Source organism: Thunnus albacares, chromosome 12 (genome assembly GCF_914725855.1).
Source record: "Thunnus albacares chromosome 12, fThuAlb1.1, whole genome shotgun sequence".
NCBI classification, from domain to species: domain Eukaryota; kingdom Metazoa; phylum Chordata; class Actinopteri; order Scombriformes; family Scombridae; genus Thunnus; species Thunnus albacares.
This window is the reverse complement of record NC_058117.1, coordinates 18,863,949-19,008,127: the sequence shown is the minus strand read 5'-3', so window position 1 is coordinate 19,008,127 and position 144,179 is coordinate 18,863,949. Positions and strand designations below refer to the sequence as shown.

Below are 144,179 nucleotides of genomic sequence, written 5' to 3'. Positions count from 1 at the left end.
CTGTGCACCAGCTCTGCAATATACTGCCAACTTGTCTGGAGTGTTTCCAGTGTTCTGGCCAATGCATGCTGGGTAAGACTCAAGAGTCCCTGTGACCTCGTATAGGAAAAAGTAGTCATGAGTCATGAGTAACACATCTTAAAGAGCCACGAGTAGTGGCAGATAGTCTTATTACATTTGGTTACGTTTCATCTTAAGTACTGTATTAATGAGCCTTGTGTTTCTAGCCAATTATATTTGGGAATATTCAATTGAATATTGTCAGCCCATTTGCATCAAATACATTATCTTAACTCATGAGTGTGCAGTTGCAGCCATATTTCAGTCATATTTTCTCAGTCTGTTGAGATTTCCTTGTTGTTACCTGCACTTCTTAAGTATTAGACTATGCACAAAGTCATTTGGCTTTTTACATGTTAACACTTCTGTGGTTTGATATATCAAAAACAAACCCTTGGAGCAGAGTAAATTTGGTAAGGAACAGGGTTTTAAATGAAAAATGTATATTTACTGTGTTCTTGGAGGGTTCCCAGGGCTCTACTTTGCTGACATCCTGCATATCTTGGAGTTGTCGCAATTGGGACAGTGTGTGGTGACGCAGTGCCTCGTGGAGCGGTGTGTCCCCGTCCTTGTCCTGCACATCAAGCTTGGCCTCTGCCCGCACCAGCAACTGTTAAAAAAGAAGTACAAGTAAAACAAGTCACACAAACAGGCAGTCAAGCAGAAACTCCTGCATCAACCATAAAGCAACTTTAATTATATGCTACAATGCAAATACCACAGTGCTGTATTATAGCGCTGCTTACAATGCTGTATGGACTGCATTTTTTCTTGAGACCACAAGATGGCAACGTGGCAATCTCAATCCAACACTACACTGAATGACTCTAACCAAACTGCCTCAGAAAGCATTTTCCCTACACAGCATCAATCTGAAACTGGGACCTGATTCATCTGCAGGACATCCACTACTTTAAATTAAATGTAGGGTTGCATTGTTTTTGTTCTATTCCCTTTTGTGTATAATCCAGACTGAAGGACTGATAAAGAGATAACCAGAGACAAGATCAGTTGGCGGCAGAGGTGAAAAGGAGACAATCAAAAAAGAAAAATGATAAGAAAGAAGTGCGCCTACTAACCCGGACTATCTGGGTATGTTGACGCTCAACCGCCAGGTGTAAGGCTGTCTGCTGGTTGACGTTCTGGATGTCTAAGCTGGCGTTGCCCTGGGAGGTGAAACAAGAGAGGATCAAACACACACCATAAAAAATGAGAGCATTTTTTTGTTATATTAACAAGAAACCATAATTAATCACACATACATATGCACACACAGATAAGAGAGACAAGTGATAATGTAGACAAATAAGATAAGATAGATTTTATTGTCCCCTTAGGGATTTTTTTTTCTTGAGATCAGCATCACTGCATCACAAAGCAAATACAAACAAACACACAAAAAAAGGGAAGTAGTACGTTAAAAATGTGTATAATAGCTCAGCATATGAAAAAATGTGCTGAACAATCTGACTTTCTGTATCATGACAGAACATTGCTTCCTTCAATCCTGCCGACCAACAAAGTATCACCTGGGGGGCTGGGAAAAAAAAAAAAAAAACGCATCCTACAATAACGCTGCATGTGATTGTCATTTCCAATTGCGAACACCTCAGCTGAGGAGATGTGGAGCGAAGATAAGCATTGTAATCAGGCAGTGTGTGAAATCCCCAAGTAATAAGACTGACTGACTGGCTGGCTGGCAGAGAATCTGCAGTGCACCTTGTAGTGTGGCGCAATTTCTGAATAGAAAGCTGAGCCATCACTGTGAACAAGCCCATTGCAGAGACTTTGGAAAAAAGGCCGTCCCCTCTGAAAGGTAGCTAGCACAGCAGACATTCACACGTTGGGACATTGCAGCTACGTTGCTGCCTTGCACCATATCCTAATTAACCCAGTTCCCGCTTGGTCAGGTGACTTTTGCTGTATACTCCTGTATGTCAAGTCTTCAGGGAGCTAAAACTGCAATCTCAGAGGGGAAAAAGGAGCATGAACCTGTGATTGCAGAAGGAGGAGGATATAAGGCCCAGCAGCACTACAGAATACCCCTGGAGGCCTTGTGAACTGTATGGATTCAATAAAAAAAAAAGAAAAAAAAAAAGGCAGTTATAGCAGCTTCAACTGGTCTACAGCTTGCTCGCTGCAGGGAGTGCAGTAGATGCTGCTCTTAACGGTGTGTAGTGAGAAAGAGCCAGGAGTGCAGAATGGGCTGCTGCAGCTCTGCTACAGGCCAATAAAGTATGTGTGAATAGAGGGCGTATGAATAACCGCATCTGTTGTCCGGTTAAGTGATTATATGAGCATTAAGATGAGCTGTTTGTATGCTCGGAAAGCGTTTGTGTGTTTGTCCGTATTGTTACCTGGTGGACCAACAGCTCAGCCACCTCCACATGATTGTTGAGGGCAGCCAGGTGCAGTGCGGTGTAACCGTCATCTTTTTTCTCATCTACAATCCAGGGCCTTGGCAGTTTGGATAGCAGCACACGCATGGCACTGTGAAGAGAGCAAAAAAAAAGAGGCAGAGAAGTGAGTGTTTGACTGGACATTAGAAAAAGGTCAAGACAATACACTCAATTAGATGAAAGGTTTAAATTTGTGATGTAAAATGCCAAAATTCATCTATCTGTGACTAAATGTGTCACACTGGATGCTAGCTTGGGGGCCAGACACAAGCTTTTGTAAGCAAACATATCACAGAGTCTGTACTGCTGATACACAGCATATTCCAATATACTTTTTTTTTTTCTTTTTACAGCAGAGCATATCCCATTTTCACACATGGGGACAAGAATACTAAATCAACTTAGGGAGGAGTAGCTTTCCCAAGCAGTGTTATTTACATCAGTCTTTGAGCAGTACAAGTGCTGCGTGTTATTTTAAAGTACCATCCCACTACCATCTCGTCAGTTAAAAAAGGAAGACACTTTTCCCATGATGATGCGCAAAAGAGCCTATCATTGGGAGGCAAAATGGTAATTACACAAGATTTAGCTGCATTCACTCAGGTCTCCTCCCGGGGAAGAAACAGACAGGGTGGGAAGGAGGAAAATAAAACATTGTTTAAACAGCGCTGTTTAACAGAAGTGGCCTGGCGTGGTGAAGACAGCCAGTCAGTTCTGTTCTGAACTGAAGGTCATTTAGAGGATGTGTGCCACAGAGAGATGTGGCTGCAAAAGCAACTGTACAAGAGGAAGACTGTGAAAGAGTCACGGTGTCACAGTGGGGATAAGGAGGGAAATTGACTGTCACTCCCTGCAGCGTCATTGAAGAAAAGACACTTCAGTTTCAACGGTAAAAGGAAGCCGCGCATATACAGTGTTTCCATTCTTTATTAAATATAAGGATGGCAAAAAAAGACAGCAGGGAAAAATGAGGAAAAAAAACTCAAAAAGAGGCAGATTTATTGTAATAAAGTTGTGATTAGAAATAAATAGATGTGAGTTAACACCCTCCATCCTATTACGTCAACTATGTTTCATTGCATGGCAGCTTAACTTTATGTTTGAATTCATACATTATCTCTTTGCTCCTCTCTTCCAACTCTATTTGTTTTAGCCCATATGTAAACCCCCAAGCATACGGTACATGTGAACACTGAAATGAGACTTATTCCTATTGTAGTGTATGAACGTTGCATCAATCAGGCGTATGTGATGAGAAACAAGACAGCAAACACAACTATTCAATTTGTGCAAATACTATGGAATATGAAATGAGAAACTTAAAAGCCATATCCCTGAACAGTTCTTGTATCTCATCTGGAGTTAGGTACACACTGTACCTTCAATAAGCATTAAAGCAGCAAAGCTGGAAGGAACACTTCTGACCTTGATTAACCCTGAATAATCATGCAGGGCATATCTTTGAACTGCGACAAAAGCAGGCAGCCGATTTAACTCTGACTTGGATACGGCAGAGCAGCCCCATGTGAGCGCTGAAGTGTTTACGTCCACAAAAGTGAGGTAAATAGGCTCTGGAGCAGTGCAGGGAGGAAATGGGCTCCAGCGCAAGGCAGGAGGGCCACAGCCTGCACAATCAATGAAAAGCTTTAACTACTGAGACAGAGCAAAGAAAGAAATGCAAACGAACATGCTGGCAGGCTTTTACACTGAAGGTAATCAGGATGGTTGGTTCCCTGCAGGTTTTTGCTAAACTTACAGCTTGTCTCCCTCCTTCTGGAGTAATGAAAGAGAGCATCATCAGCACACCCTCTTGAGGAAAGCAGAGAAAGAGGGGCAGAGAGGCAGGGGGGCAGGCATTCAGCACCTCTGTGCGGACAGAGATCCAGAGCTGGTGTACTGCTGCAGTGATGAACAGCGCAGCACACTGATCCCAGGCTCTCTCGCTCTCTCTCTACCTCTCATTGCACAGAGGCTTACGCACACACACACACACACACACACACACACACACACACACACACACACACACACACACCTGCATTGCTTGCAGCCATCTTCAACCACTTAATGCAGAGGAGCACTGCTTAAATGTGATCAACCGCACCCCTTCTGCCTAATCTCACATTCATAATGTGTCGCCTTTGTTACAAAGAACTATATGCTTGCATACCGTGGATCTACCCTCTCGCTGGGAACTTTTGAGTAATTTCATCCGTTGCGCTCCCACTGAGTAGAAGTTGAGACTTAAAACAAATAAATTATTCAAAAAAGGACCTTGCCACATCAGATTCTTGCCTGAAGCTATAACATAAAACTTATTCCCAGTGGTTAAACATAACCCTCTTTTATCTTAGGGCTGATAGACAATACAGAAATGCATTTTTTTTTTTCTAAACTACTTCCAACAGAATCAAGGGCAATTGTCCCACATAAAGCCTTTGTTCCTTTTGTGCCCATTTTCTTCCACCTATTGGTGCAATACACAACATTTGTGCGATCTGGATTGGCTGGAGATATCTCCTATATGTAGAACAACTAGCCAATGAATCCACGCTTGCTGCACCATAGGGGCAGATTGGCGCCTTCTAGTGTCAGTATGAGGCACTGGAGTGCAGGGCAGGTGTTTGCTGGGGTAGGGAGCCCCTCCAATAGAAGTCTGGATTGACAGGCTCCCTGCCACGCTGGGTGAAATGGGCGGACATTAATATTAATGCCCCATACTGGCACTACTGCATTGCAGTTAATCTATTTGCTGTAAAGGCAGAAAAAAAAAAGAGTGAATTAAGAACCAAGAAATAAATCCTAGTTGTTTTTTATCTCTTGGGTAAGTGATGTTAGCAGTGACTGAAGGGGGTATAAGAGAAACTGGGTTGGCCCGTGAGCGTACGATGTTGAATAAAAAGGGAGAGTGAAGAGGAGAGTGAGTCTGGCCAGCTCAGGCTGCAGACCTTTTACTGAGTTGAAGGCATTGACTCAACCTGAGAGTGAACATTCAGACCGTTGAGGTTATCTGCTATGTGAAGGGGACAGTCGTTTACAGGGAAGCGAGGATCTCCTTTTTTTACAACTGAACCTCAAAAACCTACGCTATGGTCTCTGTGATTGCAGGAGGACTTGCAGCTGAGGAAAGGGAATGGTAGAGGAGAGAAGGAGAAGGGGAGACATGATGGAACTGGGTCACCCTGTGAGAGATATCAAGAGTCCCTCAGGAGAGCTACACCGGGGCCTGTTGTCTTGGACTGCAATTTGTCATTGACCGCGACGTTCTCTGACGCCCTCAGCTCGGTGTGTGTTGGCGTTTGTCACTGTGTGTAAGACAGTGAACTAAATGTGTGTGTGTGTGTGTGTGTGTGTTTGTGCGTGTGAGTGTAGGGGTCGACAGGGCCCTTCTGCTGCCCTCGCCTGGCTGACAGCCATCTGTGTGGTGGTCAGTAGCCGTTATTACAACAGGAAGTGAGAGTCGGGGGACAATAACTTGGGTAGGACAGGGCAAAACGGGAACAGTCAACATCCAGTCTGAGATTAATGGCTGCGCACAAACATATGGTTACTCTGATGTAGGAGACGTGTTTGGCATACTTTCATCCATTAACTAAGGCCTCAAGCTCAACAAAGGAGATCCAGATTCTGCATCAGAGATTAGTCACCGAAAAGGTGAGGCGAGGTATTGAGGTACTGAAAACCCTAACACCTTAACCAAGATTATTTTAACAATCAAAGTTTATTCTTGACCTTGGAAATAGAAGTTTGACAAAACAATTCCAACCCTTTTAACTGTACCACACACTTCATTGGTGGGTCACTATGTGATTTTATCCATAGCATTTACAGGACTTTATCAAAAAAAAAGTGCTTAACTTATAAACCAATGTAGACAAGAGATATGGAAAGTGCTACAGAGAAATCATTACAGCTACTCAGATAACCATCTCCAAGACAACTAAACAAACAACATCAGTTGAAGAAGACAGCAATTTAATACACTTGAAAGTAAGTGAACCCTGAGTTGAGATTGTTTTGTCAAAAATGTTTTTAGTCGCCTAACTGTATCCATTTTGCCTACAGGGAGCTTAGCTGTCACATAGCTCCATGTGGTCTGTCCATATATTTCTTGCCCAATACCTTCTTCTGATGCTGAGACCTTATTGAAACAGCCTTTTCGAGATGAGGCGACCTCAGACGATACATGAGGTGTCAGCTCATCGGGGACAGGATCAATACTTTCAGGTCCTTTGAAATAGTGAACCCTGTTCCCAACAAATCATTCACAAATGCAACACACCAACTCCAAATGGACCGCCCCCCCCCTTTCCCACTCTGGGCAGGGAGGCCCTCTTCATCATGTGTGAGAGGTTTGGAAGGCACCAAGTGCCTAAGTCACTGGCAGCTGGGAGGGTAAGAGTGATAAAACTGTTCAGGATTTCAGTGATTTTAGCAGTCATGCTGTTTTGAATGGGAATGCAGGCTAACATATCGCTTATTTTTGATAATGTGTGTGTAAAAATTTAACTGGAACGACCCCATCTCAAATAAAAGGGGAAATTACCGTCAATTCCACTGCTGTCACTAAATACACAATAGATATAGGAAGTGGCAAATTATGCAAGCAGTCTTTTATTATATACTCTATATTATTAAAATATAACTGCTTAAACTCCAGATCACTCCAAGTTCATCCTGGCCATAACTCTACCCCTAGAAGCAATTAGCTAACAGTCCACTTTGTCAGAGCCATCCCACAGCTATTGGCCGTCCTGCTGTGGACAGAGTGAATAAACACAGGTAGCGTCCAGGCCAGCAGTGCAGCAGAGAGCTGAGGACAAGAACCTAACTGGCTCCGCTCGATAAAAAAAAAAAAAAGGCTTTCATTACCATGCCGTGAAGAGAATAATTTCCCCTACAATGTGACCTTCCCCTGCCTGCCTGTACCTGAGGCCCTGAGTGAGCATGCTTTTATTAAGGACTATTTGCATAAACCAGGAAGGGGGAAAGACGGGAGAGAGGTGCATTTCTATGATGTTTTGGTTATCACTTTAGCCATTGCTGATGCCTTGAAGGTTGTTTAGAAGACACCAGGTGCATTTTCAAGCATCTCAGGTACAGTTGTCTGTCCATTCGTGAAGTAGGTGGGGGCCTGTAAAGGCTTAGCTTTAATTAGCCTTAAATCATCTGGTATTATGGGGTGTCCTGATTCATTTATGAAGAAGGAGGCAGCAAGACAGTCAGAGAAGCCCAATAGCGTGTTAATGTCCCATTGGTTCAAGATGACCCAATTATTTTCCCATGCTGCTCTTCCTTTGCACTTTATTCTGCTCAGCACCTTGAAAAAAACCTCATTCTCATTTCAGCACGCACCAGCCATAATAGTCATAATATACATCTGTGCACCCAAAAAGCGAAAAACGACATAAAAAAAAAGAACCAAGGACATGCAGATTATATTAGAATGAAGAGACACCTAAGTCTTCTATAATATTGTGAACAATTGCTCGATAGCGTCATTACCTATAAAACAAGCATATCTGTAAATCTGGGGACAGTTAAATACGTACTAATAAAATGAATTGAAATGAACCTGCTGTATGAAAATGCCTTGCAAGTAGCAAGTAGCTGACCTAAGACTGACTTCAAAAGGAGTAAATACACTTTGACAATGTGCAAATAACAAATTTGAAAAGTGACAAAAGCACATGATCGGATTTGGTAATAGCATTTTGAATGGTTGACTTGACATAAGATAAAAACCAAAAGGAAAGAAAATTGAAAATCTCATTCAAATCAGTGACTTGTCATTTTATACCGTTTTGAAACGGCGCTTTAAGTGAAAGCTAAAAACAAGACATGAGTGCAGCGTCACCAGAGCATCCGAAAAACTTACTAGTCTCTCTTTCCTATCATTACAGTCATTGCACCTCAAACAACCTGCTAACAGAGCAAAGAAAATCATCTCTGACCCCTTCACCCGGCTTGCTCCCTCTTCTACAAACAGCCCTCTGGTAAATGCTACCGCCTGCTCAAACAATCTGCTTTAAATACAGCTTTTCTCTTACTGTGTTTAAAAATGAATCCTTCTTGTCAGCTGCACAGCTTTGCACTCTGATATGTCTGTTGTGGAAACTGAGCTCATTACTATGCCGCTCTGAAAGAAAACGGAGGCTTTTGCCCATCTTTGGATTTTATGGCCTTAGCGATTGTTAACATGGTTGCAAAGGGCCCAAATACAGACTTCCAAACACATAAGAATCACCATTCTTAAGTTGTGATGATGATAACGTGATGTTGATGGAGCAAAAAAAAAAGGAGGAAGTCAACTGCAAGGGCATTGCAGCACCCGGACAGTCTACAGCATGCACACACTAGAGTTATCTTGTAATTCATCTTCAAAAAAAAGACAGCGGTTGAAAGCATCTTTTGATTTAATGACTAAATAATTACCTTTGCAAGACAAACATGAAGTACATTGTGAACTTTCTACGCAGTCACTGGGAGACTAACGTTAGTGGAGCGGAGCAGTGATCAGCAGTAACAAACGAGAGCTCAGCGTCTTGGACAGCGATGGCTTCCCCTGCAGCCAGCAGTGCAGCACAGAGGCTGCTCTCTACTGCTGGAGACATAATGTTAGTAACAACACAGCAGAGCACTCTTCCTCCCCCTCATTTTGTTATTCTCAACCAGCCGGGAGACTCTTAAGATGCTTTCAAATGAATTAATTCATTAATGCGGTTAACTTTTGAAAATAAAAAGGCCAGTTATGTTTCATTTTGTATTTCAGTGGACTAAGGACACTAGTGAATGGTTTGGCACACAGTATACTGGAGCAAGAGACTGAAGATAGAGCCCCTTTTTCTATTTGTTCAATCGAGAATTGGTTTTGAATCAAGAATCTGAATTGAATTGGCGTCCAAGTATTATGATAGTATTGAATCGGGAGATAAGTGCATCATCACAGGCCTACAAAACACTCCTTCAGAAAGCTTTGGGTAACATCACACATTCTCCATCTGTGCTTTTCTAAAGTCAAAGGTGAAGAAGGTGTTAGTCAATATTTTGTGCAGCCACTTCACAGTGAAAGCCTTGCTACCATCACCAAAAGTCTGAATGATGGAAAAAACCCTAATTTTTAGCTTTAATTTTTCTAGCCTGCTTTCTAGCAGTAAAAATCATCAGTATTCTTTGTGTTGGGCCAGCATGTCATTTTCATTTGAATCATTTTCAGGTTTTTAGCCATAAGCTCATCCACCCAACAGCATCTAAATGACTTTTTATCTGTGAAGCCAATGGTTCATTTATGACCGTCAATGACTTTTTTTTTTTCTGAAGGAGATACTGGCCTTTTGTGATTATTAAGTTCCTGTCACTTTCTTTGGAACAAAATCAGACTTACTCCTGCCTGGTGAAATTAACTGCAAGTGTTTCCACACAGAGGTACAAAGCGGTAAATAGAACCGAGGGATTGACTGGGGGGGTTTTGCAGAGTGGTGGAGAATTCAGCCGCTCTGAAGGTCCTTCGATCGACGGCCACTCAGCAGCCTGCCACACTGTCACCATATGGGCAGACAGTCTGAGAGGCTCTTGTGATATACAGTCTCACGGCAAATCTAGCACTTTAAATCACCCCTCACTCCCCCGGCCTGCCTCCAACCTTTCTACCCCCACAAATACATTACACTCACCCTCACACTCCCCCTGAAACGTTCATCTCTGTGTATGTTGTAACCTATGAGGGTCCCTTTACACACAGAAAGCCAGCGGTAACAGTATCACCTTTTAAACACGATGGAAAAAAACAAAACAAAACAAGGATAACACACCATCAAATTCTCTGCCATAGTAATTGGCAGAGCAGATCCAAAGAGACACAAACAAGCTGCCATATTGCAGCTGATGAGTCTCACTTTTTCCAGCAGTTGCACTTTCTAGGCACACATACAGAGGAAGAGGCAGTGGCTGAAAGAGCGGTTTGGTAATTAAAATCTATTGTTTGCCATGGGAAATAATGGGGATCAAAGGGCCTTGTATCGGCTACTGCCTCCCCTAAGCACTGGGACAACAGGCCATATGCCCCAGAGCAGCACACAAAATGTCTAAACAGCCAACTTGTTAATGGCGGAGGAATGGAGCCTGTATGAACGGACTGTAAAATGTGCAGATAAGCCTCCATAGAAACTTGAATGCATTTCACACTGATCCAGGATTCTACAGATAGTAGCCTACATTGAAGCTTTTCATCCCAAATTTTACACGTAATCCATTCTGCCAAACACATAAATGATTATTTTTTAAGTGCTGTGCCATTACCAGTTTTCTTCAGTATTCTTTGCATGTTAGTACACAAACATCCACACACACACACTTGCATAAAATACACCAAAAGACACAAACAAACAGAAATCCTTTTCCTCTCCGGCCTGTCATACTGCATTTACATGGGAGCCATTGACTTTGGTGTCCGTACGGGTTACCAAGGTAACATGGCCTGCATTATTCAACAGCTTAGCTTGGTTTAGATGTGAACATCGGCCTGACTGGACATGGGGAACTGAGTGTGGTTTCAGCCCACATTTGACCAGCACACTGGCAAAAACCAGTTGGAAGCTGTTCGTGCAAGACTCAGGTCTGCAAAGTTGGTTCCCTATATATCACTGCTAAACAGGTTTGTAGCAGTTTCACCTTGTTAAAAAAAGGGTTGCTGGATTGTGGCCAGGCACTGGGTTGCAAAAGCATGATGGAGACATCCCTCACTAAAATCCAGGATGTTTATATCATCTCCTATTGATATCAGTATCTATGAAGTACGCAGCAGGAAGAAATACAAAAAAAATAAATGCTATATTCACATCAGGTAAACTGCTGGTTAAAAATAGACATAGTGACATGTTTTCTTGAGTGTTGTGAGGTGTGAAACTATATCTAGTATCCTGCTAGGTTTATGCTGATGCTTTACATGCATTCACTCACCAAGAAATAAATACGGAGCAAGCTTCTTACTGTTACATAAAAACACAAACCAAAGTGCCATCACTGGTGTTGAAGTCACATCAAATGCACTGATAAATTATATTACTTATTCCAATACATCAAGTAAATAGATAAACTACATTTGTTTGTAAATGGGGGGTAGAAAATATTAAAGATGTCTGACAGCTGTGCCGTGGAAGTATATCACCTTGCTCTGTCATATTTATTACCTGCATTGCTGAGGCACTTAAAGTGCCACAAATAAATCCTGCTCTTTCTAGGTTTGGCAAGTGGGCAAAATACATACCATCAGTGCGTATAGTGGCTTCACAATGCAAGCTTTTCTCTTTGCACGCTATAGTCACTTTCCCAAAAGCTCTTTATGTCCTTGAGTCCCTTCAGTAAGGGATGCACCCCTCCCTCCCTCCCTTTCTCCCTCCCTCCATCCATCCCTCGATCCCTTGTTTCCTCTCTTTTCCCCCTCTATCCATCCATCCTTCCCTCCCTCCCCCTGCTACCCCCACCCCTCCCTCTCCCAACATGTGCTATAGCAACATAGCAGCCAGGACTCAATGTTTCAGCATGCCACAGGACAGACAGAGCATTACAGCATGGCTGAGCCTATCTATTGGCTCAGAGCCACCGTTGGCCCAGCCCTAGGAGGAAGTGTGGGCGTTCTGATTGGTCACAGGGGGATTGGGGCTTGTATCAGCTTGTCCTCTGGCTGATCTGTTGGACTGGTCCCAGCTCATGGAGAGGTGGACACTGGGAGGGCTTCTAGGATTGGGGGACTTTTCAATTAAGTCACGGTGCATGCTGCATCTAACTGGTACGCAGACTCACTGAATGTACTCGTCACTGCACTGCATCTTTAATGGGTGCATTCTTCAGCGTGCGATCTAGCTGGAATAAGCTACAGCAGCATAATGCAGAGTCTACTTCATCTACTTGAAATAATAACGGTCAGATACGGAGATATATGGATCAATCTCGAGACTACATAAAATATGTTATGATAGTTCCCCCTACATAAGGATATTACCTCCCATTGTGGGCTTCAAGAACTCAGTAAGTGCAGTTCATCTGGATTCAAAAGGTTACTTTGACATATCTCTGCAATCACTTATCTTTTAATGAATTACAGCTGAGCACCTTTCCTCTGAACAAGTCTATTTCCCAAACCGTCCCACCATCAGGAAATATATTATATATTACATGTAAACATGGAAAGATCACATACATGGAAGCTAAACACAAAAAAACAAATAGCCGAATTACTATGCCTAAATGACATCCTTCCTTGGTTTTACCATGCACATCACTGACAGTCTAATATTATGTGTATGTGATGCATATCTGCATATGAGCATATAGTGACAAGGAGGAACTCATACATTGGCCTCAGCAGCTACATCACCTCTCTTTATTTTATCAATAGGACTGTTTTCTGGTGCATCTGCCTGTCCTCACCTGTATTAGCTTCTAAAATCTGAAAAAATTAAAACTTCCCATCATATAAGACTAATACAGGTTAGGCATAACAATGTGCCTGTGCATGAATGTTTAAATAAACATAGATAGTAAGCTCTAAATTCGTAGGTGTGTATGGGTGTGCCCCTGAGAAAATGGCCTTGCGCACATATGCAACCCTGCAGTGCATAGGTATTTGTGCAGTTTGCGAGTCACTTAACGGTTACATGCGGCACCAGTAAAGCATGGTAAAAGATCAGAGGCAGAGGAGCTTCCCCTGCAGTGAGACTGGAGGGAACAATGGGCTGCTGGATCAGAAAGCCTGACTGCCACTGGCTTCCCCCTCCAGCACCCAGGTAGGTTGGCCCATTCATAAATCACTTTTATTCCTCCAAGCGCTCAACAGCCTCACCTCTTCAAATGATGCACTGTGTAAAGGGATGAGGAGGGAAGGGGGAGGTGGAGGGGGGGAGGACGGGGGACAGAAGATGGGGTGTGGAGGAGGGAGGGGAGAGGAACTGACGAGAGAGATAAAGTAAGCATGAGGAAGAGCCAGGCTGATGGAAGGGGAGCATGGAGATTTACTCAAAAAGCACAAACTGGACTCATTAGAAGCAGCTCTAATCCCTCCATGATGTTGACTGGTGGGCAGGCACACAGAGAGGAGGAATTAAGACAAGCTGAGAGACTGACCGAGACCTCAACAGCAGACTTGAAGCTAAAAGAAAGAAAAATCGTCTGAAACTATCCAAAACTCCAAGTACAAAACTTTTCGTTCTGAGAGGAGACCTGCCTCTTATGTTACTAAACTCAGAGAGTCCAATCTGGACTGTTCATCATATGAAATACATAAGAAACAAAAATACAAATAATATCTATTAAAAGATATCCAGTCCCCTGCCACCCATGTATCACACCTCTGAATCACACTGGATACAAACAGGCCTTTTGATACTTATCAAAAGAAGACTAATGTCAAAGTGAAACAAATTCATCTTAATTAAGTACTAAGAAAAAAAACAAAATAATTGATTGTATTCAATCCCTCAAGTCAATATTTACTAGAGGCACCTCTGGTAGCCTTGAGTCTATATGACTTTGCACTTGTGAACACTGCATTTCTCCCTGTTCTTTGCAAAACTGCAGAAGCATGTGACTTTCCTTGTATTTGCTATTTTAAAATAACTTTGTATTAAATATTCTTTGTGTTAATGCTAGACATTATATAACCAGTGGAGGACCTGCCAGGTAGACGTCTTTCACCTGAGATCACTTGTCACACCATTGCAAAGCAGTGATCTGCAACCTACCATGTGATGCAACTTCTTAAACACGACTGGCTTCAACATTGATGGTTTGGAAACAGACTCAAAAAACTATGTGGGGTAATACTCCTGCAATAAATGATGTTTGATGTTCGTATTCAATTCAGATCAATTGTTGAGATTTATGTTGGTTTGCCCTTTTTCTGTTTATTATTAAATATCCTAATTACATCAATCTAAAATTCTTAGATAACAACAGAAAAAGACTGAAAGAGTGCACTCTGGACTCTGCCAGGTGTGCATGTTTTCTTATATAGATGTATGCAAAGTTTTTAATGAAGTGTTTTTGTATAGTATAGTCTCAGTTTTCTTTAAACTGCATAGAATAGTGCAATGGCATTGTAACTGAGCGGCCTCCTAACTGTAACTGTTACCTAACTGTAAAAACTTAATAAGGTAACAATAAATAGGATGATAAGTCCAAACTTCTCCATTTAAACATTGTTATTTATTTAGAACATTTCGTTGTAACACACCAGACCCCTCCCTACCTCCCTCTCCCCTCCCAAACAAAGAAGAGTTGAATCTCACTCAATTGTCCCTCCCGGCTCCCTTACAGTCAAGATGGCGGCAGAGATAACAAAATGGGGATTTACTCATCTCGTATCGTGCCTAACTTAAGTGGATTATAACATATCAGGAATGGAATTAATCTGCAGATGCTCTGCTTCATGATGAGACCGAACTCTTCTGTGGATGTCAGTTTTTGAGCCACTACAAAGGCCAAAACGTGGCCTGCAAACAGAGGCCACAAACTATGTTTTTAGCATAGCCGATTGCAGGGAAATGTCTTCTGTTTTGTTGTAACGCTTATCGTAAAATGGCCAGCAGTGTTTCCCCTACAATGGTACAGGCCTGGCGGGCCGCCAAAATATTTTTTGAAATGCCAAAAATAATGCCAAATTTCCATTCATTCACAAATCAATAGCGTTTGGGAGCCTCTGAGCAGAGCTATTTCGAAACGTGAGTCAACCTCTGTGTCGTTGCCTGGGAAACTCCGGATAGCGTAGCTCCTTTTAAGGAATAGGGCGGTGCTAAGCGAGTGAGTGGTTAAGAGAGAGAGTGAGCGTCAGAAAAGTGATGGTGAATTCGAGCAGAGTGGAGCAGAGGAGCAGGTGGGCGAGGACTGCTGAGAAGACGAAAGTCTAAGTTTTACTATAGGCACATAAGAAATCGTGTTATAAAATAGGTTTTTCAAAAATTGATGAGACATCCTTGAGCATGCAGTCATAAACATGCACAAAAACATTAGGCTGACGGGTCCAGTAGTATGTGAGATTAGCTGCGGACAGATAAACACACGACCGAACGTATGATCCCCTCCAGGCTAAATATTAACAAAGTTATTACAACTAACTTGTAATCAGCTAATTAAATGTTGCCTTTTTTCTTTTATTTGTTTCCACCCACAATGCATCTTCTGGACGATATAAAGCATCATTAAAACATGAAAACTGTTGATCTCCCACCACTGTGTTTCATTCATTCATTTTTTTTTTATTTTGAGTGGAGTTAAGCGGTGCTCGTAGGAAGAACAACCCATCCCACCCCTTCATCCAGTGAAACAAAGCACATCCATTAGTAGACCCTTTTCTTATTGATCGATTAACTGCTCAGCTAAACATTCAGCCCCGTGCAATTCATCATGGATGGAAGATGTAAGCCATGCTGCTGAGTTTCAGGGGCAGATGGGATGTCGGGATGTAATTGAGATTAAAATGGTGGGTTGGGTGGCTGGAAAAGGCAGGGTGGAGACCCACAGAGGGGATAGACAAAACACACAAGGGCATCATCAATAGAAACAGTTATAGGCCACAAAAGCCTGAATTCACCATGTTGAGAATAAATGCACGCCATCAAGTTCTAATGCACATATATAAAGGGTCTACAAGCATTCGCTCACAGTGAGTGCGTGTGCTGTGTGTGCCGACATGGAAATTTCCTATATGAGGAAATTATAGCTGCCTGGAAAATTATTACTGGTTCAATTTTAAGTGGTGTGCAAAAGCTGAGACTGCAGGGCACTAACAGGTGGACATTCACAGTTGCCATTTATGCAGCTGCAATTCTGCACTTTGATTGGCCTTGTAAGGTCAAGTTTTGAGCAGACACATTAGCTTGGAATCCATTTTTGCCTCGCAAATGGTCAATTCTTGTAACAGCCGTAAAGATAATGTAATCGAAAAGCTATAAATTGCAGTGACAATACATTAAATTGCACACTTAAATCTATGCAGAATTATCTCCACCATGAAAAAAAGGCTTGAGATATAACTGAGAGTGAGGGCAAAATGACTGGGAGCTTGTTAAAAGGCTTATCAAATCAACACAAGACCAGAGAATTGCATGACTTTTCTGTCTCATGAAAATACACTTTGATAAATGTTCTTGCTGCATTTAGGGGTGTTTGTGGATTTTCACATTCTGAAACGCCACAGTCTTGTGTTCCACAGGATTCCCTTAAAGAGCGGATTGGTGTGGAGAAAAAAAAAAAAAAAATTGGCTTACAACATCCTGAGCATTCTGCAGTTTAAATGCAGGTGGGGCAAGTCAGAGGACTTGTGTGCTGTCACTGAGGTATAAGAGGAGAGAAGAGGAGCGAGTGGAAAAAAAGAGAAGAGGGCACAGAGGACATTTCTTCCGTATAGTATAGATGTGCCCCGTGATGAGACCGACTAATTAAACAGATTCTTCAGTGGCCGCGCCTCGGGAAAGCTTGAAAAAGACACTTGAAAATTAATGAGAGCTCAAAAAGGAGAGAAAGCAGCCCAAACTTTTTCAGTGCCTCAGAGGTGAGGCTGCAACTTGTCTCCCTGCACTGCCAAAAGCAGTGTAAATAAATAAATAAATGGGAAAACAATAATATTTCCTACTGTCTAACACCCCCCCCCCCCCCCCATGCTTCTCTGTGCTACATATTCACCCTCACTCTCTCCTCCATTTCTCGAATATGCAGTTATTCTAAGTATAGAGGTGAGCAGACGGAAGCTCAACCATAAGCAGAGTGTTCCAGCTCTATTTAAAAAGAAGAATGATAGAGACTGTGGGTGGGGGGTGGTCGGGGGTGGGGGGGGGGGGGGGGGCTAGAGGGTCAAAAGGACACAGAGAGTGAGGGGGTGGTATCAGAGGAGGCGGTGGAGTTGGCGGTGGTGGTGAAGGATGTAAAACAGGGGAGGGGGGTAAAGTATCAAGAATATACAAGTGGAAGCATGAGAGACCACTTTATTTGGAGCTACTAAAAATAGCGCAGCAAATGGTAGCAGGGGCTAGCTGGCCTAACGCTCCTCTCTCCTTCCAGGCCGGTGGAATCAATAGGCAGGGAGCTGTAGGGGAGGCTTCCCGGAGCCTGCAGCCAACAGTTGCTGAGGGGGGATATGGAGAAGGGGGAGGAGGGGGGATGAGGCAAGGAGAGGAGCAGAGTGGAGCGGAGCGGGAACTATTTTTTGCACTGCTTGACTAAATATGGTCAGGGAGGTGGTGAGACAAGACACAGGAGCAGCCCGGCAACAGGGGCCGAGGCATGTTTCAAATGCTTGGCTTCCCACAAAGTGCTAACCGTTTAGCTTAGCCCTCCGCAATGTGGGGTAGGAAGCTGCTGGCTGGTTGGCCTCCGTCCCTAATTTGCTGCCACTCTGTTCTACCTGTGTTTCCTGCCCTCCGAACTGCTCTTATCCTAGTAAAAAAAGGTGACCCTTGAGATAAACTGTCAGGAATGGGAAAACCTGCATATTGCAGATTTAGACAAGTGCAAAAAAAAAAAAAAAATCTAAACACAAAAAAATATCAAAAAGATATTGCAATATCCTTCATCTCTAGTCTCTGACATTGGTAATCAAATTTGCATGGATTGCAAGGGACTATTAAAAGTACAGCTGTCATCTACTGCAGAGGCACAGCCACCCCTTTTTTTTTTTTTAAATACCTCTATCACAATTCGCCTCTCAAACATTCAGTAAACTCCCTCTTCTAAGCTGCTGTATAAAGTTCCACTGAATAATAAAAGCGCATTTTAGGAGCAGGATAAAGCTCTGGGGTTGCGTGTGTGTCGATGGAATAAGAAAAAGGCAGGGTGGGAGGATGGTTGGTACACTTTCTGCCTCCTCCACCGACCAGGGCATCCTCCCAGCTCTCTGCCTCAGAATGCACATGATGGAGAGGAGAGTGCTGCAGATTTTTTTTCACCCCTCCTTTCCCTCTTCTCTCCCTGCCTCCTCTTTTTTTTTTTTTTTTTTTTTCTCAAATGGCAGCTCTTCATGTCAGCTCTACGTCTTCCTCTTCTAAAGGTATGACTTTTGTTTGTGTGGGAATGTGTGCGCATGTGAGTTTGCGTGCGTGTATGCCCGCTTTCTCTCCTTTCCCCCCCCCCTCCTCCCCTCCTCCCCTCCTTGACTCTGGCACTCAACCCGCCCGCCACCACCCTCCCCCTCCCCTCCCTCCCCCCAATCATAGAAGCTGATTCAGCGAGTCAGGCGTGCACCCGGCACACACGATGGCTGCAGCAGCTGGAGCGCTCTCTAGGTCATTATGGCTCTCTTCACTACGGGAAGAGCAGGAGAGGAGGGGAAGAGAGGAGGAGCAGCTCAGATAAGAAACTGATCTGACAGGTAATATATGCTCTTCCTTCGCTTTCGGACGGAGTTTACCCCTGACGGGCCTTGACGTCTCCTGTCCTGTCTCTTCCCTCTCTCTTCTTCGGATGCTATCAGTTATTAACTGCATGGTTTGCCTGTGAGTCGCGTAGTCGAAAGGGGGAGTGGAATGTACTGTTCTGCAGCAGCAGCAACAGCACTGGGACAGAACTTAACCAGAGAACACCTTTGGGTTTTTTTTTTCTCCTTTTCTTGTTCCTTTTGTCTTAGAAAAAGGGAAGAAATAAAGGCTTTATAAAAAGAGAAAAAAAAGTATGGAGAGGAAGAGGATGCAGGAGGTGAAACAGGGAGAAGGGAGGCTGGGGAGTTGCTTTAGTCCACATGGATTTTAGCCCTTTTTTGCACTCTCCACTGTATCTCTCTCATCTTGTTCTTTCTCCCTCCCTCCCTCTCTTGTCTTGCTCTCTCTCTCTCTCTCTCTCTCTCTCTCTCTCTCTCTCTCTCTCTCTCTCTCTCTCTCTCGTGTTCCTGGCACTGGCCGGACATGCTGCAGCAGCAGAGCTCTTTGGCTCATTAGGCTTCATGGTTGCAGCCCTGCCGCTATCTAATGACGGACTCGTTAACTCAGACCTGCACTGGTGTGGAGAGACATCCCCTTATGCACAACTCGCCCTCTGCGTCCGACACCTTCCAAGATGTTTTTGTCACTGTGACTAAGGATACTATAATTACTGGGACTTTTAATGTGTTATTTTTGTCTTTTTTTTTTTTTTAAATATCTTTTTGGTTCTTTCTTGGTGGTCTTACCAGATCACTTTTCAATTAAACTGAGGGGCAGGGGAGGTCACTGCCGTTCTTAATTGATGGGAGGTAAGTTTGAGGACACGTCGCACTTTTAAGTCCAAGGTTGGCTGATTGGGGCGGAAAGATGGAATGTGGCGACCAGAGGGATGACGAAGCATCAGAATAATGAACAGCGGGCAGGTCGGGCGTTCTGAACAGGGGGAAAAGCGGATTGACGGCACACAGCTGTGAGAAGTGTATTAACACAGATGTGGGGGGGGGGGGGTGGGGGTGGGTGAGGATGGGTGGGAGGGGATATTGGGAAGCAATGGTTGGCTGAGTAGATGTGTGTCACTGGCTGAACCCATAGCACTTAGGGTAGTAACCCAGTTTCTTCTCTCTCTCTCTCTCTATAACGGTTTGCTATAGGCTAGGCAGGGCATGCAGGGCACACAGTACTGCAGTGCTATCGCCCAAACCAGAACAGACACAACAACCACCGGGCTAATTCGCTGGTTCATGTTCTCCAACCTCCATCCTGCTGTGTGTAGGAAGGAATTTCACCCCCTCTCTTTCCTATTTGCTCACCCTCTCGGGTGGCTGTGACATTTCCTAAACAGGACGTCACACCTTTAGGACCGGGCTCATCCACCTGCCCAACCCTATCTTTGCGCTGAGAACAACTGTCACCTCCAGTTCAACCTCCCCTCATTGCTATTCCAAACCCTTCCACTGCAAAAACATTGCACCACTTTTCCCATTTATTCAGTTCTCTGCTACCCAGTCTCCAAACTCAAACTTAAGCTGGTCTCCCCTAATCCATTTTCGTTTTTACACCCATTGCCTCAGCATTCAGCCTGCTGGCTGCGTGCTTAGCGTGGTTGGGGGCAGTGTCGACTTGTGGAATGTGTTGGTCTGGGGCAAAGATTCATTAGAGACCTGCTGAACAATTCTCGCCACCATGCAAATGGCTATTGATCTGTTCCACCCCCCTCTGCAACAGAACAGCTGGTTTCACTATAAACACAGACAGGTGAGGCTTGATTAGAGGAGAAAGGAAGTGAGAAAAAGATGACCATAAAAAAAAAGGGGTCTATGTGTGGGAAGAGAGAGAGAGAGAGAGAGAGAGAGAGAACGAGGTAGAGAGAGAGAGAGAGAGAGAGAGGGAGGTAGAGAGAGAGAGAGAGAGAGAGGGAGGGGGGGGGAGAGGTGGTGGTGGGTGGGGGGTATAACTAGGACCAATCCACAAGTGCTGAGTGGGCATTAGCGCCTTCATGTGACCTATGGCCTGCCTCTGCGCCTAAAGCCCAAATCCTGCTCACAATAGCTTCCTGTTCCACTTGGATCACCCTCGTTTTCAAACATCAGCAAGCGCTCCAGCTAGCCACTGGGGACGTCGCTGACACAAGAGAGACAAGGGACAGGCAAGAGAGGGGTACGTTATTGGTGCAAGTGAGAGGTGAGAAAAAGGAGGGCCGATACAGAGAGTGGTGGTGATGTTAGAGGAGAAGGAGATGGCGGGGAGGGGGACAGGCTGAAAGAGAAGTGGGAGGGGAGAAGTGAAAATGTTAAGTATGTCAGTGGCCATTGAGCTTATAGGTGCAACCCTGCTCCCAGGACATCGTCATATAAGACAAGGTGCACACACAGGCGCCTCACACCACGGACTTTCTATCAAGGAGACAACTCTTCTCTTCTTTGCTGCGGTTTTTTTTTTTTGTTCAACCCCTTAATCTACCTCCTCAACATTTTTCCTGGAAAGAGAAAAAGACCACCTTTTAACTGCTGTAAAAAAAAAAAAAAAAAAAAAAAAAAACGGGAGCCGTGTTCCGCCCCCCTGATCCTCCTGGTTTCTCACAGTTGTCTGGAGGACAGCGGGGGGGCTATGGTATGGACTGCAAAACTTCTGTTATGTTCAGGGGCGGGGGGACTGGCTGTTCAGCCTTACATGGCAACCAAAGGAAAGCCTTGAGTGTTGAACTGAATTTACACTCAAAGTCACCTTACAGTGCAGACTACCATACTTGGGAGAAAGAACGGTGAGGAAAACTGTTCTGCTCAGAACTTCCTGACCTTGGCAAAAGGTGAGAAAATTTCATACCTAAGATTACCTCCTTGGTGTACATACTTCTTTATGTACCCATATGAACATATGATAGCTATGGAATGTAAAGAAGTATGTATTCTTGGTGAGGTGCAAGTCCTCGTTCTAAGAAAATGATGTTGGGCAGATCTGTCTGAGAATATGTCTTGTGCTTTTGCAGATTGTTCATGTGGCTGTGATCGCGGTGTGAGGAAAAAATAGAAAGCAAAGTATAGAGAAAGGGGGGTGGTGGTGGTGGTGGGGGGGGAGAGAGAGTTTGAATGTGATAGGTAAGGCTCATACATTAGCTATACTGTCTCTGGGCAGTCTCACTGCAGCAATAATCGCTGTAGGGAACTCGCTGCTTTCTCAAACTGGCTGACTTAGCCAATAAAAATCCCTCATCCAGGATATGCCAAGAGTTCATTGGACAATTATATAAGTTAGCATAAAAAGATAGCAATCATGTTTTGTGTTTGTTCTGACAGCAGTGTGAGTTTAGTGCACTACTTTAGCCACCTACACCAACTAAGGGCAAACAGGCGCCTTGTGACATCGCAATATGAACTGGGCCTCCTTTCATGATTGGGTGATTTTACTGCATTACAGCCCTTGAAATTCAGCCAGCTGCAACTTAGCACCAACTTCAGCAACCAGTCAGTGGTATGCTGGAGCTGCTCCTTAATACCATAATCTTTTCCAGTGGTCCCACATGGCTCAAGGGGGAAAAGAGAGCAAGGTGAAATCAGACCAAAACTCTGCCATTGTTGGCTTTTTTTTTTTTTTTTTTTATGTTGTTGTTTAAAACATGCAACTGAAAGAGCAGGAAATAGTTGCTGAGGCGGCAGATTGGAAAGGCACTGAGGCTGCTGCTGCTGCCACAAGCTGGCCCTATCCTATTGCTGTATCATATGGCTTCCGTGTTAACAATCTTGTGTGTTTAACTATGACTGCCCTCCCTTTATGCCACTGCCCTTACCCGCACCCCCACCCCACATCAACCCGACTGCCCCGTGCTCCCCTCCCTTCCCCTGATTCCTGCTCTCATTGTTCATGTTTGCTATGCTTGCCAAATGCTTTGCTGGGCTGCATGGCAGTCAGATTAGACCATCAAAAAGTGACAATGCAGGATCAGGGTCAACTCTGGCCTGTCAGCTGATTCCAATTGTAGACTGCTTCAAACAAATAAAGGCAACAGAATATGGACAGAGGCACAGAGAGAAATGAAGCGAGGGGGGGAGGTGGGGAGCAGTTTGCATGGCGAGCTATTCATATCTAGCACTCTCACCTATTCTGACCCCCTCTCTGGCCTATGCCTGGATCATAGACATGGCCTGCAACAGTTTTAGCACAGGTTTACTTCTCCATTACACCTCTTTAATGTGGACTCACTGCTCTGCTAAAGGCAATTTTTCCACTGCATTCTGTCTCCAGTTTGAAAATGCACACGAAAGAAATAAAATAAAATAGACATGGAACAAATAAAACTGTTAATACAACTAAATAACCCACCTATGTAATATGATAACTATTTGAGGCCTGATCTTCAAACTAATGTCTCAGCATTACTGAATATAAATTTACACTACTAACACTAAACCTTATAGGGATAGTCTATGAAACCGTACAACTAAAACACAAACAGTATCTGCTTAAAGTGCTCCTTGATAAAAAAACAGGTTTCTTTTCTTAAATTACAATGTTGTTAGAGGATGCAGGCTGGGATGTATCCATACCTACAAAATTTCTCCCGCAGTGAGGTAATGACAAAGTGTACATATGCCACTGTAATACGACAGCTTTATTCTAATGAAACACAAGAACTGATTAATATTCAAGGTGTAGGGCTGACATACTCAATTTTCTATGAATAACTGAGATTATTGAAGGTTAAAAATACATAAAATCTGAAAAAATATATATAAATATAAAGCTGTAAACAAAAAAAAATGTTCATAACCTATAAATTTCTTCCTGTTCCGTTTTTTTTGTCAGATGAAGTCAAATTTGATCTATTAAGAATCAAAGAAAAGCCCTACTCAACATTTCTGAAGGGAAAGACTTTGAACTTAAATGCAGGACTTATATTAAATTCATAAGAATTTACATTTTAATTGATGAATTATTGATACTGTTAGTACTATAAATCAGTTGATAATTATTCAACTTGAAAAATAGCAGAACTAGGTAACAGAGAAAAGGTCACCACAGTCCACCAGATCCAAAATATTTAAATCCTTTTTTTTTTAATTTAAGAATATCAGAATGAAACTGTCTTTTCAGGTTTCGGTTCTTTTCATCTTTTTACCATTTGGACCCATCTGTACGATTCTCTATCTGTTTAGCACTCTTTTCTGTCAAGACATCAGTGGCTTTTAGGAGTGCATGGCTTGCACTACGTGTTTCTCTCAGGCCCTCAATAGCAACGACCTGCTGTCTGAGTGACGAACACAGCAGATGCTGACATTATCAAATGCTCAGTGCCTGTCATCCCCCCTGCTTTTGCCCTGTTATGGCCCTTAGACGAGGTGAGCAGCCGGGCCACCTGACTCTGAGAGACTGTGTGTGTGTGTGTGTGTGTGTGTGTGTGGGTAAGTGAGCAAGCATGAATGTGCATGTGTATGTTACAAATAGAACTGCCTCTGGTGTGCCATATCAAGCTGGCCCTATGTTGACCTCCATCCTGTCTACAAGCCGTGCAGTATATCCCTCAGCTGTCGCTGCCCACTCTGAGAAACTTATTCGTGCCTTGGCAGAAAAAAGTCAATAATTATAACAGCTGACTATGTTTTACATTCTGCTTACAAAATAGTATCAAAAACAGTATGCGTGTATTATGATTAATGAGAAAGAATTAGAACCAAATAAATGTCACTTAACAGTATATAAATGTTAAGACAACTTTTTGGGAGGTAGCATAAATGCTAGAGAGATAAAAAAAAATTGTAGTGCAAATATAAAAAAAGAAATATTGCAGTAGTGGGGTAAAAAAAAAGTGAAAAAGATGGAAAAAATTGCTATAACATGGGAACTGTTGTTTGATGTTTCTCTAATAGTTTTCATGATTGATCCTCAACAACCGTAAGCCTTAGGCAGTGCACACATACACACAAAGACCATGACAAAGTTCTTCATGTAGGCGATACTGTGATCATTTTTGTATTAGCACAGGGATAGATTTTTAGTAGCAAATGTTACAATATTGTACTACCGTAGAGGCCTGAAAGAGACATCAAATAATCTGCCCTTAGTCACTGTTCAAACAGTACCCTCTACACTACAAATCAGTCTCTAGGACTTAAATGACTGCTTTAAATTAATGTTTTGACTCGACACCCCAGAGTGCTGCTGTAGGAGCGTGAGTGAGAGAGCTTGTGTATGTGGTTATGCCTCTGCATTTGTCTGTTGGCCGTCTCGGTGACCGGAGCAGCAGCGCGCTTGCAGCAGGGCCCATCTGTCAGAGCCTGTAATTGCTTCATGACTCCAGGACATTTGACTCAAGTGCACTGCCACAGATTATTATTATCCTTTTCTCAGGGAACAATTTTTCTCACTCTCTGGGTGGGGGCCAGTATAAAACTTAAAAAGATAGCAAAGAGGATAAATAGTCTGCCTGGGAGACAGCAAAGGAGAAAGTTAGGTAAGGTTGATCAACTGTACCTATGTGTTATTGGTGTGGTGGTAAATGGGGTGTAGTGTGCTAAATGTACCTGTGTGTCGCGCGGAGTGGGTGAAGGTGAATAGGCAAGAGAGAGAGAGAGACATAATGTAGCAAAAGTCCATTTCAGCTAGTGGGTGAACACTGTGATGAGCCACATCTCGGGTTTTTTAATAAGATGTTCGAATGCAACATGGCCTTTCTCTGCTCGTGGTGTTAATCTGCTTCTGTTGGGACAAATTTTTACTGCAGTAGAGCTTTTGAAACAGTTCACTTCACTTTTACAGCACTTCTCATGTCTGTCGCTGCAACGGAGATTCCACAATGCTTTGCTAAAGCTGGTAAAATGGAACCAAATCACCTCTTGAATGGATTTGGTCCCCTTCAACCAGCTGTAGCTATGCTTTGATGACTACAAGAATTCCCCTTTTGTGACGCCTTCAACACAATCTCTGTAACGAAAGCATGCCACTTCTTGATGATGACTGGCTCATGGCATTCCTCTACCCCGAGAACATCTGAAGTGTCTGATTGTCATGTTCAATGCTAAAACTGTCTCATTTTTGATGAATAAAGTAACCAATCCCACCTTCAAACCCTTGGTATGGTCCCCTTTCCTGACTGAGTGTTGCCTCTCTGCCTCAACAGAGATTGGTATTCTGACCGCACTATCAGTAGCTGTTTCAAAAATAGCAGGGGGTAGACGTGCGGCGTGCGCTATTTCAGAAACATGGCAGTCACACGTCTGAGAATTTACGGCTGTCTTGCTAAGACACCTCCTAAACTGACTGTCACTGGATGCTAACAGTCAATTACACTGTGGGTGGGAACAGGCTAAAGAAAAAAATAAAGAGGACAGCTAATGCAGCTCAGCGGGGGGTACAACAGCACTGTAAAAAGATCTGAAGAAGAAATAGAAAATAAGGGTGCGAGAAATAAAGAAGGGGCTAAATACAGTTGTTTAGAGAGTGTGTGGTACAATACATGCAAACACACACACTCACACACGCTCTGGCCTCCTTCCTCCGAAGCATCCTGCAGTGATGTTGAACAAGCTGGGCTAGATGAGAGCTAGATGCTCTAGAGGACAGAAGCTGAACGCACACATCACAGAAGCACACCACACGCAAACAGTTACAGTTGCACACATTCGCTCGCTGTTACTGCAGAGCAGGCGGGCAGATTACAATAAACTCTGTTTGCACTGTGCCTCCTGCAATCTCTTCTTTTCTTTTCTCTCTAGCTCATTTTCTTTTGCCCTAATTTAGCAGATATTCAAATATATGTCACAGTAACTCCTTCTCACAAAAACATAACCACAAAACACATAAAATCACTGACAGATTTGTTTTAAAATGTATCTAAAATCTGTTTTTTTTATCTGAAACTTATGTGAGGACAGGTGTAGGACTATCTACAGCATACAGAGATCAAGAGCTTAAATCACTGTAAATAGCTGCTGCTCTGCTCTCCTTTTCTTTTGAATTAAAAGTGGTTTCCTTTGCACCAATAACCCTTAAAATCTACATATGTAATGTAAGGCAATAGTTTACTCAATTGCATTAGTTGGCCTAGTCTGAAATGAGCAAGACAGAGGGTGAAAAATTCTTAATCCGATCAATGGCAGCCACGAAGAATGAGTGAGTGTAGCAGCAAAAAACACACAAAAAAAGACATTTCGCAGATTTCTCTCCATGGGCCCACAACACTATTTTCTATCCATTTGTAATCCCTGTTAAAATACTACCATTATAGCACTGGCACGCTGTCTATTAGTTCCCACAGAGTGAACCATTATATTAGCAATACTTCTTGCCTGCATTTTGGAGCACAGTGGGAAAAGCTTGCAGAACCCCAAATATCCTCAGGTGAGGCAATTACCATATGGGGTTTGCCTGTATGTCGCCATATTAAAAGAAAGCTGAGCACTATAGGGGAGAGGGAGGAGGGCAAATATTACAAGGAGGTGACACGTAAAAGGGTACAGCCCGCCGCTGCAGGGCTTGTTTGGAGCCCATTTATGAGTCATGGGCTATTAATCGTATTGTTTACAGTATTGTAGCAGCTACTGGCTTCAAGCTGCCCGAGGGAAAGACACAGAGACGAGCCAGGCTCCCGTTGCAGGCTGAGGGCTGCGGTAAACACACACACACACACACACACACACAAGGAGAACACACGATGTGGATGTCCGAGAAAATCCTCTCCCGAACATGTTACTACTGGTTATACCGGCAGTTTCAATTTACTAGCAATTGTAAAACTTAACAACCAGGTCTAATTTATGAGGAAATGCATTTACACTCTGCAGTGGTGTATGTGTGAGTAATGAACGAGGTGAAATATAGTGAAACTCCCCGGTTCCTGCCGCACCCCTATTGGTAGAGTTGATTTGTTTCAGTATTTGGGACTCCAAGCTGAAAGATTCTTCCGTCGCCCGCTGGGCTCCTCCTCTGTGTCTTCCTCCATCTTCTTTCCACCGCTGGAATTCCCACCCGCACTCTTCAGCAACACCCAGGCACATAACACACATTACACACACTCCAGGGTCTGACGCACTCTCTACTTGAATCCAAAAACAAGCATTTGACGTTGATAACTCGCATCACATTACAAAAGAGAGAGCGCAATTGGACAGAAAGTGGAAGCCGGTTTTTGTATCTTTTAGAGGAGGTTGCACTGTGATAAGAGTTGATGGGAAATTATGGATCAGACTTGTTTAATCCATGTACGCCAGGACATTCTGTGCCGTTACTCAATCTAAACATGAGGAGATAGAGCGGACCCGATGCTGAAAGTTGCTATCGGAGAAGAAATAATAACATCAATCATTAACCGGAGGGAGTTTTTCATATCTTTCATCTTAGGGGTCTCTGATCAGCTTCCAACTGCAAGCACTTCTTCATGACACTCATCGAGGGTAATTTTTAGGAATATGATTCTATGGTAAGAATTCCTTTAAGCACTCAATCGAAACAACTGCCTCTCCACTAAAAACACACCAGACAAGGTACTTTCACTTCAACCTAGGGAGAGATTTTCGAGGGCTTTAGGACTTGTGGACTGTCTCCCTGATATTGCAGGAGCTCGAGCGTGAAATAAAAGTAAATGGGCAGACTGGAGAAGGCGACATATATCTTCGTTTCTCTGAAGGCAAGGGGACAGAGTGTGTAGTCAAGCAAGCAACACACACACACACACACACACACACATACACACGCAACATGGCAGAGACCCTGATACAGAAAATACTGTTCTCCAGCACTTTTTTGCCTCTAAGTCAATGAGTCCTACAGTAGACCAGCTTTCCTACTCCTTCCTGAATCCTGCTGTATATATATATATATATATACACACATACACACACACACTCGCTCTCACACACAGACACACACACACACACAGACACACACACACACACACACACACTTCTTTATGGTGCTGACGTGCTGCTGATGTGCTGCTGACATGCTGCGGTAAGCGTATTGTCTCATTTCCGGTTGCTGGCTGTGTTACTGATAGCGTTTTTGCTGCTCTCAACTCAGTTCATTTTGCTATATTCTTCATTAGTGCGCATAATTACCCACCGTACATTAAAAATTACACTAGTGTTTTAATATTTATAATGCAAGCTATTTAGTTTCAACTCTGCCGGTCTGTGACCTTTCTTAAATAAGTTCACTATTATCCATTTAAGTGTAAAACTGCGCAATAAAAAAAAATCAAGAGCAGCCTTGTAATATTTTCCCTCCTCAGACAACAAAGATCCAACTGTAACTGCTGATCATCTGGCCAATTTTTTCTGTGTGTTCTGTTATTGATTTTTATTCATTACTGTCATTTATTGGACGTAGTTTGAAAAAGATTTAACATGTGGATGTTTATCGGATAGACCTACATCTATATAATTATATTTAATTATAGAATTTCAGGGATCATCGACTCTGGAATGACCTGCCGAAAGGGATCAGGAGGGCTAGTTCTGTAGCTTTTTAAATAAATTAATTAAATAAAAACACATTATTGTAGACCTATCTTTATTTTTTTAAATATTTAAATACATATTTTTACTTTTTTAATTTATTATTTATTAGTCCCTGCTTGGCTATACCTTTTCTGAATTTTTTAAGCAGTAAATCACTGTGTCATTTGTTTTTGAAAAGTCACATATAAATAACTATTATTTTTGTTATTATTATCATGTCGTTACTATCATCATCATCATCATTTGCTTTTTAACAGAAAAAAGAACATTGACCCATTGTCTTTGGGTTACTTGAATCACTTCAATTTCAGATCAATTTGAAAAAATTTGAACCTCTTGATCTCTAATTTCGGCCTTGATATGCTATCTGATAATTCCTCATGTCTTAATCAATCTGTTGATCGATGGATCAGTCGACCACACAGGAAACAGGCGCTGGCATTAGACAAGCTATTCCGCAGTGTGCCAGAGGTGCAGGGCTGGGCTCGGCCGGCCTCGTGGCAGGTGGCAGGTGTTCCACAGCCCTCTGACCTCAATTCAATTTGTCCTCACGCCAATGGAATGAATGCCAGTGAAGGGGAATGACACATAGTCCGGGATAACCACGCTCATGCACAAACAAACACTCATACACACCAAAAGCGCTCAGTAAAAGGAAGCAGCTGTTAACTTTTCTAGGAATCGCTCCCGTCTACAACCCTGACCTTGTAACGTCACCTTACATCACCTTAAAAGACCCTGGATGATCAACATGATACAGACAGCCGTCTCTCTGAGACATCCTTAATATGCTCATGGTTGAGAGACGAGAATATAACAGCCAAAGAGAGGAGGCAGCAACCTGCTGGAACCAGAAATAACTATGGCCAAGGACGAGGCAAACTGCTGTTGCTGTACAGGCCAGACACTTTAGGCCAGCCTCTGCTCACAACACACAGTGGTGGACCAGCAAGACAGTAGAAAGAAACAACACATTCACTTCAATAGCTATTAGCTACACTTATAAAAAAAAAAAATCTACATAAGACAGATGTTTTCAAGGCCTCAAAGGTAGTCTAATGTCAGTTTGAGACCATACCATCTGTTGGGGAGATGGATGAAGCATATAGGCCTGCTTCAAACTTCAATCAATGTCAAACTAAATTGAGATTCCAAAGTAAATCTTATTGTAGGATTAAATGTGATCAGTGAAGTAGTGGCATCAAACCGTCTTTAGTTTTCACAGCTTTGAACTACTTTTAAATGTAAGTGAAATCTGTGGAGACTTCCAAATAAGGTGGTCGGTTCATTTTAGGTAGACAACTGACTGACAACATTTGGTCAAAAGGAAACATTTTAAGGGGAAGCATCACACGAGACTGCAGTAGTGTGTAACGGTACAAAACCAGGAGATGTTGAGTGAAAGCTGATTCATCTGTGAGTTTGATTTACAGATTCTGATTATTTTATTCAATATTTAAAGATTTTGAGAGGATGTTGGAAATATAGAATAAATTAAACTACATCATAATAATAATTACATTTCACTGTGTTGTGCCTTATATGATTACATGTGATTGACTGAATAACCCATAGTTGAATTTTATTTTTTAAAACAAATTCAACAATTTGTAAAATAAACCCACTCTAAAGGGTTTAGAGTTTTGACTCCTAGGATGCTGTGCCACAATATGTGTTTGTCCACATTTTATCTCCTCATTTAGACCCGTAGGTCATGTTGTTTCATATCAACAGAGGATGATTAAGTAACGGATTACAGAGTAATAACAGATTAGTGCTTCTGACATGGCCTCTGTCCTCCTAACTGCTAAGAAGCGGAACATAATTGGTCTACTGGCTGTAGTTTTGCTCAATAATCTTCAAAAGTTTGATAAGATTTGATAATTGTGATGCTGTGAAATGTACCTTTTTCCTTTCACCAAAACTGTTTCAGTTGTGCTGTGTCAGTGCCGAAGAAAATATCACTTTAGATGTTATTCAATACTCATGCATGAGCACCAACATGAGTACTGAAAATGTGTGCGGTATGAGTGCTACACATACAGCATAACAAAAGTAGTCTGGGGTCCATTCAATTAATATGGCTGAGAATCTCTAGGTACCTCAAATGGGATTATGATTGAATGTGATTCTCAATGCTGCTCATTTGTTAATTTCCATACTTTTTGTTACTATAAGACCGCGAACCTTCTGAAATCCAATTAAAGAGTTTTGTGCATCAGTGCTGAATCATTCGAGAAAGAATCAAACTATATCCAAGAAACAATTATTTTTTTTCCACTGCTATTCATTATCTGTGAATTTAGTGTGGACAGCAGAAATGTACAAGGCTTTTGAGGTAGGAGTATAAGATTCAGCATGTCTGTATCTAATCTAGGCTTTACTGAAAGCTTAAAGCAGACATTTATTGAGATTCAGAGGATCTGCTTCCACAAATCCCACCTAAACATTATCAGGTCCCTTGTAGATGCCAAGCAGGTGTGACAGCGAGTGGTGGCAGAGAAGTGTCTCATACCTGGGGTTTCCTCGCAGGGCAGCGTGATGCAAGGCGTTGAACCCATTATTGTTGGTGATGGTGACGTCAGCGCCAGCCTCCAGCAGCACTGACAGCATGTCATCTCTTTTCTTGCTGATAGCGTCGTGCAGGGGTGTGTCCCCCTCTGAATCCTAAAAGGGAAACCTTGTGTTACTTCTGTCTTGCTCCTCTTTTATTTTAACTATTTATGCAAAAAAAAAAACCCTCTTTACTACGGTATTATAACAAACATACTGTCAAACAATGTAGTGTATGACAATTAATGTAAACCAAACTCATATTTAACAGGGCTGTTGTATATAATTGTTTCTGTATTGCTTTTCTGTGATGACACAAGCCATACCTTGGAGCATCTCTCAAAATGTAAATATGTCATAGTGATAGATACCTGGAGGCTTGGGTGGCAGCCAAAGTCCAGCAGGGTTTTGACCACCTGCAGGTGGCCCTTGTTGACAGCTATGTGTAATGGAGTCTGCCTTCGCTTGTTCCTGGCATTCAAGTCAGCACCGCCCCTTTGCAGCACCTCAATGACAGAGCCCTCATCACCAAAGGCTGCATGGTGCACCGCCCGGTCTCCATCTTTGTCCTGAGTGCAGTGACACACCCGCATTAAGACTCAATGTTGTGTTTGTGAGTGAATTTCCACCCTTTTTTTTCTCCATATTATGTGACATGCTTTAAAATGAGCTGTGATGAATTTGTAAAAATGAAGAACAATTTTTTTTTTTTTTTTTTTTTTTTTTTAAAATGATACCAACCTCAGCCTCCAGGTCCACGTTGTGTTTAAGCAGCAGCTTTAGTACATCCACGTGACCATTCTGACTGGCTGCCTGCATAGCGGTGTGTCCTGCACACTGCCCGTTCACCTGCAAATACATCAAGATTCAGATTAAGAATGAGTGCACATGTCAATGTCATTTTTCGCGTTTAGATGCGTGTCTACTGAATTAGCTGTTCACCAGAGGCACTAAGAGATGGGTGAGGGTGTGTTGCGCACGCACGGCTATGTGTGCATGTTTCATCACCAACTGCAGCACAGCAAAAACTCAGAGCATAAATATTAATGTGGACTCCTTTGGGAGTCTCGAGACGTCTCTTGTCCTGGCAGGCGGATCACTTGGCCAGGCTCAGTGTGCTCAGCTTTAAGCAAACAATTCCACTGAAAGGCAGTAGGGCATCTGGCCAGCCTTCACCACTGACATACACACACACACACTCATTCACTCTCTCTTGCTCTGAGTGAAGACAATATTGCAGACTTGACATAACTAGTACTTATAACCTATACAGGGCACAGGCTTCTGTCCTCTGGTAAACGGGTGTTTCCCCTGGCCTGAAGCCTGTGTCAGGACGCAATCTGCAACCGCATGGGGTTTGCAGATCTCAACTTGTTTCTGAGAGTGAATCGGGTCTGTGCTGCAGTGCACACCAATGCTCTTTGGTGCCTCCTCTGGGCCCAGCCTTAATGCTTTTCAGATTGAGAGAGGTGCAGGAGTGGGAGGATCTCAGAGCCCTTTCCTAGGAGACTCTCAGCCTCCTTAATATACTGAGAGCAGAGCAGAGCACAGCCAGGGGTATTCCAGCTCCAATTGTCAGTGTACTCATATCTTTTGCATATGTTTAATGGCACAATTATTTGATTTTCATCAAAACTTAATTTAGAAATTCAGCAACCGTGGATACAAATTTTTTATTGGAGCACTTACATCCACATCAGGTCTCTTTAGAATATCCTCCACCTTGGCCAGGTCTCCGTTGGCTGCTGCCTTGACCAGCTCCTCGTTGATATCTCCGGACTCCTGCGTCTCAAATAGCTTCTTCAGCAACTGAGAAAGGCGCTCTGACCAAACAAGGGGAAAACATCAGAAAGTGATAGTTGTCAGAAAACAGGGAATTAAGATAACACTGTGCTCAATGTCAGTAGTGCATGTTCGTACATACCTCCAGAGGCGTTGCTAACAGCGGACCCAGAGGGAGCAATCTTGGTGACAGCAGCTGGGTTGTACGTCCAAGAGGTTCCACAAACTTCAACCTTGAGGTCACTGTCGGAGTAGATCTGCTGCACACGGCCCACCTTGCCAAGGGTCTGTTGATAAATGGTGCGACAAATTCATTAGTATATGGACGGTTGTTGTCTTTGTGAGCTATTTAACAGGGGTCTGTAAGTGGTAAAAGGCAGACCATGAGGAATGATGGAGAGAGAGATTGTGAAAAAGAGCTTATAAATAAGAGGTGGGAGGAAAGGATAAAGAGGAGAAAATACCACCTCAACAGAGCAATTGTCCTACATGACACAGAAATAAAGCTCTTTGCTAAAATAAAAATTGACAGAAAAAACATATTAGAGATTTAAGCTGAGTTCTCATTATTCAGAGGAGATTTACTTGTATGAGAAAGAAGATGGATATAAAAGAGAGACCCTTCTCCTTGCTAGACTATTCCTCATCTATACAGCCTGTACAAAGAGGACAGAGCAAAACGCTTTCCAATTTTGAATCATATCATCTCGATCCAGGCTATATGAGAAAGAGGCACTTTGAGTCTGTCGTGCCGGGTCTGGGACTGTCCTGGAGGATGCCATCAATAACGCAGACTGCTGCAGTAGAAGCAGCAGCGGGCGGCAAACAGCCGTGGTTAGTGATCAAAGCTACAACCCATCTCAGGGTTTTTAAGGCTCATTAGCTGCTGAGGGGGGCCAGTTTGGCAGGGACAAGTGGCATATTGGAGTAGACTGCCGTTACATAACCTCGGGCGTGCTGGGCAGCAATGAATAAACTTCATAAAGGAAGAATAAATTCTTGTTGAGACAGAAAAAAAAAATTAAAATAAAAAGAGGCAGCAAAACAGCCACAGTGATTTGAGGGGAGGGATCATGTGCCTGTATGTCAATAACACTGAAACTTCCTATGGAGAAGATGAAGGAGTGGTACTGCCGAGAGTGAGAGGAAAAACAGAAAAAAGAAAAACAGACAGTTAGAAGCTCTGAGCCTAATTTATAGATTCTTGCATACAAATTTAAAGTCTCCGATGAAGTCAAAGTCAAATTGAGATTTAAAAAAAGAAACTGGTGCCAATATCAATAGCAATAATATTCTCCAATTTTCAGTGTCAAAAGACAACTTCTCTCATCAAGCCGAAATGAAACTATCTACTAGAGTGTAATTTAGTGTAATTTAGATATGAAGATGTTCTGCGAATCATTCAAGAGGCTTCATCAGGATGAGTGGTCTTCAACTTTGCGACTTTACAATTACAGTCCAGTGGATAGTTTTATTTACAACCTTGTATGTCACAGTACCTGGATGAATGAGATGAATAATTTCCGTTATTCTAATATTCTGAAACTCATTAATCGTAAAACCGTCACATGATCAAATCAGGCACATGTGATGGCATTTCATTTCAGTTCATATTTACACTTTTAATGCCTTTTGTGAAGGGTTTAAATTTGCACAAATCAGTGAGAGCACTTCCAAACTCTTACAGGCAACATCGCCTCAGCCCACTCTCCATGGCCTCGTTGTAGGAGCTTGATGCGGTCGATGTCGTAGCAGATCTGGACCAGGTCTCCCACTAGGAACTGGGAACTGCCTCCTTCTGCCCCTGCTGCCACTTCACCACTACGCACTACATTTGCCTTTGTCAGCACTGCTGGGTTGAATGTCCACCTGAGGATACAAAAATTAATGCACTCAAAGAAACAAGGACTAATTCACTCACAATTCATAAAACATGATATCTACCAAGTATAGATTCTGAGCAGTCGCATGGAATATTTGAGTATCTGCAATCTACACTTAGTGAAAAAATATGTATGCACAAAAAGAACATGGTTAAAATATCCAAAGAACACTCTTGATTATTGTGTGATGACATAAATTAATTTTTATGAATACTAGAAGCAGACTAAAAATGTGCTATGTATGTATGTATTTTCAGAACTTCCACTATAACTATATATTTCCATACAATTTTAAATCTACTTTTTTCAGAGTATCTTCTCTCAAAGGATGATTAGATCTTGCAGTGAAGATGTACTTAGAAGTTAAGGAGAGAACTATTGCTGATGAGATGATGCAGGATCTAAGGACTCACCTGTTCCCACTGGGGTACTGAACCACAATGTCGTGATCTTCATCGATGCCACATACTGTGCCGGTGGTGGTGAGGGTCTCGAACATGCCATCAGTCCATCCCCCGTGACCGTGTTGGAGGGACTGGACGATCTCTAGGTCCAGGTCGATGTTGACCAGGTCTCCAATCTGAAGACCGCCAGGATTTCTGTTGCCATTCTGCTCACCTAAGAGATAAAGGTTGAATTAGGCTTATTCATAGTGAAACTGCAGTGTTAAAAGTGCGTCAAAAATGGTACTGGTTTTGCACGTCAAGATTTAGAGTCTGTGAGTGATTTGAGACAGAAGTGTAAAGATATAAATAGGGAAACGCTTTTTAGAGACAGAAATCATGAATAATCTGAGAAAACATTTACATTAATACATGTGAGGTTCTACTGTGGTAACAACAAAACAAAGGTTAAGTTTCACAGCATGAAATACACATAAAAACCCCTCCCATATGTGAATGATGACACTAATAAACTTAATTAGGGCCTTATATCCTGTGCTAATAAGGTACCAGAGAGAACATGTCATTCATGGAACACCGTATCTGCATGACCTGAGCCTGTACCTGCTTTCGGCAGTCAGGTGACAATGTGGTGCTGCCATCTAGTGGCCACACAAAATGAACTGCAACTGAAACTCCCCCTAATGCCCTTGAATTCACTGCACCAGAACGATGGGTGAGAGAAGTGGTGCAATAATGACGGTGGACACAGATCGCTGGCTCACTTACCTAAAACGGGACAGTGGTCTCTGTAAAACGAGCCTCCTTTGGCATCCTGAACGCATTTCAGATCCGACTGTCAGAGGAAAGACGGAAAGGGTCAGATAATTAGTCAGGGTAATTCCATTAGAGGAGGGGCACAGTCATGAATAATGAAGCTGAGTATTTGCACACTTCAAGCTGCAGTGGCAGTGTAGTTAGCTAGAATACCAACAATAGCTGTGCCCTAAGGGTAAGACAGGACGATGAAACACTACATTTCTACGAGGAGAAAGCATCATATCATTTGTGATGACTCAGATGCGCAGCCACTGTGGCATAGTTAGAGGGCAGAGATGATTGTAAGGCAGAGCAAACATTCCTCTGTTGTGATGGAGCACTCAACCTTTAAATACAGCAAGTCTCAACAAATTAATAACTCAAGTCTATCTCACTGTATCCTACCAGCAGGTCACATTTGATCTGATGATTCTATGTGCATAGAGCAGACATTACAAAACAGGAAAAGGTGTTGGCCACAAATACTGCATTTGGAACATACACTAATCTGCAGTCCCTCTATATTTGTTTGCAGGATTTGGCCACTGTCTCAATAAAAAGACAAATTAAAACTGTCTAGATGGGGGGTCTAATCCATGATTTATTCAATCCACAAGCAGATGCCATCTCCCTTCCTCTCCAAAGCATTTAAACCTATTAGAATGACAAAGGACAAATCTGTTATGCAACGGAGAAACCCGATTGGCCTCTTTCATAAAAAGGCAAGGCCAGTCTCCACCAATAAGGAAGATGCTTTTCATTTGAGACGCGTGTGTAGCTGCACCCGCGACAACCCCAAGAGAATGTCCCCCTCCTCTAAAGTTGACCTCCATGTTCACTCTCTCCCCCTAAAAAGCAGAAAGAACAGATTGCCTTTATCATGTAGATACCTTCCCCTTCCAGCTGCCTGTACAATGGCGCCTTACTCATGCTGGCTGCGTGGCTCTCACAAAGGCCTGGCAGCAAAAGAAAGGGCCTCAGCCCTGCGGTCAAACACAAAAGGCACCTGACAGCTGATCTTTTGTGAGTATCTATGTGTGTGTGTGTGTGTGTGTGTGTGTGTGTGTGTGTGTGTGTGTGTGTATGTGTGTGTTTGAGGAACTGAGGATGTGGGTCAGACTGGAAGTTTGCTTACCATTCCCTCAAAGCCAACTCTGTACAGGTTCTTGGCCCCATTGTCCCACAGTACGTAGGCAGCGCTGTGAGGGCTGGCTGCACTCCAGTCCTGGATCTCTGTCACCTGTGGAGGAAGAGGAGGGATGAGATGGGAAACACAGGAAAAAATGACACATGGAAAGCAGATTGTTTTGAGTTTCAATTATAATATCACCACAAATTTTAACTGAACAAAGTTTTTGGCATAATATATGTGAAAACTGAATCTGTTGAGAGGAAGAAGATTGTTTTCTAAGTGGGAGGCTTCAAGCAGGTGTTTTTTATCTTAAAACTTCACAATGATAGAAAATCTGATACTTCATTGATCCCTTTTGGGAAATTATCTTTTTGCTGGCTGCTTTCACATGGAAGGTCACAGTGAAGGTTGAACTGCAGAATTACAACCCTGGAGACGAGTAAGCATTCATTGGCTCAGCTAGTGTCTGCTGACACGAGTTGAACTTGGGTTCCTCTGATTGAAGTTTCCGATGTCTTCTGGCCAGTCACAGTTTGCTCCTGAAGCTCCTAAAATTCAATATCTACATATGTTTCCATCAAGTAAGATGACGGGAGCATATTCTACAGCTGGATTCAAACAGCTGACTTGCTAGACAGGAACCCAAAGATGCTTAGATAATGTCATTAGTCATCTTCTTACTGAGATACAACCAATAAATCTTTACTGTTAAATGAATAAGGCCTTATACTACTTGTTCCCAGAGGGAAAGCTCCAGAAAAGGCTTAAAAGCAGCACATTTACAAAATGAGTCAGTGGAAGTGAGTCAGTCAATTTTTTTAAATCAAGAGTTGATCAAAACACATCTGCAACAACATTTTTGCTAAGGCTTTTCTTGATTTGGTACTTGGTGTATTACATTATGACTAATGCTACACCTGACTATTGTGGTGAGAACCAGCTCACAACTGTTAAGTTTTTTGGTGAAAACATTTTGAAGGGCATTGTAAGCCAAGGAAAATTATGTCTGTTACAATCATAAATAAGCAATGAGCTATGAATGGAGGACTGTAAAATCAATTCATATTTGGAGCATAAGGTCAGGATTTTCACATGAGACAATTCTCTCTCCATCACAAGCAGCACAACACTTTCATAAGATTGAGGAAGTGTCAGAGCCGCAGTGGAGTAAATTAATTCTTTAATTAAAAGCTGTGCCTTAAGTAAATACAGAAATCAAATCGTTAATTTTCGGGCCCCTTCCAGAGGTAATAGATTAATGGGCCTTAGGAGGTAATATTCTTGCTAAACTAACAGAACATCTAAGCTGCAGGACATGTAATAGCAGTTTTCTGGAGAGCATATTGCTTACAGCATCATAAAACAGTAATGAGATATGCCATTAAATAACACAGCAGAATGAAGTCTTAAATTGCCTGGAGGGACTCTTAAATTGAATACTCTGAGGGTCTGGACCAGAGTCAAAATACAAGCACTTTACAGCACAGTTACAGTATGAATCTAAATAGACTGTGCTAAACAAATTCAACCTCATCTGACATTGTATTACTTTCTAATGACGTATTTAATCCTGGAATAACCTGCAGCAAGGAAATATGTTTATAGCCCCAGTAAAGATGAATAGGAATCAGTTGAATGAAACTAAGCAATAAAGGTTTTTCAATGGCACATTCTACTAGTGCCTATTATCGTTTCTATTAGAATTTATTAATTACAATTTTGATAACTTTCCAACATATTGTGCACTTTTTAAAAAAAAAAAACATCCTTGAAAAAAGACCTACTGACAGATGAGTTTAGAAAAGATTAAACACATCAGCATAGATTTTCCACTTAATCTGGATTACTGGCTATAGCTGCTGATGAACAGAGCTAATATATTATTATTTCTTTCACTTATGAAAAATGATGCTGAAACTTCACTGTCACTTTATTTTTTCATTTTCATTTTTGGCAAAGTAAGCCACAAGAGAAGAACACATTTGTCACTCTCCGCTCCAGCTACAGGTGGGTGATGCCAACATAATCTTGACATAGTTATATGAGACAAATATTGATTTTTGTTTATTGTAGTATGCATTATGATGCATGAAGAGTGATAGAAACTGAATGTAAATAAGATTGACAAATACATTAGTTATCTTGATTATTTCTGGGCAGCGGTAACTTAAAATACAGCATAATGTTGTACACCTAGCTAAGCACCATAAGACTGGACTGTAGTCTCTATAATACCTCTATGCTACTCACATGTTGAGTCAGGCCGTGCCCTTCCTGTTTTCACTGAGGCTTCTGCACATTTCGAATCGAATCATATCCTGGGATGCAAGTTTGTTTTTCCTCCCTAGGATTGTTTTGTACAAGGGTTTCTTGTTTTTTTTTTTGCTTATATGCAACCCTTACGGGTGGTCATGCTCCCTTCAGTAGCACACATGTGGTTCTGATGGCCTCTGGCACGCTCAGTGCCTTTAAGCAGCCTTGTCATTCAGCAAAAAATAGAAGGGTATCTGCACACTTAAAACTCACTTGTGAAACTAGTTTTCTTTTTATTAATCCATTGATCTTTTTATAAAGCACCTTTTGCTTTACTGAAGACACCTGCATTGTCCACTACAGAAAACTCTAAGTGATTGGACACCAACAAGCTCTCAGGTGATGTAGATAATGACTTTAAAAAAGTGGCAAAGATCATATGTTTTTTCACTGTATGGGCAGGGTCTGAAATTAACACCTGCAAAGAGCCAAATGCAGATAAATTTTCTGTTTGGTGAGTAAATCTCAAAAGTCTATCCGCCACGCTGGCGGCTAAATGTTTGTAGCAAAATAGTCATGTAATAAATATCTGGCTCTGAGGAAATTACTCATGTTTGCTGTCCCTATACAGTGTAGACATGCACATCACGTGTTTTTACACGCGTCTAAACCTTGCTGAGAAACTGCAGGAGCCATTGAGACAGTCTGATGCTACAGTTTTTTTTAAATATGCTCTACAAATAAACTTGATTTCATTTGATTGTTGAACTGAACTGTTGATCAACACATTAAAATAATTTTGCTTTAAATTTTGCTCTGGCCTCTTCTTTAAGTTCGTATTCAAAATACCTTATTATCGCAATGAAATGTACTGAAACAAATGTATGTGTGACAAAGAAAAGGCAATTTATTATTTTGGCCGGTAAGAAATATGCTTGGCCGGTGGATTTTTGCATCTACCAGTCCCCCTTGGCAGGTGAGTCAAAAAGTTAATTTCGAACACTGTGTATGGAAAACAGTGAAGCCAGAGGCGTCCTTGCAGGCACTTACAGGCAACTATGTAACCGACAACCTATTCACTTACTGTGAAACAGTCTGCATCTAATTGGCTTCAGTGCTTACTGTGGAGCATTTTCTTGTCTCTGTATTGCACATATTTACAGGTCAAAATTCCAGGGTTTGGCTCGAGGAGGAAAGAAAATTGCATACAGTTAAAGGCTCTACTTTTCTAGCTGGTACGCTACCTTTCCTCTCCTCCCGTTGCCTCCGTCCTGATCTTCCCACTGCCAGTCCACTCCTCTCACCACCCGTCCGCCAGTGAAGATCCCTCTGGCTGTGATTTTCTTTGACTTGCGACGTGACTCCAAAAGTACTCTGCACAGATTAAAAAAAAAAGTTTCCACAAAGAGTCAATTATTTTTATTTGGGCTCAGCTTTAGTGACTTAAGAGACACAGTCAGACCTTGTATTCAACAGCAGGTATTTATAGCGGCTCTGTTTACATGGAGCAATTCACTCTTATTTTTAACCATTATCAAATATGGATTGCAGAAGGGATGCCAGTGCCTGCCCTGCTCCACAATATTTTTTTAATTAAATAGATTAAAAACTATCCCCTTGTCACCCTCCCCCCAGCTATCCTGCGTCCTTAACTAACCTTTCCCTGTGTGCCTACTGCTCTGGAATCATTGTATAAATTACGTTCAGCAAACTGGACTTGGCTTCAGATGGAAAAATCACATTACATTGAGGGTTTTTGGCCGTAACAGCATCTAATTTGCTGTATCAACTGTGCAGTCACTGACAATCACTATTATAACTGTCTCACGATATGTTTGATGATAGCATCAGAAAAATGAAGGCCAAATCAAATATGAAACATGTGTATAAGCAACATACTGGCCTTTCTTTCTGCTAGTTTGGAATCAAAAACACACCATTACTTAGAACTTTGTAAGGGATTTTGATAGAGCTGCTCCCTAAAAGTTGAAAAGTGAAATCGTCTGTCGGAGACCTCTCAGTCGACTGAGATTCTTCAAGTCAGGAGTTTTTTGTTTGTTGTCTTAAACTGCATCTATTAAATTTCATCTAGAAATAATTCAGATCTTAAATGATTTCATTTGTTAATTTATTCTGGTTTAGATTTATTTATTAGTTTTTATGTTTAAAGAGAAATGAAGAAGTGGGTATATCCTCTTGAAGAGGAGATGTCAGTTATTTCATAGCGGGCAATGCTGTGAATTCACTGTTTAACTTAACTGTTTCATTTGTTGATTCATTTACACGTTGTTTTTAACGTTTAAAGTGAAATATAAAAAATAGGTTATAAGAGCTTGATTTAAACAGAAACACATGTTTGCTGCTTGTCTCATTAATCTGACAAATCCATATGGTAGCCCAACATAATATATCTACAATTCAAATCTTGCATCATATGCGGCTGTCTTTTATTGATTTTTAAAAGCCCAAAGATATGTTCCCATGACTCTGTTGCATCTGACTATGTTTATGTGGTCGAAATCATCACTGAAACTCATGCCAATGGATTTTCTGACTGCCAGATAGTCTATATGAAAAAAAAAAGGAACGAATAGTCGAATCGTCGTATTGAGTACTGAGTCGGGTACAGCCCTAGATTTTGACTTTTCCTTGTTGCAGTAAAATTCAAGAAACACATTGTGTGCAATTGAGCATCAGGTGTCAAGTCGTAACATTACGACTAACAGTAATTTTTGTACTAGCACAGCATTCCCACCTTACTGACAATTACTTCCCTTTGCACCCATACCCAACAATAATGGCACTGCAAATGCAAAACCAGCAGTTAAGTAGTCAAATGCAATTTTTTGTTTGACATCCAGACATTAATTTACAATAATGCTGAGAGCTGCAGTCTAAACTCTGGCATAGCTATAAGCTCAAAGCAATAAAAAAGGCAATAGCAAATAAAATATCCAGATGAGCTCTAACCATCAAACAACAACGTGAACCTTGATGGCAGACATGGCAGCTGGACAGTGTAGGTCTAACCAGCGCAAACAGCTTTTGGCCTCTAACCACTCCCTCTTCAGCAGTTAGTGAAAGAATCTAATGTGGTGTAACAAAACACCCCATCATGCTGGCAGAGCAGTGTGAGTTGGGGAGACCTCCAGCACCCATTGTGCATTATGCAATGTCTGTCTCGGGGGAAATGAAGTCGTACTCAGTTGAAAAGGCTGCCAGCTGTTGAGCCATGTGTTCGTCTACTAAACTACAGTGTTTGGCTGAAATGGCCTTGAAATAGATGAGGTGTCATCACAGTACTGAGAGTAGATGTGATAACACAATCTAATGCAAGTTGAGGAATTTACAATACTAAACTTATGTCTCAAATAAGTGGCTGCTCCTTTTCCAACTCATGAACTACCTTGATCTCTTTAACGAGCATCTCTGAACGCACAGAATGAAGCCATCTTCAACAATTTCACTTGATCTTGTCTGTACAAGAATTAATTGGCAATAATCTTTCCACTTCCCACACACACACACACACCACGCCTGAAATAATGTTTCCATTTGAAATTCTTCCAGGCACAGCGGTGAGGGGGAGGATGGTCTTTTTATGTGTTTGACTTTAATTTAAAGTTCTGATAATAAATGAAAAACTATGAGTTGCCAAATGTAAGTAGAACCACCTGTAAACACCTGCTGTGGAACATCAGTTCCATTTTAGTACTTTTTTTTTTTTTTAACCATATCTTGACCTGAGGATAGACATACATCACATTCAACTACTGACATGTATTTAAACACACACTTGTTAATGTCTGATTACCACTGATCATGTCCTAGCTTGAAAAGCTTCTGCACCAACTTCTAATGCCCAGACAAAAAGTGCAGATAAATGTATTTGTGTACACACTTTATAAAGTCAACTTTTGGTAACGTTAGCTAAACTTGCTGGCATTGTCATTTCTTCCCGAGGTGGCGTCACAGCAAATCTAACACTGCCTTTACGGTAAAACACCTTCACATCAATTGCCATTCATTATGAGGCACGTGCTGGAAGTGCTGAGTTCATATAAATCTTAACCTCAACATTAGCTTACAGCTACAAATAAAGAGCAAAGGAGAAAAAAAAAGACTGGGGCTCCCACTTTGACAGCACCGTTTGAGTGACAGAATGACTGCAGGCAAATGATGATAAAGTAATATTAAGCGCAAGAGACTGCTGTAGCACTAAAAACGTAGGTGAGGCAATCAACTGTGATTGAATGAAGTCAAAACACTTGACTGTGCATGTCTAGTGTTATTCTTTCTTTTTGTTATATCACCGAGTAACTTCTGGGACAGTTATTGGACACTTAGATTAGTCTTTCTACTTAACAGGAAGCTGCCTTACACAGTAACGTAGTGAAAAGTTTTCATTATCTCTATTCATCAAATGCACTTACTGCAGAGTCAAAGCTCTAAATTCTGATGTTTGAAAGTCAGCTGCAAAACAGATTTTTCAATAAATCTGGACTTAACATTTCATTACCTTGCAGCCTTCTGAAGACATCCAAAAACGTATTTAAAAAAACATGGGAAATCTGCTCAAATAAATTGTATATATGGGAAAACACTGCCTTAATATCATTTTTAAAAAGGCCTGACTGAATCCTAAAACGAGGCTGAGTTGTTGCCTGGCAACTGAGGGCTGGGAGCATCGAGATAGATTCTGTCTGCCCGTGAGGCAGGGCACACAAAAAGACTTCTCAAATGTCACACAGACGCACACAAAGCCAAAGTAAGGGAGTAACGACGTAGGCCAGCCAATCACAGTGAAATGCTAGGGATTACCCGACTACCTTGTTTCTCTTCATAATAGGTGGGTCTAAGGTGAACCACAACACTGGCAAATGCTGCCGGGTAAACTAACCTCTCACTCCCTGGGGTGGTGATCCTGTAGAACCGATGTCTCAGGTGGTGCTTGTCTCCATGGTAACAGGTTGTGCAGAGGTCGTAATTGGTGCACTCAGCACATTTCCAGCGAATACCAATGATGGGTTGTTGACGACAGGTGTCACACATGGTTCCATCATGCTTGATGCCTGAGAGGGGGCAGTATTCATCGGTTTACTAACAGCAATGTTTACACTATCTGTGCAGGTTAAAAAAATGTTGTTGTTGACAATCGACCACTTTTTCTATGTACAACCTGAACTCCACAACTGATAATGTAAACACACACCTACACTACTTTTGGACTTAAGGCCTTTAATCCTTTCTTTTCAGGATATACTTGATACTTCAGAATTATGAACATTTTAATAAGTGCTGCTTGTTCCATAAATGCATAATTAGGTGGATATTTAGGAAGATAATTGAAGTTGGCCTATGTGATGCATACTGAAGTGTTATGCTGCGGGTATGTGATAGTATGACAGGTACAAAGAGATGAAGTTGAGCAATGGAGAAGCAGTCCTTTAACATTTCTGAATATGCCAGTACTATACACCCTATTGAGGAAATTTGAGAAATCATACTTAATATCTTGTGGGAGAGAAATGTTTGAATATGAAAACAATCATGTCACAAGTGTTATACTAAGGCAGTATTGACACTGGACATGTTTGTGCATCTTGTAAATCATGCATAACTTATTTGCATGTCTGGCACACAGAGATGTCCGTGACATTTCTGTTCAGACAGGATGTCTATAAATACTCTTCTTGTGCTTTTATAAATCGGGATAGACAAGAAGACGTTGTCTGCCTTCAACGGAAATAGAATAAATGAACTACAACTAAGTCCCTCTGAGAATTTCCAGAGCGCAAGTTTCTTCAACAGGCTCTCCTTCATTTTACGACCATGATCACAGCTTTTAATGAAAGATGCACTTTTGTTGTCTGGTTGTCTAATCACACTAATGCTCTGCATCCTTAAAGAAACAATGTCTTGTATGTTGTCGTGCATAGCTCTGTTGCATATAAGCAGACACTTGTCTTAAAAGTGTTGGCAAACAAAATCAACTGATGTAAAGTTACCTGTCGGAGCACTGTCTAATATCCTCACGTCGTATGCCCCAGAACAACGGTAGTTAGCAGCCGTCCCATTATCCCAGACAACCACCACCTCTTCTGGACTTTCAAAACTCCTGACGGTGCCAACATGTCCCTCTCCTCCATCCTGCTTCCCCCACTTCCAGTCGGGTCCGCGGACCACTCTGGCTCCGACTCCTTCCATCATCGCCCGGTTATTTCTGCCGGTGGTCATTTAAGAAAAGATCTCAAAATGCCACAGTAAACCCTTAGAAGTTAGCAAGCTAGCACTATATGCTAGCCAGCTTTCGGTGCACTGGTGGACAGTTTCCAAACGCCAAGTGAGAGCAAGTCCTAACAGGAAAGACACTGGAACAATCCACAAAGATAGCCTGCAAGCTAAGTTAGCCACCTAAGGAGCCACCAAAATCTTTTCTCACAAGCTAACCGTGAGCCTCTTCAGTGTTGCCTCTGAGAATGAGAAACTAATTATCCTCTGAGCCCATTAAGTGGCCACATTGCTGGCTACCCCTCTCCTCCTCTCCACACACAAGAATGCCACCTCTTCAACTTAGCAAGCTAGCGAGCCGAGTTGCTAGCTAACGCAATGCTAGCGAAATAAACCTCTCCTGGCTAGCAAGTCCTTCTCGTTGAGGCAAATGTAGTCCTTAAAGGGAGTTGTTTATCCTTGTTGATGTGCACAGGGCTCAAAATCCATCCAAGATGTTCCCCTTTGTCAGCCAGAGATGGTTCCCTGGAGTCAACTCAGAATAAACGCGTCGCCATTATTGTCAATCATCGTCCAGACCTCAGACGAGCAACAACTAGCTACGGAGGGAGACGACAAAGCACGAAGACGCGAAGCTCGGAAAACAAGCACGAGTCTGGCCTACGATGCGCATGCGCATGTGCAACATGCAAAAAACATCAGCTCCTGTTGATGCAGAAAGACAGTTGTGAATTTTCTATTAAATGCTTTTACATAGGAATTTTTCCAATCAGAACAATAATTTAAATTAACTCACCTCTTACAAATGGTATAAGATTTACAAGGATTATTTAATATGTATATAAAGCAGCGTCTTTTTTTACCATTTAAAGTCCCCCTCCAGTCAAAAATATGTTGTTCTTCTTGTTCCTTCAGTTGGATATTTGAGCTTCACTGCACAGAACAATGTATGTGCAGAGTTTGACACTGGGAGGTTGTTTTTACATTCATCTGCTGAAGTGGGAAGTTTCTCTGTGCTCATTGAAAATCCAATTTTAAGTTGTGGACCCTACGGGCATGATTTGTGACATCACAAATAGTTTTGGAAGCCAATCCTGGTCCAATCTTCAACTTACATAAGTGTGATGTGGAAACCTGAAGCCTCCAGTGCACATACATTGAGAATGTACATTACAGTGAAGAAGGAAACATCTTGTGTCTGGCAGTTAAACTTCCAAAATGAAATATGTTTACATATTTATATAAATATAAATATATTCTGGTATTTTAAATGAGGGAGAGGGAGAACATTTCAAGGATTTTAACGGGGTAAGTATACTTTTTTGTGGAAAAACCATATCAGGCACAAATTATTATTCAAAGTAGAGTATTTTATATACATCTTAAAACATGTCTGGAGGGGATCTTTAATATTTATCTCAGCACTCCTCGAACTCTTCACTTCTTTGCACTATTTCTATCCTTTTTACAGTCCACAGATACATTTTCACCTGTATATAGTCATTTCCTGTGTATATTTCTGAAGATTGTTGTGTTTTTATTTTGTTTAAGTATACATTGAGAGCCACTAAACCGGATTCCTTGTATAACATACGTAGCCAATACAGATGATAAAGATGATTCAGATTAATTAAAATCATTAAACATTAAATGTTTTAATCTCCTTACTGTTAAAAAGGCCTCTTAGATCTGCTGGATTAGGCCTGGTAGCTTTTCCAGAGTCCAGGTTAAGGTCAAAGGGTGATCGAGCTTTTACTGTACTGGCACCTCAGCTTTGGAACAGTCTTCCAGGTAGGATTTGATGTGCTGGAACTGTTTCTGCCTTTAAATCCTGTCTTAAGACACATTTTTATAGACTTGCCCTCTCATCTGACAACTAGTCTTATTTGTTTACATAATACAGCTCTGTTGTGCACCTGACTTTAAGTTCATTTTAATAGTTTCACTTGTTTTACCTTTTGGATGATTTATGTAAATTTCTTTTACAGTCCTTTAATTGTGTTCTTGTATTTTGCCATTCTTGTGTTTTTCTTTTTTAACATTTGTCTTTTATGATGTCAATGGAAAGTACTTTGTGTTCCAGGTTTGGAAAGTGCTATACAAATAAAATTGTTATTATTATTAGTCAAAACACACAGTATATGGCTGATTTGGGGGGGACAAAAGATCAATTTTATTTAAGTATATTTTTAAAATTGAAATAAACCAGGAGATGAGATGTGGGAAATATATAAACTAAAACTGAATAACCATATATATTCAATAACAATAAGTAAAATGTAATATATGACCTACCTTATACATAAGAACTTATATACTTATGCATGAATCCATCCATGCATACATGCCTGTTATATTGTCTATAGTGTATACTATACAATGGATTTGCAGTGCATCATAACAGAAGTATGAATTTGTAAAAGGAAATCGGCTGGCATTAATAAATGAAATATTCATTTCACATTTAAAGAAAATGTAATTCATTATACTCGATATAGTTCTTATTTGTCATATTTAATGATCATTGTATCATTATTTTTAATTGATCATAATTGAAAAGTCTTTAATAGTTCGAGTAGCACATCCAGACTATTATAGATAAAAGTACTATAATGATTTATTCTTTATTGAGATCCCCATTAGCTTTCACAAACTGGTCACTAGTCTTCCTGGGTTCTACACAACACAGGAAACAATAAAACAAGCAGCGATTTAAAATCACATTCATCAATAAAACAACTTGAAGCTAAACAAGCCAAACATAGACATCAGAAAATGTGTGAAATAAGTCTGAAAAGGTAGACAATGCAAACTTACAACAAAAACAAAACAAGATTGTCAATATAGACACAAAAACAATATTTTAAAAATATCAAAAAGGTTCCAAAATGGCAAATAACTAAAAGTAATATAGGATTCATCAGATTTTGTTCTAGTGACTTTGTGAAAGACAGTCAACTTTTGATGCATCTCGTGTCTGTATGGAGCATTTTCTAGGCAGAAGATTTTCCCAATCCAAATCACCAGATACTGAAGGTAATCTGAATATGTAATCCCTGTGACTCCTGTTCCCTGTGCACTGTATATGTGTTAAGCACAAATTTATTTAGTAAAATGCACAATGTAAGCAGAATATAAACAGAAATCATAACTGCCTTAAAACTATGATTCAACTCAGAGCCCCTCTACAAGACGGGACCCCAAGATGAAGTCATAATACAGGTGTTGCTTTATTATACCAATCTGTAACTATCGACTCCACATTGCATCTCATGATCTTCTCGTGTGCACAAATAATCTTGCTTTTGTCAAGCATACATTTGTGGTAGTTAACATTGTGGGTGTGTGTGATGTGCTACTGTGTGTAACTGTGTATTATGTTTTTTTGCTTTATACTGTTTCATTATTGTGCTGTTATATGTTTTAATTGTGACCAGCTGGAGGGCCTGCAGACGAAAATCAGCTTTAAGCTAACTCTGGTAGAGTACATCAAATGTTAACATTATGTTTAACGCTGTACATGGTCCCTTACGAATAAAATAAATAAAGCAAGAAAGAAAATAATTTCAGTTTATAATGTCCTGTAGTGGTGCACACAGTATGAACAAGCACATTTTCAGTTAATTAAATTACCACACACTAATTGCCACATAGTGAACCTGGGGCCTCCGGCCCCCCTGTGGATTTTGAAGCCCTGGGGCCAGTTTGCCTGCTTTGCCTGGCTGGTAATCCAGTTTTATTGTAGACTTCCACACCAGTAAATCCATAATAATTTTTCAGAAGCTGCGGGTGTTTAATGATGCTCATGCTGTCTTTGCAAATATTACAGCGCCTATTCAGTGTACATTTTTTTGGGGTGGGCCTGCAGGCTCATTTCTGCCAGTACAGCTGTAATGGTGCACATCAGCTGTAGTGACTGCAGGGGGCGACTGACTGACTGGCTGTGCCTGGTTGCATTGATAGCCGGTCAAAGAGCGCCACCGCTCGCTGATACATATATACATACATACATCAGGTCCCCTTGACTGTCTCCTTCACAGTGGGATCGCAGGCAGGCAGACACAGCTGAAACCCAACCGAGCTGGCCGCTGTCCTTGCAGTACGGGGGGAAAACAGGGACCTTGCAATGATCTCGCTGGACTTCAATTTCAACATCTTGACAAGGGATCTGTCGCATTATCTGGAAAATCAAGTGAAAGTTGGGCTGTTCGGCTCGGGAGTAGGGCTGTCTCTGGTGCTGGGCTTTAGCGCAGCGTACACCTGCTACTATTTGCTTTCCGTAGCGAAGGTAACGTCAACTTATGGTTTATAATTTTACCGGCTTCTTTAAAGGGACTCTTTGAGCTTAAGCTTGCACTGTGTATGTGTGTATGTATGCGTGTATGTGTGTGTGTTCAATGTAACCGGCGTTTGTGCTTTTCCATAGAGGAGCATCATCACCTCCATGCGAGTGATGATAGTCGACCGGTGCGTCTGCTGATGGAGGTTTCGATTAGCTGGCATCTGTCGACCGGTGTGCTAACATTACGCGCCTGCACATGTGGGATGCATCTCATAGCATCAAGACGCGCGTTTTAATTGGCACATATATATACCCGAAATGAATATTATCTGCATCCGTGTGCAGTACAAATGTGCATTAAATTAATCCATAGCAAGACAGTTACAGTTAACTAGATGTCTGCGCTGGCTAAGCTAGGCCAACGTTACTGTATGTTAGCTAGAAATGCCGGGAGAAGGTTTTATGTAATGCAAGTTGCCACTATTTACTGGATGTGTGAAAGAGGGACTGACAGTGTTTATATTATGCAGCGTACACGTAGAGTAAGTTTATCATGTACATTGACATATTATAACAGTTTAAGTTAGCATAAATCAAACTGGAAGTGAAATGGACTGGATTGAATCCTGCATTTACAGTCAGACCAATACAATTACTGAGCTAATAGTCTAAATTATGCAACAAATATATATATTGTTGATTTTTAAAATGAGCCATAATACTTGGAAGTATATTCATTTTGATTATGCAAGGCTAATGTATGTCTAATGTTTATTACCAGTCTGTTCAAGTGTAATTAAGGCTCTCAGTGAATGCAGCTGTGCTTTTATCTCATTACACTCTGTGGTCAGTAGGCTATAGTGTCCTCAGTAACAACCTTTCTATGATTTTGAAAGCACACAGATACAGTGCTTCACATATAGTGTAAAATACACACATACAAATACAAGAATACATGCATACATACATACATGCACATACACATGCCTGATACATAAACGAGAATTAAACACAACCAAAATCAAAATCAAAACTAAAGGCAAGAAAGCACAGATTCAGCAGATGTGATAGAAGCAGCAGATCTCCTGGGGAAGGCTGTTCTAAAGTTTAGGAGCAACAACCGCAAAAGCAAGGCCACCTGTGGATTTAAAAAAAAAGGAGCAGGGAAACAGATAAAAGGCCTTGATAAGATCATCGGAGTGGCTGGCAGCTAGAAAAGGAGCTCAACAACTACTTTCTATGCAGATGCATGCTCAGTTTGTCATCATGCATTGTTTATTTTGTATGTTTTCAAAGTTTTATTATGTGCATCAGAGGATTTTATATGTAATTCATTTTGAGAAACAAGAACGTCAAAAACTTGAACATTGTTATAGTTTTCACAACATAAGGTGTAAGGAAGCATGACTTTGAGCTTGAAATATTTCATTACAGTCATAGATGAGCAGTCACATTAAACAATATCATGTTAAATATTACCTGAGGCGGGTTGAATCTGCGCCTCACTCCATTTGTGTCTGTTTTGCAGAAGCCGCAGCTCATCTCCGGGGGTAAGAAGTTCTACCAGTTTCTGAGGGAACAATGTCCGGTAGTGTCAGAGACCTACTACCCCACCTTTTGGTGCTGGGAGAGCCGCATCCAGACGTTGCTGAGACCCTTTGTCACAGCAAAACCAGGGGTCGTCTACAGGAAGTAAGTTTTTTTCCCCCCCAAACTAAGGATTTATATGTTTAAGCAGATGTGCTCAATCTGGTTCATGTGTGTATTTGAACTCACAAAAACAAATGATCAAAGAGGTAAGTGTGAAGCATGTGAGTTCATTTGTAATGTACATAGTAGAGTAAAGTGCATAAATCATTCCCGTATCATTTTAGAGCAAATGAATGCCAGACAAAACATTACACGTTTCTTTCCAAGACCATTGTGCAAAGCTTTATTAAGAAACTCAAGAATAAGAAGAATTAGCTCACTGAGAAACTGCCGTTGCCTATTTCTTGATTTCTGTCTTTCACAACTGGAAAACAAATCCCAGTCTTATCCTTTAGCCAAGACTCAAAAGCTCTGAGGAGAAAGAGACCTTTTGTGCCACGATGCTGGCCTGGGCCGCCTCGCCTGCTCCTTGATAGTGTACATTCTGTTGAAGATTAATTGGCAGTGCATTCCTCGCCCCCTGCATACATAAAGCAGATTAAAATTAATCAAGAGAGACTTAATTTCCATTATTACTCATTCAGAACTTATTTATTAGTTTTACTTTTCTTTTCCTTGCGTGTTATTTATTCAAACATGCCCTAATGTTCATGCACATCCTTTTTGGTTAGTTGTATGTATGTGTGTGTGTGTGATTGTCCTTATTTGTTTGTGTGCCAGGTGTTTGAGCTTGGATTGAAAGAAAAAAAAACAATTTCTCTTACTGTACTTTTGATTTATTCTCTGATAACATAGAAAAATCAACTTAAAATGACAGTAGTAGAAATTCAGCGTGCATCATCAATATTGGTTATAACAGGAAGTTAATCGTTTCTGTATCTATTTATTGGGATTTAGGAGCAGTCAGAATTCAAAATAATTAGGGAATTACATTTCTTCTTCTTAGATCCATCATTTGTGATGCTTCTCCCAAGGACATACACGCTGCCTCTAGCTTTGACTGTCTGCTGTGTTTTCTGTCAAAGAGATAGATATTCCCATAATGCACAGGGACTGTATCCATCCTAGTGCAGCTGTCTGTTATCAAACCTGGTAAGAGTGACGGTGACATTCGCTCAAGTTATTATCACATTTCCTGCGGGGAAGACATGGCACCCCCCCCCCCCCCATCCACCCCACCCCACCCGCACCTCCCCCTTTAATGAAGTTACCCAAGGTTGACCCAAGGACATACACTGTGAAAACCGTCCTGTTTGTCGCAGGCTTTTCCGGTTGAAATTCCACTCATCTTGTTGAGCGGGATTAGTGCCAGGTCCCCTCCCACGTTGTGTGCTGGTCACTCTAGATTGACCCTCCCTGACTTTAAAGTCTAGCCTCAGGTTCATATTTCACAGCGGTTCTGTAATTCCATGCTGATGCCTTTACCCCTGGCAGGCCAAGTTGGTTGACTGCTGTAGGTGTGTGTGTGTGTGTGTGCTGCAGGTTTTAAAATGTACTATCACTGGGACTGAATGACCTCATCTGTCAGGCTAGGGTTGTATAGCTCAGAAATTGATTGACCATAAGAATGCACTGGTGCAGTGCCCTCCTCCTTTTCTTAACTCGCTGTGTGTTGCAAAGCACGCTGACAAGATGATCGCAAGGGAAATGAGGCAGCTGTCAGGGAGTGTGCTACTCACAGATCCAATTCCCTCTCCTGAATAGACACAATAAATAAATGACTCTACCTGGAACTGAACACAAAGTATTAATTGTGCCGACAACTGAAGCAGAAGTATTTTTAATAATGCCATGTCACCATTTATTGAGTGTATTTAAAAGCAGATATACATTTAGATCCAAATTTGATGTTAATTCCAAGTATTTTTCATATCCTGTGTATGTGCTTTAGTGTATGCATGTGTTTTAAGGGGAAAGATAGACGCATAGAGATACAGGCAAAAGATAACGGTCATAAAGATCCTCATTGCCGCGTTGCGTGTCCCGCTTGTCTCTGCAGTGAGCTTATTAAGGCAGCAGATGGAGGACAGATCTCTTTGGATTGGTTTGACAACGACGACAGCCTCTCTCATCCCGACCCCGCCACCAGGCCCACAGTCCTCCTTCTCCCCGGTCTGACCGGCACCAGCCGAGAGTCCTACATCCTGCACATGGTCCAACAGAGCCGGGATCTGGGCTATAGGTGGGTGGTCTTGGCCGGATACCCTGGCCGAAGTCCAGCGCTGTGCACGCATTCGGGGCAGTGAATCACAAAAATTTGCCTTATGTTGCAATTTGCCGTTCATCTAGAACACAGACTTTTTGTCCAATCAAAGTCAGAATACTTAACAGGCATAGCGATGTTAAAATGAGATTTAAAACCACTTTTGTTTTTAACAATTTTGGAACTTTTATATAACAGGCCCATGAGTGACAGGAGCTCGGGGTTATTTCAGGTGAAGTGCACAAATAAATTGGGCAGCTTAGCTCTGTGTCAAGAGCTGCTTTTGTAAATAGCCAAACGTAGCACAAGCTTGGAGAGTTGCAGAGAGAGGCAGTTTTTTTTTTTTTTTTTCTCTCTCCACCTTTTCTCCCTCTCCAATAGGCCCTTTCTGTGTTCGCTGCACTCATTCTTTCACCCAGATTTGGGAAGGCATGGGAAGAGAACCGGCAAACTCAGCATCTTCCACCCCTCACCCCCTTTCTGTATGGCTTAATGAATTACAGCTTATCCTGGTACAAGCTTTGCAGCTAAGCCCAGACCAGCTTCCCAGTCTATGCTGCAGTATGTGTTTAACCACCCCCCCCACCACTCCACCCCCCCACCCCCCCTCCCTCTCCCCTTCCTCTTGCCCAAACACTCTATCTAGCCCCACCCTGCTGCTGAGTTACACCGATAAAAACAGCAGGTCTGACTCCACCAGATAATAGATGACTGGCGAGAGATGTGGGGCGAAGAAGGATGCTGATGCCTTCGCTCTACAGTACAAACAGAATGCTCATCACACAGCTGTGCCTCTCTGCGCATCTCAACATATTCCCACTTCAGTTTTTTTTTTTTTAAAGCAAGGAACATAAAGGAATTTGGGCCACCGTGTTCCTATAAACATGCTAACGGAAGTCAGTAAGTCGTAGTGACACAAAAACAGGTGTATGCCCACTACAGCTTATAAATGCTCCGCCACATACGTGTACTTTTGATCTAAAGTGAAATCTTATGTAGGGATTTAGGGCTGCAGCTGTTGATCATTTCCATCATTGATTTATCTCCAAATTATCTTCTTGATTGTTTTGTCTATAAAATGACAGATAATTATGAAAAATGCCATCACAATTTCCCCAAAACCAGTCCAAAGATATTCACTTTACAAAGATGTAAATCAGAGAAAAGCAGAAAACCACTCACATTTCTTACGCTGGTACCAGCAAATGTTTGCTATCTTCGCTTGAACAGTCACTCAAATGATTAATCAATTATGTGAAAGTTGCTGCTGATTAATGTTCTCGTTTCGGTTCTGCTTGAATTTGTTCCATTTACTACTGATGGATGAAGTGATTAAAGGAATGATTTAGGAGGATGTAATAATTTCTGAAAAGTGTTATGTTTTGTGTGTTTCAGATGCGCGGTATTCAACAATAGAGGGGTCTCCGGTGAAACGCTGCTGGTAAGAATCTTAACATCCAGTCATTTGTTGTTTCCATATTCAGACAGACAGATGTGTATGCGGGATAAAAAAAAGTAGTGTTAAGGACAGTTGAGGACAGTTATGGTCTGGCATTTGTCAGTATGACAGCTCCCTAGTAGGGCTGTGTGCTTTTCGCTGCTTCAGACAGTATAAAGTATGTCTGTCGCACACGTGTCACAGGGCCCACAGGGAGCCTAAGCAGACGCCGCACCGACAATGTTGTTGCACAGCGGGGGATTAAGTTGCAGGCAGATACTGTATTTTAATGCCGATCCGCAGAAATATGACCTCGCCGCGCACGTGCTGGTCTGACACCTGGCTTAATCTGTCCTCTCACACCCGGGTATATTTAGCCAACAAAATGGGCCCCGAGCTCTGATAGCGCAAAAGTACTCCCACTGTGTTTTATGCGTCTCTCACCCTCTCTGTCTGTACATCTCGGAACAGAGGCGCGTTCTTTATATATGACTGTATTACCCAGATCTAATCATACCGTCGCTACTGTACAGAGATCTCATCCGAAGCACAAATGGTGTTTCATTAGAAGCAAAGATTGCCCACAATCAATCTAATGTTCCTTCTCGGTGGGTGTAAATCTGAATCAATGGCTGGTCTGTGTTGCACCGCTGCGTTTGTTGCATTCTGTTCCCTTTTGGCCTCAGCTGAAAATGTGACACTGAAGCAAAGCGTCCAGTGTCACTCAGTTTGGTTTAAACTTGCATTCTAGGTCATATTTAGTTTGCTCAGTTATAAAAAAAACAAGAAGTTGGAACTGTATCCTTGGCACTTTGTCAAATAGTGGTGGTGGTTTTTTTCTCCCTCATTTCAATCAGGAATTGTGCTATATTCTATGCAAATGATTAAGCATTTGTACGCTCCTGTGAGTGTTTTCTCTGTGGCCAGTTAGTGTGAATATTGTCCATTGTTTAAATAGGCCAGAGCCTTAGAATGACCCACTGTGTGAAGGATGCCCCTTGCCTCAAACACTGTCCTGAGTGCTAGTGCCCCTATTTCAAGACCTCATAAAGAGCCTGTTACATTACACTTGGCTGCGGAGAAGTTTCGCAGCACAGAAGTTGGAGTTTATTCAAATGTTTCCCCTATTTTTTTTTAACATATATTTTCTTTTAATATTCTATTAGGGAATTATGCTGATTCATTACAAAGTCCAAACTTTGTGCAGGCCCTATTAGAGGAGCTGTAAGAGAAAAGAAAAACAGGAATTTACTTTGCCTGAGTTTCTGCTTGAATTTTAATGAAGGACCTTGAAGAGCTGAAGAGTCAACAGCATCCTGAAAAATGGGACTTGTTAAATAGGCTCCCTCAAGTTAGAGCTGGTTCGTTTTATAATGTTAAGTAGCCTGCACTGCTTGACAAGCTGTTTAAAACTGAAAGGGATTTGTCCCTTTCCCCCACCCCCCAAAAAAATCCTAGAACAGTGTTCTTATCATAGCCAAAAATACTTGGATAAACTATAATAACATAGCATTTGTCAGGATAAGATGGAAAGTGGTACGTTTCTGTAGTCATATGGATGTCTGGAGGCTTCACACCTATGACTCTGCAAAATACTCAGAGACAAACACAAACCCAGCACAAGTTTGGTGCTCTGTATTTATATTGTTTTCTGAAAAACTAAAATTCATCATAGTCATAATAACAGAAATTAGCAACTACATAATTACTGTTTGTTTTGAGGGCAGTATAGTTACTCATGTTGTCTCACACGTGTTTCCAAACACATCTTCCTTTGCTTTATAGATGTTTGATTTACCTTATATATCATAGAGTCACTTTACTGTCAGAGCATGTGCGGCAACAGCAGATAACAGTGACTGATCTTCCCTAAAGATGGAAAATACCATGAGCTGAAAACAGCGCATCTGCCACCTAACAGAGATGGATTCTATAAGTCCACATCCTCCTCTCGCCCGCTCTCACTGTAAATAACAAATGTCCTGATGTAATCATTTGTAGCATCTGGCTTCATATTTGTCAAAATGACAATTTAATGCCTGCCACTCACTGACTTTAGCCCAGGGAGATTGTATCTGTTACATAATCTGTGAGCTCTTTGTGTCTACATGTGCATGTCTGTCTTTAGATACTCTATGTGTCATGTCTGTGTCTATGTGTGTGTGTCACACCTGTGTTCTGTGTTTACAAAAGTGTATCACTTAATATATTTATTTCTTAATATTCTCCCACTAGGATCCAAAAGGAAAATGCTGCAACCTAATGAAATAGTCAGTTTGCAGTCATAGTTCTTACAGCTCTAGTTTTTCCATTTTATGTTAGATTTAGTCTCTTTTCAACTTTACATTGGTATCTTAATTTTCAAATATCAGTTTTTATTCACTTTTACCACAGAAAGTAGTCAGATAGATGTAATATTTTTATACAAAAGTGGAGTTGGGCTACTGTACAATTTTCCTGTCATCCCCAATTTTTTAAGTAGTCCCACGTAGAAAGACTAAGAATTTACATATTGTGTTTTACCCCTGATGATTATGGACACAATACATTATAGTTTAGACTTTATTTTAAAAAGTTACTGTTTGCTAAAATGTTTTCATGTTATATGTTTCATAAAAAAAAAAAAGAGTGACTGCATTATTGTCCCACCAGACACCACGGACGTACTGTGCTGCTAACACAGAGGATCTGGAGACTGTTATCGAGCACATCCAGAGGACCTATGAAGCTGCTCCGATGATGGCTGCTGGAGTATCCATGGGCGGGTAATGAAGCCACTCATTATGGACATTTTTGTACTTGCAGATACTTGCTAACAAATCCCAGAACTTGCAACTATACACATTTGTTGATGGCTCAGTGGTGGCTGAACTTGGAACTAAAAATATAAACAATAATACCTAGAAATTGCCTGACGTAACAGAATCAAACATTATTAAACAGCACAGCAATTACTCACATTTAATAATCCAGCTGGTTTGTGATTGGTCTTTGCTAAATGTAGGGCTGCAACTAACAATCTTGATTAGTCAATTAGTCGTTTGGTTTATAAAATGCCAGAAAATGGTGAAAAATGTCAATCATTGTTTCACCTAGCTTAAGATACAATATAAAATGTCTGGTTTTGTCCCGACAAACAGTCAACAACCCAAAGATATTCAGTTTACTATCATAGAGGACTTAAGGAACCAGAAAATATTCACATTTAAGAAACTGGAACCAGATTATTTTAGCATTTTTTCTTTAAAAAATGACTCAAAATAATGGTCTAACATCTCTAACAAATAAAAAAGGAGTGCATATTTTTGTCGGTTTGGATACGTCAGTGCTTTAATATGATCGCAGTTGTTCAGTGCAGCTTGCCAAAGAAGATGTTTTTTTTTTTTTTTTTACTATACAGCGCTAATCTGTCAGAAATGGAACATCCCCCCCCAATCCTTCTCTTTTTACACCGTCTGTCTAACCCTCGCACCCTCTCTCCACATTCAGGATGATGCTGGCCAACTACTTGGGGCGCAAGGGCCGGGAAACCTGCCTGAGAGGGGTCGTCGTCTTCTCAGCGGGCTGGGATGTATTCGAGTGCACCGCTTCACTGGAAAAACCCCTGGACCGTTTCCTCTTCAACTCCTACCTCACCAGCTGCCTACAAGCCTCTGTGCACAGGTCAGCCGAGGCCAGAGCGGGATTAACACGGCCGCTAACTCAACTGCAAGCGCAGGAGGCTAAGCATTGTGGGAGCTTAGATAACTGGGTTTATGTATTTATATTTTATATGCTAATCAACGGTTTGCTTTTTTCAGTTCCTGGTGTATTTGTTAAGTGGTAACAAAAAACTGGTCGCAATTATTATACCCACGGCATATTCCAATATGTGTATTAACATGTTCCTTATTGTTGTTACAACCTTGTCAACATTTTTGAGGGTCATTTTCAGATGATCATTTAACCTAACAGCAGCGGCAGTGACACTTTTACTTTTAATCTCCCTTCCAGACACAGGCCAGTGCTTGAAAAGTGTTACGACATCGATCATGTCATGAAGGTAGGGATTATTTTCAGCGACCATAAATGCTAATCTAATTAAAACAAAGTAGTCAAAACTCAATCAGTATTCCACCCCTCCCCCTCCCACACACACACACACACAGGCAAAGACCATTCGAGAGTTTGACGAGAGGTTCACCTCCATAATGTTTGGATACCCTACCAATGATGACTACTACCATGATGCCAGTCCTGTCCACAGGCTGAAATCTGTGCAGGTGCCAATGCTGTGTCTGAATGCTGCCGATGATGTCTTTTCCCCGTCTCATGGTGAGTCCTTAACATTATTTCTTGTAAAGTTAAAAATAAAATTGTAGCGCTTATGGAGTAGCTTTAGGAATGGAGAACTTATCCGTAAGAAAAAGCCTAAAATAGTAGAAAAACAACTTGAATACTTTTTGTGTTTGCAGCCATTCCAGTGGAGGCTGTGAAGCAGAATCCCAACCTGGCCCTGCTCATTACCTGTCACGGTGGCCATATTGGTTTTCTGGAGGGCCTGTGGCCTCGACAGAGCACCTACATGGACCGAGTCTTCAAGCAGTTTGCTAAGGCGGTTATCGAACAGGGCAGCCGACTCAATGACCTCTCCTGATAAGAGAACTCCACAAAGTGTTCCTCTGGTTTTACTTCCTTACTTTTTTTTTCTTCCTCTCTTTCCTTCCTTCCTTCAAACTTTTCTTTCATCTTTGTCATCCATTTTTTCCTCGTTGCATTCCATCCTTTTTTGTTTTCCTACCTTCCTTCCTTCTACCTTTTTCCTCCCCTCTTTCATCCTTTCCCTCCTTTCTGCATTCCATCCGTCCTTTATTCCTTCCCTCCTCTACCTAATCCTAATTCCACCCTTTTCCTTCCTTCCATTGACTTTATTTTTATCTTTTCCCTCCATCCTTATGTCCCATTCTTCCTCCTGCCACAAGCAAAAAAAACAAACAAACATTCTTTCTCATTTGAAAGGCACATCTTATTGAATGCAAGCGTTTGTCTCGCATTCAACATCAGTTTATTTATTCGTCCATACAATTAACAAGTCATTGTATGTAATCATGCTCTCAATGGTATGCTTATTAAAAAGCAAGCGTAGCTGTTCATGACAGTGTTGAAAAGCTGATTCTGCGCCCATGTTGTTTAGTTGCATTAGCTAGCTAAAAAAAATTCTATTACCTTGTGCAATGAGTTTTCTTTTAAAGTTAACACAAGTACTGTACATAAAAAATTCAATCATCTTTGTTCATGAAGCGTCCTTTAGTACTAATGTCAGTAGGATTTTAGCCCTCAGGGATTTTCTTTATTTACCCATCTTTCCTGTGGATTTTTGTTTTGTCAGTCATTATCCTTTAGTTTGTATTTTTATCTCAGTCATTGGGAAAGCATTTTTTGCACTCTCTTGCTGAGAGTTAGATGAGAAGATCGATAACACTCTCATATTTGTCTGTGAAACTTGAAGCAACAGCCAGGAATATAAAACTACAACTTGCTGTTTTTGCGGCTCAGTTTTTGTACAAATAAATAATGGAGATAAATTGGGTTAATTTGGTGCAAATTTTTGTTACCTTTGGACACAGGCTAGTAGATTCCCATATTTTCCGGTCTTAATGCTAAATTAAGCTACCTGTCTCCTGGCTGTAGCTTCAGATTTAGCACCACAGGCATGACAGCGGTGTTGATTTTCTTATCTAACTGTAAGTGTATTTCCCGAAATGTTGAAACAGTTCCTTTAAACATAGATGTTATTTACCAGTTGACATACACTAGTTTCTTTTCTTTCAGTCTTCTGCATGCACTTTTGTTTTTTCACACATTCTACCTTCTACACCAAATAGTTCTACAAATGTATAATACCGAGAATAATTAATTAATGACAAGGAATGTGAAATTGCACTATTTTAGTTGACACTACCATGCCTCTAATTCCTTAATGCAATGCACTTCATTTCATTTGATATATTAAAAGTATATTCCAAAAAGGCTGAGCAGAGCATTATATGAATTCCAAGAGATGTTCTTTGTGAAAATGTTGGTGGTTAGTTGTGTATGTGAGTAAGAGGGTGCTAGATACAGTGATGTGAATGAAGTAATGCACATGGGAAGACAAGAGAGTGTACATATTGGTGGTTTGAAGTGGCGGGTGTTGCTTTACGAGATGCATAGTATCGTTAATGGAACCTGGTCGTCGCCTTTTTTTTGTTTCGTTTCGCCAACAATGATCAAGGGGCTGGCTACCGCGTATGAGTTGGCATCGATGAAACGAGCAGATCTGACCGACGGCCAGGCTTTCAGTAATGCACTGCATGAGGGATTTTTGACTTCCTGTTCCTGTGGAATTTTTTGGTGTCTGTTTGTTCTGCCAAGTGTCCATTGAGTAGCATGTATCTCATCAACGTCATCATGTCCTGAACCTTACGACTAACACCACACGATCTGTAGCACAAAGGACACGTTTGTGTTTCCTCATAGGATGCTGCATTACATTTTGTACACCGCATAAAAAGAAGAAAAAGAAAGAAACATTCTGTTTAACATGTGCAGCAATAAGATTTTAAATTTAAAAAAAAAACATGTCTCTGTAGTATAAGTACTAGTATATGCACATTATCAACATGAGTGTAATATGCTGTATTTAATAAATTATTAAACAGAGTCCAGGTCCATTTGTCTGCTTTCTCCACTGCTTGTGCTTGTAATGCATTTTCTCAGCAGAGTATATTGGATTGCTCAACTGACCATGTACTGCTGGTGGGTTAGCATCATTTACTGTGATTGCCTTTTGTCAGCAAATCTTTCTTTCTTTGTGGTTTTACACCTGTGGGTAAATAGTTTTAGTATCTGGCCTGCACAGTCAGAGGCTCATCAGTCACGTGAGATGTCAGGCTTACACAGGACCTCACCCTCGGTCACAGGCTTGTCTCCCTTAAGGCAAGACATTTGACAGGCTACCACTGGAAGCCGGCTTACTGCGTGACCATTGTGTCACTGCAGGGTCACACTCCCTCCTTCTCGCATCACAGTATTGGGTTTTGCTCCCTGGAATTGACTCACTGCACACTCGCAGGCTTAGCGGCTGATAGGATATGCATCGCTGCAGTAGTGGATGTGATCCACCAAAGGCAAACTGTAATCCCCCGGCACTCCACTTACCTTCACCCCAACCCCCTCCACCCCCAATAAACCCACAGACAGATGAGCTTTGGTTTTAGCAAAATGGTTTATGGAAGCCTGAGAGTAATTAGAGTAGACTGCCAAGAGGGATGAAAACTGATATTATATTGCAAGAATCCCTCTATTATAAATGTTGATATCTCTGCTCATGTGAAAAATATGCACAGTGTAATTATATAGTTTATAGATCAGAATAAACCAGCACTGTTCTTCATGTTAGGATTTAAAAAAAGGAGAAAATATTTCAGAGTAGTATGTTAAAGTGATATGTTTAATCATGTTAGTGTTTGAAAGTAGTTTAATGTTAAATACTGCATTGCCTGAGGACTCTGAAAGAAATATGTCAGAGGGAATCGTCAGGAGACATTTTCTCTTTTTCCTCCAAGTGATCTGTTGTAATATCAGGTAAATTGAGGAAAATGTGCACCACAAGTAAAATGACATCCTATATAAGCATCAACATAATCTTGAAAAGCTGAAGAAAATTGTAGGCTAAAATAGTCAATTACCCTATTCCCCCTTTTTAAGCATTGGTATTCTCCTCTTTGTCTTAAATGAATCACTTTGGGACATTTAAAATCTTTAGAAAAAATTCTCTTGTGGGCTTTGGGCACAATATCTTTCTTCTGTTCCCAAAAGAGCAATTATGAGGTGCAAGAATCAGCAAACCAGCCGTTCCTGCCCTCTCTTCCTTATCCTATCCTGACTGCAGCTGGCTGAAAATAGCCTTGTGTTATATCACACAGGGGTTGTAGGTTGATGAAAAGTGTGCTCTAATATTACCTCGTGGGAACTGAAATAGTACTGTCCATGGACCGACAATGCCCCTGTGCCCTTAGAGTGAAGCCAGAGATGATCCTAGCATCCATTATGAGGCCATTTCTGCTTTTGATAATGAGAGGGTCACTGAATTATCGCAGCGTGGCTGCAGAGGTGTTGAGATGAGACGAGAGAGGTGGTCCTTGGGAAGTGAGCAAGGGCCTGGGATTTATTCTTTAGCAGAGTAAAAAGATCTTGGATGGAATGGATGCAGGGGAGAGAGTGAGAGGATTATTAATCACAAACTAAGGACAGAGCTGCACAAGCATTTCAACAATACTGCTTTGTATCAATTCGCACTTTAAAATACTCAGCATTTACTGTACATGGGAAGCACAACAAAACAACACAGAAATGATTTAAAAAAGGGAGAATCGGAGCTACAGTAAATGTTGAATTTTTCAGATGACTACAAGATATATTGTTTGTAATACAATGTACTAACTCAAGAGTATGGATAGAGTTCAGATGGAAGAATTAAACACAGTTCTGCATAACATCCCAGATCAAAGGCAGGACATTAAAGGGGCGATCCACACTAAATATGTAGGAGGACAATACAAAAAGGTAAGTGACATACGTGTCTTTCTATAGTGTCTTGATTTTCTTTTATAAAGCAGTTTGGATTGCCTTGTTGTTGAAAGGTTCCATACAAATAAACTTGCCTTGTCTAATCTACTACTATACTACTACTCTGCCTGTGAAAACCGTTGTATAATGTCTTCTGTGGCTCTGGCGGGAGCTTTCCAAAGATTGAAAAAAATAACCCTGATGATATATTTCTCAGTTTGGGCTTGAGACTAAAAAATGTAAACAGAAAGCCAGTGTTACAGTGTATTGGTGTGGAGTTTGATAGATGTGAGCTTTTTGGGAGGCAGGGGAGCTGTAATGAAAGAAGTCATCAAGTTGCATTATGGGAAATGTAGGATCCAGCATTTTTAGAACTTAACCCATCCTCTGCCGCTTTAATTTCGACCATTCTGTTTCTTTTCTACACATCTGTCTCTTCTGAGTCCCCCCAGCTCTGTGGAAGTATAATACTTAATCAGTGGAGTACCACTTTAACGCAGCAACCATGCTAGAGGCTCTGGGGAGACCTGGAGGCACAGTTTTTTCTGGAGGTCCACACCACTCAAGCTTTTCTGAGACAATGTAAGTTCATCCATAAAAGACATTATGGTATATGCCATTCCAAACAACTGTACTATGATGTACTTAGGAAACACTGAGGAAGCTATACAAGAAAGAGACAAATATGTAGCGAGATGTTTTGCTAGCTGATACTCCTAGGAAATAGCAAGGACTTGATAATGCTCTGAAAAATTCTTAGATGGAAAAGTTGATCTATCTTTTGAGAATTAAGGGAAATATCTTTGACAGAAATTAGAAAAAGTTGATTATTTACATGAAGTAATATGTCGAACAAGTAATATAACTGTTTAAATATGGAGAAACTGAAAATTAGGATGTACCCCATGACAACTTGGGGTAAAAATGTTTTCTATGTTAGATTGTACTTCCAGATTTGAAAAACCAATTAAAATTAAAACGTGAGAAAACACAGAAATCATTTTAGAAGTCATTTTATTACATTCATAAATTTTCAACAACAATAGCATGGCTGTAATGTCATTATGTTCACAGCCTGCAACCACAATGGTAAACATGAGGTAGATCAGCCAGGCACCAAGGCTACCACTGGGCTGCACATTTCAGTGAAGATTGTGAGAGCAAATAGCATATTAAGTGTTAAGACATTCTACGGACCGTTGGAGTTTGACTAATAGTTTCAATCACCAGTCTTATATTTGGGCTAATTTTTGGGTTAATTTAACAGTTTTGCTTGGTGGGAAATATTTTCTTCTGCTGGCAACTTGTATAGTGCAAGTTCACATTTCCTACCCCCAGTGACATTCAGTAGATTTAACAATCATTCGTTTGGGTCTTGTGCAAAGCCTTCATGGATGGTTTTGAAGAGGACGCACTCCGTTTGGCTTAAGCGAGCTAAGCATGCAATCAAATATTACACTTCAATATGATTATCAGTCCAAAATGCTTGTCAAATAAATAAGAATCCCTCATGGACCTGATTTTCATTCTCAATAAAAATCCAATACAAGAACAGGAAGGAATACAGACATATGGTTAAGGACACATCTAGGTAGATTCTTCTTGCCTTTGCAACATAACATAAAATGTAGAAAGACATTATGACCAAAATATACTGGAAAACGTTACACAAGACTTAAAAAAAAACATCAGTAACCCTCAGTGGTTAAGGGGATGATATAATATATTAATAATGTAAACAAAGCTTTAAACAGTACAGTAGTCCGAAATCCAATTATTTCATCTTGCTTCACCCAGACAACATTTCTTCGCCTCACAGTTATATGGTTTCTTCATTCTCATTGGTCCGAAAAATTAGTGACTCGAGCAATGACTGTATCAAATGTCACTTAAGGCATATTCTTTGGACAACCCTGTGCAGAAACATACAAAAACATTCTCCTTTCAAGTATATGAATTGGCCTGGTCAGCTGCTTTTGGCAGTGTGTTAACTTTTCTTTGATTACTCATTGTTGTGGGGGAAAATGAGTTTAGGGTATGAGGATGGTAGCCAAGACCGGGCACAGCCAGTAGCAGGATATTTGGCAGTGAGGGGGCTTGCTCATAGGATTTACTGACATATTGTGATTATGCTTACAATACCCAGCATTTTAAACAGCAAATGCCTACATGCAAAATATTTGTCATTGAGAACATACCTGTAAACTAGTCTCACTTTCACGTTGCTCTGACTGATTGGCCATAAGGTGAGTTGTAAAAATAAAACCCTGTGGCGGGTCATCTATGTCTCTTTTGAACAACAGACCAAGGTCATAGTTGTATATTTAAGTGGTAATAGAACATTAACGTCCTACATTCTTGTACTTTTTTCAGTTGTGAATGTATAGATCACTCAAATATAGTCCTTGGATACATTCCTGTGAAAGTCATTTGGAAAATAAAACCACACTCGTACAGCTCCTTGCCAGAAGGATTATCGATGCCGCATAAATATTTTAGAGGCACAAGAGAAAAGGAGTCCCCATTTGCAGTTTAAGTGTGCTAGCTCAAATAGCCACTTGTTGTTTTAATCCCAATGGCATTATACTCTTGATGATAAAAATACGATTCACTGGCGTACTGTAAGTACAGACCAACCTCTGTGGTTATATTTAAATGAAGTGAGCTGTCTCTTTATAGTCAATGAGCTTCATGGAGTTCGAGAGGCAGAGCAGGTATGAAGGGACAAGGAACAGGTAAAGGCAAGGTGCAGCTGAGGATGTCTTTGGTGCCAACATAAGTTAATGCCAAAAATACACGGTGAACAGGGAGAAAACTTAACCCCCATAAGTGACCTCCCTTTGATCTCCCTTTAAAACCCTGAGATAAACACGTATGTCCAGGATGGGACATACTGTAGTCATAGTCCATGCACACATACAATCTTCAAATAGTCACATTATCAATAGGAGAGTGTCCATTTTTGTGAAATACAACAACAAAACAATGAAAGTTCAGTTTCAGCTGTGGTTTTTCTTTCACAGCAAAGTCTTTTTGTGTAGAAGTCTCGAGTGGAGACAAGCCCAGCTACAAGCAAGAGTTAAAAACATGCACTGACCCTCATCAGAGCCAGACATAGTGCACTGTGGTAGTACAGATGTAAGGAAAGCCACGTTAGGTGACCATGTGTCCTCTTGTGGGGGCACTGCGGGTCTTGTGCTCCAGCGTATCCCCTCTGACCTTCCATCGGAATGGCAAGAATTGTGATTGCTGGCTGGTTCGGAATCAAATCTCCCCTCGTTTCTGATTGTGTTTCTGCAGCAAAGTAGGGGACCCTGGCTGTTTCAAACAGGTTCAAACATGGCGGCCAGTCAGAAAGTAGAGGGGCCGATCCTCGCTGCAGTTGGCTGTCTGAAACTCGTCCCGCAGGCGGAACTGCCACTCATCCTCCAGCTCCAGTCTGACAATGGTCTGGCGCAGGGAACTTCGGTCCTGGCAGATAACACAGAGCGTGGCACCTGTGGACATGATCAGAGTCAAAACTTAGCTGGTAGATTGCAAAGTGTAAGTCAAAACTACAAAACTAGTCTAAAATCCCCACTAATGCTGATGTTGCTTCTTAAACCCACCAATTGTACAGTATGTGGGAGTCTATGTATAATGATTCTAACATATACCATTATTGAGTTAATGTGGTCAGAAGTAGGTCAACAAACAAGAAACAACACAGGAACACGTACACAGAAATGCTACTCCCACATACCACATGTACCACTGTGGTCTCATAGAACAACTTGAAGCAGATGATGTGAAAACAGAAACAACAAAGATATAAGCGCACGCAAAAACTAAGACTACACTGATGTTTCACCTTTGAGGAAGCGGAATTTCTTGAGGAGTCCAGAGACGACGAAGGAGTCACAGAGGTAAAGCAGCAAGCCACTGAACACCAGGCCCTGATGGTTCAGGTTGGTGGAGTGTGGACGAGAGCTGATGTAGCACACAGAAATCTGTGACACAAGATAAGACATAAAAACTTTACTAATCAAGGCAATTGAGAAAACATGAAAAATATTTGTTTAGGATAAAGTGAATTAAATAATTATTATGCAACCTTAATCATCACTTTGGGGAACCACTAGGTCATCTTCATAAGCAAATATTACAGGCTGCATTGTGTGCAACTATGCATCATGCTTTATTCCCATTAGAGGTGACAAAACAAACACAAAAATGTGTCTTGGTATGCAAATAATCAAGGTGTGCAGAGCAAAGCGGTTATCACCTCATATGCACATTGCACAGTCCAAATATGCATTGTCAGCACTCACTGTTTGCACATGCGTGAGGATGCAGGTCAGAGTGTTCTAAGCAAAACAGATGGCTGGAAATTTGCAACGTTTTCTGTGGCTTTACAAAATTCTGCAAACTTATGCTTATGAAAGCATTTGAAGAAAAACTCAGCAGGTTTTTCTTACTTTTGTAACTGTTAACATTTTAGAGATTCCTGTGAAACTGTTAATGGCATTTGACTTTTATGGAAAAAGAGGGTTTCTCAACAGCTGTTCGGTCTTCCTGTGGGTTTAAGTTGATAGGATGATGCTAATAGTCTCCTCTCCTGCTTTGACCTTCAGCTCCTCGGGGGCTCTTACCTCCGGGCTGATGTTGAGGTAGCTATCTATGGACAGAACTGGGTTGTTTCTGTTCTGAACAGCCTTAGGAAACAGTCTGTGGCTGCAGCTCTGCAGGAACCTTTCCAGCAGGAACTGGGCCGGGGCATCCAGCAGGGTCTGCTCGCTGTCTGGGGCGCAGACATACTGGGACGGGCTGATTGGTGCGGGGTTTTCTATTTCCTGGAGATAGAATGAAACAGTTATGTATTAGAGTGTGTTTCATGTTGCTCTTTCAAGAGAAAATAATAATAATAAAGGAATTTTGGATCAACAGTGAAGCTGTAATGTTGTATGAATAAAATACCTACCATGAGTTTAGGTTTGACCATTAAATCTTTGTTTCCCCCAACTGGAATGTGTTTCTTCATCAGGCTGAAGTAGTTGAAGCGACACAGCAGCAGCCCGCTACTGTTCACTCTTAGATTAAAGTCCACCTCCTCACAACTATATCTGCACATTGGCACAAAAAAGCGATGTTAAATCATCAAGATAACACCCACCACTAACTGACTAGCTGACTGACACAATCCTCTGCTAACTTACCGATTGAGGTCATATTGAACATTCTGCGTCAGATCCACATTAAGCATGACAAAGTCATGGAGGTGACACCGAGTGAAGGGGTTGCTCTGAGGCTTGCGAGCCAGGCTACTGCTCCATTTGCGCGTGCCACACATCGCATAGAGGGAGATCTTCGGTGTGGTCTCCATATGCTGCAGCACCATTTTCAGAGACACGTTGGTGAGGGTTGAGCCTCCATCACATGTCTCACTAGAAAACAGACAAAACACAATTTAAAAAGCCTGAACATATACTTTTTTTCAACCTTAGCAATAGGGGTAACTCAATTGCAAATTATACAAATCACAAACGATTACTACCTGCTGTCTGCTTGTTGGTGGACGTTCCACAGCACGCAGGAGTCGTCCATCATGACAATGAAAGGCCATACATCTTGCCTCTTAACACCTTGCTCCTCCAAACGGTTTCTCTCCAGCTCCAGGTTATGGTATGACAGCTCTTTGATCATGAAGCGAGCAGCACCTTAAACAGACAGGAGCACTTCTGTCAGTTTTTAATCTATATTTCCTTATATTACTTTCCTGCAATAAGCTTTGCATGTAAAATTTAAATGCTGAACATTCAATTTTGCATGGTGTGTGTATTCATTACAAATTTGCGAGTGAACTTGAACAGTTAAGATAAGGTTATGTCAAGGTAAATGATGTTTGCATATTACAGTACAAAGTGTAGTGGTTCTATGCTGAACAGAATATTGGCAAGCAGCCACGGTGACTCTCTGTGTCATGGTGAGACAAAATTGGTTAAAGAGTCAATGGTAGTTACACCCATTCCTGAAAGGCTGTACACTTGATTGGCCATCTTACAAATCAGACCACTGCACTGTAGATGATGGTTTCATTTATGATGGCTGTCTCTCATTGGTTAAGCTACATTTACACTTTCACCTACTGCAAACAAACATGACTAACTGTAATAAATATGACCAGGGCGGCTCACTGTCTGTTATAAATCCCCTATTATCAGCAAAGAGATAAGTATGTGGTGATGCAAACATAACCTTAATCCAGTGCACCTTTTACAATCAGTAAAACACTTGGAAAACCTAAATGGTCACCACTGCTGTTCAATGCCAAACATCACTCACCAACTCCAGCGTTGTTGAACATAGCCGGTAGGACAAGCAGGATGTGGTTGGGCCAGTACTTCCTGTAGTGGGGCATCTCAAATTGCTTGACCACCAGGATGTGCAGATGAGCGGCACCCTCCATGGCATGAAAAATGTTGAGCAGGCCGTGCTCTTGGCGTCCTGTAGTTGGGGTGAAGATTGGACTCTTCAACAGATCCGGGTCCTAGAGACAGAGGCAGAGAGAAAGAGAGAAAAGCGAAAATGTGACTCAGCTAAATCAAAGATCATTTCCAATTTCTGATTTCTGATTATGAACTGTGGCAGGGAGAGATGAACAAGAAGACTCTCTCTCTATATACATGTACATACTTTCACACTAACACATACTGTAGACGTATATACTGAGTTATAAACTAACCTTGGTGGAGACCAGAGGCAGGCGCATACTCTCTAAGTGGCTGCCCTGCTGACTGAAGACAAAGTGCTGCTCCTTGGCTTTGGGAATGACAAACTGGAGCTGGACCTCTTCCCCCAGCATGGAAGAGCAGAAGGTGAAAGCATGGAAGGTGCACTCCGACAGCTATAACACACACATAAATGCATTATTAACACAGAGAGAATGCCATTAGGCATGACTGCAAAGAGTAAAAAGCTTTCAAGTATCATAGTATTTTGATAGGTTAGGGTATACAGTAGGTGTGTGTATGTATATGTCTGCGATAGAGCGGCAGATGAGTGCCTCAGCCTGCATACTGCACTCACCTGTGTGGCAGGACCAGCTTCACAGTAGCGGTGACACTGTTCACAGTGATGAAAGGCATTGTGAGCTGCAAACCTGCTGAGACGTATGGACTTGGTCTCTCGTTTGGCTGCTGTTTGGATCTCTCCTTCTTGTTTAAAATCTGCAGATACCAAAAATCAAACATATTCAAACTCCAACTTTGAGACAAGCTTGTTTAAATAATAAGTGCCTCTGTTGTGTGTTTGCATATTAGTGTTTACCTGTTAAGCCCTTTGGCATCTTGTCAGAGTAAACAGGGCTAGCCTTCCTGAACTTTGAGTCTCTGGGGTAGGGGTCAAATGGTAGTTTGCGTATCTCCTCAATGTCAGGCCACTGGCTGTTTGCTGAAGTTGTAACCTCTGATATTTCTGGAGATTGGGGAATCATGAAAGAATGGGAATTAAAAATGAATAACCGTCATGAAAAAGACAATCTCACATTTAGTTCTTCATCATTTAATGTATTTAACATGTCCAAAATAATGAATCCAAACAAATGAAACAGTTAAGTCCCAATAATCCTCACCTTCTTCCTCCTCCTCATCATACACATCTACCTCCAACAGTTTGATGAGCATTCGAAATAGGATACGGAGAAACTGCAGGTAGGCACCTGTTTTTCCCACCTAGAAAAGGACAAAAAAATAATCCTTGTTATGTTGGAATAACACTTAACATCCAGAGATGCATAAATAAATACAGCTTGATTTAATTGATAAATTCCACAATAATATTCAGGCATTTTGTCATTTTAGGCCAAGAATAAGTACTATGTTCTTTTACTGGCTGTTTCTAATAGGAAATCTGGGTTTTAATTAATATAATTTTCCTTTTTGTTTGTCTTTCATTGTCTTTTCACTCTTCTCTATATGTGAACAGCAGATATTTTCTGTTTTTCAAAATATTCCCTTATAAATATAATCTTATGTAATACACATATATGGTGATACAAGATGCAGTCATCCAGAATATGTACTTGTGGAAGAAGTAGTTCTTTAGTTTTGTTACCTGTGGGGGTCCACTGAGTAGCAGCCGTCGTGGATGCGGCACAGGCGGAGCTTCATAATCTGCGTGATGCTGCCTGGCGATGGTCCACTGACGGTAGTACACGCTCTGCTCTGCCCTCTGGAGGTCGTGAGTGATCAGGGGCCTCAGCGGGCTGCTCCAGGCCACGTCCGCATGAGGCAGCAGGGAGAAGGAGTTCAGCTGGCTCCCCGACTCCCCTGACAGCAGGTTGTACGCCGCGCGTGACATGATGACCGTCCGCGGTGACACTCGGGCGGGCCTCGGTTCTCGACCGCACTGTGTGGACTGGCTGGGCCTCTGGGTGGAAGAGGAAGACGGGGAGAGGGAGGAAGAGGAGGAGCTGGAGTAAAGGGACGGAGGGGCCTTGGAGGTTTTGGAAGGGTTGGAGGAGAGCTGGCTTCCAAGGGAATCGCACTCCTGCTTGAAGCCTTGTGTCACTGTGCCCACGTCCGAGGTGACGGCACCTTCAGGTGGGCAGGTAGAGGTTGAGGGCTTCTGGAAAGAGTCGGCAACATCAGATGAACTGACGCCATTCTCTGCCAAAGAGCCTGAAGGAGAGTAAAATGTGAATAATTAATACACATAAAGTGAACTTGCAAGATATCACTTACAGGTACAAAGTATTAAGCTTTTAATTTATACAAAATGTAATAATTTGGTATGATTACTTTAAACGACTGTGATAACAGATGAGATGACTACACACAGTTATTTCTTCAAATTAAGACCAGATTTCCTATAAAACCTTCTCTTTCATGTTGCAATGATGATGCTGCTACTTGCTACTTCTACACACTCAGTCCCACATTTAACAGCTTTGCATACTGACTTATCTGCTTTCCAGTGAGGCAAGTTAATGTGAACAGTTGATATGTCAGTGGAACAACAGTAGCTCTCTTCCAGTTTTTTTCCCAGTTGTATATAATGTAAAAAGCAGTTTACAGACTCGCAGAAGCTAACTTTTTGCCACTTGTGTTTGCATCTTTAATCTTAAGATTCAGTATCTCACTGAGATCAGGGACTCACCAGAGGTTCTGGTTGCTGCACTGCCATTGCTCTGAGGTCTTTCCAGCTCATCTCCATCATTCAAGCTGGTGGTGGCCTTCTCTCCGTCTGATTCCCGAGGGACCATTGCCTTCTTAGGCTCCTGGACCACACCCATGGACACATAGGTGCAGGCCAGACCCACCTCCTGCTCCAGGGCTGTGCGAGTCAAGTAGCTGGAGTCAATTAGACGCAAGTCACTATATTTCAGAGACCTAGAAGGGCAAAAATGTAAAGATTGTCATTCAGAAAATGAAATATAATTACAGATCATGAATTTTAAGAAAACATTTAAAGCCAAAATGCATTTATTTGTAAATAATACACCATCAGGATGCCCAAGATATGTTAGAAATTGAAACTGAATTACTAAATTCGATGGTTTTGCTATAAATCTAATTCAGTTTATTGATGCTGACACACGATACAGATCTGACACAGCGGGTGCACGACCAAAAGTAACTGGACCTCTCTTGTAGAGGAATTACAGATGAGTCAAAAGGAATCATTCTATACTCTCCATGAAAAGATCAGCAGGGTATTGTGAAGTAAGCGATTACCTGGGGAAAGTCTCTCCAAGAGGGTCTTTTCCCGTGAGGATGACAATGCAGGGCAGTCCTTCCAGATCCTCATAAGTGTGCGGTACCCAGTCTTCGTTCTCACAGCCTCGCCATGCCTGCAAGCAAAACACAACACGCAATTACTTTAATAACTTTACAGGTCAAAAGATCTACTGAGCTAATGAGATTTTTGGTGTCTCATGATGGTTAAAATGAAGTTTGTGTGGATAGAAGGTGCAAATAAGAACAGCAAGTTTCAAGAAAAAAATTGATAGTTTAAGAAAAGATGATCAGAGATTAAGGTCAGAAGTCTGAGAAAAATAAGCAAATTTTGAGAATAAAGTCAAAACAATGATATTTATTCAAACATTGATGAACTTGAGTGTTACACGTGTGGATGTGATTCCCTGAACGCATCTTGCTTGACAGTAAATTTGTATAAATATTTAAAATGTTAAGGAGAAAAAATTATCAAAAGAAAAGACTCATGCGACTCTGGCTTTCACGTCACTCACCCTGAGGCGGCTGGTGAAGTTTCTGGGCAGGTTGAGCTCGGAGGCGGGGCTTCCCAGCAGCACAGCGAAGCACAGCTGGAGGCCCAGCTTGTCCCTCACGTCCTCTAGCCGCTCGCGGGCCAGCATGGCCAGCTGTAGTGAGGGGACGCGGACAAGCAGCATGTGGCCCCGGCCCTGAGAGCCCTCTCTGCTTGGGGCATTGATCAGGTCCTCTACCATGGCCAGAGTCTCTGGGGTTATGTGGTCTCTCAGGGATGGGGAGGAGGTCAGGGCCATCATGGCCTCAGTGTACTGCTGAATCAGGAGGTAGCTGCGGATCACCATGCTGTGTAGGTGGGGATGTCTAGGATAAGAAATAAGAGAGTTTGTTATTTGGTTTGTTTTTAGCTGATGACGATATTTCTTATAATGTTGGGAACATTTGTGACAAGTTTCTGAACGTAATTGTAACATCTGGAACTTTTGACTAAATGCCACTAAAAAAAGACAGAAGGAGCTATCTAAAATATTTGATGTCAACTCTTTATTGACTCCATTACTCACCTTTCCAGCAGAGTGTGGACCATCTTCTCAAACGCATCATCACAACGCAGAATGGGGCTGGCCACGCCCCACTGCAGGGAGCTGCTGTAGTCCCTCAGGCCAAAGTAGACCAACTCATTAGGGAACTGCTCCCCCTGCTGGAAGAAAACCATGCAACATGACTGAGTGTGAATACACAGAAGAGACGAACCTGCACACCAAATGTCCACACCATTACTACTGCACCAAATTCAGAGTGTTGAAAAGCAGAGCTAATTTATTATGCAAATACATATGTGAGCCTTATCCTAACTTCCCCTTAGAGGGCCCGGGATCCTGATTCCAGTTTTGGGAATCACTGCTAAAATTAAGGTCATCCAAAGGATATTTAAATGTTATGTAGGGCTGCTGTAAACTCAGGTCAATATATTGATTAGAATAACAAATAAAGAACACCCTTACACTTTTCTGCAGCAGGAAAAATCAAATCTTAAAGACCTGAATCTGTTATATGCTTCTGTGATAAAGAACAGTGTTCAGCTTACACACAGTATCATTAAGCCAAACCTAAATTCTGTTTATGCATTAAATATAAATATAATTATCACCACACAAACAGTAACCTAAAACCAAAACTAAATATTTTTGAAGACTCAGTAGCATCACATGGTTAAAGTGTAAAAGATGGACAATATCTACAGAAAGTCATATTTCATTTATTTTTGTAAGTGCATTTTAAGTCCACCAGGTGGAGCAGCTAAACCACAACTGTTACAGACCTCTGCATGCTGCAAAACATTGAAATTTAACAACATTTAGAGCTGAAATATCTGCATGACTTTCACCAAACTATATCTCTTTAAAGTTGTGTGATGTTTGATTTTTAACAACACACAAGAAAGTAGTATTTTTATTCCTTTGACACCCTTTAACAACAACTTATTGGGCTCTTAGTATACAACAAAATCCATTGGACTAATAATACTCACCAGACTTTCATTGGAGGGCCAATGAACCTCGTTGTGGATGCTGATGCGGGACTGGTGGGTCTGCAGGGTGTAGGGGAAGCAGCTGACCTGCAAGACAAGTAGGTTCATCGCATCCAAGACTTCCTGGCAGTTCACCACCCGGTCAGCCAGACCCTGCAGCTCCCCGTGGCACACAGAGCCTGACAGTGCACTGGAGAGGAAGAGGTAGGGCAAAGTGTTTGAAATGTGCAGATCTTACAATAGTTGTTTATAACATGTTACATACTTGTCATACCACATTAGCAAAGGACACAAATAACAACTTGATTCAGGACATGGTTCAGGAAGGCTTTTACATTTGCTTAAAACTGCTCAGTGTGTTGTAGGTTGTTCCCAAGAAAAATCCTCTGGAAAACAGGAAGTGATCTATTTTATGTTTCTGGCAGGGAAAACAGTAGTTTGCTTGGAACAAACAGGATCTTGGCATGAGCAGCAGTAGCAACCATCACTGAATAGATAAATGTCAAAATGCATCAACAGAAAAGGAAAAATAAACATCACTTAGAACCAACTATGACAACAATAAATAAAAAATGGAGATCTCAAATGATCTGACCTACATTTGAGCAAAATTCAAGGTATAGATTGTGTTCTGTATTTGTTCCCACTTGCTCACAGTTGTTCTCCTCTTTCAATTTTAATCAGGACAAGGCCAGATTTGCAGCCATAACAACTCTTCTTTTCACATTATCAGCAGAGAAAACGTGTTTCTATGTGTGTCGTCTTACCTTGTGAGGTCGACATGCGAGTTGTCATGGATGAGGACAAACAAGGTGTACGGGTTCTGTTTGACTTTTCTCATGAAGGCTTCCATCTTGGCGTGGACGTCACCGTCCAGACGCACCACATACTTGTCGGGTTTCTGGTGGGCTAAGGAGGCTTCTTCAATACCCAGGTCCACGAGCACTCCTGTGCAAAAAAAACAAAACAAAACAAAAAAAACAAACAAGTAATAATTAATGAATTTGGATGAGACTCAACTGTTTCATAGAATCTTTTAGTCACAACTTACTGAAACAAAACTTAAGTTGTGGAACAGTCAACCCTTAGTCCTTGGTAGGGAATCAAAAATCATCTTAAATCATGCAGATGTTCTGTGCTGGGGGCACATACCTGATTGTCGGATGCGCTGTGCCGTCTGGTGTACCAGAATGTGAGAGGGCGGGACCAAAACAAGGAAGTCTACTTTACTAAAGCGCCCCAAGTCGAGGTTTTGGGTTCCTGAGTCAGCAATGGAGCAAACTTGAGAGAGGAGGCTCCGTGCCACAGTCAGCTGGGCCGGATAGATCTGGAAGACGTTACTTAGCAGCTCTGCTACAGGGAAACAAAAAAGGAGAAAACCAAGAACATAACATCAATTTACAGTAGTTGTCAATATAATGGAAAACATACATTTTAACCACAGTAAACCTCAAATAATTCTGCTGGTTTGAATATGGAGAATATTGCTACCACTGAAAAAGATAACCGTCACATTTGCTGCCAACCAGTACAGTCGGAATGAAGACAAACAGTAAAACAGTAAAATGATTGGTTTAGATAAATCACCACAGTGGTCAGCAACATATTGATTCAGTAACATTTTGATGCCTTGCTGATAATCTTGCTTACATTTGTCTATAAGTGAAATGTTGTTTTGACTGATTAAAAACTCTGAAAACAAAACAGTTTAACCAGCCTCCAGCAAAAGAAGCCAAGCAGTGCAGTTAGAGAGCAGTCTAACCTCTGTCTGAGGGTGGTGACATGCTGGCAGCCTCCTGGGAGTGGATGTGGTCAGTGACATCGCCCTGGAAGGGCTGGATGACCTGGCCCTTCCGTCTACGCTGATATCGCACCAGCTGCTTGTCCAGATTGTCCCCTAAAAGAAAGCATTACGGCATAGTCACACACACGACCTCACTATTGTCTCAGACACAAACACAGTTATTACATCTTTAAAAATAGTAGCAGCATCATGACTCACTAAGTTTCCTTGATATTATTCAATTGTGATTACAGATTACAGAAGTTATATTGGGATGTATATATATTATTCTGCAGTTGATGAGTGATAACTGTTTTGCTGCCTGTAAAAAATGTAAATATCTGCATATGACTACATACTCGGACATAATGATTCACAGCCCTAAAATAAGACAGATGATGGCAAATTTAAAGTAACAAAGTGATGCTACTTTTATCAACTATCTAGGACTATTGAATATTGGTGATTTAATTTCTTCCTATTTGATTTTTTCCTTCATCAGACAACAAACACAGAATAGATAGAATGGAGCTTACCTAGCGATGTGGTTTTGAAGTGAGACGCCAAGATACTGACTTTCCCTGTAATGAGCTCATAGCTGATTTCTTTCAGAAATTCGTTGGTTGTCAGCATGCCCTCAGCCAAGGCCCGCGCTTGATACTTTCCTGTATCCAACACATATGTTTAGATTACATTACAGCCAGATCATCATACATATCTTGTACAATTCAGTCAAAGTAATAAGATCAATCCAGATACTGAAGTGGAGCAGCCAGGCTGAAAAACTTACTTAAAACCAGCACGCAGAACTCGTTGCCGCTCATTTTAGAGGCACATATGATGACTACATATGTGGGCAGGCATTGCTGGTGGTGAGGAGCCTCACTGAGAGAACGCAGTGATTCAGAAATACCCTCTCCCAAAGAGTTATGAGTAACCACTACTTGGACACTGCCCCCAGAGACGCTGGCTTCCAGCCGAGCCAACCAGGGCAGCTGGGACGGGGAGATGGCGGGACCCCCGGGACAGCAAAGCATGGCTTTCAAAACAATCTGTTCCAGCTCCTCCCTCAGGGGAATCTGCTCCGAGCCTGCAAGAAAAATCACGTACACCAAATTTAGATATTTGTTTTGCTAGGGATATTTCTGTGTTTGATTAAGACACAGAATCTCGACGGTCAATCTACCTCACTAACCTGTGTGCTTACTAACAGTTAACATGCAACATTTAAGTAAAAACACACATGACGGAATGTATTTACTGCTTACCTAAACGTGCAAGATACTGCAAAGTGAGCAGAATCATTGTCTCCACACTGAGTAGCTGGCTGCTGTTGAGGCCCAAAGTCTCCAAGGTTTTCTCTGTCAGCTGGCCGCTTTTATAGCAGCTGACCAGCAGGGGGCTCACCACTATATCCCCGACGTTCCCATAGAAATAAGGTAAAGTGCCATGCCCTGAAAAGAAAAGTCATCATTAGATACAACTGAAATATACTGTCAACAAGTAACAACAACAACAAGAGTCTCCATGTGTCTCATAGGAAAGGGAAATATGGATATCTGTTTTCACTACGTATATATAATAATTTTCTGTTTACTTTGTATTTTTTACAATATTACTGCTCTTTGTTGAATGAGTGCTATATGTAATGCTACAAGGGGAAAATAATGCACAGTAAACCCGCCTGAACTCAGTTTAGGTGGGTTTTCATTTACTGAAATAGAGTTCAACCAGCCTTTAGATTTGAAACGTCAAAGTAAGAAGTACCACAAAGTCTTTTGTAGAAAAAAGCAAACTACTTTTCTACTTTTCTGAAAAGACTGTATAACTTCTGTGCTTCTAATGGTGGTCCTGATAATCATCACCTGGATAACTAGAACAATATTAATTTACTTTATTCTACTTGGAGGTAAAACAGACTCTGATTCCCTTTTTTCTGACATGAATTAACATTATTTATATGCAGAATGATGCTTATTTTGCACGTAACACATCACTGAAAGAATCTTGTACCAATGAGGATGACGGGGCGAACTCCTGAAGAGTTAAGCAGGTTGTCGGGGACGATGACCGTCTCTCCAGCGGTGACAGGTTGGGGTTGAATGACCCCTGCCACTGGTGGCTGAGGAGAGGACACTCCTAATACAGAACCTGGTCATAAATAAAAGAGTGACATGTCAGTAGTGGGATTAGTTAGCAGTTACTTACAGCTAAATTGCAGCTTCGCTTAAGTTTTAAAGAAAACTGATTAGAACTGTAGCTGCTGTATTGTGGCCATTTTGCAATTGGAAGAAAATAAAACAGGATAGGCAATTTATTTGCAATGATGGTGGTATATATAACCACAATTACATGATGTGGCAGCTTTTTTTTATGTTTTAATCATTTCTACAACAAACTCTCCAGCTCTATCTCCATGGAGATGTAGAGTGAATCATCCCTAACAACCACAGAACGTCAGGGATGAGGTTTTCTCATCCCCAAACTGGAGGGAGGGGGGGCTATAAACAACAAAGTCTACACTCCTAAGAGCACAGACACACACTTCACACACTCACACACACACACATACGCACAGACAGCAAAATGAGCAAAAAATGAGACAAAATAAGAGGGTCAATTTACAACACAGCTCACACTGACTCATGTTGAATACATTATGGCTCTAAGAGCCATCTTGATAGGGTTCATGAACTGACCTGGAGAACAAACTATTGGCCGGATGGCTGGCACAGGGACGGCTGTCGGTGGGACAGGCACCAGTGAACTGGGATGCCAGCTCCGGTGGCGCTTCTTTGGAGGACCAGAGTTCATGGCCGAGGACACTGGACATCAAAACAGAAACAGAAAACATCATAATAGAACATTTGAGCACTCAAAAAAAATTGAGCATGAACATAGTATAACACATATTGTGCCTCTAACTGTCTGTTCAGGAGAAGGGAGAGCATTACCTGGACTGTCTCCCAAGTCAGCAGTGCGATACCCCTGACCTTGAGGCCCTAAGGAGACCTGGGAAGGACTCAGTAATGGAGGACGTCCATCAACACCCAGGCCATTAGTCGGCCCGTTCACCCTTAGAGCTGTGGGCACTGGAAACACACACATGCACATAAACACACAGATTTACAAAGATAAGATACATATATATACACAAACACACACACACACACACACACACACACACATATATATATATATACAGTACATTACAGTACATACATACTATTTATTTTCTTTCTTTTCACTTTTCCCTCTTCTGAGATGTATTATATATGTTAAGTACTTTGGCAATACTGTATATGATTATGACCCTGAAAATAAAGCCCTTTGAATCTGAATACAAGACATATATATTTAACTTTATTGTCTGTACTGTAGACATACTGTAGATATTTAATGATTATGGAAATATAATTAAATAATGATAAAATAAAAACATAGAAATATTATATACAGTACATATAAATATATTTTCCCAAGTGTGACTGTCTGCAGAGACTGAGCAATACATAAAAATGAGTCAGTACTGACATTGGCTTATCGATTTGCAATACATCTATATACGTCTATTGCCAAAGACCCAATTTTTCCAATCTCATATTCACTGTGTATGCAATATACTAAAACATTGATTGGCATGTGTAGCATATGCTTGTCAATATCACAACCTTGTAAAAGGGCTAATGGATAGCAAGGCCTTGAAAAGTCATTACAGCATTCCTTCCTTCAGTATTGATTGGTGTGTAAATACTAGCACTCACACATGCATGTGTTTGTGCATGCATGCTATGTGTGTGTGTTTGTGTGTGTGTGTTTGTTTGTGTGCATCTAAACAGGCCATAGCAGAGGTTAATCTTGGCTCCATGGTCAGCGACGGCTCCGTCTGCCTTATGCTGAACCACGTAAAACTGTAGCTAAGCAACCTTTTTCAGGATAAGGGCAAGGCCATTTAAGCGTCACTCACATAAAGGCAAAAACTTATCAGCATCTAAATCCTTGCAAATGCCACTGTCAAAGCCTGGATGCTACTACGAACATAGGAGCAGGACTAAAATATATGTAGTGTATCATCTTTGTTATCATCTATCTGGGAAGGTTAATAATAAAGTTTAGTAATATATAATAAGCATAATATAGAAGGGAAATAATTCGATCAGGTGATGAAACAACGTGAAGGTGCAAGTGTACTGAAAACAAGCTTCACCTATTGGTAGAGTCTTGTTTCCAGGTGTGGAGGCCAGAGGTTTAAGGAAACTGCAGTCTCTGCCGACGTCTTGACTCCCAAAGAAGACCGAGGACACTTGCGTCGTTCTAGTGGGTGGAGAATCTGGTGATAAAACAAAAGATGATCATGCAAGGATATATATAAGAAAACACATCTAAATATCTATCTATCTATCTATCTATCTATCTATCTATCTATCTATCTATCTATCTATCTATCTATCTATATATCCACATAAAAGACTCATAAACTCTGTGCCATGCTGGTGCACAGTGTTGCAGTGTGTTGTCAACAAAATCTTCATTATAGCTTAAAACTCAAACTGCAACTTCAAATACAACAACAAATGTCAAATATTAACATATCCAACGCCCATTGCACAATAACAAACAGACCATAACTGTCCTTTTCATTAAACATTGATGGATAAACATTCATTTGGCAAAGAGCAGGAGAGGCGCACATTACAGTGTCTAACCTCCTGGTTTCCTAAGTAAGTGTCACCGACCTCTTTGGGGGCAGGTCAGGAAGTATACGGCAACAGTTACATCAACAACGAGCCCAGCAGCTCAGCTGTCTAACACATTAATGTGTGAGATCGTTGCTGACAGGCAGCTTCCAGGTTCAGAACAAATCAATACCATAAGCCCCAGAGCTTCTTTCAATCAAAGAGGGAACAGCCACTCTTGTTGTGAGAGGTCAGAGAGAGAACAACATCTCCTCAACAGAAGCAGAATCTGTCTTGTTGTCATATCACATTTTAACGTCTGGTTTATCTCAACAGACTTTTATTACAACTCACCGTTGTTAAATTTCCATTTGGCATGACCTATTATGAAAGTGCCAGAAACTGCTCAAATGTATAAATGTATAAAAACATTACATAAACAAACAAACAATACTGCAACAACTACTGCTCATAAATGTAAAAACAATAATTCAAATCTACTAAAGAGATTTTTTGATATTGATAACAATATCAGTAGGCTACCAAAATATATGTCAGAACATCATCACAACAAAATGGGATGAAACACAAACAACACAGCCGCCTCTTCATCACGAAGTGACTCATAAACAGCTGAATGCAGTATGTGATTCAAGCCTCAGTATGCTCATCAAATAAATTTCAAGGCTTAGCCAGGACGACCTGTCTCTATGGCAACAACATAAACCTGTCAGCATATACCACCTGACACAATGAATCTTAAAAAAAAAAAAAAATTATATATATATATATATATATAGGATAGTCATTAAAGGTACTATTTGAATGTTTCTTAGAAGTTATTTCATGTCAGCCTCAACTGGATCATTAACATCTGGACTGGATCACAAACATCTGTGCTGCATGCTGGCTCACCTGAGAGGGAGAAGGGAGACGAGCTGTGTCCGCTGGTTCCTCCGTTTTCTTTACTGCTGAGAGAGGAGGACGAGCTGGGTTTGGACGTTGATGCACTGCTGGAGAACTGACGGGTTTTACAGTCTGAGAAATGACAAAAAAATAGAATAAACAACAGTGAATTGAGTAATAACTGTGACATACAGTATGTAACAGCACAACATCATTAGAAAATAAATCAGTAGTGTAATATGTGTAATATGAATGCAGGTTTGAAAAGCTGAGATGCTCGGGACTGTTTTTTTTTTTTTTTACCTTTCCAGCAGATGAGGGGTCCTTTGCACAGAGCACCCTGAGAATTCTTCACCAGGTAGTATTTTAAGTGCTTCTGCTTCTTGGGCTGGGTGGATAACTTCAGGTTTATGTGGTTAGAAAACTCTGTGAAGTATCTGAAACCCTTTTCCCCACAGCCCACACAGTTTCCTGAAAAACCTGGAAGTAATTAAAATGAAATTAATTTTAGACAGTCCGGTGTATGACCAGTACAGGCTGCTCAACAAAAAGGGTAATAGGATAGGATGATGAATACCTAATATTTTCTAATGATATATCCTAAAAAAAAAGCTGTTTCTAATGTATAAAATGTGTCTTCATGTCACCAGAAACTCGATGATGCTGTCTGTCTCCTTCACTCTTATCTCAGACTGACCTAAAAGTGCATTTTTCCCATTCTCGTCAGGCAAAAAGCGTCGGTCCACGGCACACACCAGGATGTGCTCGGGGACGCTGGGGGACTTGGCACCGACCAGCTCGAAGCCCGCTGGGACTTCGATGGGCTCCGTTGCTATGGAGACCAGGCGGAGGTCCTTACCGGCCTGACAGAACCCTGAGGAGGAAGGAAGGTTGTTTTTTTTTGTTTTTTTTCTCTCAGTCAGTTGTGATATTTAAAGAAATAAAGCAGGACTAGGATAGATTTGTCTACCAAGAGATGAAAAAACACAGATGACAAAATCATACTTTCTATAATGATTAAATATTTTTTTCTTCTTTTTTTTCCCTTATAAAAAGAAGAAGAGGAAGAGACTCAACTAGTTAGATATGAGCTGAGTTTTTAAAGGTGTGTGGGTGTGGGAATTACCGTCCAGTGTGCAGCAGCCGTCTGGTGCAGGGCCCTGCAGGTAGGGAAGTGGAGGGCTGCTGCTGTCTGAGTCATCGTCGTCCTCCAGCTCCTCCAGATCGTTGGAAGAGTGGCCATTCAGCAGCTCGTGGCCTGGCAGCTCACCACCATGGAGGTCAGCTTTGGACTTCATGTCTGATGGACACATATATCAGATTTTCATTCATGGGCCCATAAATATCTAATAAATTCCAACTAAGATCCATGTAAAGAAGTACGTAATTTGATACTACTTTTAGGGACAATATGGTGCATGTCCAATTAATTAATACATTCTAATTAATTGTCAGAGAGTCTTTTAGTTAGTGCAACAATGTGACTTTTGTCCACAGATAAGCATGCAATTCAACATATAATTCAACATTTAATAAATGCATGATAAATGAATATTTATTTGGGTTTAAATTGAGCCGTTCTGTCAAGGATTTTTTAAAATTCGGCTAATAGTTAGTACCAAATAATGTGGTTCTTATGATTAAGCTTTCCAAGAAGTTATTAGGAAACTACAGAGCTGTAAAATAAAGCATTACTGTATTATGTTTAAAACAACAATATGACCAAAGCTTTAACTCATGTCTAGTTATGGGTATGAATATTGGAGTTTAATATAAAATCTAAATCAGAGTTGCATGACAAAAAAAAATCCTTAGTAATGTAGACGTGATTGGCAGACATCATTCAGTCATTTCAATTGAAAAAAATTCAAAAAAATTCTTTCATCTAGTTTTATTGCAGCCTTTAAGATCATAAACATGTTATGTTTTAGTCAACCTGAATCTAAATCATTTCAAGCAGTATTTGTGTAAAAAAACAAAAGTCTTTCCTATAATCCTACTGCAGTGATCACTGCTTTACATAAATCTGATCTTGATCAAGATCCTACCGTCCATGTTACCAGGATACGGCTCCGGCTCCAGGTAGAGCTGTGTGAAGATGGGCTGTGGATCTCCACTGCTAGATCGCAGAGATGCCTCAATAGAGTTATGGAGAGCCTCTTCAAATCGAGCAGACTTCAGCTGCCCGGCGTATGAATTCCCCATTATCTGTAGGGAGAAAAGAGCAGCATGCTAAGCAAAAGCTGCACAATCACAGTACTGTTCATCCACATTGATTGATTAGTTCCTTATATAAGAATGGCAGGATACAGACAGACAAACGAGCAACATGGGTCTTATACAAGTGCATTCATTGTTCATATAAGGACAACTTTATCTCTGAAGGGTTAGGCCACTGTAGGCTTGTGTAATCATCTTTTCATTTAAAATGATACATCAGTTCAACAGTGCTTGTCTATAAGAAGACCTTCAGCCAGATTCTTCTCTTTTAAATGACCTTAGCACCAGAGAAACACTAGATGAATGTGTTTTATATTATCAGGCTGTGCTGTGCATTTAAACCTGAAGTAATCATGTTTTGTGAAAGAGAGTGGGCACATGTTTTGCACTGGAAGTGTCTCTGCTAGATCATAAAATACAAAGCTGTCCAACATTACTGTACAGGAGAACATTACTGAGCTTTGCAACCGAGCTGCTCCATGTTGTCTTCGGTATCAATCAGCGTTAGGAACACCGGAGACTTGCAAAAAAAAAGGCAGAGCTGCCCAAACTGGAGCTGTGATTGGTCTCTAATAAATAGTATAGTTATATTTCAGAGGATTTTTTAGAAAATGACCAAATCAATAAAACCCTTGACCCTGTCTGACCCCACTGAAATGTGAAGACCTGAAATGATCAGTACATTGCGAGAAATTTAATTTTAATTTTCAAGCAAAAACAATAAAATTTGTTAGTTCAAGCTTCCCAAATGTAAAGGTTTGCTGCTTTTTTTGGTCTCATATGATACTATATTTGTTTTTTGGCCTGTTGGTCAGACAAAAAAACCCCAAAAAACCCAATTTGATTGGTTAACATAGAAAATAATATTAATCAATGCAGCTCTATAGTACTGATTGTAACTGGTATTATCTGTCCTGTTCTATAAAAGGTTTACCAGCAGCTACTGCAAATAATAACACACACACGCACTCAGCATATATACGCTTGTAGCCCCACACACTTAGTTTCTCTTCTATGTCAGCCCAAATATAATGGCCAAGGCCAAAGGCTTTTTTTCCTATTTTTTGGGGGGTCTTTCTCCTTCTGTCTGATGTGTCACTCTGCCTGCTCTGCCCCCGTGCCCCCTCCACCCCAGTGTCCACTCTGGGACATCTGCTGGGGTCGGCTGTGTGGGCCTGATGTTGGCTGGCTCCCTGGTGGCAGGTGGCAGCTGGACAGAAGGCTAAAAGCGTGTGGTCTCAAAGAACAGAGCGAGAGAAAGAAACTGAGGGGTGAAATAAAGAGTGACAGAAAGGTGTAGACTGGGGGAGAAAGACAGAAGCTTAGAGAAAGAAAGAGAGACTAAATGAACTCCAAATGTGGTGAGAAAACAGCACTGATCAACAGCTACGCTACATTAATGTTTCCTTTTACATAAATTTATACAGTGGAGCTGCCTCAAATTACTCAAACTCCCATTTTTCAGTTAGTCAAAACATGTCACTAGATCGTTTTTTAATGATCAAGAGTATGTTTGGGATGTGAAGTAGTAAAAGAAAATAAAGGAGGTTTTGGCTGATTTCCTGACACATGAGAATGGCCTGAAATACCCTCCATGTTTGTCCTTGGACTACATTGCAGATCAGTGTTCATCAACACTGAAGCAGCCAAGTGGAGCTTCAGCTGTTGGTAAAAGTTCAGACTCCTCATTCAAGTCTAACTAAGGACCTGTGAAGCTGTTCAGGCTTCACATGACATGCTCATGTTGTATCTCAGGTTCTGGCAAATGTAATTCATATAAGTGACCTAAACTTGTTTTCAGAGGTTAGTAATGATTCAACTAACCTCAGTGTGGCAGATAACCAAACCAAGCATTAGCCTTGGATTTAACATGTGTATACACACATTTATTTGCCTGTGTTTCTACTAAAGCAGTTTTTAAATACAGCGTTCATACATTTGTTTGGATCAAAGGTACAAAAGGGTCCAAATCCAAAATATTCAGCTAATTATTATGTAGTATGACAAAAAAGCAGCCAAGCTTTGCAATTAAGGGGCTGGAGCCAGTGAAGGTTTGGCATCTTTGCTTGAAAAAGATGCCAAACTGAGCTATTGAGTTTACTGCATGTTTTATTGATGAGTGTACTTATGTCTTATTACTGCTTGTTGTTTATTGTATTATTTGTTCTTGTATGATGCAGGTTGACCTTGAGTGTCATGAAAGGTGCCTTTAAATACAATAATAATAATAATAATAATTTAGATTGAATGATTTAGATTAATATATTTTACAATCAAAATCTGTGAAATGTGATGAAAGTAACAATTTTCATTTACACATTCTTCATCTCAAATATCTACTTGGAGGTGTTTGCTTGTTTTAACATATCCAGGATTAAAAGAAAACACTTGGCAGCATTTAAATCTTGTGATTGCTGTTAGTTTTACTGTGAAAATGTCAATCCGTGACTCAATATCTGATATATATAAATACCCTGAACCTTTTTTATTTTGTCAATAAGGGGAAGGGTGGGAATCAAGTTGGAGCTGCCTTTCTCCTCCCAGGTCTCATTTTGCCCACGCCTGGACAGGTTCCAGACCCTCTGTTTACCTAACAACCTTCCTGGGGAGGAATCTGACCAACCCAGACAAAAGACAAGATTAACAGTGCCTGACTGTGCTGTCAAAGAGATAAGCAGCTTAACAGAATGAAGCTACAGTATTTCTTGCTTAACTGATGAAGGAAGGTGACTGCACAGAGAAAGAAAAACAGAATGGGTTAAAAAAAAATAAAGAAAAAAAAATGAGTGCCTGAGGGTGTTTTTAAGCAGCCGCTGCCTGTTCGATTGTGAAGTCAAAAGAGGCTCCGGAGGCCTCTTTGGCTGGCTGACCCTCAAGCCTCAGAGGACAGATTTGTCATTAACCTCGCACAGGCCGGAGGTGAACACAGAGAATGACCTTTTATCACCTGCACAACTTAAAGCAAAGCGTGACTGTGGCAGAGGTCGCCTAACGGATGTTTCTGAGGTGTGACTCAGGTGGTTGCTAAGGTCAGTTGTAGTGGCAAGAGGGGTATTTCAGGTGAGTCAGCAGCTGCAGTCCGCTTAATGGATGGTCAAACATAATGGGTGGACTCTACCGGGAAGAAGCAGTTTAACGTTCAAAGACTAATGGTTAAAAAGGGATGTTCATATCGGTGAGTGGTGACTTTAAAACTGCCTCTCAGGCAGTCAGATGGTCAGTCAGTCAAGGCTATTCCCCAGCTCCTGGGTGGCATCAACAGATTGCATGAATGTGACCCCAGGTCAAAACAAGCTAGTCTAATCTTCTCTCGGTGCATTCGAGAGGACAAAGAAGTAGAAAATATGAGAACACAAGACATGCAAATAGCAGCTGAATTTCCACTACAGTCTCAGCCAGTGCTGTTTTGCAAAAAACAGATAACACATTAGCAGAGCATTAAAAACAAGGCGGCTTACGTTGTCGGATTGTTCCCAGGCGTGAAGGGACTTGTTCACCTCTGCTACATGCTGGGTCACTACCACTCGGCAGAAACTTTCAGGAAAGACATTTCTGTCAGTGCTTCGAGACCTGAGGGAGGAGCAGGAAGATCTGTGATTAGCTCACAAACTGTCAAACACAACACAAATGAAACAGTTTACAGCAGCTGAAAAAAGAAAGACAACAAGACGTTCCTCAAAGATGTTTAAGTTCTTTTCACTTGCATCAAAAAAATTAGATTTGAGGATTTATTCATGGGTAAAATTATTGGTTCAAGTGATTATTTTTCCAAGATAAAAAGCAATGTTGAAGTACTGTACCATTGTATGAAAAGCCAAACAGATATTTCTCTTTGACTATTTTCTGAAACATGTATGCTATAAATACTGCAGGTCGGCACGGTCCGGAGAGCATGCCCATTCACAAAATGAATGGTTGCACTTATGACCACTCAGACACTGAGAGGGGCTCAAACCGTGACATATGTACTCACTATTCTGAGGCTAAAAAGGCGTTACATGATACTGTGGCCCTGGGGCTATTTTCATAAAACACAATTGGGTGTTTTAGTTTGTAGCTGCACTCTCTACACACAACCACAGTGCTCTGAATAGATCTGCCAGTTACTTTGACCCCTGGACAAAAGTATTGTTTATTCACTCTGATGGCTTTGATATGACAGAAGCAAAGTTCCCTTCAAAACACTGACTGACTGTCACAATCTACCCCGTCACCACTTCTGACTGTGTGCTGCTATTCTGCAAGTATGCTGCTGTTCTCGGGTCCAAGTCCTGCAAATAGCAAGTGTACACAAGCCGTTTCAACTTGCATTAACTGACCACGCTGGAACTTATTTTGTGAATGATTAGCCAGCTTGATACAGGTAATCAAACTTAAAAACGTCATGTGTCCGACAGAAACCTATACTCCTTTACTTCCAAGCAACCGAAAAGAAGAAAATGATATCAGAATTCAGTGTAGTATTGATAATGTGAAATGTACTGTTCTGTTTAAAGTATCATAACAGAAGTTAATGCGTAATCCTCCATTGGGTGTTTCCACTAAGGATGTGAATCTCAACCAAAGCTCTGACACTGCTAATTACCCAAGGAGAGGAGTCTTGAAATATTTTGATGCTTATCTTGTCGTGAAAGGTATAGACGACTCAGAAGGAGACGCAGATGGCTCCTGAGATGAGGATGAAGGAGCCGTAAATCTAGACACCAATACAAGTCAAGCTCGAGGTGCTTATTTAAAGTCCTGCTTTTCCAGTAATGACATTCGAGGGAATGTTTAGGTTGAGATGCTGGTTTACTTAACTTGGTGCCTGATAGTATTCAAGGCGATGGTTAAGTTAAAGACACGCACATTTGTCACGTAACTACTTTGTTGCAAGTGTAACTGCATGTGCATGCACACACACAAACACACACACCCATCTGAAGTACAGCACCAGTCAAAAGTTTGGACACACCTTCTATTCACTTGAATGAGAAAGTGCTTCCGTATTTTTGACTGGTACTGTAAATCATCAAATACTCTGGCTATTTGTTATATATTTGTTATATATCATACAGCACAGTATTAAAATGTAAATATAGAAATATTCATTTAATATTTAACTGACCAACTGAATTGCACTATTATTCCTGTTCTTTCTTTTTCTCTCTCCATGCAGCCCTTCTTTTGTTTCTCCATAATTACACAGCAGTGTTAACAATAGAGGGAGAGAGGCAGGATTTAACTTGCTTAACCTCACATTCAAACTTTATCCTTCAAATCAAAACCAACACATTTTTAAAAGAATGTGTAAAAAAAAACAATCTACTGTTTTCCATATTACAGTAAATATCAGAGAAAAAGGAGGTAGGAAGATGTTAAATTTGACATGAGGTCATTGTCTAAATTTTTTAACTCAGCAAGTACAGACAACTAACATTAATTAAGCCAGGATTTACTTTAAAGTGTTATCAAGCTACCAATTCACCAATTAAGTCTTTTTCTTTTTACCCGAGTCATCAACTGTAGATGAAATGTTAATGAAAATTTGATAAATATCTAAACCGTTTTCACCTCATTGTTATGCTTTAACATGTGAAGGTCCATACCAATAGTTGAAATGCGGGAAAGAGCTCAGCACACTCTTAACATTAGAAAAGCTGTGATGAAAAGACACTGCCCATCAGATATAGGAAAGGGGGATGGGGGTAAGAAATGAGGAAAACAAAAAAAAAAAAAGACAAACATCTCTTGTGGCCTCTAAATTAGGTGCTAAAAGCCCATCTCATTAATGCTACACATCAGGCTGAATACCACATGTGACACACAGCAAGCAGTTTCAAAAGCTTCTCCTGTACCTTCCATGACTCCTCGACCAGTGGATGAACCCTAAAAATCCAAATGTAATAAATCCCAAATGTGAATGAAGGCAGTTTTTTTTTTTTCAAAGGTAGTCCATGTTAGATGATAAATCCTTGTGGAAAGAGTTTGTTATGATATCCAGGCAGCATGTGGAGTTTCACTGTTCTCTGGTATGTCTCAAGTCACCTTTGTCATGATACTCTATGGAAAGGACTAGGAATCCCACTCTTTCCCTCAGTACAGCAGAAGCCCTCCCTCTCTCTCTCTCTCTCTCTCTCTCTCTCTCTCTCTCACTCACATGCAAACAAACACACACACACACACACACACACACACACTAACAGACCCCTCCCCCTAGTCCCCTATGCCCTCCTCTGTCCTGTGCCATTTGCCAAGGAGGGAGGGAATCCACCGGGGGCTCATTCATCTTGGCCCTGCTGACCCCCTGTGGTGACAGATGCTCTTGGAGGCCTGCAGAGCTGTGGGGGGGGGAAACAAAGAGAAAGGTCTGCATCTCCCCGCTGCCACACAGCCACGGCACTCTGCCACGCGTGACCCCCAGCACGCCAAAACATGGGCACTGTGTCAAGTTTTCATTTTTCGAAAAAAGGGGAGAAGGTGGGGTGCGGCGGGGGGGGGGGGGGGTCTGTTAATCAAACTTTTGCTCTCACGCTCTAGCTCAGTTCGGTCCCTCGTTGCCACACCCGACTTTTATTGGGGCCAATTCAGAGACAGGAGACTCTGTCACCAGCAAAATGGGGACAAGAATGTCAGGTCAGCTTGAGCATTTTGTCCTTGTAGCCTTGCCCGGGATTGACCCCACACTGGGCTTTTACTCCCGCTATAAATACCAGGGGCTCATCTGGTCAAAATAAATAAACAGAAATGCACCACAAATCAACAGGCGCTGGCAGATGTTGGGGATTTTAAGTCATTATAGCCTAGCGATCACCAGGCTATACCTTATCATGATATTACCAAGGGGAGAGGGAAATAACCAAAGAGACTCAAGACTGATGACACTGCAAAACAAATGAAGTTAGATATGTGGAACCTCACTGCATCTGAAGGAAATGTCACATTTACTTCACATTCCTTCAAAATGTGAGAAATAATAGACTCATAGACTAAATTCTGCCACTCCATTACATATCATACAATCCAATATCAACAAATACTTTTTTAATCTTCAATCTTTTTCCTCCATAAACACAATCAACTGTCAGATTGTCAAGTCTAACAGTCACTCCCAGGATGTTATTTTGACTTCAACTCCATGTTTCTAATACTAATATTTCAACTGAATCATTTAATGCGGCCTTAACCATGAACTGTACAGCTCCCTTGAATTGTACAGAATTTTACAGCTCCCCTTATGGCTTCTATGTGTGTGTTTCCCTGTCAACTAATTAATGTCAAGTAAAGAATTTGTCAAGTAAATAGTAGGTCCGACTCACATCTACTTGATGACAGGGAAGATACACTCAACATTTACCATGACACAGTTTATAGCTTTCACTTTAATTCCAATATTTCTCCTCAAAAAGTTGATTAGATTAAGAGTTAGAGCAGAAATGATAACAAAAAGGCCAATGTTTGATTTCACAAATTAGGTGTGAAAATTACACGCTTTGAGAGCATACTTTCAAAGAAGATGAAGAAGATGCATACTTAAAACACAAAATAATAATAACAAGAAATGTTTGAAATAAGTGGTGGCATCAGTTGTTACAACTGTTGTATTAATTAAAGACTCTCATTATCAACACCTCACTTTACTGGCCCAGGTTTCTTGCTTCGCTGAGCCGTGTGACTGATGTTCCAGTTCATTACCACAGACACAGTCAACAGTTGTTTTAATCAAGTCGTGTGCAGCTCTTCTCACCTCCTCTCCAATGGTTATATTAGGGCAAAGTCAGTGTGAGGGACAGTTGTAAACCATGACATGAGCCAATCAGGGCCTCCATTAGTCCTCACTGCACTTTCATGCGCTCATTTCTCTCAATCAGCCACATTTGTCTAAACATTGGGCTTGAGTTTGACTGTGAAATTTGTCTGGCTATTGCGGATTTAGACCACACATGGTAAATGTCAGTGAGTATCAAGCGGAGCCTTAGATTACATTTGACATTTTTAAGTGATGACTATCTTTGGCTATCAGGTGTAAGAAAAGTGAAATCCCTACAAATGATCCATCTGCGGCGATACCGATGCAGCCACAAGTTCAACTGGTGGAAAAGAGCTGTCAATGTGATTTATGTCTAAGCCCCTGACTTTGACATGGCCGGTCTTAAATAGCCCATTTAGGATGGAGATAATGAGTAAACCCAGCATTTTCTTTGTCCTGAAAAGACACTGTGCAAAAAAACAAAGGAGTGTGGATTGAATGCTTGCCCGCCCCCGAACCCATCCTTCACCATTGCATTGAGATCCTGCTAAAGTCCCTGACAAAGGGGAAGTATCTTTACCACCGCCACCTGAGGAAAGACGAGTCATGTGACCAGCTGGGGGGTTCTGGGAGATCATGGGCTTGGGGGCTCTTAAATTCGGAGGGGGTAGGGAAGAGGGGTTCTTCCTCTTCAGGATTCCCAGTGGAGTGCTGCTGCTTTGTCTTAGCTGACTCAGCAGCTGCCCAACACATGACGGTTGTATGGAGCAGCTTGGATTGAGCTAAAGGCGAATCATCTACCTAAACTTGTTATTGCAGATGCTCTGACATTAATGAAATAACCTAATATACTAATCTACCAAACCTGGCACATCGGGATGGCAGCTGTGATTACACAATGTAGCAAGTCGAGGCTCTGAGACTGTAGGAAAAATGAAGGTCCTCTGCTGATGAGGTTCAACTGACAAATCGAGAGATGAGAAATGAGTATCAGGTGGGGAGGAAGTACAAGAAACGACCGAGGTGCTAATTAGCACGTCTGACTCTTATAATAAGAAAACAATCCTCCAGCTCAACTGTCAAAAAACAAAACAAGAAAACGAAACAGCCACTATGTGAAAATTCCCGCAACCAGAATCCCCTTCTCTACCCGCTTCACATGGGCTACCTGACGCCAAGGGTGTGAGGACTCGCACTGTTGTTTACTATCCGGGTGGCAGTCCACAGCTCTAATTTCCTTATAAAAGCCCCACAACCTTCTTCGAAAACCCCCCTCCTCCCGCTCCTGGGGACTACCTGCTGGGCCCTGAAGTGCAAATCGGTGCTAGTGAGGATAGCAGATGAGCTAAGGTCATTCATGCCTTTCTGGTGGGCCACACAAACAAAGGCAAACATTCCAGCTGAATGCCATTGCTGAAGTCGGCAGCAACAGAGAGAAAGAGAGGGAGAAGGAGACAGAGCAGGGCTCAGTGGACATAATAGCCTGAGGGAGTGTGTGTGTGTGTGTGTGTGTGTGTGTGTGTGTTTGTGGTGTGAGTGTGCATGCATCCATGTATGTGTGTGTGTATGTGTGTGTGTGTGTGTGTGTGTTCTAGGGGATTATCTGTGGAACTATAAAGTGGGGTGAACCAGGGTTTAAGGCCTGGTGTGACCAGAAGGAACGGGGGTAGGGTCTGAGGCATGAGGAGGGGCGGACAAAAGGAGCATTTGGGCAGATGAAGAAGTCATCATCATTAAGCCACTGGAAGTTTACTGTCCAGTTATAAAACTCATTTCAAAATTAGAGGCTAGGGGGTGCGTGTGAAAGGGCATCGGGGCTGGGAAGGCCTGGAAGGGGCTGGAGGGACTTGCTGAGGAACTGTGGAGCTAATTCATTAGGGGACAAGCAGCCTTTGTGTTAACACTAGGTTGATTGGAGTGGTGACCTTGCCACACACTCTGGCCCAGCGGATGAGTTTAAGGGCAAGGCATTTAACCTTAAACTAAATCTCAGCCACGGACAAAGGCCAGCATCGTTTAATGGCCAAGGCCTACCAAACAGATAACTGATGCAGCACAAATATAAAACAAGCCTTGTTAAAAGTTGCCAAGTCCCGGATAACACTGTAGAATCACATTAACAGTAAAATTTTAGTAAATACTATAATTAACATTCCAGCATATTACTTAAAAGATATGATTTTGATATTACAAAGTAAATACGGAGCTGAAATGATAAATTAATCGATTAATTGATTTCATTTTTTAAGGAAATTTATTGGTTCCAGCTTCTTAAATGTGAATATTTGTTGTTTCTTTGAGATAGTAAACTGAAAATCGTTGTGTTTTGCATGGTTGATCGGACAAAACAAGCTGCTCTCAAGCCTATTTTCTGACATTTTATAGAGAAAGTGATTCATTACTTAACTAAAAGACTCATCAATGGGTTATTTTATAATGAAAATAATAACCTGATTGTGATCATTTTAAAGTTTTAATCAGTATGGGGGCTGTCAAATCCCATTGGTTCTATAATTTTTGCAATTAGTCTTATCAAAAGCAAACAGAGATGACTAAAACTTGCCTCCTAACTTCCCCAGAATTTCTAACAAAGCTGACCAAAACAGACAATTGAGCAACAGCTGGTTAAAATGTTTTGTGAATAAATGTTATTTTTATCCAGCTGTTATCATTTTTCTAAAAACTGATCTCATATTTTGTGTCCTCTAAATATGATCTTTTGTAAAGCTGGAATGTTTTAAAAACCTTTTTTTTTAAATGCCAAATCTAGACTGATGGGCTTATTTTGGCCAAATAGCATCACGTCTCGCCAAAAATGTCAGTTCTTTGATAATGTGAGCAGCAAGCAGAGGTATCTGTTTTCCCGGCCGTTATCCCTGATAGAATAAGTGAATGAAAGTGAAGGATGAGTGACAGTTTACAATGTTGTTCATGACTGTGTAATAAAATGGAAGCCCTGTCAGTGAACCCAATCTGCATTTTACAACGCTGCCGGGTTGAACGCCAGTTCACCTAAGTCGGAACAACAGAGAGAGACACAGGACCCTAATGCATTTATGGACTTATTCAGGGAAGCCATATTGTATAAGACAACTATGAGTTCTATTTCATACTGTAAACCTGTCACTGGCAGTGGTCAAACACCGGTCAATGGTAAAGGCCAAGATGAGGGAAGGAGAAAAAAAAAACATGAGCAGTTGCAAGATTTTAACTTGTCAAAATTTCTAATAATTTACATCTTTATTCTAAGTCTGGAAAAATCTTCACCTCATGAAATAAACAAAGCTTATTATAGACAAATAAAATCGCTTATTTGCTTATTCATCATGTTCCCAATTCTGACTTCTATCTTATCCTCATCTGAGAGAGAAATAGTTTCTTCAGCTTCTTCTAACATCTGGCACACACCTAATGGCTCATCCCAGAGTAGATCTTTGATGATGGTTGACCAGGCCTTGTCCTGGCCATAAACTGTTGTTTAGACAGCCCTATTAATGGGGTGTAAACGGAGAGCCATGGATCACATTGAGAGGGACAACACTATCAAAACATTGGCTCTTATCAGATGACAGAACTAGCAAAAGGGTCATGTTCCGTTTCCAGGAGCTGGCCTGAGCTGCACTCTGCCCTCACCTCGACATTACGTATCGATCAAAGTGAGGTGGTGAACCAACAGTAAACACAGTAAAAGGGTTTGGTATCATTTACATTTTTTTGATTTTTCTGCCAATATGATATCTGAGCTTCAGTGCCAATACCAAAACAGTATGTATGACAAAAGACTCTCAACTGAAGGTCAACTTACTGCCTTTTTTTTTTTTTTAGATCTTTCAGCTTCATCTAACAGCCTTCATTAGTAAATGGAAGAGGCTTGGGTGTCATCATGTGACATATGTGTGGGATGTCGGTCACATGATAAAAAAGACAATAATTCTCAACACTTCCCTTTAAAGATGATTTCTTTGCCTTTATTTGAGAGTCAGTGTAGTGAGACGGGGAAACAGGGAGAGGGAGGGGGGTGTGACATGAAACAGGGGTATGCTGGCTGGGAATTGAACCGTGGACATTGTGGTTATATGGTATGCGCCCTAAACATTAGGCCATCAGGGCACCCTTCAATATACTTTCCTAATAATTCTTAGTAAGTTTATTGAAAGTAAATATTAAATCAATATTCATTTATTACTGGAAATTTCATATGTGTTGACTTGTAAGCTAACAAATTTCATTTTTTTGCTGGAAAGTGTACCAATTAAACTAAATAAGCAAAACTTCTCAGTGCACCATCAGTCTTTAATTTTGTCTCAACATGACGCAGATGAAAAAGAACTTTTCCTAAATAAAATATAGTGTAAAATTACCGAAAATATATGCCAGCTTTACGTACTTGATAGTTTTCCATACTCAAGCCATTAAGCGATAGATGTTAAAGACATATAAAAGATAAAGACATACATTGTCTTTATAAGGATCTTCACTCAACATTTTGGATGCTTTGAACCTTTTTTGTAAATGAAGGAATATAAAAGGCCCTGATTCAAAAGACAGGCGATCTACTCAACCTTCTTCCCTGAAATGTTCACACAACTGACACACTAACTCAATTTAGCCACGCAGGAGCACTGAGCACTCATGGAGAGAACAGAAGAAGGAGGTCTGTTGTGTTTATCAGGCGTCCAGAGAGAGACCCACCTTTCACAATAGGACCTCTCCTTTCTTTTCCTCCCTGAAAAAAAGTGTCAGCCACCTTGAATCCATTTGAGTGACACCGCGACAAAGAGGCTTCTCAATGTCCTGAAGAAGGAGACTCCTCCCCTTCCCTCTAAACTTCCTTACCAGGCGATCAGCTGTATCCATCATGTCCCTCTTCCTGACCCCAGGCGGCACTGCTGCATCAGCAGCACCCCACCCCCGTTACTCCCTTGCCACATCTCCTCCATTACCCCCCACCCTCCTGATTAATAAGCACCAAGTTGCCCTCGGTGACAGGACCCACACTTAAATCCCATCACTCCTCCTTGCTGCAGCAAGAGCCACAGCATCAGCAGGACTCTTTTTGTCTTATGGCACAATGGGCGCAGAGCCATCCTTTGTTGAGGGCTTGACCCCACACACAAACCTTGCTGATGAGAAAAAGTGACAGTAAACCTATTCAGAGCCAGTATCACTTCATCCTGCACCGATCCCTCTAAGAGATGAGATATTTTACCAACCGGCAGATGTGACCGTTAGACAGGGCTGCTTCTACAATGTGGTGTACCAGACAGAAATGGTGGTTAATAGGGCACTCAGTTGCAAAGTGCTATAAAATCTGAATAAAAAGATGAAAAAAATGTTTCAACTTCAAATGTGTTCCTTCTCTCTTTTCTGCCAGGTTCCTTGAAACTACCTACGTGGTGCAGTTAATGAGGGTCTCTGAAAGTGAATTTCAACATGTACCCACTTACTGTTATTGCACCACAACATGGGTTGTTTTTATTTAACAATGTTTGTTGTACCTTGGCAGAGCTAATTTGGCCAAAGTAGATATTTTTGTAACCGTAATTTGATGTTCTGAGGTCACTCTGCAGGGAAAATACAGTTTCTCTTTGAATAATTTTTAATCAACATCAACGTGCAAGACAGTAAACACACCCAATTTCACTTTCTCTGGCTTCACATCAGAGGTGCAACTGTACTGTTACATTCACAACAATAACACCACAGTAGGTAGGAACTTAAGTTACCCTGAGGCGAGGGAACATGAAAGAGCAACTTAAATGTTATGCCTCAACAATAATGTTAAGATTGCTGTATGTGGTAATGCAATCATTACTGTTGGATTAATAGTAATACAACTGAATTCTGCAAAAGTCTGAATTACTATGGTGAAATCATTACAACTAAAAACATTACAATGTACCAAAGTGTGTTATACGACTCAATTACACAAGATAAAGTAATTCAAACTTAAAAAACTGGGAAGATTTTTATTGTTAAGTCCACAGAAAGGGGATAAAAACAGCAAAAACACAGCCCCAGTTTACCAAACAAGTGTAGCCAAATGTAGAGAGAGAGAGATTCTTTGTAGGCAAATATGCGCTCAAGTACTTTGAATTTTTCTTATTAAAGCGAGGATCATAGATTCTGACAGTTTGCCGCAGTCAGGCCAAGCTTTAATGCTGCTTGGCATAGATTCTCTGGAGGTGAACTGGAAGGATAAACGCTGTTCTTCCAAAAGATATTCCCTCATTTGGTGTTTTTAGATGATGGTGGTGGAGAGTAGAGAGTAACACGTCACTCCAAAATCTTGTGATATTCAAGTGGGTTGAGATCAGGTGCTTATTAGCATATGATTAACATCATCTTCATACTCATCAAACTATTCAATACAGCCTCAATCCCTGTATGGTGACATTTGCATTCTGCACTCTTACTCAATTTTTTGATTTACTTCAACACCTGTATGTATATGTATGGTCTGACAATTATTTTCTCAACTCGTCAATTAAATGTTTAAAAAACTGTGAAAAAAAGGGCATTCAGAATTTCTCAGAGGCCACATATTACTTGTTTTTGTCTGAGTAACAGTCTAAAATGTTGAGATATTCTATTACCCATCATATATGATAAGGAAAAACAGCAAATCTGATTATTTGAGCAGCTGGAACCATTAAATATTTGTCATTTTTGCTTGAAAAATGACTGAAAATTAATCGATTATCAAAACGGCTGCTGATTAATTTTCTGACGATCGACTAATCAATGAATCCACTAATTGTTGCAGCTCTATATGAATGCAAATGAAAGACTGCATGGCTTTTGCATGAACCACATGTGGTCAAGCTTCTTACAAAGCTCACTTACAAACAGCTCTCTGTTGTCTTCTTGGCAATGCTTTAAATTGACAGCTTACAAATGCCCAGCTAGTCTCACAACTGGTAGGTATGGTTTCATTGAATTAGTCCAATGGAAAATGCTAATGTGTGTTTTAATGCTATTGATTTTAGCAGCAAGTCAGTACGCAGATCTACTTAAGAAAATCCATTTGGAATTCTTCATATTCTACAGTATGCTTTTCTGTGTATTTTCTTTTTTTTGCCTGATTTTCCTTCTGTTTGTGCTTGAGTTGCAATTGCACAAGTTCACACAGAGAGAATGAAAAGAGAGAGTGAGGGAGAGATAGAAAGAGAATGACCTCCCCCTGCCAACAGAGGAACGTTGAGTCCTCGCAGCAGAGGACTGGGTCTTGGTCACCGTAGCCTTGGACAATCTGTGACAGCCTATAGAAAAGCCTTCTGCTAAAGACAGCCCTCTCCCCCACAAACCCTGGCAGCATCAACACACAGTGACCTTGTGTTTCAATATGAAGAGGGAGGGAGAGCGAGGGAGAAAGTGAATGTCCTGTTTGGGATAGAGTTTGTTTATCTACTGTATGTATGTTTGTGTTTGTGGGCAGGCTTTTTTTTTTTAATAGTAAAATCAATTTGCTTTTGCTTCCGTTTTTTTTAGTCTCACTTACCTTCATTTAACACAAAAAAGAAGAAACTTAAATCACCACACAACTAAAAAGGAGCAGGAAAGAAAGGCAAGGGTATAAAAAGGGTAAATATTTGGTTATTTGTTGCACAAATGCATATTTCCTCCCACATACTATCCCACCACAGTTGGAATATGTTCAATAACAGAGCAATTCAGAAAATATTAAGTGGGTCTGTTGCAGCTGCAGATTACAAGCGCAGTGAAAATGAAATAATAAATTCTGAGGATGATCAGTGTGTCTAACTGTCACGATAATCAAGAGATGGAAACCTGATGCTGTGATAAGTGATTCAAATGTTTATCTTTGGGAAAAAAAAGGACACACAAAGGCCAAAATGGAATTCAACCTAAAAACTATTAACTTTCCTTCAGATTATTGTACTACGATCCAGCCAGTTACACGGCACACATTGTACTCTTCAAAAAGAACACGTAAGATGCAAGCAGTAATGTCTTGCTGCAGGTACTGTTCCAAAGGGTTGGCATCTGTGCACGGAGGGGGGGGGGGAGAAATACAGCGGAACACCATGTAAGAACACACTGTTCCATAACAGCACTGTGCGAGACGGGATTCTCAGCTGGATGCTCTCCAGGTTTCAATGGCAGGAATGAGGATATTATTACTAAGTGCTCTCCACAGAGCCGCACGTACACTTTGCTCTTCGCGAGCTTGCATTGGTATAATGGAGCCCACAAAAATCCAAGAGATTGATCTAAAAAAAGGAGGAACACTGTGCAGACACGAGATAAGCACTGCATACCATAATCCTGCTGTGATGCAATGCGAGATACAAGGACTCGGGTGTCAGGGTTATTAACCTTATTTGTTTATTGCTGCTGCTGCTAATTCGAGAGTTCAACTCAGGGAACAAAAGTCTGAAATTGCTCCTTCACCTTGACAAGCCATCACTCCCCCATGAACGCACACACACACACATGCACACACCTGCACTTAATGGCAACCCTGCGACTTTGCCGTGGACGCGCTTCCTGACGGTCGACTTGGGTGCATGTCCAATAAAGTTCAATTCATTTCTGTCAGTGAGCTATTTCAACTTTGATCTAGATGTGGGAGTGCAGAGAAAAAGAGGGCAACGGAGGTATAAATCTGGAGGTTTTAACTTTTTGGTGCTTAATTTAGCTTTTTATTTAGATGCCTTTGCAAAATACTTTGCTATAGTGCCATGAAAACAGCTGTATGAATAGGAATAAGTGTATAAATATTCAATATTACAGAGATAGAGGGCTTAAAGGTTGGAGTTTGTTGAGTCAGTTGGTTGATCAACCTGGATGTGGTGACAGATAAGAACCAGTCATGCATGTCTTAATCTGAGATAACTAACAGGACAACAGGAAGTGCCATCTAGCACAGAGACAGACAGACAGACACACACACACACACACACACACACACACACAATTAGCATCCGAAGCCTCCCTTTCAACAAAGAGCAGGATGTTCAGGCCAGTCTTTTTTGGCTGTACTCCTACGTATTGCATGTTCTACCTTCCTGACTGTAAGTTCCTTTCATTCATCATTACGTAAAAGCCACATTCTAGGGCTGTGAGAAAGAAAGGCACATTTTAGTTGTGAGTAGAAGTTTGTCCACACAACCTTTCAGTTTCCCCTTCACTGCTGAGCAGGCCGTAAACACCCTGGCGTGAAGGAGACTCACACCCAACAGCACAAATTCATGGTCAGACTTACAGGAATGAATGTTATTCACCCAGAATGAAGTCAAATAGTAAATGAACTGCTAGATAGTGTGTTCATGTTTCTCAATGTGGCTTGAACCTGTAAAACATGTCAGCTGATATAATGCAGCAAGAACAAAAATGAAAGGGTCTGTGGTGACTGTATGTCTTAGCTACTGTAGAATCCTAGATAAAAATAAAAATGTTCATTCTCAGGTTTAGAGTGTGCTCTTGATTGAATATGCTACTGTTTGCTCAATGAAATATACACTACAACTGTATACTCAAATGCATTCCACCTAACATACTAATCAGCATGCACTATAAATATACCGATTAAGCTGTTTGGTCTATAAAAAAAAAATTAGTTGAGAATATTCCTCACAAGCTTCAATAGTCCAGAACTCCCAAATATTCACTTTAATATCAGTGAATTTTTAGAATTTTTAAAATAACTTAGATGATTTTTCTAATGTTAAATTGTTGTCAATTCATTTTCTTTAAAGACTAATTTAATAATTAATCATTTCAGCTTTCAAGAAAAAATAAACTACTAATGATGAAAATGAAAAATAAATAAGTAAATCATTAAAATGTAAAAAAAAAAAATTAAATAATTGCCCTGTTTCCTGCAAGTGAAACTAAGATATAACAGCTGATGGTAGAGGGCTCTGAGGAGGAGGCCCCACCCCCACCAGAGGGATCAATGCACATAAATGGAAGAGGTCACAGACCTTTGACATCTCTTTTCAGCCGGGGGAGGGGCACAGGCCTTTGTGAGATTGGCTTTAATGATCCAATTGTCGACTGTGTCATACACCTTCATACAGTACATACATTTAGTCTCACATTTCGCTGAATCTCGTGCACACTCCCTTCTGTTCCTTCACTCGAACCGACCAGCCGCGATCCCGAGGTTTGCCTTGTTTCTCACTTGCTGCCTGCATCCAGCTGCCTTGTTTCATTCTTCATCACTCCCACATCTGTTTTAACCTCTTCTCCCATCTCTTCCCCTCCTCAGCCTCCCTTACTCCTTCCAAGACCTTATCTGTGCTTTCCCTCCCTCTTCTTTCATGCTGCATTTTTGAACAGAGGTTTGGTCACTTAAAAGGCCAAGGCAGGAGAAGATGACCACCTTAGACGTTTTGACACATTTTGTTCCTTGGATATAATATGGACAAAATAGAATGAATGAAGATCACAGCAGGAAATTCAAACTAAAAGAAGCTCAATTAACCGATGGAAAAAGAAAACATGCGTTGCTGACGTTGGCATTATATTCTGTGAATATTTCTCTCTTTTGTTAACACGCAGTGTTCCTGGCATTCTTGACCCTCCGTAAAAAAGATGAGATAAAAGTTTACGAGCATCCATGCGCAACACATTTAACTCTGCAGATGACATGCTTTTATTTCTGATGTTTTTTTGCAAATAGACATTGAACAGTTTGACTGATATACAGTACAAAGATGTTTCTGTCTAATTACATCTATTCTCTTTGAATTCTGAGCAGCCTGCATAAGGTCACTGAGTGCTTTTGACTCACATTAGACTCCTGAAGCGATAAAGTTGTCATGCAAAAACAAACATTTAAATCATAAAATACCTTGCTAAGTACTAACGTGCATCCATGATTTCGATGTAGTTTGTATAAACTTTAGCTTGGTGATTAGCTATGTTCAGATCATGGTGTATCATCAGTATTAATGACACAATAATCTCCATGTCAACATAAACATGGGGAAAACTTTAAAAGTGGGATGACTGCTGCCTCAGTAGTTTGATCAATGATGATTATTTTGAGGACCACCTGTTTTCTCTGTCCAGCCACATCACGGCCAAAAAAGTGTGAAACAATAGCACTGATCCCACTAGTTGAGATATTGTCCCTTGTACCATCTGTACTCTGGATCAGAAAAGCCCATCACTAAGAAGTACCTCTGAAAGGATCAAGAGAAGCATCTGCCCGGCTTGTGATCTCATGCAAATGATCTGTGAGGGTGTTCCGTGTAAAAGATTTTGCCTCATAGATCAATATATACAATAATATGTTCCTAGAGCTGACTGAGACTATAGAAGAAACTGAAAGCTGTGTTACTGACTGGATTGGTAATCAATCGCTATGTATGCCTTTTTGTTATGACACATCCAAGTGATCCATCACACACTCGTTTGTCATAACAGAGAGCAATAAACAGAGAACGTGTTGAATAAAATGTTGGCTGTCAAACAAACATATTCTATTTTTTCCCCTGCAAGATAAACGGATACACCAAGGGCAAAATGAGCAAACACAAGGCATAAACAGCAAAAAGAGAGTCCTCACGTGCTCAAAATAATAGCTGGAGAAAAATGAGAGAAAATAAATCAATCTGTTACCCTGGTGACAATTGCCCCATCTACAAATGGATGTGAAATAGTCATCTAGCCACAGCTTGGTCTGGCTTTTCAAGTGAGAAATGTCATGTTGCATTTTTTTGGGAAGCCCTCTGCTTCACAGCAGGTCTTCTTCACTATAAAACAACTGTGAATGAGAACTTGGGCAAAAAATAGAGAGGAGCCATTATCATAACAAGATAAAAGGTTTACAAAATAGTATTTTCAGCATGCTGAAAAGGTGTGTTATTATTTTAGATGGGGCATCTTTTGAAGGTGGACAGAAATGTGTTATAACTATAATTTACTTGTTTTGTAGTTTGGTGTATCCAATCTTGGTTCATCTGAGTTGCTAAATCTGTAATTTAAAAGGAGAAAACCTGCTTGTGTTTATTGCTCATCAAGGAGCTACAGTGACATATGGTTTTTAGGTTTTGGCTACATATTAATGATCAGGCTTTCTTTTTTCACCACTATATGGAACTCACTTACTCTATTTCCAGGGCCAATTAGAAAAATAAAAAGTTAAGATGCCACAATCACACGAGGACAATGCCCGATGCCAAACGTGACCGGCTCAAGAGCTTTTACAAAGCGGCACAGGAAAGAAGATGTCTCCTTCAAGGCTAAAGAGAGAAACCTGTCCGGGTGCAGGAGTGGTGTCACGGGGGTCTTACTTATCTCCTCCCAGATTAAGTCCCAATTGTTCGCAGGGAACAAAGGCAACCAGTGAGGAAACCAGCCCCCCAAGGGCCAGATGGTCAGCGTTCAGAGCCTCCTGACCCCTCCAGCCCTTGCCCTCTCTTGACAGGGCTGCGCGTGCTCTAGGCGAGAGAGGCCACCCAACAAATTCACAACCCGCGCGGCTCGTACAGAGCGTGTACTCACATGATACTGTACACATACTTGTAGTCTACCTGTCTGACTTCAAAGGATGTTTCTCTGTGGTAGATATTTATTTTTTTATAGGATACACAGTTGCAGAAGACTACCATGATGATCAGAAATCATGAATCAGGCTTTTAGGCAATATTTCTAATTATGCAGATATTCTGAGATCTAAGATTTTAAAGTGAGAGAAGTGAATTTGTTAGGTGCCTGGATTAGAAATTGCTCCATTAATGCTGCTTTCATTAAAAGCGACTACGTTTGAGAGAATGATGCAGCACAGCAGTAAACAAGGCCTCTCTGTATCTGCTAAAATGAACATTCTCTGCTGTAGTTTGTGGGATCTTGTAATGTGCATGTAATTGTCATTAGCTCTACTGACATTCTGAAAGTACAAAACGGGGGTTGGAGAGACATGAGGAATGCAACCTTTGGGACTCGAAACATGAGGAATGGCAGATTAGATGTAGTCAAGACAGACTGGTTTGCCTGTAATTACAATGACAAACCACCGACTACATCTCCCAGGTCACTCTTATCTGATGTGAGTTTATCTAAGCTGCTGATACCTGTTTTCAACCCTGAGCCTTAGGCAACTGTAACAGTATTCAACAGACAAACATGTAAATTTGTAGCCCTGGTTCCAGATATACTTGACATGACTTTGTTAACAATGATTAATCAGCAGGAGGGTGAAATAAAACTCCACAGTCGAGATTAACCTTGTGTTAACTGCACTTATTGAAGCAGGACAGACTCATCTATGATTCTTTCATTACTCATGAGATAAATTAATTGACCAGTGATATAAATCAATAATAAATCAAGTTTCTTTGACCTGCTTTTCTGCTCCAGGTTTTAAAAAGGCAAAGTTCCACACTGACACTCATATGACACTGCAAAATAGATTTATTAAAAGACTAATTGGCTATTAGATGTAGGACGTTTACGCACGCATTTGCGACAGAGCATCACTGACAGCCACGACATTAGGTAAAGCGTTATTATCTGCGCTAATGTAATGCAGCCTGTACATTAAAATCAGCGTTAACTCCGAAAGATGCATTCATTATATCCGAGCATTCACACGGGCTTACCGACTGAGTTTGCATGGCTATTAATTAATTGATTATCGCCTCACGTCATTGCCAACTTTAATGACCCCTTCTTATAAAAACGGGTACACTTTTTCCACCAGCGGTTTAAATTTCCGAGCAAATGTAGTGATGAACCAAACTTTAATCATCTGTTTGAGCGTTGTTGACGGAGCGTCACCAGGCAGCAGTGAAGTGACCCGGGGAGCGTTAACCTAACCAAACTAATCCCGTTCATGATCACTACCGTGCCTTCGTATAAGCATGTGATATTTAACAGGTGCGTGGACGTGAGGATACAGAAACACAAAGTCCCAATGCGTGCCTACCTTTTTTTCCACACGGAGATGTGTGTTACAGGGTCATGTCCATGCAGAATCGGGTCTGTGGGTTAAATTCACGTCCCCGGCTGCAGCAACACCGACGCCGCCGCTCTGCTCCGCTCTGCTCTGCCACAGCCGCTCTGCGCACAGTGACGGAGCCGCCAAGTGACGTCAGGAAATTACTGTACGTACCGTTTGGTTCACTTGAACGGAAGAAGTTCAGTTCAGCTTGTTGCTCTAGTGGGGAAGCTGAAAACACAAAGGAAGACACAAGAAAGTAATCCGTCAGAAACGTAACCAGGTGACGAACTAATTCAGTTTAGATGAACCAAAATTAAGTTGAAATGTGCAGCTGCACAGTAACTAGCAGTAGCGCAGTAACTAATAGTAAATAAACAACCTGCAAACATGCAAACAATTGCAAAATGAATAATTCCACTGTTGATACGTCATACATTCATACATATATGCATAAATACATAGCCTTCATGCATGCATTCACACATACATAGATCAGAATCATCTTTATGGGCCAAGTATGTTTATACATACAAGGAATTTGACTCCAGTTTAGTGACTTACACAAAATAACAACACAACAATCTTCAGAAATATACACAAGGAATGACTATATACAGGTGGAATTGTTTATGTGGACTGTGAATTGGATACAAAGATACATACATGTATACTGTATAGCTATAACAAAATTATTATTATTTTCATTTTAGATACAGGCCTATGTAAAGTAGCCTGTTTCTCCAACTATGGGTTTCAGGTTCAAATATCTCCCTCTGTTGGCGGAAATGCATTGAATTCAAGAGGCTTCATATAGGTTGAGCAGGTCGCACAAACCCATGATCATTGCAGTCTTTACAAAAAGTAAAGTACATCCTCCGCCCATATAAACTGATATACAAATTAATTGACAGCCGGTATCCGGGGAGCATGTTGTGACAGCAGGTTCAGTAAACCCTGTAAAAGTCAAGATCATGGGTCTTATTCAAGTTTCAGGACACGAGTGACTTTTCAACATGAATTGTAGAACATCGCCCTCTGTTGGAGGACATGCTGAATAAACAGCAGAACAGAGCAGGATCCTTGCTTTCAAAGGGAAAAAAGGAACAAAAGTGATTATTTAAAGTTTGACTAACATGACTCTTACATGAATACACACCGTTTATTAGTAATTAATTTTCTTTCTTCCCTTTTCCCCTTTCTTTTATTAGTCTCAGGCAAACAGACACACATGTAGACAGACATTAGATAGATAGATAGATAGATAGATAGATAGATAGATAGATAGATAGATAGATAGATAGATAGATAGATAGATAGATAGATATAAAACATTCTTTACTTAATATTTAAAGAAAATCAGAATAGAATAGAAAAGTTAATTGTATATAGAAAGTTAATCAGATATAGGAAAGACGATTCTGTATAATATAGGACAGAATAGATTAAGATATTTGATTAAGGCCCAGAACCTGATCTTATTGACTATGGTAACCTATAGATTAATGGGGTAGCTGGGTAATTTCCATTACTCAATAGCAAGGCTGCCACTGACCCGGGGCTCCATCAGCGGCCCCACAGGCCCCAGGTATCTATGTATGTATCCACCTACTGGCAACAGGAAGTTATAGGCCCTATACTTTAACAAACTACTCCTACCAGGTTAACCAGATCCACCTGAAATTTGGTCAGCAAAGTTGTAAGATCTTGATGATGCAAAGTAGTGAAGCTTTTGAGTTTTCATCAAACGCTGTTGCCATAGTGATGCTTTATTCACCATGAAACAGGAAGCTGTTTTTGATGTGCAAGGTGTGTTCGAAAACTCTTAAAACTTGGAGCACACATCAGAACCCATGAACATTGCAAGAATACACAGCGATTGAGTTCATGCATGTTTAGTGGGCTCCATAGCGTCCCCTAATGTGTGGAGGGCTGTAGTTGGGATAAAGTTGCCCCGATATTTCTGTATTTTATGTGAACTTTTTTGAACTCCTCCTAGAAGGTTTATTGGATTCATTTGTAATTTGATTTGTATAACCCTCAGAGTACTGTGACACTAAATTGTGAAGGAACAGTCGATACTTCGAACAATGATGTCATAGGTCATGTGACAACAGGCCATTTTATGCAATTTGCAGGTATGGAACTTTTTGAAACTCTTCCTAGAGGAATCAACAGGTCCACCTCAAAGTGAAATCTCAAGGACTTCACGATACCAAATTGCCAAGCTTTTGAGTTTTTGCAGGAACGCTGTCGCTGATGTGGAAAATATGCATGTTTCGCAGTGAAAGATGAAGCTGTTATAACTTGACTTTATATTGTCCAATCTGCCCCAAATTTCACATGCTGGATAAGAGTCCAAGCTTGAAGACATCTACATGCCTATTTTAAGTCATAGTCATAGTGCCACCTACTGACAACAGGAAGTCAGCCTTATGTGACATCATCCGATTTACATGAAATTTACATGGTTTTGTCTACACATGATATACAGCAACATGATGCATAATTAGTGGGTGTTCCCTGCTACCACATGGTGGACACAGAAAGTGATATTTAACTCCTGTGTGCAACAGCTGATATTCATGAAAATGCATATGCATGTCAGGCGATCTCCACTAATTGTGTTGTTGCATTTAAGACCCACAGCTCATTTTTGCCCCATGGTCTCCTGGCACTTTAATCCAGCCCCAGATCATTTTAATTACTGGATATAATAGAATAGAATATATAGAATACGCTACTCTATATAGAATGGGATAGAATCAAATAAGCTATTTAATTATGGTTCAGAACTAAAAGCATTTACTCAAAAGAATAATCTATTGAGTAATGATAATTACACAATATTCTATTGTATAAAAATATATTCTATTTGATTATATTATACTAGAATAGAATAGAATAGAATAGAATAGAATAGAATAGAATAGAATAGAATAATCTTTAATTGCCCAAGTATGTTAGCGCATACGAGTAATGACTATATAAAGGTGAAACCGTTTCTGTGGACTGTAAACAGAATACAAATAGTGCAAAGAAGTGAAAAGTGCAAAGAGTGCTTAAATAAATATTAAATGGTTAAAAAAAAAAAGAGAAAAAGACGTTATTTTATATACATGTAGTAGGTAGAACATTTGAAGTTTTGGAAATGACAAGACGAGTAATTATGATTTGTTTTATTTTGCTCACCCAGAGGAGCTTTTCTATGAGATAAAAATGTAAACTTTGCAAGTAGACTAGCAACATGTTGCCACCATCAATCTGAACTCTTTGAATGCGGCACGCATGCGCAGTGCATTGACATTTTGAAGTTGCTTCTCCGGGGTGTTTGAACAGGAAGGCGGACATGTTGGCCAGGCTGTGGGAGAAAATCGGGCATCGTCTGCTGTTTTTTTCCCCCCCAAAACCTAACATACATCAAAATCCAATCTGTTTGCCTTCGATCTGAGAGATAAAGCCGTCTGGACGACGAGCAGTCGACAGTCAGTGACAGTGCACGGAGCTGCGGCGGAAGGACTGCCGTTAAACGCTGTAACGACTCCGTGTTTCAACTGATCGAAATTTGGAAGAAGCAGAAGTTTTTTTTCCCACCACTTCTACTTTTGAGCTGTCAGATTCGTTTGTCGTTTTCTGCAAGGGCCTGGCACAGATATGGGAACGGGCCCGGACTAACCCTCCCACAAACTGTGTTTTCCAAATAGACGTTACATTCAAGTTTAAGTTGCCTTTTGTTTGGATGCACCAACATTTTTAAGCCCTTATCCTCTGCGGCATCCTGCGGAGGCTGACTAATCTGTCGCCGCATTTATCTTCTACCACTGAAGTTATTTGCCACTCATACTGGGAAACATCTTTCGACACTGGAAATGTGGCTTTTGTATATTCAACGCAACCAGAAACGTTTTATCGTCTGTGAAAACTCGAGGAGAACGATGTGTTTTCTTTGAAGTGCGGCGGAAAGTTCACACGAAGAAAGGAACATTTGGCTAGCTAGCTACCGCTGGCTGCTAAGGCTAGCTAGCCAGCCTTCTGCCTCGCCAGTGAGCTTTTTTTGTTCATAACTCAACACCGGGACTGAATTCAACAGCAAAAATGTCTGCTGGAGAAAGTCTGGGGGCTCGATTTGAAAAAATCGATGCCATGTTGAAGGACCCAAAGTCAGAAATAAATACGGATTGTCTTCTGGTAAGTTTGTAGCTTGCTAGCTGGCTAGGTAGCTAACGAGTCAGCCATTCGGGGTCAGTCTACTCCTTGGAGCAGAAATTCTTTCCGAGACCAACAAGTCGTCTCAATTGTCGCAGAAGAAATGTGTTGATATTGACGCTGACTGGCCAGTTTGGCTCACACACTAAGCCAAGTTCAAATATCTGCATGTGGGCGTATATGTCCTTAAGTATTAACGAAAACAAAACAATCAGCGGGTTGAACTCTGTTATTCTGTACTCAAATATAATATGAACTCCCAGCCAAAAACAATGAATCTGTAATTGCTAGCAGCAGGGTTTGTGTTTAATTTCCACAGCGATGGACTCTCAGTACTCAATAATTTGGTTTCCTTAAAGGAGACTAACTAATTAAAAAGCAGTGGTGTCTAAATTTGTCTGACAGATGACAACAGACACGCTTTATGATTATTTTCTCAGATTATTCTCGGTCTAATTTACGTCAGTAGTAATACATCGTGTTATTAAATGTGATCAAGTGAAGTGGTTTCCTTGACATCTTCTTCAGTCTGATAATGGTATGTGATGTCACCAGTGTGACCTTCAGATCAATTGCAAGAGGTTGGTTAGGTGTGCTCTGTGCTGTTTTGTCTAAATTTACTTATCAAAGTTTCATTTGAAGTGATAGGCTGCCTGCAAGCTTGTTCTAACCTGCAGGCCTCCAGCTGCATCATTACACCTGTTGGCTTGAGTTCACCCTGACTGCTTCCTGTCTATGGGTGACAACTCATGAAGTGACTCTCCAGTCTAGGAGAAAGAAGGCGGCTGCTGCCACGTGCTAAACCCTAAAGCAACACCTTCATAGATTTTTTTTTTATTACATGTGGCAATCCCAGGAACTGACTCACCATGGAGTGGAAGCTAAGGGGATGTTGTTGTGTCAAGTGTTTGTTGATATCGGGAGCGTTTTGGCCTGGGTGACAGTGGCACTGAATGTTTTCACAAGGATTTGGCCCTTGGTGACTCACAAGAGCAGTTGCACTCAGATATATAGTGTGATGAAGCCAGATATTCATGTGGGTAATTGGATGGAAAGCTCTGGCCTGAATTTTCAGGGATTGACCTTGGTACCTCTGTTTTGGTGCCTATGTTTTGAAAACTCAGACATACCCACCTGAATTTTCACTTAGGGTTCACTGTTTGAAGTAGCAAGGGATGACTGGTAGTTACGGATCTCTGTATACAGTAGTTTCATTGTAACTCATTCAGGTGTTGTGCGCATAAGGTCATACTCTTTAATTAATGACCCCTGTATCTTGAATGTGTGACATAAGTGTTTTAGCAGGTAGATTGTCTTAGGGACATCATGGAAACTGTTTTTGGGAAGGGGGCTTGTCCTTAAATCCCACCTACACACCTAACTTGGAGTATTTGTGTATAGGCTTCTGTGGATAGCTTTCTTTTGAAAAGAAAACTTGCTTAGTCTCTGTGACCTCCCATCCTGTTGCAGAAAGAGCCAATTAAACTCACCTAAAAGTGCACATGCTCTGCATTTTTAATGGCAAAAAGCTGTGGGGACTGTTCCTGCTGGCAGCCACACACACAAGGGTGTTGTTCCTCTTTTTTCCCCTCTCTGCAATCTCCCTTGATCAATGAATGGAGGCCTTTTGCCGAGGCTCTCTCTGCCACCATGCAACTCCACCCACAGCTTAATAAAATTCCATGCTAATCAAATAACCTCTTGTCTTTGACTGGCCTGGAGTTCCCTGTGTGTCCCAAAGCCATTCTGCACGTCTGGAGAGAGTTGAGACCAGGCAGGCTGCTCTGAGGTAGCTGGGTGTGGGCTCTGCTCTCTACCCATAAACCAAAATTATGTGGACTGAAGACTCATGTTTCTGAAGGCCGTGAATCAGGACATTTAACTCATAAAGCAGCCAACATGCTTGGCTATGAGTAATAGGTTCCATCAGAACGCACAATGCAAGCCTCTTACTGGCTGTGTTTCTGTACCTGAGTCTTGAGCTGGCACTGCTTTCTGTCTCAAGTATAGCACTGTTGTGATTCTACTTTTCTTCCCAGAGAAGCCTGGCCTGTGTTGCGTGATGGTGACGTTTGGCCTGCACCTTACCACTCAGCTCTGGGCCGGCCTATCAAGCCCTGTATTCCAACCCTGTCGCCCCTTATCTTTACCCCCCTAAATAAATCCTGCTTGGAAAGAAGAGTGCCTTATCTGGATGGGCTGCCCCCTCCCCAATCATTGTGCTCAAGGCAGGCTTCTAAAGAGCCAATCTGTACAGACAGAATTCCTGACATTGTGATGGGAAAGCTCGCTGACATTAAGGGTCCCAGAATTGATATGTTTTTCTGTTGACAACAACTGATAGCTTCCATTAGATCCTTCTTTCATAGTATATGTCTGGATTGAACATCCTCACATTAGTTTGTGTCTCTGAACGTTAGCATACAGGAAATAGTATGTTAGTACATTTGTGAAAATACTGAATACGCCTTCAGTGGTAGAGTATGTTTATCATTTGGTAAATTAGAATGGTTGGGTTGATATGTTGGAACTTGTTTTGCATGGGCTTTGCCTCTATTTGAACGATATATAAAGGCTTCCTGGCATAGTCTTTGTTCTTACTTTGACACTTGAGGTGCATTAGCTACTCTGTGTTTTGATCTGTCTTTCATCTGTTATTTGGACTCTAAATCTGTAATAAGAGTAATTACAGGAAGCGACAAGGCCAGTAAACCAGATTTGTAGACAGTGATTGTGTGACTGCTACATGAACATGTTCAGATGGATGCTGTTTTATTAAAGTGATTTAGAATATGAGTTAAGCTGAAATTTTTAAATCATAAACAGTGTTAATAGTAGTTAATGTGGTAGATACAAAAAGGCTAAATCATCTTTGCTTTAATTCATATACACTTCTGAAATGTAAAATGATAAAATACAATAGCTATGAGCTAATTTACAATGCAGAAACACTTTATTAAATGAGTGGAATAATTAGTGTATTAAAATGATATTTGCAGATTAATACCTGCTAGTATTTGTCTTCCCACAACAATGTCAGTGTTAACTGATTGAAAGAGGTGCTTATTACTGCTTAAGCCATTATAACTAATCAGTGGTGCTGTGTGGCAATGAATCTATGGAATAAGAATGGCTAATGTGAACATTATATGCTTATTTTAACTTATTTGCTCAATGACGGTCACATTGCCACTGTTGGCATGCCGCATGGTTTCCATCTCCAAGTGTATTCGAGTCCCAGACACCTACGCCCATGCTTTGGCATTCAAAGTAAACCGTCATATAGCAAAACCAGGGTCTACAGATGGTGTCCATGAGCTTTTGTGCAGGCAAAGGGACAGTCCCCAGTCACGACTGTCTAAAATCGAGCCTTCAGAATCATTAGATGGATCATTTTACTGGTGTGCTTTTAGTCGTCTCGCATAGTAAATCTGCTGAGGCCCAGCTTAAGTAACAGCCAGAGTACAGTCAATTCTTGCCCTTGTTTAAGTGACCTTTGCCTTTAATGGGCGATTCTTACCTGCAAGGTGTTGTCTGCACTGATAATGCAACTATAGTTGGTATTGATTCAAGACTTAGCGACAGATCTGCACAGTTGAGAGGAAAATGATGTCTACTTTCTTCTTAGCATGTGGGCCTATGTGTCAATAGACCAGGATTATTGCTATATGTTTGCTGAATATCAAGTCAAGATAATTAATGCTTTTTTACAGTGAGAGCTCTACCATTTCCTTAACCTAAAACCTGAGGATGTAGTAAAATTAAATTATTCAACGTCATTTTCTGTACCTATTCATTTAGAAAGCACGAGATGACTCATTATCATTCTGTAAATGACTATACTGGTGGTTTTTATGTTTAAGCCTGTTGAAGTTGCTTAAAATTTGCTTTTACTCTACGTTAGTTGTGACTGTTTAACCAAGCATCACAACCTTTTGATGCATAATTAAGATTTAGCAAGTATAACACTGATGACTGAGGCAAATGTGAAATAATATTTTGATGATTTTTTTTTTTTTTCTTTGTCATGTTGCCCAGCCTTGTTGTTGTCACACGGTAATGCGGCTGCCAGGAATGACAGATTTGGAAACAACTACTGGAATCTTGGATGTCAGAGCATCGTTGAATGCACCACCACTTTATTTGCAAATTGTCTCTGCTCACAGCTACATTATATCTTGCAAGGCTAATATAACTTTGATAAAAAAAAAAAATAAGTGACTAAATTTTCATGGTGGTGGATTACTTCAAGTCTCTGCAAGTTAATTTTCACAGCTTGCTGTCTGGAAGCAGGAAAATCAGTCGAATAAAGTTTGGTAGGCTTTGGAAAATAGACAGAAATTTTATAAACAACGTCTAAGTTAGTTATTGGTTAAAACACCGGGAAAACCACTGGCCTGGTCTATAATGATGAATTCCATCTCAAGTTGAAAAACACATATTTGTAGTAATGGTTATTGTCAGCATTTGATCCATCCCTATTGTCAGAAAGGTTCAGGGCTGTCGGTTGTAAACTGCTCTCCTCAGCTATTCAGCTATGGGAAAAACAATTGGCTGAGCTATTTGTAGCTCTGCATTCCCTCAACTGACTGATTATGTGCAGGAATGCATACTAAAATGATCCACTCTTTTAATAATGGAACGCTTTTTCCTTTGATTTACCCATTGAACTTTACAGCCTCCTGCTTTTTTTTTTTTATCTTAGTTATTAAGGGCTAAAATCCAGTTACTTTGTCCCACTTACAAAGGACTCTGCGACCCCTATCCAGTCAAGATGGTCTAAGTGAACTGAGTGAATGTTTAATAAGATAGTTATTTGTTCGGGTAAGGTCAGAAATCCTGGGCAATGCAGGAAAGGAGACTTGAGTTTTGCTTGAGAATCCAGAGCTCAGTCAGTGGAAACACGTGAGCGCTCTTCACTGTTGAAATAACTCAATTATATTTTGACATGAAAGCATTTGTGACAGTGATTCTCGCTCACTGGGACCTCATAAGGAAATGGAATGCCCCTGTTTTGCCACCCCTGGGTTCACTGTCACTGCCATTTATCCAGTAGAGTTGTTAGATATGCAGGCTTTCTAGGTAAGTGGGATTTCCTGTCAGTAGATATTATATACAGCAGGACTACGCAAAAGGAGTTCGGACCAAGTGCATAGTATAAAAAAAAAAAAAAAACTTGAGTGAAACTGACTGATGAGTTCCTAAGTTTTCCAAATTGATATATCCCAGAACAGATGATTTGTATCCCCTTACATTTCTATTTGTACCTGAAAGCTTTCAGCAAGGAAGTAATGTGGTATTTTAATGCTTTGAATGGCTTCATTGGCTTGTGTGATCCCATTCGTGTTTACACGGGGCCCAGCCTGCAATGAAACTGCCTTTATTTGCATTGCAAACCGAATGGCTGTCTGCACAATTGCTCACATGTGGAAAGCATATTGTCTTGAAGGAGGTGGCAGAAAAGGAAGTGAGAAGTAGGGCTCGACTCAGGCCAGTCCACATGCCTTGTTCTGGCATGCAGAAAGGGATGATGTGGATGAATCTCCCATGGAAATTTTAACTCAGACTTAAATGTCTGGAAAAGAGCTTGTGTGTTGTGTGTGTGTGTGTGTATGTGTGTGTGTGGATTTCTCTCCCCTAAAGCTTAAAGAAATAATTGCCATATGTAATGTCAACCACTGGTATTGCTATACACATTTTTTAAAACTTGCATAATTACCACATTCCATTAATAGTGCGACGAGATGGTTTTTCATGTTATTATTATTATTATTATTTAGTAATCCCAGAGATGTGTCGCCCTCTGCCTGAAGCAGCATCAGCAGAAATAGGATAACATGGAGCCCTGCAAGCTCTAGTTTTTCCCAGTGATTTTTTTTTTTTTTTTTTCCCAAGACTGCCACATAATGAAACATAGCCTGTGGCCTGCTACCGCCCAGTGCTTATTGCACTGAGTGAATTTCATGCACGGTTTTGCTCTGCTTCTATTAGGGTAGATTGTTGGAATATTGCTTATGGTAAGCTTTAAATATATAGTTATCAGGGGTGTAACGGTACGTGAATTTGTCCCGACCCATCAAGGTTCAGACGTTACAGTTCGGTGCATGCAGTCTAACGAAGAATATGATCTCTGACCCAAACAATTACCGTCAAAATAGTTTAATAATCCACTTACTCCGACGTGCAGAACAATGATTCTAGAGCACGAGTTCCACCCGGCAAGTATTGGCAGCGCACCACTTAGCTGTAACATGCTCGTGTACAGTATGTATGCTAGCCGGCTTAGCTCAGGTAGCCTGGTTACCCTGTAGTGTCGCTACATCAGAATGACAAATGAGAGACCCATAACACTGACCAAGTGCAACACTATTATTAAAATAGGCTCTGTTATCTCCGTAGTAAAACGATACCGTATCTCCCCGTCCCCCTCCCCTCTCTCTCTGACGGTCGGCTTTTCACTCTGCCTTTTGAATGAAGCCATTCATTCAACAATAAATACATTTGATTTCTGACGTGTTCACACAGCACGTCATAAGAACCCATTCTGAGGGAGAAAAATGTGGTTAAAAAGTCAAAGTTAAGTATAGTTAAAATAGTTGTTTGGTCCTTCTGGCTGATGTATTATTATATTTGACATCATTATATTATTAATACTGAAGCATCAGTGTTAGAGCAGCATGTTACTGTTGCAGCTGCTGGAGGTGGAGCTAGTTTCAACTACTTTATATACAGTTAGACCATAAATTATCATATAAAACAGCTGTCAGCAGGTGTGCTGACTCAGAAAGTTTGTTTGTTTTTCCACTGCAGTAAAACTTTTGTTTTAAACTCATGAGTCATTGTTGGATGTTTACATTTTTAAAAATAAGGACCAAAATATTATTTTCTACCTCTCTACTAGCCATAGTGTCTCTAAGGTTTTGCACTTGATTAATATTGTTGATTAATATACTCTTGCCTGGTTGATTCTTGCTGTCTCTACAAAGTATTATGATATCTTGGTGGCTATTGGCTACATCCATATGCACTTAGAATTTAGGCCCTTGTTGTATTATTACTATTTATTTGCAGCACTGTATCATTCCCCACCCCCCATTTCATACTTCACATATTTATTGTTGATGCTTTGTTTCCTTCTGTTTGCCTGTAAACAGAAACCTCTGAGTTCCTGAAAATTTCACAGCCTCAAATTCAGTACATGTGCTCAACAGTTTCACCTCTGTGAAATTAATGTGAATTACTAGCCAAGAAAGAGTGTCGTCAGTGATTCTGGACCATCACACTTATATTTGTTAGCATAGCCCGGGGATGATTTTTGGCTGAGCCATGTTGGGGCTATTGGCTGCTCCATCTGGTCCGTTGGCAGAGCGGTCTGAGAGTCAAAGCCAGACAACACAGATGATGTTTGGTCATTGAACTACAACCTTGATGATCACAAATAAGCCACCAGACTACAGGATATTTAATATTTATATATTAAACCTGGTGACCTTACTTGTGTGTGTGTGTGATGTGTTAATAAGCAAACACAGAGTCTGTTTAATATTGCAGACAGACTGATATTGATACCTTGATGTGAGGAATTGAAGTTTGGTCTTTTGAAAGCGTTTTTTTTCTCAATGTCACTTATTAGATATGCTGGATTAGCATCTAGAAAATTTACCATGTCATCATATATTATGGCGATAGAGGATTTTATCTATATCGCCCACTCTTAACACCTCCGCATCTCTAAATACAATCCCCCACAAATACCTTGACACAGTCCCTCTTTCCACTAGGATCACCAGTAGAAACCACAGCGCAGATGCAAATGCTGAGATTCAAACTCGGAACAGTTGCTTCTCACACAGCCATTGTTATTCACACTTACTGCTTTAAATTGCAGATTTAATATAGTGCAGTTTGTTCCGTAAAATCAGCTACATGTAACAATTAAAGTCTGTAGTTTGTGCTACAGTGTGCTTTCCCACTCACTATACCTGAGTTCTTTTGTCACTGGAGATTCTTAGCCTTGGCTGTCTTCTGATTTTTTTCTTTGTTTTTTCCTTCATTTGTTCTCCCATTGGAGTAGCCGGCCCCACATGCACAGCCCTCCACTCCCTCCTCCTTTCCGTCATAGTGTTAAGCACTAGTACTGATTGAAAATAAGGCTCACTATGTGACTCTGTACTTGGGATGGATTTTTTTTTTTTTTTTTTTCTCCCTCCCTTCCTTCACTTTTTGTTGAGAACTTGTTTGGCCACATACCTAAAATAGCTCTCTGACGTGTACAGTCCTGTTAAGGAATGTTACTGTGGCTGTCCAGAGTTCTCTGCGGCAGGAAGTTATGCAAACGTGCATTGCTGAGCACAGAGCCTTGTGATTAGGGTCCTGAAGGACTCAGTTCTTCAGGTTTTTTTTTTTTTCCAGTGCAGGCTGGCTGGATACTCAATGGCCAACAAGGCCCCCTTTTTCTCCCAGCCAGTGGTCTATCTATGTGTGAATTCTCCCTTCTGAAAGTTGGCTTAAAGCTTTTTTTTTTAAAGCTCAGCAGATGATGGCTCTCAGCGTCGCCATGTGTGTCGATTACAACCTCCTCTCTCATTAATTTCCCTCATTCTGTCCCAGTGAATGTCTCCGTCGCTTTTATCCTTCCCACCAGCCATTCTTCACCTCCCATTTTCCCTTTTTTTTCCCCTCCCACCTGCCTTCTCCCCTGCTTCCACCCATCCCAGAGGGCGTTTGCTTGTTTTATGTCTCATAGAGGGGGGTACGGCCCTGACCGCCACTGCTGAGCACAAGCAGCAGAGTTACTTAAGAGGATTCCTCTCCTTGTCTGAGCTGCTGATTCACCATGTGTCATCATTGTTTTGCTCAGAGGTGCAAAAAAGAAATGTGTCACTAGTTAACAGAAGATCATTCACAGTACAGGAATGACAAGATTCCTGGTCTGATAGTGAGTTCAGGGATGATGTATCTTGCATCTACAAGTGAAATGAAGTGGGTTTATTTTTATTATAAGCAATTTAGTTGTAGTATTTTTTTTCTCTGACTTTTTGAAGAAAGCAAACGTAGGCTAGTTGACCTGTAACAAAGTGGCAAAAGATACTCAGTTTCAACATCTGGCTCACACTTGCTGGAAGGAATGCATAACAGTATGTGGTGTTCAAGTGTTTGTGTGCCTGTCTTGTTGCAGCCATTCTGGATTATGGAAGATTAGATTAAATCCCGCCAGTAGCACTTATGCTCCTACCTAGCTCGAGGCAAGATAGCCTGTACTGTTTGTTTACAAATCGCAGAATTCCAATATCATAGATTTCCAAGAAGGATATCTTATCTCTTAAATTACATCGACACCATCATACTCAGCCCCGTCTTCACACCTCACAGGAATGATGCTACTCAAGTTATTATGAAAGCGCTTCCTAATGAGGGTCAGGAACCGGTGAAGAAGGAGTAGCTTCTGTGTTTTCAGTGGGTGTTGCAGCCTTGTATTGTTAAGTCACACAGTTGACCTCACTGTATGGTTATTGTTAGGCACCACCCTGTTGCCTCAGTCATCAAAAGGTACTTAGTTCCTTCAGTTGCTTTTATTAGAAACTTTGTAACCAGGGTGGGAAATATGGCTTTTGGGTCATCCAGCCAGAATGACAGTTGGGTTTTTGAAATGTACCAGGCGTTCGCTTTTTCCATCCACCATTTTTTTTTTTTTTTTTTTTAATGCAAATTGAAATAATTTTCATAATGTCTGTGTCTGCATTATTGGCTCCAGAATAGATTTTCCAGTAATATAACTCATGAATCCAATTCTGTCCAGCAGCTGACTCTAGCGTCTGGACGTCATAACCTTTTCGCAGCAGGCTTATTTCACGTCATTTCAGCTGCATGGCCATCCATCATATAACTGACAGCATTAAAACCAGACCTGTTCGGTTACCTCGTTCTGTAATATGCTTGTTATTGTATTAACTAAACCCAAACGAAAGCAGATTTTCCAATCCCTCATGTATACTTAGTCGGCATGCATTTTAAATATCGTCTTCTAGCATTAAACTGGACTTACAACAATGATTCAGTGATTTTTACATAGACCTTTGCAGACTACATGCAACCAGTAGATCTGTTATTAATCCCTGTAACACACTGTGAATGTTTACAGTAGCAGTGAAATCCGGCTCTTTGTAATAAGCTAAAAACCTCCCAGACATTATTAATGTAATCCAGGCTTGAAGCTAGCTTTGTGCAGAAGTGACCGCTCAAAGCTGTCCCACAGAGACAAACAGCCTGACCGGACACTGTGTTTGCCTTTTTTTTTTTTTTTTACATGTTGCCTGTGATGTTAGGAGTAGTAGAGACTGTGTAGCTTTTTTTTTTCCTGCTTGTTAACCCTTCTCTTCTCTCTTCAGGATGGCTTGGATGCACTGGTGTACGACCTTGACTTCCCTGCCCTGAGGAAAAACAAGAGCATTGACAACTTTTTGAATAGATGTAAGTAGCCCCTCGTCATTGCTTTTCCCCCTCGTACGTCCTCTTTTAAATGTCGATCCCTCCGTGTCTCTCGCTTTAACCATTTGTGCTTTGCAGTCCCCCCTGTTACATATGGGTATAAGCCCAGGCCCAGAAAAAGAAGGCTGTTTTTGGGTCACCGCCTCTATGCAGGCTTGGACACAATAGGTGTCTGCTGCTTAGTGTCCCCAACAAAGGGGCTTTCATAAATGGCTGGTGACCCACATGATGCCTGTCGGGATGGCTCCTCTTTTTTTTTTTTTTTTGCGGTGCCCTTACACTGGGGAACCCCCATCTAACTATGCGTTAGACAAACCAGAACATACACTACCAAAGCTGATAGTGAAGCTTAATCTTACTCAGACTGGCTCACCTTGATACAACGGCACAAGCATTTACATTTCTAAGAATTAGCAACTAACATGTTAATCACAGAACTTGTTTTCTTTTTTTTTTTTTTTTTGAGCCAACGATGACTGGAGTGGGGGCAGGGCATCAGTGTTGATCTTGGGGAATATTTGTCTTCTGAATTACATATAGACAAACATATATTACATATAGAGAAACATCTAATTTAACAAAACACCTATAACCAAACATGTGCTTACTCTCCCTGCCTCCTCTGTCTTCATCTCTATCATAACCCAACATTTTTGCAGCCTTCCGTAACACTTTTTTTTTTTTTTCTTTTTTGTTTGAGTTTCTCACAGAGACTCTTCATAGCTCTCCTTTAAAGAAAGAAACCCGTGCACAGGGCATGAGAATTGTATTCACGTGCGGAATGAATCGGGTAGGGGTTGCTTTCACGGGGAAGTGATCGGTGCTCCGCGTTCACTGTGCGCTCTTTGTGATAGACGTCACAGATTGTCGCACGTATAAACTTCTCTCACTATGTCCACAGTGGCAGAAATACATTACCCTGATTAGTAATCAGTGCCTATTTGCCAGTAATCATATACTAATTTGTAATGACTGTAGTTGAGGTGGGGGCAGCCTGCCTTATGAAAACATGGCTGAGAGGAAATGTTATTCTTTCTTGGCTCCATGTTAAAGAGTTGAGGGTTTATTTTAGTCCATGTAATAGCATTTAATGTAGCCTTAACAGGACCTGTAAGCTTTTTTTATCAGAAAATATTTAATGTTTCTTATTTGAATATCAACCCAAGCTTCTGCGAACCCTTCGGCAAAAACTGCCATTACGCATCTCCTCAATTACTCTTGGTACAGTACTTGTGTGTATAGCAGCCAAGTGTTGGAACTGCATTGATGGATATGGAGTAATGGACTGGCTGTCTTGTGAGACACTGGTCCTCAATGGCATTTGTTGCCTGAAGGGCTCTTTACTCTGAATTCCTCCCTCCATGTATTGCGCTTTGCACCCCGATCATATCAGCTGATTGCTCTACTCTATGTATGCGTGGATCTACTGGAAATAACCTTCCTCTAACCCCGTACGCACACACACACACACACAAGTATATTCTCTGTAACAGCAACATAAAATCCTATTTGTACCATTTCTAAACATGGTTTCTGTGTTATTTTTGCCCTCTGGGATTTTTCAAGTAGGGATCATGATTTTGGGAACCTCTGGAAGTGGAAATGACTCACTCTGAAATGTTCTTATTCTAATAGCACAGCTCTTGGTTTTTTATTTTTAGATCAATTGAACTCGGATGCCTCTACGCCCCCCCTTTTCCATGCATTCCCGTGCCAGTTGTGACCCATGTGAATTGAAAATTATCCCTCTAGTTCAACTATGACCAAATTTGGCTGAACAGTGTATACAATCTCCCCTAGGGGAGCTAGCATTGCTACATCAGGGAGAGGCCAACTCTCAGTAAGCAACAAACTTTTCCCTAAACAGCATCCCTCAGCTGTGCAGAGGCGCTGTCCGCTTTTTCTGTTCTGTTTGTCAAGAGACTGGATATTCTTATGAAAGTCGGCCTCTGCTATATGTAAACATTACATGACAACTAAAATGTGGTAACATTACAAAAATAGGATAGCAGGGCACTGATTTGACTCGAAACGCAACCACAATAGACTGTATTTTAATCAGAAAAAACAGGATACATACGTGTCGGCTCTTTTAGGCACTTACAGTATTCACTTTGAGTTGCTGATTATGTCACCTATAGATTCGGGCTGTGATGCCTCAGCTTCATCATGTGAGGTCAATGCAATAAGTTGCTGAGTATAGTGTCCTGCATAGCGTCTATTTTCTATTAACGTTTTTGTTTGCTTGTTTGTTTTTCCAGATAAGGAAACCATTAGTAAAATCCGTGACCTACGCATGAAAGCGGAAGACTATGAGGTGGTTAAAGTTATCGGGAGGGGTGCGTTTGGAGAGGTGCAATTGGTAAGTATGCCATCTTGTGCTTTTTTGAATAACACTGCATCTATAAGCATTTTAAGTATTGCAGTGGTATAATTAATACACGTTTTGCTCTGAAACTACTTAAGTTTGTGATTGAGCATCACTCGATCGTCACCTCTTCATCTTTTCCAGGTAAGACACAAAGCCACATGCAAGGTATACGCCATGAAGCTGCTGAGCAAGTTTGAGATGATCAAAAGGTCGGACTCTGCTTTCTTTTGGGAGGAGAGGGACATCATGGCTTTTGCCAACAGCTCATGGGTGGTGCAGGTAAAAAGCATCTCAAACTACTTAACCAGTATTATGTGCAGGTCACATACATAAGCTATCATCATTCTTGAATGGCACTGACTAATAATATCTCCCTCTCTTCCACTCCGCAGCTCTTTTTTGCCTTCCAGGATGACCGCTACCTCTACATGGTGATGGAATACATGCCCGGTGGCGACTTGGTTAACCTGATGAGCAACTATGACGTCCCAGAGAAATGGGCCCGCTTTTACACGGCTGAGGTGGTGCTGGCTCTGGACGGTATCCATTCTATGGGCTTCATTCACAGGTAACGGCAAAAATTCTGCCTTTTCCTCATCTCCTTATCTTTATTCTTCGGTTGGTTTTCAGATTCAGCTGCAGTCAAACAGCAATGCAAATATTGTTTCTTACCTTTGTGAAGTAATCCTTAATGCTTTAAACTCTGCTTGGAAGTGCTTGTGAAATGTCGAGATGAAAATATAAAATTTATCTTTGATGGTTCTTGTATGTGTGGTGGTAACTTATGATCTAAGGGGGCGTTCTAATCAGCAGGAAATTATCCACTTGTTATACTGTTTTTAACATTAATGCTAGTTGCATACGAGTGTTGTAGCTTCTGCATACTTCATTGCTGCATGTGTTTAAAAACTGAGACTCCTAAAAAGAAATATCTCTTGTATTGCGGCATCAATTTTGATCCTGTTTTTTAAAAACAAACAAAAAAAACATGGATGCACTGGTGCACAATAATATCGGCACGTTATCGGTATCGGCTGATGAAGGCCAAAATTAACATTTCTGACGATATAACAGGCATATTCGTCGCCTTCTCCACTGCTGCCTGACGGTAATTCCCTCAGCGGACTATTTGACCTTTACGGTCCTGCTGCTTCCTCTGCAATCTCCACTCCATTCGCTGCTTTTTCTCACTTAAACCTGAATAACAAACCGGGGGTTGGTTCTCCAGTTGGATCCACATGGAGAGCTGGGGATAGCTGGGGCGCTAGTGGAGGCTAGCTGGCTGTGTTTCTCTCCAGCAATGCTGCAGCTAACGCTCCGCTAGCCTCCCAGCTAGCCCCGGTTCTCTGTGCAGATCCAACTAGAGCACCAACCCCTGGTTTGTTGTTCAGGTTAAAGTGGGAAGAAGCAGCAGGTGTGTAGGAAGGAAGGAGGAAGCACCAGGACGGTCAGAGTACAAAAACTTCCACACTGATTTTATTTTTTAATCACAAAACCAGTGTTTGCTCAATTTTAATGTCATATGTCATGCATTCTTTTTTATGTTTTTCGTTGTGTTTTAGTATAATATATAGGTTCTCTACCTGTATCCCAAACCACTTATAGGCGAGTGGTAGTTGCTTTAATTGTTGTCATTTCTGTTGTGTTCTTACAGCAATTATTTGGGATTTAAATTCTGATTTTATGTACTGCAGCTACTTTTCTATTTCACACCCTCAAGCACTTCTGATCTTAACCATAGACATAAACACGTGAAGTGCTTCAGTTTCCTTGTTATATGCTTAAGTTTAATGTATTATTTGTGTGTTGATATCACTTTATTTTTTCCTTCTCAGGGACGTGAAGCCTGATAACATGTTACTAGACAAAGCAGGCCACTTAAAACTGGCAGACTTTGGGACCTGCATGAAAATGAACAAGGTATCAGTTCATTTTCCCTCAAACAAAAAAAACTGTTCTCACACCACATAGATGAAGTGTGAAAGTTCAAATAGTCTTGATGTTTGCTTATGATAAACATCGTGGACTCTGCTCCATTTTTGACAATTTATTTTAATGCAATAATTATCTCTATAAAGTAATAAAAAAAGGGGAGATTTAAAAAAATATTTTTCCCCTTTCAGGATGGTATGGTACGATGTGACACAGCAGTGGGAACTCCTGATTACATTTCACCTGAGGTACTGAAATCCCAAGGAGGAGATGGCTACTACGGCAGAGAGTGTGACTGGTGGTCAGTGGGAGTGTTCCTGTACGAAATGCTAGTTGGTGAGTTTTTGATTGTTTGCTGAAAAAGTCAACTATTACAGGTTAATTTTATTATACCACTCATAAATCTTACTAGTAATATGAAGTTGTGTGTGTGTTTTTTTTTAATTAATCATAACGAAACCCTGGTAAAGTTTTACCTTAGTATACATTTAAAGAAAAAAAAGAAGACGTTCTGCATCTTTTCCTGTTTTCAGTATGTATGTTTTCTGAAATTTTTTCTTACTGTGGAGATATCTGTAACCCATGGCTCTCTTTTTTTTCTTAGGTGACACACCTTTCTATGCAGACTCACTGGTTGGGACATACAGCAAAATTATGAACCACAAGAACGCCCTGACCTTTCCCGATGACAGCGACATCTCCAATGATGCCAAGAATCTCATCTGTGCTTTCCTGACTGACAGGTTAGATGTGACTTACCAAGAAGTGACTTACCGAACACTGAATCACGAAGAGGGTTCATACCTTAAAACCCTCTCCTTGTTTGGACATTGATTGTTCTCTGGCTTATGAGACACTCTGTGGAAGGAATCTTGGTAGAAATATACATTATAACATAAAAGATATTTGGGTTGGATGTAACGGGACAGAGTGCGCAGTGAACTCAGCAGCTACACATTTCTCCCTTCTCTATTTCTCTTTTTTGCGTCTTCAGGTCAGGCTAACCCATTGTTGCTAACTTTGGAGCTAACCCCCTTCACTTTTCCAGCACTTGGGGAAACAACAGACGTGACATTTATTAACTGACACACTGGAGTCTTTACTGTACATTTACTTCCAGATTGACAACTTACTGCTAACCTTTTCCTCTGCTCCGCTCGCATCCACCGTCACTTTCCTGCCACTCACTCTTTCCCACTTGCTACACAGACATACTACCCAATGCCTTATTCCTTAACGGAGTTACGCTACCAATAGTTTCCCAGGCAACGACACAGAGGTTGACTCACGTACCGGAACAGCACTGCACAGGGACTCCCAAACGCTATTGATTTCCGAATGAATGGATTATATTATTTTTGGCATCAAATATAGGAGAAACACTGATTCAGTAAACTCTCAGTAAACGTTGGGTACAGTTAGACCTAGGAGTCTCCATTAGGTTGGGCTTGAGTTCAAAGTTCTGAAAACAACAGAGGTGTTTTGAATACATCCCCATTTTCACAGGTAATTTGTTAGTCTGTCCCTCCCGCCACAGGAAATAACAGATTAATCCTGGAAGGCTGTTGATGTAGCACTTTTCCACTTATGAAAGTAACACAGCAATTATTTGACCAATGAGAATTCTGTTGGACGAGACCAACTAGTCGACCAGGAGACTACAACCCTAAAACTAAGTATGTCCTTCCTTACCCCTACAGGGAGGTTCGTCTCGGCCGTAACGGTGTAGATGAGATCAAGAGGCATCCTTTCTTCAAGAACGATCAGTGGACATGGGAGAACATCAGAGAAAGTAAGAACATTTTCACCTCTCTTTTCATTTGGCAGCGTGCACACTGTTACTGCAATAGGCCAATAGGCCATCATGTTTTCCATTTGACCTACTACAGACAGTTGCAGGAAATTCTTGTAGACGAGGCATTCATTCAGTATCCTCTCCAAGACCCAACGCAATTCCTGCTCAGAGTAATAATTGGCAGCACAGCATTTTTTGAGGCCAACAAAAGGGGAAGCAGTCCATCGCAAATGTTAATGCGCTGGGATCGACACTGGAGCAGGGAGAGATTAGAAATGTAGGGCTAAATCCAGTAGCTACAGTCAGTTCTTTAGTGGGTTTATATTTAATACTTAACTAGGCTGAAGTCAGCACTTTGGTGTTGGCCACCCACCCCTGTCGTTCCAATGGCTGATCAGCTCTGCTAGCTGGCTGGTTTCCCTCTATTTAAAGAGGGTTTCAAAAGAGATCTGTGATCCAGAAAAACTCTGCGCAGCCCTCACAGGTTACAGAAAACTGAAACACTGTTTTCTATATCTTTTTATCCAGGCAAGTCCCAGGTAATCTACCTCCAATACAGTTCTGACAGATAAAAAAAGAAACTATTTATTGATAATGATAGAGACAAAATAGAGAAATAAGTCAAAATCTAAGCATATGTCTTATTATAGATCTATTTTACTACTGTGTTTACTGATAAACAGCCTTATAGAGAATTTATATAGAAGATTCATGTGTTGTCAAACCTTAGTGTCTGTATTAAAAGACCCGTCAATCATTTTTGGGGAGCGAAACCTGTTTTGAATTTTGGTTGAGAGGCATTTGCATCAAAGACTGCGCCTTTAACACATAGTGACTTATTATTTATGTAATGAACTGGCTCCGTTTTTTCCTGCATCATCATGAATCTTCCATCTCCATGTGCCATGTGCAGCTGCTGCCCCGGTAGTGCCAGAACTGAGCAGCGACATCGACACCAGTAACTTCGATGACATCGAGGAAGATCGGGGAGAAGAGGAGACCTTTCCGATACCAAAGGCCTTTGTGGGCAACCAGCTCCCCTTTGTAGGCTTCACTTACTACAGCAATCAGCAGTAAGTCCGCCAGACTTTGCCGCATGGATGCAGAAGCGTCAATTTCATTCCATATGACACAAAATTGTCCACATAATAGCACATATATTGAAACGTAGGATTCTTAAAAATGTGTTCTGTTTCTAGCCTTTCGCGCAGCTCCACCACCGCCACCACAAAAGCCAGTGACAAACGTAGCAGCTCCACAAAGGAAGACAAGAGTCATGTGAGTAAACGACTACAATTTTTAAGCCTTTTGAGATGTAGAATATCTGCCAGTGATCCATCTCCTCTGGTGACTTTTAATTCCCTTCATGGAGGAATCTGTGATATCTGTGTGTGTGTGTGTGTATTTTCTAAGATTGTTGAATGTTTCTGTTTAGCTGGAGAACCTGCAGAAAAGAATCTACCAGCTGGAGGAACAGCTCCACAGTGAGATGCAGCTGAAGGATGAATTGGAGCAGAAATGCAGGTATGTAACGGGACATTTGTTCAAACACAAAAAGGCTGCTGCTTACTCAGTAAAATTAAAGACAAGATGCTGTCTTTTTTTTTTTTTTTTTGATCTAATAGAGCAGTTGGCATTTTTAAATGTGTGGCAGACAGGGCAGAAAATAGATAATAGCATTGCAGAAAGCTATGTGGAGAGGAGTTGAGTCGCTTGTGAACAGGAAATCTGACTTTTGCACGCAGCAACATACCTGAGATTTTTCATTATTTAACATCTTTCTGCAAGAAATCTTCCAAATATCTAAGTAGGTTTCTCAAACCCTGTTCTCCCCAGGACCTCGAACACCAAGATCGACAAGATCATGAAAGAACTGGACGAAGAGGTTAAACGTTGCTACCTTTTCTTTCTCAACATTCTTTTCACCAACACATTATGAAATCACAATATTCGCTACTTTGATGATAATTAGATATGTCAATGGTTGGTTTGTTCCCGCCACATCATAGCTGCTCTTTTGTTACCACAGGCAAACCTGAGGAAAAGTGCCGAGGCCAGCATGTCTCTGCTGGAGAAGGACAAAATCATGCTGCAGCACAGATTCACCGAGTACCAAAGAAAAGCTGACCAGGAGGCAGAGAAGAGACGCAATTTGGAGAACGAAGGTAAAGATAATGAGGTGCTGCTGGCGTATGATTCAGCCCTCTTCCAGTTAAAGTATAATTGCACAATGACGCTATGATACAGTCAGTATTTGAACATAGCGACGCTCTCATCTTCTCATTAACATTTGATCTGGCTAAGACAAATATTCCGGATGGATTACCTGGTATCCTGGTGTGACCTTCCACCCTGCTCACTGCTAACCTCACATCTAGTTAACTGTTAAACTGTGCACATGTCCATCTGACTTTCCCATTGACTTGCAACAGAAGACAACACTAAGTGGATTAAGAAGCATTTAAGCAGTTTGAATAGAAAACTTGATATAGTATGGCCAAACATTTGCATGTGCTAATGCTAATGCTAAAAGGTTTTAATCGGGAATTTTTGGGGATGGGATTTTGTTTTAGTTTGAAATAGGAGCTGAAATGAGGCCCAGTCTTACCCATTTCCTGTCTGATTCTTTTGCAGTGTCAACTTTAAAGGAGCAGCTTGAAGATATGAGAAAGTTAAGCCAGAACTCTCAGGCCTCAAATGACAAGATTGCCCAGCTGCAGAATCAGGTATGTAGTTGAAATGCACACACACACACACACACACACACACACACACACACACACACACAGTCACACACACAGTCACACTCACATCAAATAAAGAAAAGAGCAGTGCATCATCAAAATAATACGGAACAAGGGAATAGGAAATTCCCAGATGCTTTTCTATATCATACCTCAGTGTACTGATAATGAGGATGTATCCCTGGAGGAAAGCACATTAAATTTATATTTTCCCCTTCTGGTCCTCTCTGTTTTGATTGACAGCTGGAAGAGGCCAACGACCTCCTGCGGGCAGAGTCGGACACGGCAGCGAGACTGAGGAAGAGCCACACGGAGATGGCCAAGTCAATGAGCCAGTTGGAGACTTTGAACCGGGAGCTGCAGGAGAGGAGCCGCGCAGTAGACGGAGAGAAAGCCCAGCTGGAGAAGGAGCTCCTGCTTATTCAGAGCACCCTGGACTCAGAGAGGAGGAACTACAGCCAAGGCTCTGAGGAGATCAGGGAGCTGCAAGGTGACCCACTGACACAAAACACCAGGCTTAAGACCAGATTGTAAACGCAAGTTCAGAAAAACAATGGCTAAAATCCACAACAGCATGACCAAATCGCAGTTTGCATTAGAATATATTAGACCATCTCAGAGTGGTTCCAAATCACTCTTGACGTTATTCTCTCTCTCTCATTCAAACATTTGGGATCCCTCATTCTCCTGTTGATATTAGGCATGCCCAAGCACTGACAACACCCACAGTATTCACATAAGTCTCTGATTTATCTGCCAGCAAGTTATCTTTTTAATAGGAAAGTCAGTGGAGGAAGGACATTGAAGTTATTTCCCAAAACAGTGGTGAAAGTTTGGATATTGCAAACTGTGAAATATCTGTAAAAAAAAGAAATTTCCAGTGAATGTACCAGCTTCATATTTTAACACCATGTTTATTTGTCTTAATCTTTATCTTGACTTTTTCATCTTCTCTTATCAGTGAGGATGACAGGGCTGCAAGAGGACAACAAAAGCTTGAAGCTCAACCTTTCTAAAGTAGAGGCCGAACGCAAACAGGCCCAAGAGAGAAGCAATAACCTGGAGAAGGTATGCGATCGGTTCCAGTAGTCATAATTGTTTACCAAGTGTGTGTGTGTGTGTGTGCATGTGCAAGACCTTCCAGTAGAGTAGTTTCTTACAGTATGCGCTATGAGTCCAATTTGTAATATAAACAACGGCAGGTCCGATGTGGGGTGGGGTGTGATATTTCTAATGCGGACAGTTGTGTGTTCAGTTTGCTTCATGTTGTTTTTCCCTGCTCGTCACCCCCTCCCCCCACAGGAAAAGAATAACCTGGAGATAGACCTGAACTACAAACTGAAGACCCTGCAGGAGCGTCTGGAGCAAGAACAGACCGAGCACAGGGTGACGCGGGCACAGCTCACCGACAAATATGAGTCTATTGAAGAAGCCAAATCAGCTGCCATGAATGGTATGCCCGTCCTATGTCAGAGCATGCCCTACTCCACCGTTGTTCAACTCTGCTTTTTCCATTCGGTTAATAATGTTTTTCTTTCTTTCTAGGCATTATTGTACTTTGCCTTCTCACTTCCTTAATTTGCATCGCTTCTCCAACATTAGTTTATTTAACCTTTTCCTCACACCATCAGCCTCTTTCCTGCTCCGTCTTTCTTTTGTACTATCTAATCAGACTCACCTCCAGGGGGTTTTGGGTGGGAGGAATTTCTAGGAGTGTAAGCCAGTCAGCATGTCAGGACATTGTCTCGTTGCATATTAAAGCTGGACTGGAAAACAGTTTTTGCAATAGTGATGATCTGGCTAGATGATTTCTTACCTTTCACCTAGTGCATACTGGAATAGACTCAAGCCCTTGCGTGTCAGTTTTCTTTCATGGCAAAGCTTACTGATTTATAATTATTACAAATTGTGAGAAAAATGCGTCTTGGCTGGTTAATATCAGATGCATTTTTCTCCTTTTGTGAATTTAAAAGGAGCTACCAGCTTATAACTGTTTCTGAGACATTTTTTAAATGATCTCAACACATCTTAATGTTTCTATTTCTCCTTCCACACTTATATTTTTGTATACTATGTGTTGAGTCAAGTAGAGGTTACTGAATATCAAGTGATCAACGCATTCACATTCATTCATTTTGCTTGATACTCTGTCATTCGGCTGTAGAACAAAGAATTAACTCTTATTCCGTCTCTGTCCTCCCTCAGCTGTTCAGCAGAAGATGTCGGAGGAGAACGGCGCGAGGATGCGAGCGGAGAGCCGGGTAGTGGAGGTTGAGAAGCAGTGCTCGATGTTAGAGTTTGACCTCAAGCAGTCCGTGCAGAAGATGGAGCAGCTGATGAAGCAAAAGGAAAGGCTGGAAGACGAAGTGAGTAAAACCGCTTCCAGACACGGGAGACGTCTCAATCACTTTACCCGTAAAAAACTTCCTAAAACTCTTACACCTTCCTTCTCCAGGTGAAGAGTCTGCGGATACAGCTAGAACAGGATTCAAACAAGCGCGTCCAGGCCCAGAACGAGCTGAAGGGTCGCATGCAGGAGATCGACCGTCTCCGGTGTTCAGAGAAGCAGCTCAAACAGGAGATCAACACAGCACTAGAGAGTAAACGCTCCCTGGAGTTCCAGCTGGCACAGCTGACCAAGTGAGTGGTCTTCCTGCACTAGAATTTTACAATCAATCGATTACTTTTTGTTTTTTTAAGTTACATCTTGTCCATCCAAGACTACACTACCTACCTCACAGGAGACGTTGTCTGCATGTAATGTGAATAAAATAACCAGAATCAAAGTGAGAATAAACAGAATAAACACTTGTGTTATGTTTAAGAGACCAGGAAAATCTGAGGTTACTTGTGCCATCCTGCCAGATTATTTTGACTCTGAAACAAACTGGCAGCTGCTCCAGCCAAGAGTTCTTATTTTCCGTTATTCCTTTACAGGCCAGTAATGCTCTTTGGAAGTCAAGGTGTCAATTGCCCTACAATTGCCTGCTATTTTCAAATAAGTACTATTATTCCAGCTTAAAGGGTGACTATGCCAAAGCTGCACTGCGACTGTGTTTACGCCACAGGATTAGGCTCCATCCACTCCAATGCTAATCCTCTGGCTAGCTCTGTAGCCAGTGCTGCTGGTTGTGATGCTAGTTTGCATTTTACTGTCGGGGCTTACTCAGAGGCTGGCTCTGTTTGTCTCGCTGAAATGTGTTGTTTTGAAAATGCTCAAACTTAAAAAAATTAGCTAGATACATTGATTTAATGACTATGAAGTATCTAATGCATATGGTTGATTTTTTTTTTTTCCTTTTTTTCCCAGACAATACAGAGGTAACGAGGGACAGATGAGGGAACTTCAGGACCAGCTTGAGGCCGAACAGTATTTTTCTGTAAGTAAAAGTCTCCGTTCCCTTTTTATCTCTGCCCTCCTTATTCAGTGTGAAAGCTACTGACTAAACTATCTGTCTTTCCTTCTTTAGACGCTTTACAAAACTCAGGTCAAGGAACTAAAAGAGGAGATCGAGGATAGGAACCGGCAGGTACAAGAGGCTCATAAAAAGGTGCAGGACTTGTGCAGTGAAAGGTAAGAGACTAAATATTATTTATACACATTGTAGCTAAGTAGAAGGACTCAAGTCCGTTACTCATATTTATAAATACCCAAATATTTATTAACCAGCTAAACTTTTTATGCCCTTTTTTTTTGAGTTTTTATTATGGCCTGCTGGGGGGAAAAAAAGCTGAAGTGAAAAGGTTACAAGTTTTTAAACTAACCTATAAAATTTGTTGTATCCTGTACAAAGGGACTCCCTGTCTGCCCAGCTGGATCTGACTGTGACCAAGGCTGAGTCAGAGCAGCTCGCCCGGGCGCTTCAGGAGGAGCAGTACTTCGAGCTCAGCCAAGAGAACAAGAAGACAGTAACTAGACATAAGCAGGAGATCGGGGAGAAGGAGTCTACTATTGCACGAGTAAGCAAACCTAAAATGTCTCTCTGAAGCTAGTTTTGAACATTCAGTACGATGACCTTATTCGATATATTTTATTGTCTCAACTTTGAGTGGAAAAAGTGATATTCAAATTTCACTGCAGCTTGAGGAATCCAATAAAACTCTGACCAAAGATGTGGAGAACCTCAGCAAAGAGAAGTCCGAGTTGAACGAGAAGCTTCGTACTCAGGAAGAAGGTATTTCCTGTTGTTTACCTCCATGTGTCCCATCTCTATATAATTTGGCTGTTGTACAAGCTAACTCTCTTCTCCCTTTCAGAGTATACAGCTCAGAAGGAAGAAATTACAAATGCAATCAAGGCCAACTATGAGAAGGTCCTCAATACAGAGCGTACACTGAAGACTCAGGTAAAGATGCATCTTTTTTTTAGTTAGACATTATTTGCAAACACTGTTCATGCGAGTGGAGAACGGTGGCTGATGCTTTCCAACTGTTTACCCACCTCACTCCGTCAGGCGGTGAACAAGCTGGCAGAGATCATGAACCGCAAGGACATGAAGCTGGACCAGAAGAAGAAGGGCAGTACCGCTGACCTGCGAAAGAAAGAGAAGGAGAACCGCAAGCTTCAGCTTGATCTCAACCAGGAGAAGGAGAAGTTCAACCACATGGCCATTAAGTATCAGAAGGAGTTGAGCGAGATGCAGGCGGTGAGTTAACATCTCAGCAAAACGGTATGATCATTCTAGAGTTTTCCTTGTTTTTATCTCTAATCTTGAGTCTTTGCTTACCAACAGCAACTGGCTGAGGAGTGCACATATCGCAACGAGCTGCAGATGCAGCTGGACAGTAAGGAGAGTGATATCGAGCAGCTTCGGGAGAAACTCAACGACCTGCAACAGCGCATGGATAACTCTAGCGTCACCAGCTTGCAGACAGACGAGACAGACAGCAACATCGCAGGTAGGGTTATCGCAGGGGGCTAACTGGACACTGCTGTCCCTACTTTTACTATGCAAGGCAGTCACAATAAGTCTGAAAAAAGTTTTGAAATCAAATTCAGTAGCATATGAATAACATATGAATAGTCAGGGAGTGGAATTACAGTAATGTAGAAATATTGTATGAAATGTGCAAAATTATTTTAGGGGTCTTGAAATTATTGCTGTTTTGCCTTGTGGAGCCAGAAAGCAGCTCTCTAACACACACTCAAACTGTGTATGTCCAATATGTAGCATACAATTCATACTGTTTACCTGCTGGGTCTTAATTAAAGTAGGAGACAAATGTCAGAGAGCAGCGTTTGAAGTCCATGGTATTAAGATATTATAACTATAGTGTTTAATTGACTATTAAACAGGTGCCTTTTGGTTTTACATAAGGAGAAAGCAGAGACAATCTCTATTTAAAAAAAAACAAACAACTGATTAACAATTGTTCAAAAATCATGATTTTAAACTCATGTTTTCCTCTAAACAAGCTCTAACACAAATATGAATATTTCTTGTTCTAGGTCTGTTTTCATGAATGCTGGTGTCTGTGGTTAAATCATTCTCTCTTTATTCCCCTCATGTCCAGTCGGTTCTCCTTGCTCTTCTTATCTTTGTAACTTCTATTCCTTTCTCTCTGTGAGTAACAAAGTGGACGAGCCCCGTTTGCCTGGCCTGTGCTGCAGCTGTCGTGTGTTTGTGTCTTTTTTTTTTTTTTTTTTTTTTTCTGGCCCCCAATTTTCTTTTTTTTATTTTTTATTTTTAAGTATTCTTTTGCCAGAGGTGAGAAAACCATCTCTGTCGGGGGGAAATGCAACACTTTTGAAAGAAGCCTGATAAGAGTGGGAGGAGCAAGTAGCTTTCAAAATCTGACCAATGAAATTCAAACATAACATAAATGATGTTATGTGATGATGCTTATTGTCAGGAGGTCAGCCCCAATGGTAAAGTAACCACACAAGATAAAAGGTTACCATCATACAACAGACTACACCCTGTGTGAGGTCTACCACAGCGCTCTCAACGCCTTTCAAAACGTGTCTCGAAACTGGAAAAAAAGACATTTTTAATTCATTGCACTGTGTGCTTCAAACACTTGTTACCGTTTTGTTGGCATGTTCACCTAGAAGAACTGCTCGTTTGGGCACGAAGACCTCCCTCACAATGACACATTTTAGTAGACAAAGCCCCTCTCTTAGTTCACCGTTCCCGTTTAGCTTGTGTTGTTTCAGCTGCATGCACTTTAGATATAATTTTAACACCGAATAATATCTACAGCCTACTGCACAGCTTTGTTTCTATGAAAGGAGTGAGTGATCAAGCTGTAATTGAAAGAAAATAAATACTAATTCTTACTGCAAAACTCTTATTACAGCGTTTTAAACTTAATTTGAAATGATAAAATCTTACATGCACTGTTAACATGCTGAAGTAAGGACTTACCCATGTCTAATGTTGTCCTCCTGCATGGAGAATCTGAACTCATCTCTTGTCACCTACTCCGGTGCAGTTACCCTAACGCTGGCAGGAACTCCCTGAAGGGGTTCACACTGTGTTTTGAAACAGTTACCCTATGACCTTTGTCACTTGACTTTTTGTTTTTTTGTTGTTTTTCTTTTCTCCCAGTTGAGTTTGGATTTAATCACTGCATGGCCTTTTTTTCCCACAGTGCCTTTTAAAACACAGGATGTATTTGTAACTATTTTTCACATCTGGGCTGCTTTTCAGAATCCAGATTGGAGGGTTGGCTGTCTATTCCTAACCGCGCTAATATCAAGCGATACGGATGGAAGAAGCAGGTATTTTCGTGTTTATTTTGTGTTTCCTCTGTTCACCTGCATTCTTGTTCAACTTTGTTATGCTGCCATAACACATGCAGCCAAACCCCTTGAGGGCAGTATCAGTCTTCCTCTCATTGTCTTTTCAATATTTGCAGTATGTGGTGGTGAGCAGCAAGAAGATTCTGTTCTACAACGATGAGCAGGATAAGGAACAGTCCAACCCTTCGATGGTACTAGATATCGAGTAAGTATTTCTCAATCAAAAATTTAGCTGCTGCAAGAAAAGGAGTCACCACAGAGGTCGTGTTGCACATTGCATGTTGTTGTGTTTACAGGTTTAGTAGTGCTGGTATGTTTTCTGGTATGTAATTGCAAATTTTGTGCCATCTTGTGCAGCAAACTGTTTCACGTCAGACCAGTCACACAGGGAGACGTGTACCGAGCTGAGACAGAAGAGATTCCAAGGATATTCCAGGTAGGAGGCTCCTTCCTGTCCCGGATTCTCTAGATTGACATATTTCTATCCAGCCTGGACTTCTGACGTCAAAACGTCAAGTCATATTCTGTGAATAAACATTTCCGCTCAGCTTGAGCAACACTTCTGCTAAGGCAGATTTTTTCTGACGAGGTGCTCCCTTTCTGTCCGTATTTAGATCCTGTATGCCAACGAGGGAGAGTGCAGGAAGGAGGCGGACATGGAGACGGTCCCTCAGGGCGACAAGACCAACTGTCTCCCCCACAAAGGCCACGAGTTCATCCCCACGCTATATCACTTCCCTTCCAACTGCGAGGCATGCGCCAAGCCTTTGTGGCATGTCTTCAAGCCGCCTCCGGCCCTGGAGTGTCGCCGCTGCCACGTCAAGTGCCACAAGGACCACCTCGACAAAAAGGAGGATGTTATTGCTCCTTGCAAAGGTAACGTGTTAACAGTCCTGTCCTAAGGATGTGAGCTATCTATGTGAGAAACATGAGAATGAAAGAAAATTTCGTCGATAAATCAATTAGTCGATATTTATTGTTTTCCTCTCCTGTGGTTTTCGTAGTCTTTTATGACAGTAATTGTATGGGCTTTGTTTTTTTTGTTTTTTTTACTATTTTCCTGACGTTTTATCGACCAAACAGGAAAATAATGGTCCGATTAACTGAATGAAAATCATCAGTTACAGCCCTGCTATAAAGACTGCAGTCATAATTTGGTTGTGCAGCCTTGAAATAATCAAAAGAAAAAGCAAAAATGCCAAAAAGAATTCTGGTTCGAGCTTCTCAAATGTGATGATTTGCTGTTTTTCTTTGTCATATATGACAAATAATTGAATATCATCAGGATTTGGAGTGTTACTAAGAAAAAACAACCAAATTGAAGACATCACCGTGGCCTCTAAGAAGTTGTGAATAAACATTTCTTAGACTAAACGACTAATCAAAAAAATAATCATCAGATGAATCAATAATGAAAATAATGGTTAATTGCAGCCCTACTTGAAATGCAAGTTGGTTTACGGTCATGTTTGTCTGTCTGAGTTCATTCTTGATCTGCAACACATTCTGCTACATCCCCTCCACAGTAAACTACGATGTGACCTCTGCCCGGGACATGCTCCTGCTGGCTCTGACCCAAGATGAGCAGAAGAAATGGATTGGCCACCTTGGAAAGAAGATTCCTAAGACCCCACCATCCACATTTTCAAGAGCCTCACCTCGTACTATGTCCACTCGCTCCGGACCGAACCAGTCCTTCCGCAAGAACCCTAAAAGCAATACAGGAAAGCTGAGGTAACTTGACAATTCGGGACTAATTATTTGCTAAGTTTTTTTCTTTTACTGTGATTTTGTATTAATATATTTTTCCCCAAACACTATAATGTTCAAATGGCTATAGATAAGTGCATGACATATAATAAGGCACGGTTTAGAATACTATTTAAAGGAGTAAGTGAGGGTGTGCTGAAGTCAGAAGTCTTATTTTATCCCATGTGGTGGGCTGAGATGTGGTCAAGTCAGTCACATGACCTGCTGTTTGTCTCCTGTGTTGTAGCAGAGCGCAGTCCAGCCTCCAAGCAGCAGACACAACATCCAGCACTTGTTGACAGGAACTTCTTCAGAAAGTGTTGATGTTTTTTTTTAGACTTTGTCTACAGATTTAAACTCGTCTATTTATTAATTGTGTTCCTGGGTGTTTCTAACACGAGACACTTCTTGGTTGGTTGGTTGACTCCTGGGCTCTTTTCCAGTTGACACTTGGGATTCTTGTTTTTCTAATTGGCACTAATAATGTGTTGTTGGGTTCAGTAACTAACTTATGGACTTACTAGACAACCCTGCTTAGAATTTGGTCCACTTAAAGGATTTTTATATCACCTGTCAAACATGATGCAAAGGTGTTAATGGTGTTGCATTGTCTGTAAACCAGCATTCCTGTTGTATGTTGACTTAAAATGGGCTACTAACCAAGGTAAAGATAATTTTGTCTTTCTTTTACTGGACACCTGTCTCTGTTCTTTCTTTCAGCTAACCGTCTGAACCATTGGATTCTTTTCTGGACTCTATACTTTCCCTCCTCCCCCCTTCCTCATCCTCAAAAAAAAAATGGAGAAACTTGTATTACGTAGAAAATTCGGTAAAAAAAAAAAAAAAGAAAATATCAGAAAATAACCAGCGCTGGAAAATTACAAAACATGTCAGACACAAGGCATCATGGACATTAAGAGGCGTGATACCCCCCCTCCCACCTCCTCAGCCCTCTCACATCCTCGAGATAAAACATCCATCTACACAAAGTTGCAGCTCTCCATTTCTACCAGAAGATGGCACAGTCGTCTTGAAAGATGGACAGAGGAGAGATGGAGGGACTCATGTTATGGAGGCATTCTGTGTTTCATATCATTTGACAGTTCTGATGGAAATCGGAAGGTAAAAGGGGGTTTTGCTGGGACTTCTGCAAGTATGTGTTCAGTTAAAGGTACTGTCATACAGGGATTGCAGATCTGCAGTGAGTGGTTGTGTCTCAGGGGTGGAAAAATGAATATCTATTTTGTAATTTTCTCTCCCCTTCTGACAGAGACTCAAGTTAAATGTAAGCATACTTCTGTTTTCAGCTAACAAAAATGACTGATGCCTTCATCAAATGTCTCTGGCCTTTTTGCCTTTATTCTTATTATTCAGCAAGTCAGTTATCAGGGTTGGGACAGAGTATTGGGACATGAGTATTAGATGTTTTGAGTATTGAGTGAGGAGCATGCAAGATCATCATTTAAATCTATGCATTATTTTTATTATTATAATTATTTTTATTGCTCCAAGCCATACGGAAACCTCCATTGTAATGGCATATAGGAGTGCTAAAACTTAATTGACTTTTTTTCTGTTTATTTGGTACATTGTCTCTGTAATATTATTTTCTTGTATTGTTTTTTTTTTTTTCTTTTTGTAATGTATTGCCTTACATTGATTCATAGATAAATGGTTCAAAAGGAAAACATTAAGTTAACAAATGTAAAACTGCACTGTTTGAATTGTAAATTATTTGTAGAAGACTAAACAGGTGTAGCATTTGGCCCACCTAGTGCCTTAATGTTTGGATATTGATTTTACTGCCATATCTGTTTTTTTTTTTTTTTTTTTTTCTCCAAAACAAGACAAATCTTAACTCTTCCAGCATTTATTTTTTAAGAAATCGCCACACATTTGTGGTTTTATCGAAACTTACTTTCTGTGGTTTGAGTATATAAAATATATATATTAGATTACCTCTTTATGGACACATTGCAATAGAGTTAGAGTGTAAAAACAAAGTCCCCAGACTCAGTTCATATCATTTGACAAATTTCGGGATGGTGTACCTTAAAGCGAGGCCTACCTGTGTCAATGATTGTCTGTTAACAATTACAAGTTGTTTCTCTAACACGGTAATGTCCCGTTAATGCAAACCCCCCCACAGTGTATATAATGAGAGAGACATAAGGATTATGGAATACCTCCGCAATCTTTTTATTTGTAACTTTTTTGTTCAGTTAAAAAAAAGCACTGGAACTATGATCTACTCTTGTCTTGGATAATTTGCATGGTTAATTGCATTGGAGTCCGCACTGATAGATATGTCAATAAACATATCTTTATCATTCATTGTATGCTCAGTTTTTATTACAGATTGTACATCATGACTTTATATTGATCAGGCTAAACATGGATGCATCACATCTCAAGGCTGGATTACCAACTTGGCTAAGTTGTCAAGTGTCCCAGATCCCCATAAGTTCAGGGGCACCAGACTTACTGTGTGTAAGCTTTTTTGCGCTTATTTAATTTTGTATGGGAATATGCAATGTATATCAAGTAACTTTACATAAAGGTTTTAAGGAGGATTCTTCTTCTCTAATCTTTAAGCCCTGTCTGAAGACAGGGCCCTTTGTCAAAATGTAGTTTTAAGACCTTCATTATTGCACATTTGTTCATATGTGTTACATATTTCTAAATAAAAATGTGTGTGTAATCAAATTACCACACATAATATCCCAGCATAGAAAAATTGCACAACTGTACTGTATATACTGTACTGGGAGGAACAGGGTCTTATTGGGAGGCTCCTCACAGGTTAATTCATCTCCGTGGTGCACAGAAATAAAAAGACTCAGTTGGGTTTTTTATATTGTGGTTGGAAAACTATCACCTGTCCTGAGTGCTGTAGACAAAGTAAAAAAATAAAAACGCAGGTTCAAACCTTTTTGCGCTCAACAGAAGGAAGCAATTCAATTGGCCAGAATTAGACGCAAACAACAATGAGCGGGTTTCAGGCTTCACAAAGGTGAGCAAAGTCACTTCAGCTAGTTTAATACTGTTTAACGAAGGAATGAGACCAATCACACACTTGTTTCATCATCACAAAACCTGCAGCATGTCAATAATTGCACACTCAAAGTTCCGCCGTTCGCCCCCCCCTTCATCAGATTTGAACAGTGTATATGTTCAGGAGGTTTAATTGGTATTTCTCAAAAGCATCCTGAGTTATGAGCTAATAGGCCACGCCCACTTGCACCAATCAATATGGCACTTCAGATTTTGGTTAATACCATGGTTTATACTTGCCCTCAGAGCGTTCACACCAATTTTGGGGAAATTCTGTCCATCGGGTTTTCCTATTCCCTATCATGGACTGAAGTTATGTTCCAAGTAGGGATGTACTAAGAGCCCAGTATTTGTATCTATATTTGTATTTGTCTTAAAGTGGAAATAGGTGTATAAACCCAGTTTCTGATTTTATTACACTTTTAATTTTAGGATATTAAAGTGTTACAATAAATGTTCATGAATAAACTACCTTACAAAGGAGGTCCCCACACCAGGTCTCAAACTCGTCTCCCAGATCGTAGACGACTGTGCTGACTACTGAGCTAAAACAACATGCATCGCAGATGTGCGGACAGACCTCTACTTATTTATACACCCATACCACAGAGACAGCACGGCGTGTAATGTGTAGGGAAGAACTTCAAAGGCGATTCTTGCTTTGCACTTTTAATTTATTGCCTATTTTTTACAACCTAACTTTGTGGAAAGGAGAAGGGGAACAGGTTATGGAGTGTCCCTTGAGAGCACTTTGCATGTGTCAGTAGCTCAGCTTTATCTCTGAAGAACACCCCCAACTCTGGGAGTGATAAGGATAAGGATGATGCAAATAAGGAAATGTGCATCATGTAGCAGGTGGATGTGACTCCCTTTTTTGAGACCTGCTGATAGACATAACAGTGAAGCAGAGGAGAGAGACTGAGATAGCAATGTAACTGACCTGCGCGCTGGTATTTGACATGTTTTTTTTTCTTCCTGAAAACAAATAATCTTAAAAATATTCGTATGAAATAAATATTTGTAAAAATCCCACTATTTGTGCTTTGCTGAATAACATATTTGGATTTGGGCACACCCCTAGTCACAAAGATTTATGATGAGTGGACAAATGGTTAATGAGTTATGGCCAATATTCTCTAAGCCCTGCCCTTTGTGAAGATATTTTGGTTGGTGACGGCCATGTTTTTCGACTGAGGCTGCTCATTTATGATAGAAATGTGTATTTCAGTCCTGCAATGCTGTATACCCTATATGTACAGATGGGTGAAAAATTAAAGGAAAAACCGATACAGGCCAGAATGCTTGACTCCTACAGTGAGGGGATCTGGTACATCTATTATGCTTTGGGGGGCATTTTGCTGGCATGGTTTGGGTCTACTTGTCCCCTTAGAAGGAAGAGTCACTGCAAATCAATACAAAGTTGTTCTGAGTCATCGCCTTTATCCTATGATGAAACATTTCTATCCTGATGGGAGTGGTGTCTTCCAGGATGACAATGCCCCAATTCACAGGGCACAAGGGATCACTGAATGGTTTGATGAGTATGAAAATTATGTGAATCATATGTTATGGCCTTCACAGTCTCCAGATCTCAACCCAATTGAACATCTATGAGAGAT

At 41.0% G+C, this 144,179-nt stretch overlaps 4 protein-coding genes and 1 long non-coding RNA gene across 15 annotated transcripts in view; 3 read left to right on the top strand and 2 right to left on the bottom strand.

Annotated features, from left to right (window-relative positions):
- Positions 1-47,007, bottom strand: part of mib1 (MIB E3 ubiquitin protein ligase 1) — a 57,398-nt gene extending 10,391 nt beyond the window's left edge. For all 4 annotated transcript variants that reach the window (XM_044367762.1, XM_044367763.1, XM_044367764.1 and 1 more), the window contains exons 1-15: positions 46,124-47,007; positions 45,016-45,187; positions 41,360-41,489; positions 37,866-37,970; positions 36,701-36,767; positions 35,942-36,146; positions 35,331-35,514; positions 33,788-33,932; positions 33,553-33,686; positions 32,605-32,712; positions 32,235-32,432; positions 31,826-31,977; positions 2,418-2,550; positions 1,140-1,226; positions 512-670 (exon numbers count right to left, since the gene is read on the bottom strand). In XM_044367762.1, coding sequence (XP_044223697.1) covers positions 512-670; positions 1,140-1,226; positions 2,418-2,550; positions 31,826-31,977; positions 32,235-32,432; positions 32,605-32,712; positions 33,553-33,686; positions 33,788-33,932; positions 35,331-35,514; positions 35,942-36,146; positions 36,701-36,767; positions 37,866-37,970; positions 41,360-41,489; positions 45,016-45,187; positions 46,124-46,352 — 2,208 coding nt within the window. In that variant the 5' untranslated portion in view covers positions 46,353-47,007. The remainder of the gene's footprint in view (positions 1-511; positions 671-1,139; positions 1,227-2,417; positions 2,551-31,825; positions 31,978-32,234; positions 32,433-32,604; positions 32,713-33,552; positions 33,687-33,787; positions 33,933-35,330; positions 35,515-35,941; positions 36,147-36,700; positions 36,768-37,865; positions 37,971-41,359; positions 41,490-45,015; positions 45,188-46,123) is intronic.
- Positions 20,829-25,921, top strand: LOC122993529. The gene is made up of 2 exons (XR_006406402.1): positions 20,829-21,668; positions 25,613-25,921. It is a non-coding gene; the product is annotated as an uncharacterized LOC122993529 (long non-coding RNA).
- A 3,328-nt stretch (positions 47,008-50,335) lies between the features above and the next one.
- Positions 50,336-62,600, top strand: abhd3 (abhydrolase domain containing 3, phospholipase). 2 transcript variants are annotated; one of them, XM_044369114.1, is made up of 9 exons: positions 50,336-50,634; positions 52,157-52,320; positions 54,278-54,460; positions 55,877-55,922; positions 58,572-58,684; positions 59,409-59,582; positions 59,913-59,961; positions 60,068-60,233; positions 60,374-62,600. In XM_044369114.1, the coding sequence occupies exons 1-9, from the start codon at positions 50,473-50,475 to the stop codon at positions 60,553-60,555; spliced, it is 1,239 nt and encodes a 412-aa protein (XP_044225049.1). In that variant the 5' UTR covers positions 50,336-50,472; the 3' UTR covers positions 60,556-62,600. The 2 variants fall into 2 exon arrangements, with proteins under 2 accessions (XP_044225049.1, XP_044225050.1); XM_044369115.1 differs by lacking the exon at positions 50,336-50,634 and adding an exon at positions 50,668-51,170.
- Positions 62,601-65,505: 2,905 nt separating this feature from the next.
- Positions 65,506-107,611, bottom strand: greb1l (GREB1 like retinoic acid receptor coactivator). Of its 5 annotated transcripts, none has more exons than XM_044368648.1 (34): positions 107,465-107,611; positions 89,291-89,402; positions 85,661-85,820; positions 84,739-84,912; positions 84,310-84,486; positions 83,916-84,092; positions 83,622-83,744; positions 82,238-82,360; positions 80,985-81,122; positions 80,730-80,855; positions 80,044-80,181; positions 79,299-79,484; positions 78,821-79,120; positions 78,567-78,695; positions 78,010-78,144; positions 77,400-77,597; positions 77,015-77,195; positions 76,248-76,437; positions 75,280-75,413; positions 74,737-75,079; positions 74,222-74,337; positions 73,644-73,876; positions 72,600-73,165; positions 72,118-72,217; positions 71,814-71,960; positions 71,574-71,713; positions 71,230-71,391; positions 70,830-71,034; positions 70,042-70,204; positions 69,704-69,931; positions 69,469-69,610; positions 69,140-69,340; positions 68,359-68,497; positions 65,506-68,005 (listed from the first exon to the last, which is right to left on the bottom strand). In XM_044368648.1, exons 3-34 carry the CDS (start codon positions 85,815-85,817, stop codon positions 67,842-67,844), a joined length of 5,835 nt encoding a protein of 1,944 aa, XP_044224583.1. In that variant the 5' UTR covers positions 85,818-85,820; positions 89,291-89,402; positions 107,465-107,611; the 3' UTR covers positions 65,506-67,841. The 5 variants fall into 5 exon arrangements, with proteins under 5 accessions (XP_044224583.1, XP_044224578.1, XP_044224582.1 ...); XM_044368643.1 differs by having other exon boundaries at positions 75,280-75,416; positions 77,400-77,600; positions 107,465-107,610; XM_044368647.1 differs by having other exon boundaries at positions 77,400-77,600; positions 107,465-107,610.
- A 3,168-nt stretch (positions 107,612-110,779) lies between these two features.
- rock1 (Rho-associated, coiled-coil containing protein kinase 1) lies at positions 110,780-141,840 on the top strand. Of its 3 annotated transcripts, none has more exons than XM_044367636.1 (33): positions 110,781-111,664; positions 122,071-122,152; positions 124,432-124,532; positions 124,683-124,820; positions 124,934-125,109; positions 126,377-126,461; positions 126,665-126,809; positions 127,078-127,216; positions 128,174-128,265; positions 129,182-129,341; positions 129,468-129,546; positions 129,704-129,792; positions 130,105-130,153; positions 130,298-130,433; positions 130,903-130,994; positions 131,256-131,502; positions 131,974-132,080; positions 132,315-132,465; positions 133,218-133,378; positions 133,468-133,652; positions 134,323-134,392; positions 134,483-134,586; positions 134,807-134,972; positions 135,094-135,187; positions 135,270-135,358; positions 135,467-135,658; positions 135,746-135,911; positions 137,666-137,736; positions 137,874-137,962; positions 138,115-138,193; positions 138,372-138,633; positions 139,284-139,491; positions 139,754-140,294. In XM_044367636.1, the coding sequence occupies exons 1-33, from the start codon at positions 111,572-111,574 to the stop codon at positions 139,803-139,805; spliced, it is 4,149 nt and encodes a 1,382-aa protein (XP_044223571.1). In that variant the 5' UTR covers positions 110,781-111,571; the 3' UTR covers positions 139,806-140,294. The 3 variants fall into 3 exon arrangements, 2 of the variants coding, with proteins under 2 accessions (XP_044223571.1, XP_044223572.1); XM_044367637.1 differs by having other exon boundaries at positions 110,782-111,664; positions 140,227-141,840; XR_006406393.1 differs by lacking the exons at positions 139,284-139,491; positions 139,754-140,294 and adding an exon at positions 136,527-136,576 and having other exon boundaries at positions 110,780-111,664; positions 138,372-138,592.
- The last annotated feature ends 2,339 nt before the right edge of the window (positions 141,841-144,179 follow it).

What these genes read in the sequence shown, in the direction of transcription:
- abhd3 (XM_044369114.1), top strand. Translation starts at nt 50,473, where the DNA reads ATGATCTCGCTGGACTTCAATTTCAACATCTTGACAAGGGATCTGTCG. An exon ending in CCAGGGGTCGTCTACAGGAA is followed by an intron (nt 52,321 to 54,277) that starts GTAAGTTTTTTT and finishes TTGTCTCTGCAG; the next exon opens with TGAGCTTATTAAGGCAGCAG. An exon ending in CTACAAGCCTCTGTGCACAG is followed by an intron (nt 59,583 to 59,912) that starts GTCAGCCGAGGC and finishes TCTCCCTTCCAG; the next exon opens with ACACAGGCCAGTGCTTGAAA.
- greb1l (XM_044368643.1), bottom strand. Translation starts at nt 85,817, where the DNA reads ATGGGGAATTCATACGCCGGGCAGCTGAAGTCTGCTCGATTTGAAGAG. An exon ending in GTCACCACCCTCAGACAGAG is followed by an intron (nt 77,601 to 78,009) that starts GTTAGACTGCTC and finishes GTTTCCCTGTAG; the next exon opens with CAGAGCTGCTAAGTAACGTC. An exon ending in ACCTCAACATCAGCCCGGAG is followed by an intron (nt 68,498 to 69,139) that starts GTAAGAGCCCCC and finishes CTTGTGTCACAG; the next exon opens with ATTTCTGTGTGCTACATCAG.
- rock1 (XM_044367636.1), top strand. Translation starts at nt 111,572, where the DNA reads ATGTCTGCTGGAGAAAGTCTGGGGGCTCGATTTGAAAAAATCGATGCC. An exon ending in CGTTTGGAGAGGTGCAATTG is followed by an intron (nt 124,533 to 124,682) that starts GTAAGTATGCCA and finishes CATCTTTTCCAG; the next exon opens with GTAAGACACAAAGCCACATG. An exon ending in AGGAAAGGCTGGAAGACGAA is followed by an intron (nt 133,379 to 133,467) that starts GTGAGTAAAACC and finishes TTCCTTCTCCAG; the next exon opens with GTGAAGAGTCTGCGGATACA.